Source organism: Protopterus annectens, chromosome 4.part0 (genome assembly GCF_019279795.1).
Source record: "Protopterus annectens isolate FY-2018-M chromosome 4.part0, PAN1.0, whole genome shotgun sequence".
In the NCBI taxonomy this organism is placed as follows: Eukaryota; Metazoa; Chordata; order Ceratodontiformes; family Protopteridae; genus Protopterus; species Protopterus annectens.
The window spans coordinates 1411415038-1411559216 of record NC_056733.1 but is presented as its reverse complement, the minus strand read 5'-3'; positions in this window follow the sequence as shown (position 1 = coordinate 1411559216).

The window sequence follows — 144179 nt, the reverse complement described above, 5'->3', positions numbered from 1 at the left end:
CTCTTCAACATGCAAATCTTATAACACATCACCTTCATAGAAGTTGCAGTGTTCAACATGTACATCCCATAACTCACCACCATCATACTAGTTGTACTGTCCAACCCGTAAATCCCATAACTCATCACCATCATAGTACTTGCACTGTCCAACATGTACATCCCATAACTCATCACATCATAGTACTTGTACTGTCCAACATGTACATCCCATAACCCATCAAGATCATAGTACTTGTGTTGTCCAACATGTAGATATTATAACACATCATCTTCATAGTAGATGTACTGTTCAACAAGTACATCCCATAACTCAACACTATCGTAATAGTTGTACTATCCAACATGTACATCCCATAACTCATCACCATCATAGTAGTTGTACTGCCCAGCATGTACATCCCATAACTCATCACCATCATAGTTCTAGTTTCCAACATGCACATCATATTACTCATCAGCATCATAGTAGTTCGACAGTCCAACATATAGACCCCATAACTCATCACCATCATAGTCATTGTACTTTCCAACACGTACATCCCATAACTCATTGTCATCATAGAAGTTGTACTGCCTAACATGTACATCCTATAACTCATTACCATCATAGTAGTTGTACTATCTAACTTGTAGATCCCATAACTCATCACATCATAGTACTTGTACTGTCCAACATGTACATCCCATAACTCATCACCATCATAGTAGTTGTACTATCCAATATGTACATCCAATAACCCATCACCCTCATAGTAGTTGTACAGTCCAACATGTAGATCTTATAACACATAACCTTCATAGTAGTTGCAGTGTTCAACATGTACATCCCATAACTCACCACCATCATACTAGTCGTACTGTCCAACCGGTAAATCCCATAACTCATCACCATCATAGTACTTGTACTCTCCAACATGTACATCCCATAACTCATCACATCATAGTAATTGTACTGTCCAACATGTACATTGCATAACTCATCACCATCATAGTAGTTGTACTATCCAATATATACATCCAATAACCCATCAGCCTCATAGTAGTAGTGCTGTCCAACATGTAGATCTTGTAGCACATCACCTTCATAGTAGTTGTACTGTTCAACATGTACATCCCATAACTCATCAACATCATAGTAGTTGTACTATCCAACATGTACATCCCATAACTCATCGCCATCATAGTAGTTGTACTGTCCACCATGTACATCCCATTACTCATCAACATCATACTAGTTGTACTGTCCAACAGGTAAATCCCATAACTCATCACCATTATAGTACTTGTACTGTCCAAGATGTACATCCCATAACTAATCACCATCATAGTTGTACTGTCCAACAGGTAAATCCCATAACTCATCACCATCATAGTACTTGTACTGTCCAACATGTACATCCCATAACTCATCACTATCATAGTACTTGTGCTGTCCAACATGTAGATCTTATAACACATCATCATCATAGTAGTGTTACTGTTCAACATGTACATCCCATAACTCACCACCATCATAATAGTTGCACTGTCAAACCTATACATCCCATAATTTATTACCATCATAGTGGTTGTACTATCCAACATGTACATCCCATAACTCATCACCATCATAATAGTTGTACTATCCAATATGTAAATCCAGTAACCGATCAACCTCATAGTAGTTGTACTGTCCAACATGTAGATCTTATAACATATCACCTTCATAGTTGTTGTACTGTTCAACATGTACATCCCATAACTCATCATCATCAAAGTAGTTGTACTGTCCAACATGTGCATCCCATAACGCATCACCATCATTGTAGTTGTACTATCCAAAATGTACATCACATAACTCATCACCATCATACTAGTACTGTCTAACAGGTAAATCCCATAACTCATCACCATCATAGTACTTGTACTCTCCAGCTTGTACATCCCATAACTCATCACATCATAGTAATTGTACTGTCCACCATGTACATCCCATAACTCATCAACATCATACTAGTTGTACTGTCCAACAGGTAAATCCCATAACTCATCACCATTATAGTACTTGTACTGTCCAAGATGTACATCCCATAACTAATCACCATCATAGTTGTACTGTCCAACAGGTAAATCCCATAACTCATCACCATCATAGTACTTGTACTGTCCAACATGTACATCCCATAACTCATCGCCATCATAGTACTTGTGCTGTCCAACATGTAGATCTTATAACACATCATCATCATAGTAGTGTTACTGTTCAACATGTACATCCCCTAACTCACCACCATCATAATAGTTGCACTGTCCAACATATACATCCCATAACTTATTACCATCATAGTGGTTGTACTATCCAACATGTACATCCCATAACTCATCACCATCATAATAGTTGTACTATCCAATATGTAAATCCAGTAACCGATCAACCTCATAGTAGTTGTACTGTCCAACATGTAGATCTTATAACACATCACCTTCATAGTTGTTGTACTGTTCAACATGTACATCCCATAACTCATCATCATCATAGTAGTTGTACTGTCCAACATGTGCATTCCATAACGCATCACCATCATTGTAGTTGTACTATCCAAAATGTACATCACATAACTCATCACCATCATACTAGTACTGTCTAACAGGTAAATCCCACAACTCATCACCATCATAGTACTTGTACTGTCCAACATGTACAGCCCATAACTCATCACCATCATAGCACTTGTGCTGTCCAACATGTAGATCTTATAACACATCAACTTAATAGTAGCTGTACTGTTCAGCATGTACATCCCATAACTCACCACCGTCATAATAGTTGCACTGTTCAACATGTACATCCCATAACTCATCACCATCATAGTAGTTGTACTACCCAACATGCATATGACATAACTCATCACCATCATAGCAGTTGTACTATCCAATATGCACATCGCATAACTCATCGCCATCATAGTAGCTGTACTATCCAAAATGTACATCCCATAGCTCATCACCATCATAGTAGTTGTACTGTCCAACATGCACATCCCATATCTTATAATCATCATAGTAGTTGTACTATCCAACATATACATCCCATAACTCATCACCATCATAGTAGTTGTACTATCCAATATGTACATCCAATATCACATCACCCTCATAGTAGTTGTACTGCCCAACAAGTGCATCACATAATTCATTACCATCAAATTAGTTGCACTGTCCAACAGGTAAATCCCATAACTCATCACCATTATAGTACTTGTACTTTCCAACATGTACATCCCATAACTCATCACCATCATAGTAGTTGTACTATCCAACATGTACATCCCATAACTCATCACCATCATAATAGTTGTACTATCCAACATGTACATCCCATAATGCATCACCATCATTATAATTGTACTATCCAACATATACATCAAATAACTCATCAGCATCATACTAGTTGTAATGCCCAACAGGTAAATTCCATAACTCCTCACCATCATAGTACTTGTACTGTTCAACATGTACATCCCATAACTCATCACCATTATAGTACTTGTACTGTCCAACATATACATCCCATAACTCATCACCATCATAGTACTTGTGCTGTCCAACATGTAGATCTTATAACATATCATCTTCAAAGTAGTTGTACTGTTCAACATGTACATCCCATACATCACCACAATCATAATAGTTGCACTGTCCAACATGTACATCCCATAACTCATCACCATCATAGTAGTTGTACTTTCCAACATGCACATCCCATTACTTATAACCATCATAGTAGTTGTACTATCCAACATGTACATCCCATAACTCATCACCATAATAGTAGTTGTACTATCCAACATGTGCATCCCATAACGTGTCACCATCATAGTATTTGTCCTACCCAAAATGTACATCCCATAACATGTCACCATCATTGTAGTTTTACTATCTAAGATGTACATCACATAACTCATTACCATCATAATAGTTGTACTGCCCAACATGTACATCCCATAACTCATCACCATCATAGTAGTTGTACTGCCAAACATGTACATCCCATAATTCATCACCATCATAGTTCTAGTTTCCAACATGTACATCCCATAACTCATCAGCATCATAGTTGTTCTACAGTCCAGCATATAGACCCCATAACTCATCAACATCATAGTAGTTGTACTTTCCAACACGTACATCCCATAACTCATTGTCATCATAGCAGTTCTGCTGCCTAACATGTACATCCCATAACTCATTACTATCAAAGTAGTTGTACTATGTAACATGTAGATCCCATAACTCTTCACCATCGTGGTAGTTGTACTATACAACATGTACATCTTATATCTCATCACCATCATTGTAATTGTACTATCCAACATGTACATCCCATAACTAATCACCATCATACTAGTTGTACTGTCCAACAGGTAAATCCTATAACTCATCACCATCATAGTACTTGTACTGTCCAACCCGTTCTTCCCATAAGTCATCACCATCATAGTACTTGTACTGTCCAACATATACATCCCATAACTCACCATCATAATAGTTGTACTGTCCAACATGCACATCCCATAACTTATTACCATCAGAGTAGTTGCACTATCCAACATGTACATTCCATAACTCATCACTATCATAGTAGTTGTATTATCCAATATGTAAATCCAATAACCCATCACCCTCATAGTAATTGTACTGTCCAACATGTAGATCTTATAACACATCATCTTCATAGTAGTTGTACTGTTCAACATGTACATCCCATAACTCATCACCATCATAGTAGTTGTACTATCCAAAATGTACAACCCATAATGCATCACCATCATTGTAGTTGTACTATCCAACATGTACATCACATAACTCATCACCATCATAATAGTTGTACTGTCCAACATGTACATCCCATAATTTATCACCATCATAGTACTTGTACTGTCCAACATGTACATCCTATAACTCATCACCATCATAGTTCTTGTGCTGTCCAACATGTAGATCTTATAACATATCATCTTCATAGTTGTACTGTTCAACATGTACATCCCATAACTCAGCACCAACATAATAGTTGTACTGTCGAACATGTACATCCCATAATTCATCACTATCATAGACTGTGCAACATGTACATCCTATAACTCATCACCATCATATTTCTTGTGCTGTCCAACAGGTAGATCTTATAACATATCATCTTCATAGTAGTTGTACTTTCCAACATGCACATCCCATAACTTATAACCATCATAGTAGTTGTACTATCCTACATGTACATCCCATAACTCATCACCATCATAGTAGTTGTACTATCCAATATGTTCATCCAATAACCCATCACCCTCATAGTAATTGTACTGTCCAACATGTAATTCTTATAACACATCACCTTCATAGTAGTTGTACTGTTCAACATGTACATCCCATAACTCATTATCATCATAGTGGTTGTATCATCCAACATTTACATCCTATAACTCAACACCATCATAGTAGTTGTACTATCCAACACATACATCCCATAACTCATCATCATCATAGTAGTTGTACTATCCAGTATGTACAGCCCATAACAGATCACCATCATTGTAGTTGCACTATCCAACATGTAAATCACATAACTCATCACTATCATGCTAGTTGTACTGTCCAACAGGTAAATCCCATAACTCATCATTATAGTACTTGTACTGTCCAACGTGTACATCCCATAACTAATCACCATCATAGTACTTTTACTGTCCAGCATGTACATCCCATAACTCATCACCATCATAGTACTTGTGCTGTCCAACATGTAGATCTTATAACACATAATCTTCATAGTAATTGTACTGTTCAGTGTGTACATCCCATAACTCACCACCATCATAATAGTTGCACTTTCCAACATGTACATCCAATAACTTATTACCATCATAGTAGTTGTACTATCCAACATGTACATCCCATAACTCATCACCATCATAGTATTCTACTATCCAATATCTACATCCAATAACCCATCACCCTCATAGTAGTTGTACTGTCCAACATGTAGATCTTATAACACATTACCTTCATAGCAGATGTACTGTTCAACATGTGCATCACATAACTCATCACCATCATAGTAGTTGTACTATCCAACATGTACATGTCATAACTCATCACCATCATAATAGTTATACTATCCAACATGTATATCCCATAACTCATCTCCATCTTACTAGTTGTACTGTCCAAACGGTAAATCCCATAACTCATCACCATCATAGTACTTGTACTGTCCATATGCATCCCATAACTCGTCACCACCATAGTACTTGTACTCTCCAACATGTACATCCCATAACTCATCAACTTCATAGTACTTGTACTGTCCAACATGTACATCCCATAACTCATCACCTTCAAAGTATTTGTGCTGTCCAGCATGTAGATATTATATCACATCATCTTCATAATAGTTGTACTTTTCAACATGTACATCCCACAACTCACCACCATCATAATAGTTGCACTGTCCAACATGTAGATCCCATAACTTATTACCATCATAGTAGTTGTTCTATCCAACATGTGCATCCCATAACTCATCACCATCATAGTAGTTGTACTATCCAATATGTATATCCAATAACCCGTCACCCTAACAGTAGTTGTACTGTCCAAAATGTAGATCTTATAACACATCACCTTCATAGTAGTTTTACTGTTCAACATGTAGATGCCATAACTCATCACCATCATTGTAGTTGTGCTATCCAACATGTACATCCCATAAATCATCACCATCATATTAGTTGTACTATTTAACATGTACATCCCATAATGCATCACCATCATTGTAGTTGTACTATCCAACATGTATGTCCCATAACTCATCACCACTCATGCTAGTTGTACTGTCCAACAGGTAAATCCCATAACTCATCACCATCATAGTACTTGTGCTGTCCAACATGCACATCCCATAACTCGTCACCATCGTAGTACTTGTACTGTCCAAAATGTGCATCCCATAACTCATCACCATCATAGTACTTGTGCGGTCCAACATGTAGATCTTATAACATATCTTCATAGTAGTTGTACTGTTCAACATGTACATCCCATAACTCACTACCATCATAATAGTTGCACGGTCCAACATGTACATCCCATAACTCATCACCATCATAGTAGTTGTACTATCCAATATGCACATGTCATAAGTTATCACCATCATAGCAGGTGTACTATTCAATATGCACATCCCATAATTCATCACCATTATAATAGCTGTACTATCCAACATGTACATCCCATAACTCATCACCATCAGAGTAGTTGTACTGTCCACCATGTACTTCCCATAAGTCATCACCATCATAGTACTTGTACTGTCCAAGATGTATATCCTATAACTCACCATCGTAATAGTTGTACTGTCCAACATGCACATCCCATAACTTATTACCATCAGAGTAGTTGCACTATCCAACATGTACATTCCATAACTCATCACTATCATAGTATTTGTATTATCCAATATGTAAATCCAATAACCCATCACCCTCATAGTAGTTGTACTGTCCAACATGTACATCCCATATCCAATCACCATCATAGTAGTTGTACTATCCAACATGCACATGACATAACTCATCACCATCTTAGTAGGTGTACCATCCAACGTGTACATTCCATATCTCATCACCATCATAGTAGTTGTACTGTCCAACATGCACATACCATAACTCATCACCATCATAGTAGTTGTACTTTCCAACATGCACATCCCATAACTTATTACCATCATAGTAGTTGTACTATCCAATATCTACATCCAATAATCCATCACCCTCATAGTAGCTGTCCTGTCCAACATGTACATCCCATAACTCATTACCATCATAGTAGTTGTACTATCCAACATGTACATCCCATAACTCATCACCATCATAGCAGTTATACTCTCCAACATGTAGATCCCATAACTCTTTACCATCATAATAGTTGTACTGTCCAACATGTAGATCTTATAACACATCACCTTCATATTAGTTGTACTGTTCAACATGTACATCCCATAACACATCACCATCATAGTAATTGTACTATCCAACATGTACATCCCATAACACATCACCATCATAGCAGTTTGAATGTCCAACATGTACATTACATAACTCATCACCATCATAGTAGTTGTACTATCCTACATGCAGGTGACATAACTCATCACCATCATAGCAGTTGTACTATCCAATATGCACATCCCATAACTCATCACTATCATAGCAGTTGTACTATTCAACATGTAAATCCCATAACTCATCACCATCATAGTAGTTGTACTATCCAACATGTACATCCCATAGCTCATCACCATCATAGTAGTTGTACTGTCCAACATATACATCCCATAACTCACCACCATCATAGTAGTTGTACTGCCCAACATGTACATCCTCATCACCATCATAGCTGTTTTAGTTTCCAACATGTACATTCCATAACTCATCAGCATCACAGTTGTTGTACTATCCAACATATACATCCCATAACTCATCACCATTCTAGTAGTTGTACTATCCAACATGAACATCCCATAACTCATCATCATCATAATAGTTGTACTATCCAATATGCACACCACATAACTCATCATCATAGTAGTCATGAATCAGCATATGTAACCCTTAATTTACCCAGGATAGCACCCACCTTATACTTTTCCAATACCATACAGCCCCATCACTGTCAACTTAGTAGTACTATTCAACATACTCCAGCATACTCATCCCATAATTCACCCAAGGTAATATCCATCTTGTACAATCCCAATACCATAGACTTTCTCAAACACAAACTACACTTACACAGATGCAAAATTCATAAGCTAAAATTAAAAATTCAAATTCAAATTAAATTCTTATCCTACAACCAACATATCTCTCCTGAACTAAAAGTCACTGGTGACATCCATCCAAATGCTGGACTAGCTACATCCCCAGAAACCTTTAACTCTACAACTACCACAAACCACACTCCTCCAATGCAACACAGCTATACTTGTGCTACTCTAAATACTAAATACTATGCATATAAACATTAGAAGTGTCTGCAATTAAATGCACACTTCCATTCCTGGCTTACCCTACATGTTCCAGATTTAGTAGAGTAACCAAAACCTGCCTGAAAAAAAGAAAGAAAAAAATGAAAGTCTGCCCTCAAACTAAACTAAGAGCAGGCAGACAAAATAAATGGGCCAGTGGAGTTGTAATTTTATACCAAAAATCTCTGCAACTTATCCCTTCATTATGAAATCCTGCAGTACATTTTAAGGCAGAAACTGTCATGTCTACCCTTAAACTCAACCAAAACAAGACATTATCCATCACATGTGGTTATTTGCCATCTGGTGATAATCTCTCTATTGCAGAAGACTTCTTCTGCTGGATCTCATCCAAAATCTCCCAAGAAAAATACAAAGTCAGTGATTTTAATTTTTACTGTCTCTATCTCTCCTCCCACTCACCTAAACAATCAGTAAATTGCTTTGATCTCTGGTAGCTAATCACCACTCCCACCCATTATAATAAAAACAGTGCTAAAGGAACATTAATTGACTGGATTCTTACCTCTATGCCTCTTAAAATCTTTACCTCAAATACCCTTCCAAATACCCTAAGTGATCTCCCTACCTATGTAATAACAAGTAGACTGACATTCCAAAGCAGCCACATTTCAGCATAGTGTGCAACCTTACACATTTTAACAAAGATTCCTTTGTCTCCTGTCTAAAACTATATAACTGGAGTGCTCTAAAATTCATTCCACTAGATGAAGCAGTAGCTCTTTTTCATTCTACTTTCTTAAACATCCTAAATGAACTTGTTCCACTTGGGAAAAAGAGAGTTAGGGCTAAACCTGCCCCAGGTTGTCTTGAAATACAAAACATGTTATGAGAATCGGAGACAGAACCTGTGATATATGGCTGTGGTTTGTAGGATGACGTTGGTGATCAAGAAGAGGAGGAGGAGTGTGAGGGCAGCACCAAGGATCAAATGGTGGAAATTGAAAAAGGGAAATTGTGAGGTGGAGTTCAGGGATGAGTTAAGACAGGCACTGGGTGGCAGTGAAGAGTTACCAAATAGCTGGGTAACTACAGCAAGCTAGTAAGGGAGACAGCTAGAAAGGTGCTTGGTATGACATCTGACAGAGGAAGGACGACAAGGAGACATGGTGGTGGAATGAGGAAGTACAGGAGAGTATACAGAGAAAGAGGTTGGCAAAGAAGAAGTGGGATTGTCAGAGAGATGAAGAAAGTAGACAGGAGTATAAGGAGATGAGGTGCATGGCAAAGAGAGAGGTGGCGAAGGCTTAGGATAAGGCATATGAAGAGTTGTATGAAAGGTTGAACACTAAGGAGGGAGAAAAGGACCTGTACTGATTGGCTAGACAGAGGGACCGAGCTAGGAAAGATGTGCAGCAGTTAAAGGTGATAAAGGATAATGAGGGAAACATACTCACAAGCGAGGAGAGTGTGTTGAGCAGATGGAAAGAGTACTTTGAGCAGTTGATGAATGAAGAGAATGAGAGGGAGAAAAGGTTGGATGATGTGGGGATAGTGAATCAGGAAGTGCAATGGATTAGCAAGGAGGAAGTAAGGATAGCTATGAAGAGGATGAAGAATGGAAAGGCTGTTGGTCTAGATGACATACCTGTGAAAGCATGGAGGTGTTTAGGTGAAATGGCAGTGGAGTTTTTAACCAGATTATTTAATGAAATCTTGGAAAATGAGAGGATGCCTGAGGAATGGAGAAAAAGTGTTTTGGTACCGATTTTTAAAAATAAGGGTGATGTGCAGAGCTGTAGTAACTACAGAGGGATTAAATTGATCAGTCACAGTATGAAGTTATGGGAAAGAGTAGTGGAAGCTAGGTTAAGAAGGGACATGATGATTTGTGATCATCAGTATGGTTTTATGCTGGGAAAGAGCACTACAGATGCAATGTTTGCTCTGAGAGTGTTGATGTAGAAGTTCAGAGAAGGTCAGAAGGAGTTGCATTGTGTTTCTGTAGACTTAGGTAAACCATGTGACAGGGTGCCAAGAGAGGAGTTGTGGTATTGCATGAGGAAGTCGGGAGTGTCAGAGAAGTATGTAAGAGTGGTACAGAATATGTATGAGGGTAGTGTGAGAGTGGTGAGGTCTGCTATGGGAGTGACAGATGCGTTTAAGGTGGAGGTGGGATTACATCAAGGATCAGCTCTGAGCCCTTTCTTATTTGCAATGGTGATGGGCAGGCAGACAGATGAGATCAGACAGGAGTCTCCGTGGACTATGATGCTTGCAGATGACATTGTGATCTGTAGTGAGAGTAGGGAACATGTGGAGGAGACCCTAAAGAAATGGAGATATGCTCTAGAGAGAAGAGGAATGAAGGTTAGCAGGACTAAGACAGAATATATGTGTGTGAATGAGAGGGGGGATAGAGCAATGGTGAGGATGCAAGGAGTAGAGTTGGCAAAGGTGGATGAGTTTAAATACTTGGGATCAATATTTCAGAGTAATGGTGAGTGTGGAAGAGAGGTGAAGAAGAGAGTACAGGCAGGATGGAGTGGGTGGAGAAGAGTGTCAGGAGTGATTTGTGACAGATGAGTACCAGTAAGAGTGAAAGGGAAGGTCTACAAGAGGGTAGTGAGACCAGCTATGTTATATGGGTTGGAGACAGTGGCATTGACAAAAACACAGGAGTTAGAGCTGGATGTGGCAGAGTTAAATATGTTAAGATTTGCACTGGGTGTGACGAGGGTGGACAGGATCAGGAATAAGTATATTAGAGGGTCAGCCCAGGTTGGAAGGTTTGGAGACAAAGCCAGAGAGACAAGATTACATTGGTTTGGACATGTGCTGAGGAGGGAAGCTGAGTATATTGGGACATAGATGCTAAGGATGAAGCTGTCAGGTAACAGGAAAAGAGGAAGGCCTAAGATAAGGTTTATGGATGTGGTGAGAGAGGACATGCAGGTGGTTGGTGTGACAGAGCAAGATGCAGAGGACAAGAAGAAATGGAAACAGATGATCCACTGTGGCAACCCCTAACGGGAAAAGCCGAAAGAAGATGATGAATAAAACACCAATCTCCAAAAGTCAGAGAATTCAGAAATCAAACTAAAACTCAAATTAAGTTACATAAAAAATATGACATTGACCTGCAGCATGAAAACTACAAAAAAACCCAAACATTCTGGTCCTCTATAAACCAGCTGCTCAATCTTGGCCACACTACTCAGCCATCTCCTACATTTAACACTAACAACTCTGTCAACTGTGCTGATGCTTTCAACTTTCATTTCACTCAGTCAGTCTCATCACTGCTTCAAAGTTCCCCTAATATTAACAACCAGACAACAGCACCACCAACCATTCCTCTTCATAACTTCTCCTTCCAACCAGTTCCCACTACTTACATAAAAAAAATATTACTTAAATTGATACCCATCACCTTAGCCCCTACAGCCTACCTGGTGAATTCCTTAAGATGGCTGCAGAAGCAATAGACTACTCCATCTCAATTCTAATAAATTGCTCCATCAGTGAAGCATATGTCCCTACCTAATGAAAAAATAAAAATAGGCTCTTCTCCTCCACAAAACAGAGCAATCAACTGAGATCTCCAACTACGGGCCCATTGCCATTCTCTCCCCTCAATCAAAAACACTTGAAAGTACACCCAGTCACAATTCTTATATTACCTCAAACAAAATAACCTCTTGTATTCATCTCATCATGGTTTCCATTCACACCACATTATTTCTACTGCTTTACTTAGTTTCACCAGTACAGTAAACACAAATATGAACGTCAAAAAACTAGTGCCTGCCCTCTTCCTTGATTTATCCAGGCCCTTTTACATAGTCACTCACTGCATTCTCCTACATAGACTTCACAACCTAGGACTTGACACCATTGCTGTATCCTGGTTTCATAACTACCTCCAAAATAGAGCTCCAGCTGTCAAGTAGTGAAAAGACATTTCATCCTTCCTCCCAGTCCCAGTCGGTGTACCACAAGGATTAGTCATGGGACCCATTCTCTTTAACATCTTCATCAATGACCTACCTAAAGCCTGTAAAATTGTATGCCTAGTACAGTATGCAAATGATGTCTCAGTTATTTGTATCACAAAAAACATCAACAAACTACAAGAACTTACACAGGAATCCTTCTCCTCTATACAAACCTGTTTGACATCTGCCCAGCTATTCCTTAACCCAAGTATATCCAAACTAATCCTATTTACTCCCAAACAGCTTAAAGTCAAGAAAACTGCCTTCTCAGTAATCTAATTCAAGAAAAAAAAAATGTCACACATACTAAACTGCAAGGCATCTGTATAGATGAGCAAGGAAAATTTGACACACATCCAAAATATAGTGAAAAAATTTCAGGAAAAACTACATTCTCACTATAGAGCCAAATCTACTCTTTTAGACATTATAAGAAAATTCTTTGCCTCTTCTCTTCTTTTGTCTACTCTAATGTATTCTGCTCCCATCCTTAATAAAATCCAAGTGACCCTGCTTAACAAACTTGAGCAATGTTACTACAAAATAGCTCAATTCACTGCCAACCTTCGAAATAGAGCCCACCACTGTACTGCCCTAAGGGAATTACAGTGGCTGGAATTCCCGCATTATCTAACCTACTCACAACTTCCACAAATACATAAAATTGTGTATACAGCTATCCATCCATTTCCAACCTCATAGAAATATGTAACCCTTCCATGCCACTGTGTTCATCAGACAAATACCTATTACATATATCCAAATCGAACAATTTTGCTGGCTAGTCACTACTCTCTCAGCACCTTGCTAAATCTTGGAACTCCATTCCATTACCAATGCGACACAAACACTCCCTAAAATCATTTAAAACTCAACTAAAGTCCTACTTACCCAGTTGCCAGCTCTATACATGTGATGCTTCTTGATAATCTTCAGTCCCTTACCGCCATCACTCTTTTATATAATTGGCCATAATACAGCTAACTCTTCACAATCTCTAACTATCTGACTATCATCTACCCCTCTCCACTACTATCAGTATTTTACCTGAACTTCCTCAATACTCCTTCATAATTTGTAACCATCTTCATCCTATAATTACTTCACTGTTTCCTACTCAATGTCTGTTTTCAGCTGATTCCATTTGAAAGTAACTAAACTCTTATAAGCTAGATATAAACTAATATTTTACTGTATTTTTCATTTAACTGCCATGTTTTCATTAACTGTCATATGATCATAATTCTATGCATGCTCATTTACTATTCTGAGTATATACATTTATTATTTTTTGATTAACTGGCATATCATTACTAGTCCATGTATATACATTTACTATGCAAATTTTTGGCAACAGCTATACCTGAGTAAAATGTAGCATACTGACAAGAAACTAACGTTACTGAGTGGACAGAGAGCTGGTGATGACTTGAATGCAAGTAGGTTCCACTATGGTTCTTTGGACATGCTACAACCATGTAAACACAATCAGCTATGGCTTTATCTGGTTGTAAACAGATAGAAAAGCTTGTTTTTTCACAAAGCTGTAATCCCCCTTGTATGCTCCATGTGGAGGACTTAGCTCCCCACACCTCATTATTTATGTATACCAACTCAATGATTGTACAACCATGGACAAAAAAGGAAGAGTTTGAAACTTGGTGCATCATTGCTAGTGTTGTAATAGAAACAGCACTGACAGTAATTTCTTAAGACAAATGCCACTCATCACATTTTAGGTCATCCAGTTTGGATCAATGAATTTTGCAACCTCAACTAATGGTTACTTGACCACTAGTCGAATGGTCATTTGCAGAATATATATGCAATGCATGATACAATACAGTCTGTGAGGCAAGCTCCAAACACAATGAAATTAAAGTATCCCTGTTATTGGGCATACTGACTTCTGGGATCTGTGCTTTAAGGAGGACAGAGTTGGCATATCCCAGGTAGCTGATACCTAGATTTTTAGCAAAAAATTCTTTGTGACATAGGCTATAGGCATATTGCTGTAAATGTTTCTACAGATAATGATACTAATAAATACAGTAACCAAAAAGGATGGTACTTGTTAAACTGCCAGGTGGTAAAATGCACAAATGGAATAAGAGGTGACACTTGCACCAGGTATCCAGACATTTTGTATAATGATGATATATAGAGGATGTGTAGCTTGCATTGGATATTTGGGGAAGGATACAGCCTACATAATCACCTAGTGAATAACTAGAGAGGTACAATAACAGAACAGCACAAGTGGTATAGTCAGGCATGTTACAAGTTTCCCAAAAAGTGCATGTAAATGCTGATCACCCTCAAAAACTGGGATACTGGGATACTGAAGTCATATTAGGATGTAATCTACAAAAAGTTGATGCCAATAAATTTGAGCCATTCTGTTCAGAATATGCACTGAGGTGTAGCTGTATTCAGTAAAAACCTGTAATATATGCCTTTACAGGGCAGCACCAGCACAATAGACAGACATGAAGTAAAGATGCATGAATATACAGTCCCCTATAAGAATGGCAAGTCCATGAACACACACATAAAGCCATAATACCCACAATGTGATTGTTCCTGCTGCAAGTGATCACATCCACTTTCTCTGGATGAGACATATTATGTGCATCAGCTAACAACAAACAGCATCAGAGCTCCACTTTAACAAGCTACACAGCCAAATAAGATATGCCGTTGAGAAATAGTTTGACCTCCTGAAATTATGCTTCAAGTAGCTGAACTCATCTGAGATGCACTGCAGTGTGTACCCAAGAAAACAGCGAAGATGTTCACCATGTGTTCAGTGCTGCACAATTAAAAACAGTAAAACAAAACATGGCAAACATCTCAGATGTCTGGATATCTCCAAGTAGAACTACAGTCACCTAAAGTAGAACACCAAAAAGCACAGCTACGGAATGCCATGATGAAGGATCCTGGGGAAATCAATGTACAATAAATGGTGGCTTATGAGTACATGCCCAAGTGCTAGTGGCACAGCAATGTCTAGTACAAAACCATGTAACATGACTGGCCATGCATACCTAATACACCCGGAACAGCATTGTGAAGGCAACAGATATGTTGTATGACATGACAGAAACAAGCTATGCAGATCAGTGGCTATACACGGTACGTTAGTGAAGGCCCTATAAGTCTTACCATTGACAACAATATATGTGAGCTGCTCACCCTTAACAGCATATGGCAAATTAACACTGCTACCTTGAACTTTGAACAGTGTCTAATATACCCAAGTAAGGATCACACTGTATGGCTGGAGAGCAAATTTATAACACAGGATTTCATACACCTCACTCACAGCCCAGTACCACTTAATGCTACCTTACCAGCAGTAACTGTATCTTAGGTAAATATACTGCATTTGCACACAATGATTTCCAGGAGAGGTTAGTAATATCCTATCTGTGCTGCTACTTCCTTCTTTTACATTAAAACTCTGCCAGCAGTCAGTCCAATGTAGAACAACCAGAACACAATTAAAGTACATTATTAAAATGAGCCAACCATACTGTTAACTTGTGATAGCTATGGTCATACCTCTCAGTTATGAGGAGCGCTCCTCATTTTGAGTCTTAAAAAGTCCACGTTCCTTGTAGTTCCACACTGAAAGTGTCTGTCACACATACAGTGTTTGGAATTTTTTTAAATGATATCCATGGTTAAATATGAATCATACTAATTCAACAAAAAAGTTCTTTATAAGTATAAATAATGCATTTTGACCATCCCATGAGCTTCTAAGTTGAACTCATTAGTAAGTATTCCTCATCATGAGAAGTAGTGTACCACACTGAGAAGTAAAGTTGAGGGCTATGGCTGTGGTTGAGTACTATCTTTAGAAGGTAGATGCAGACAGTTACAATTCACCAGTTTTGTGTAATTTCCCTTATCCCCTTCATCAAGTGCTGCAATCTTAAAACATAGCAGAGCTTCTGTGATGAAACATGCTCCAGTATACTGAAACAACAATAAAACATCAAATCTACAGTTACAATATTTTAAAACATGCCAACAGAGGGCATGTCTAGCTGCAATGCTCCCCATTAAAAGACCATCTATACAGTATCATGTAGAACAGTCACCGGTATTTGTTCAGGTAAAAGGGCACACACAGGACACTGTTGAGGCATATATCATATTGGGATGTCTACTATGTCTAATTTCAGGGAAGTATGATATGCCGAACCTCAGTGGTACCTATATATATGTCTGCTATGTACGAATGGCAAAGACCTACGGGCAGAGTGCACTGGCATCTGGACCTCAACCATGCTAGGGTTTTACAATGTGCTATAGACTGCCATGGGTATCAGTGTATGCAAGGAAGCTGCTGACATGATGGGTAGTCCAGGCTGTGATGTGGCAGGACTCACATTCATAAGCACAACACTGCCCAGTACACCCTATCAGCAGCAATTAGGGGCAACAAGGCCCCAACCCATGAAATACCATGTTGGCACACATGCACAGCCTTGCCACACCTGTGTTTGGCCAAGTCACACTGTATCATCACTTGGATGGCATGTGTCAAAGATGCTAAGTGCTATTTATGGATCAGCAATTCATTCAACAGCTCAAAATGGTTCCTTTTATTATCTTTGTGAGTTGTGAATATATTCTGGATGGCATAGGCCAGATCCTGGCTAACCAGCATAATGTTACAGTGGAACCTGTGGACACCATTATACATAATCCAAGTCAAGCACTTCAGATCCTGGATAGAACTGGTGTTACCTCCCTGGAGTTCCATTATCTGCTAGAACATGCAATCACTGGACTCCACAAGCAGCCATGACTGAAGAAGTCAAATAATGGAATACAGGCAGCCGATGAGACTCAGAATCTACAGCAGTGGTAGGTGGTACCACAGTGAGCATCCCTTTCTTTGGATGTTCCTGTACTGATGGAGATGGTGCAGATACATCACTATAATTCTCAGTATCCCCACTAGAGAATCTTGATCCATACTCCATTTCCATGGCTGCAATGCCTGCTTCCACATTGCCAACTACTACAAAGACTGTCACTGGCAACATGGAGCCACCTAAGCTGTGCATACCAGAAGATGAGAGGGTTGACATAACGGTTAAGGTGTTTACCTCACAGACACTAGGTATAGGGTTTGCGTCCCACCTTTGAGAGAATTTGGCTAGGCCTAAATTTCCCACAAAAGTGGCAAACCTACTGTTTACCTATGAACCTATGAACCTATGAACATGTCCTAGCCATCAAAGGCTACATCATACAACTCTGACATGGCACCAACCTTCTGTCTGGTTCCTTCAGATGGTACATCAGATGTATCAGCAGCTGATCTGACTGCAGCCACTGGGTCCTGAATAGTTCCAGGCAAAATTCTGTTATCACCTATTCAGCCAAGCTACTGCATTCAGCATATGTACTCTGTCAATTACACCATCCCATAAGAGGCCATTAGTATCACATGAGCTAGTTACAATGTTTCTATCTATCTATCTATCTATCTATCTATCTATCTATCTATCTATCTATCTCTTAGAAAACATTTCAAACAGCTACAGCTACATCTGATAAGAGCAGTGTCTCCCCGTACACTACATGTCCCTGTAATGATATGTATGCATAAGACCAATCCACTAGAATCAGCAGTACCATGTAATGTGTAAAGCACATGCTTGCATTCACATCATTTGAATGGTGAGCAGGAGATGTCCGTTTTCCTTAATGGATGGTTACTACGAAGATATAGGCATACAATATAAACACTCAAAACAACCCCACGGTGAAAACAAAACAGTGGCATAGAACAGGTTTTTGTTATATATAGTAGTGACCTACACATGAACTTAGCACATTTACATTAATGCCACCACTAGATATTGTGCAGCTCACATCACAGAAAACCAAGCAATTGCCCACTGTTGTCCATGAAATTCCAAAAGAGATCAGCAACCCATGGCATTTCATGGAGTAGCAATGTTCCTACCCCTATCATGTCTTCATGATTGCCATGTGTCTTCAGTATGCCCCCACTGTCGTTTAATGACTTCCAATGGTATTAATGCATCATTGTCCTCCTATAAGCAGTTCAGCTAAACCATGGTGTCCCCTTGACCCAGAAAGGCCAACCCATGCTTTCTAAATACATTCAGATTGATGTTATTCTCTGCAGTGAATAGACTGTGACATTGCAGATGACCTCAGAGACCATTTATATTCCAAGATGACATAAATCAGATTTGTCTTTTGTGGACAGATTCCATTTATGCTGACAAAGAACACTTTACAGGCATTTATGGAGAATATGTAATGAGTTTTTCAAGGGGTTCGCGGCTGTTTCTGCCACATACAGGAAGATGCTGCTAAGGGCAAATTCATAACATCTTTCTCTTTTTATATATATATATATATATATATATATATATATATATATATATATATATATATATATATCTATATATATATGTGTGTGTGTGTGTGTGTGTGTGTGTATATATATATATATATATATATATATATATATATATATATATATATATATGGGTCTAGGGCTATTCATTGAAAGCACATTTCACTGAAAGTCAAATGACTGTGCACAAATCACTGAAAGCACAATTCACTGAAAACTCAATTCACTGAAACACATTTCACTGAAAGTTATATATGGCCTTTTCCTCACAGTAGTGCGACCCTGGAGTTAGAATGTTTAGTATGGGGAGGTGTGGGGTGCACCTCCCCCCACATTGGGGGTGTGTGGGGAGCATAGCCTCCCACATAGTTTGGATATATATTAAGTTTAGAATAGAGTAATTTATTGAAATTGCAAGTATCCATGTGTATAGTTCAAAATATTTAAAATAGGTGGGGGGCTACACCCCCTTACTATATATTCTAACTCCAGGGTCGCACTACAGTGGGGAAAAGGCCATATATAACTTTCAGTGAAATGTGTTTCAGTGAATTGTGTTTTCAGTGAATTGAGCTTTCAGTGAGTTGTGCACAGTCAAATATGCTTCAGTGAAATGCGCTTTCAGTGAATAGTCCTAGACCCATATATATATATATATATATATATATATATATATATATGTATATATATATATATATAAAATATATATATTTACACACACACACGCACACACACACACATATATATATATATATATATATATATATATATATATATATATATATATATAAGGGTCTACTTTTAAATCACAAAAGCTTACATTACTGAAGACCAGAATATTGAGACCAGAAGACCGACATTTGACTTTTGAAAATCATGAAACTGCAGAATACCGAGTCAGAGAATACCAAATCTGTGAAAATAGGTATTGTGTTGTGCTTGAGAAGTGTGGTATCCCTTTAAGAAGTGACATGTTTTAGTTAATATATGTGGTGGACATTGTGTACTAGTGAAGGTAATTTTTGAGATTGTTGTTTTAAAAGTTATGAAGTAAAGGGTAGGGATGATTTAACTGTTGAGTGTGGGATTCATGTGTTTGTAAGTAAATTGTGTGAGTGTTGTTTGCGGTGCTGGGATAAGTGAGTGGGAGTGGATGTGTTTGTGTTGGCAGGATGTAGGTGTTTAGGGAAGGGAGAGGTATGTGTGTTTGAAAGTGTTCGGCTATGTGTTATTGGAGATAGCACTACAGTGGGGATCAGTAGTGCAATCTCAGAGTTAGTAGAAGTCAACAGTGTTTTATTTTGTATGTTTTGCTTTGTGTTTTGTGATTTAGGGTGGGAGGCTTATGCTTGGATTGTGATTTTCAATTATTTTTGGTGTCGATATTACCCTTGTTTGGTACATTGTAATTTCATGCTTATGGTCTTGGTTTTCTGCTCTTCAGTAATGTAAGCTTTCGTGATTTGAAAGTAGACCCATATATATATATATATATATATATATATATATATATATATATATATATATATATAAATTATATTAGAATTGGATGGCAACACAAATGAGAAAACAAAAAACAGCTAATGCACAAATGTATGACATACAAATGAGTTAATCATTAAATATTGATGGCTTCTTTTTCATTATCAGTAAACCCCAGTTGCAAAATCCAGAATAAATCCTCGGCTGAAAAAAAGTACTGTATGGGGGAAGAGTATTTAATAATGTAATGTGTAGGGCTGGCATTAGGGACAAGGATGGGATTATGGTAAGAGTTAGCACACATGAGTAAGGGTGGGTGGAGGGGTTCACACTTTTCTTTTCCTAAGTTCTTTTCATTGAGGCATCTCTTCAGTCAGCACAATTTCAGTATTTCTGAATACACAGTTTGTTTTAATTCTAGCCAGTAAACAAACAGTATTTACAAACATCAGTCTTTCCTCTTAAAGTCTCTTTACCATACAGACAGGGGTAATCCTATTGCTTTCTCTTTTACAGTGTAACAGCTCCTCTTGTCCAGGTTTCATGGACACCTTCCAAACTTACGCACACAGGTATCTAGAGACTCTTCTTTAAAACCCTCTTTAGAACAAGACGTCAGAAATCTGACTCTCTCTCAAGTAGTAATGGCCATGGTATACCCTATGTAGTACATTCTACTTATTAATTCTCGGGATGAAGCTCTGCCTGGTTTGTCTGCCTTATTTGTATTTTTCAGTAACTCTGCAGTCCCTTTTATTGGCACATAATTTAATAAAACAATCTGAACATGTGTACAAATAGCAGATAACAGCATCACCACATGTGTTTCCCAGGCTCAGAAGTTACTATGCCACTACCCCCCCCCCCCCCACACACACACACATTGAGTCGAAGCACAAGTTCTTGCATAACTAAATTGGATATAAGATCAAGACAGTCCATCTGCACTTATGTGACTGTGGCCTGTATAATTCAAATTTTTTAAATGATAAAGCTGGATTGAGGATCAAAGCCCATCTGACAAATTTTGTGGTGCATTCTTTCCTAGGATAGAGCCATTGTAGTGGGGTATGGTCAGTTATTAATTCAAATTGCCCACCAGTAAATAGTATTTGGGATGCTGATCTCATTTTATGTCAAGACATTCTCTGTCTTTAGCTAAGTTTTGTGTCTCAGTGATGCTGATGTTTTTTTCTTGATATAGCAGATGGGATGCTTATGCCTGTCTATAGCCTAAGACAGGATTATTCTTCTGCTTACCTCAGAGCTATCTGTGTGCATTATTTGCCTGATAAAATCTAGGAACATTAGTATTTCTTCTAAACACAAATAATCTTCCAGTTGCCTAAAGGCTTGATGTGCTTCAACTATCCAGTTAATCTTCAAAGAAGCTTCATCCTTGCATTGTTCAGTTAGGGGCAAGCATGGGAAGTAAAATTAGGAATAACTTTACAATAACAGCACCCTAGGCCCGAAAAAAAGTGTTATCTGTTTCTCAGTGGTTGCCATGGGTCTTTTTATACTATGTCAGATTTCCCAATTTGTTGTTTTACTATCTCTTGACCTATTACATAGCCCATGTAGCTGGCCTCTGTCATGCCTAGTTTAAAGTTAACTGGGTTAGCTATCAACCCAGCTTGATGCAAGGAATCTGAATGGCCTGAACTTTAGGAAAATGGCTATTCCAGTGTTAGGTCCATAGGTTCATAGATATATACTAGGTAATGACCAATGGGGTCTTTATAAGCCTAGCCATGCATCCCAGATGTATCCCATGAGTTATTGTGCCTTAGAGATTATTTTAAGGGTTGTGTGTTAGGGCATGATTTAATGGCTGCCTCTGTCCATCAGAGACATAGGTGTCAGACCAGGGGCGACTTTCTGAGTTTTGTTATCCACTGGTCTAAGTTGCTCTTGAATAGGGTTAGGGAGGGGCTCTGTTTCATATGGATGGGAAGCCTATTCCACAGAATGTTGATTTGTTGATTCTCTGAGATATGTACCTGTCTCCTCCAATATGTCCTATTTAACTCACAGGCAAAGTTTACATTTTTAGATCTAGTAGTTGTGGTGTTGTTTGTTTTCAGGGCATGCAAAAGGTCCATCAGAGTGGGATTCAAGGATGCCTTATATCATATGCCAGACTTAAACTACCTCTTAACAGTCTGTTGGAGACATCGTATAGAGAAAGGCTTTTGAGGTTATTTGCATAGACATTGTATTCATACCCTGTATTCTTTTTGTGAGGAATCTCACTGGATATTCCAGTTGTTGCATGCACCTGGTCCAGTACATACAGAAAAGGGTATTATACTCAATGATAGATGTGATGATGACTGAGTACAGTGATACAATGACTTCCCTAGACCTATTTGTCATGCTTTTACTTATAAGCTGAGTGACATAAAATTATTTTCTTACAACATTAGACACATGTTGATCGAAAGCTACATTTCTATCTACATGATTTCCCAAATCCCTACTACTGTGTCTTCTTTTAGGGGTGTTTTATCAATGAGGTAGTTTCCTTGGGTTGCAGACTTCCAAAAAGGTGCTATTACACATTTCTTGGCATTGAACTTTAAACCATGATTTTGGCACCGGTCATTTTTCTGTGTTAGACCTTCCTGCAAGATGTTAGTATCTTGGAGGATTTCTATGACTGCTCCTAGCTTGCAATCATCTGAAAACTTGGTAGGCCAGAATGCCTTGATTTTGGATTTCATTTAAAAAAATAGATGGCAAAGAGGACTAGACCCAACACAGAGCCATGGGGGATGCCACTGGTGAACAACCTCTTTGTGGAGGTAGTCTCTCTAATCCTAACTTCCTGAGTCCTGTCTGGGAGTCAGCTGGCTACCCAGTGAGAGTTATAGGGGCTTATGCCGAATTCCATTAACTTGTTTACAATGCCCAAGTGGGTTTTGTATCAAATACCTTAACTAGGTCAAGGTAGGCAGTATGCACTATTTTGTCCTCATCCATTGCCTTGGTGACCTTCTCAAAGAAGTTCACCATATTCAGTATGCATAACCTGCTTTGACAAAGCCAAAGTGAGTTGGGTCACGTCTATAAAGGTTTCCTATATCATTGATAGTCATTTTCATGATAATTCTTTCCATGACTTTGGATATGAGACTAATCAGTCTAATGAGTCTGTAGTACCCAGGATCCATTGATGGCCCACCCTTGTGTAGAGAGATGACTGTTGCAGTCATCCATGCACGTGGCATGAAGCCTAGGCAGAGGCTATGGTTGAATAGTGACACCAGTGTCCCTGATAGTTCATATTTCATGCTGTTTAGGAGGCATTCTGGGATATTATCAGGGCCATCAAGCTGTATTCTTAGCCTCAGAGAGCACATCAAAGATGCGTTCTCTACTGACAGTTGGAGGGATTATATCAGATGGAATTTCTTGGGGAGCAGCTGGGAGTGAGAGGAGGTAGAGCTTTGATTTTTTTGGACATAGCTAAAGAAAGCCATATGGTTGTTCTTGGCCAGGGATACTATCTTTACCTCAAAATTTGCTTTGTTGAACGTAATTAGTCCTCTTAGTTGTCTTTTCAGTTTGCTGAGAGAGTTGTTATCATTTTTGGTGTTACACTTCCTAATTTTAACTATGGTGCAGATTCAATAAACCTACACTGGCAGTTAAACTATGTGCATGTTGTGGCACTACTCGCACGGAATAGCGCACCATTTTGTATTCAGTAAGCAGATCTATAAAGTGTGTAGAGCCACAGAAACGCAGTAAACATTGTGGCATGCTAATCACAGCCTAAGCAGCTGAATTCTATGCTAATCAACCAATCCAAGATGGAGGAGCTATTCAACAAGTTATAAAGCAACCGTGTAGACTCACTGCTGGTTTTCCCTGTGAATCCCAAAACCTATTGGAATACAGCCACAGAAACTAATCTACACTCTGCTCTTGCTCTTATTCATGTGTATGTGCAGCAGGCCCAAGTCCATGCTGTTGCTAACAGACCATGGCCAAGAAGGAGAAGGGTGTTTAGACCCCATTTAACATTTCAAAATCTGCATGAGGTGGAAACTTTAGAGTGCTACAGCGTGGATACAGACACACTACAGGAACTCTGCAATCTCTGTCATCCTCAACTGAGAGCAAGGGCAAACTGAAGGGAACCAATCCCAGTGGAGACTGAGGTATGTGTAGCATTTATTTTAGCAACAGGAACCTTCCAGAGACCAACAGAGGACATGCTGGGTGTGTCACATACATCATTATCCAGGATCTTCCATCCATTCCTGAATGCTATGCTACACCATGCCAGTGAATACATATATTTTCCCCGTACACATGAGGACAGAGCCAGAACTATGCAGGAGTTCTACCTTGTAGTGCACTACCCTGACGTCCTGGGATCCATAGACTGTACCCATGTATATGTACATGTAGAAATCAAAGCACCCCCCCCAGGGAACAGGGAAGGGTCTACATAAACACATAGGGCTACCACCCCATTAACTGCCAGGTTGTGTGTAACATTAAATGAATCATCCTAAATATGTGTGCTGGCAACCCAAGTGGTTACCACGACTTGCATATCTGGTACAACTATCAACTGTATCAGATGTTTACAGGGTCATTTACTGGGGGATGCATGTGATACTTTGGAACCATGGCTGATGATGCCCATCAGAAATGCACACACACCAAATGAAGAATGTTATAATGAGGCACATGCTCAAACAAGAAATACACAGAGCATGTCTTTGGGCTGCTGAAGTCATGGTTCCTGTGCCTAGATACATCCCAGGGAGCCCTGCAGTACAATTCCCATAGATGTGCTGAAATACTCACAGTATGTGCCATGCTACACAATATTATCCTCAGAAACCAGCTTCAGCAGCAGAACCAAGGGGAAGGGCCACACATCTCACCACCACTGGCAAAATAACCACAGGCATACACAGGTGAGGAGTCAGAGGGGAAACCAGCAGCCACTGTGGTTGTAGGCAGACATAGACATGCACAATATGCCCTCGTACTTGCCAAGAGACAATGGATAGCACACATGCTCACCAGCTAAGGGGCTAAAACCTTCATCTTACGCACATAGATACATACAGTAAAATGAATGCCAGGCAGCACTCACAACTTTTACTTACCCATGTAATGCCTGTCTATTGCTAGCATCAGAAGGAGTCAAACGCAACCTAAAACTCTTTCAACTGCCAGATTTCCAAGCTAAGTGTTGAACCTGTAATAGAAAACAAAAAATTGTCTATAAATACAAAATAATGACATATTATTGCATACTGTTAATTGTTAATTCAAGTAGGTATATAAGGTGGGTGATTTTTACAGCAATTACATCAAGATGTGACAGCAGTGACTTATGTTCTCTATCAACTAATAGGCCTTATGTATCAAACACTCAGACATTCATATGTCTAACATTTACAGATTTTCACAGAATGTCCACATTTTTCACATCATGCTTTTGTTCTGGAAAATTATTAAAGAGTGAAGTTAGAAAATAATGAGACACATTTCGGTTTCAGACTTGATATCCCTCAGAAAAATATAAAAAAAAATAGTAATGCAAAACCTGTTATTCTATCACTGTCTAAGTTTGTAAGACCCACAATATGTAAAAACTCTCCCCATTGTTGTGCATTTGTCACACTTTTATTTATGGCTTGCCCAGCTTTGTTGGTCTAACAGGTTGGGAGGGATGTACACATTTCAAAAACTTGTAAAAAAGCAGTACAATTTGCAAATCAACTTCACAAATACAGATACAGTAAGCACTAAGTCTGATAATATGTGTTAAATCTAAGCAGGAATTTTCATTTATGTGATATTTATGTGTAGTACCCTTCTTTTATGTTTTATGTCACCAAGGATGATGGCACCCAAGCGTCCCAGTCCCTGAATCCAAACGATAGAAAACAAGGATATGGCACAGTTATTATCATTTACACAGGGTTTTGGGGGGTCTATATTAAATTCTCGAAGGCTGACAATGTCAAATCTGACATTGTCGACACGAGAATAGCAAAACTGCAAAACATCGAACAAGTAAACGGAAATCTCCGTAAGGGGATATTTCTGTTTATTTCAATGTAGTGCGGTCTCGGAGTTGGTATATTTAAGTAGCGGGGGGTGTGGGGGGTGCACAAGTGAGGAGAGTGTGTTGAGTAGATGTAAAGAGTACTTTGAAGGGCTGATAAATGAAGAGGATGAGAGGGAGATAAGGTTGGATGATGTGGGGATAGTGAATCAGGAAGTGAAACAGATTAGCAAGGAGGAATTAAGGACAGCTAAGAAGAGGATGAAGAATGGAAAGGCTGTTTGCCCAGATGACATACCAGTGATAGCATGGAGGTGCTTAGGAGAAATGGCAGTGGAATTTTTAACCAGATTGTTTAATGAAATTTTGGAAAGTCAGAGGATGCTAGAGGAGTGGAGAAAAAGTGTTTTGGTACCTATCTTTAAGAATAAGGGTGATGTGCAGAGCTGCAGTAACTGCAGAGGGATAAAATTGATAAGTCACAGCTTGAAGTTATGGGAAAGAGTAGTGGAAGCTAGGTTAAGAAGGGAGGTGATGATTAGTGATCAGAAGTATGGTTTCATGCCAGGAAAGAGCACTACAGATGCAATGTTTGCTCTGAGAGTGTTGTTGGAGAAATACAGAGAAGGTCAGAAGGAATTGCATTGTGCCTTTGTGGACTTAGAGAAAGCATATGACAGGGTGCCTAGAGAGGAGTTGTGGTATTGTATGAGGAAGTCGGGAGTGGAAGAGAAGTATGTAAGAATGGTACAGGATATGTACGAGGGTAGTGTGACATTGGTGAGGACTGCGGTGGGAGTGACAGATATGTTTAAGGTGGAGGTGGGATTACATCAAGGATCAGCTCTGAGCCCTTTCTTATTTGCAGTGGTGATGGACAGGTTGACAGATGAGATCAGACAGGAGGCCTCATGGACTATGATGTTTGCAGATGACATTGTGATATGTAGTGAGAGTAGGGACCAGGTTGAGGAGACCCTGGAGAGGTGGAGATATGCTTTAGAGAGGAGAAAAATGAAGGTCAGCAGGGCTAAAACAGAATGTATGTGTGTAAATGAGAGGGAGGGTAGAGGAATGGTGAGGATGCAGGGAGTAGAGTTGGTAAAGGTGGATGAGTTTAAGTACTTGGGATCAACAGTTCAGAGTAATGGTGAGTGTGGAAGAGAGGTGAAGAAGAGAGTACAGGCAAGGTGGAATGGGTGGAAAAAGAGTGTCAGGAGTGATTTGTGACAGACGGGTACCAATAAGAGTGAAAGGGAAGGTCTACAAGAGGGTAGTGAGACCAACTATGTTATATGGGCTGGAGATGGTGGCATTGACGAAAAGGCAGGAGTCAGAGCTGGATGTGGCAGAGTTAAAGATGTTAAGATTTACACTGGGTGTGACGAGGATGGACAGGATTAGGAATCAGTATATTAGAGGGTCAGCTCAGGTTGGACAGTTTGGAGACAAAGCAAGAGAGGCAAGATTGCGTTGGTTTGGACATGTGCTGAGGAGGGATGCTGGGTATATTGGGAAAAGGATGCTAAGGATGGAGCTGCCAGGTAAGAAGAAAAGAGGAAGGCTTAAGATAAGGTTTATGGATGTGGTGAGAGAGGACATGCAGGCGGTTGGTGTGAAAGAGCATGATGCAGAGGACAGGAAGAAATGGAAACAGATGATCCACTGTGGTGACCCCTAACGGGAACAGCTGAAAGAAGATGATGATGGGTGTGTGGGGTGCACTACACTGTTTAGTTTTTTTTTTTTTTGTTTTTATTTTTTTTTCTGAACATTCGATGTTTTAATGTCTGTATGGCTACTCAAGGTGAAATTGGTGTGTGAGTGTCTACAAAAACACAGTCAAGCTCTGTGCTAGCTCTATGTTCTGTTATGTTGGACAGGTGTGAGCCGGGCATGGTAAAGGTGACAGTTCATTTTCATTGTCCATGACCCTGAGAACTAGCTCTCCCAGGTGTTGCACTGGCACATCCACGCCCATTGTCAGATGCTCTGCTGCTACCTGGTAATGACTGATGTCTGCTGGTTGAGCTCTCCTTGTGAGTATGCCCAAGACCATGTCTCCATGTCCTTATTGCTCTTCTTTTTCTATGTTCCATCAAAACATTTGCATGTCATCCATTTCTGACAAATCACAAAATGCTTTACAGCACAGGGAGGTTGCCCAATCCCAGTGGCTCAGCCTGCCCCCACTCCACTGCCTCCAGCACTGATACCCAGCACACTTGGGACCCAACCTGGCAGTACTGCCTCTGCTGCTCCTGCACTACCCTCACCATCACGTACCACTACTCCAGCAGCAGGTACAGTGGTACCCTCTGGGAATACTGGCTGAGGGGGAGATTTTTTCTCCCACCAGGAGATGCTCGGGTTGGTGCATAGGGTCATGCATAACACAATTGGTGCAAGCCTATGTTGGATAGAGAGGCTGCTCTCCCTTATGGTCCATAGAAGAAGACATTAAGCACTCCAATAGCCACAAAAAATATTGTCCCATACATAGCTTTCCAGTTTGCAAACATGTCTTCTTGACACACATGATTTGGTCTAATGAGCTACACAACATGATTGTGTTGTCACCCCTCTTTGTTGAGGTTACCGTCCAAATTTAGATCATATTCTGTACCATATTTTCATGTTACACTGTTGAAGAAGTGGACTGCTATGGTTCTTTTCTCCCTCCCTCCTGCACATTCTTATATTGCTTTCCCTTTGTTTTTCCTCCTGCTTGCTCCACATTTCACCAGTTTCATATCTACCCCATTTTACCACCTTTAATCTGGTCAGAAAAGAATCACACATAACATGCATAAGTTTGTTTGTGTCATTCGGCTTTTCCTGGTTAGGGGTCGCCACAGCGGAACTCCGGTCTGCTAATGATTGGGAGTGGATTTTTACATACTGGGTTACCAGCCCTGACGCACAACCTTCAACGAAGGCACTCCTCATTCACATATGCCTCCACACAGAAGACGCTCTAGCTGAGTATCGAACGGGACAACGTCAAGTAAAAAAAAAAAAAACAGAAATGGAGCCCTTCTCTTTTTGTCCTCTGTGTTTGCATGGAGTTCGGCATCTCACACTAATGTCAAGTGATGGTGAACAGCTATTTAATGTACGGTTAACTCCATGCAATGTTGCTTAAACAGACTGTGCTAAGGTAACATGCATTGCATGTAGAGTAAAGAATTATTTCATTGCACTATAAACACATATGTAAAACTATTAGATACACCTGGATTTGAATCCTATATTATCTGGGCTCCAAAAGAAATGCCTCAAAGTATTTACACCTGCTGCCACTGAGTCAGCTAAACAGCAGGTGTGTTTCATACACTCAGTATTCAAAACTCTCATACTTTTCTCAATGAACTAGAGGCTCATGTTCACTCACCACTTATCCATGCATAAACAGGGAAAGCAGTATAAATGTGCATCTCGCATGCGCAAACACTTTGCTATCAGTCGTGCAAAACAGCTGCTTGGCAGTGCACTAAGGAAAGTTTATGTTAGCATGCATTACTTATGTCTATTGTCCATGTAGTCTTTACGTTATCAAAGTACATGTAAAACAACAAAGGGAAGGCACTTTTTAAGAAAAAGCAGACATATATTAACACTGCAGCCATCTGTTACCTCCAACTATGCACTTCAGACTTGGTCTCTCAGTACTTGTTCACAAATATATCAACTACAATACAGAAATAAATATACCATGTGCATCTTTATAATGACAATACACATTCAGATTTTCCAATATTTGTAGTAATGTTTATTTAACATTTGTTTACCAGGAAAGTCTGACTTGGTACTAGCCAATTTATAGAGGAGGTCCAGGGAGAAATACTCCAGGTGCATGTCTTTGCAAAATGGGAGGAAACTGAAGCACCCAGAGGAAACCAACACAAATACAGTGAGGACATGCAGACTCTGCACAGAAGGCACCCTAGCTGAGAACCGAACCAGAGAACCTCTTGTTGTGAGGCAACAACACAACTGCTGCACCACTGCACCATCAGATGTGTACAGCTGTTTGCATATAGTTTGTAAAGTTGTCTTTTAAAGTATACTTGCACATTGGAAACACAACCACAAATACTACACTTTGCACACTCATCAATCTGGTAACACGCAGAACTTTAATATCTGGACAGTTGTACATGGCTAGCTATCCATTTCAAACAAGCCTCCTAAGATCTTGTCTCAAGCATCCATTGCTGATGTCATCCACAATAAATTGCCCTACAGACGTGTAAAAGTCAGACTTGTGCTGTGGTGCTTGCATTAAGTATTTAGTTTTCTAATTTGTGTACTTAGGTAGGTAGGGGTTCTAATCTCACTGCAGCCAACTGGTGTGTGCATGCCTAGTCAGAAGATCATAATTATGTATCTTGCAGTCATAACTATAATCCCACAGAGTACCTGTATTTTGATAGTTGGGCATGCCTACACATCCATTTCATGCAGGCCTCCCAACATCTGCTCTCAAACATCCACTGATAATGTCATCCACTATAAATTATCCTGCAGCCTTGTAAAAGTCAGACTTGTGCTGTGGTACTCATGCTAAGTACTGAGTTCTCTAGTCCATCTATTTAATTAGGTAGGGGTTCTAATCTCACTGCAGTTAACTGGTGTGTCTGTGTCTCTGTCTATTACAAAGAGCATAATTGTGTATTCTGCTGTCATCACTGCAATCCCATGTAGTACAATAGTTTGACAGCTGGACATGACTACACATCCATTTCATGTAGGCCTCCTAAAATCTTCTCTCAAGCATCCAATGATGATGTCATCAGCTATAAATTGTCCTGCAGCATTATACAATTCAGACTTGTGTTGTGGTACTTGCATTAAGTACTGAATTCTCTAGTGTGTCTACTTAGTTAGGTAGGGGTTCTAATCTCACTGCAGTCAACTGGTGTGTGTGTGTGTGTGTGTGTGTGTGTGTGTGTGTGTGTGTGTGTGTGTGTGTGTGTGTGTTTGTGCACTTGCTTGACATTAGATAGAGCATTATATAAGGGAGAGGGATTGTGCAGTGGTGCAGGGGTATCATTGTGGCCTCACAGCAAGAGATTCTCTGGTTTGCTTCTCGACAGGGATGCCTTCTGTGCGGAGTCTGCATGTCCTCCCTGTGTTTGTGTGTGTTTCCTCTGGGTACTCTGGTTTCCTCCCATGTTACAAAGACATGCATCTGGGGTATTTCTCCCTTGGTCTCAGTTGAAAATTGTCTTCATTCCAAGTCGGAATGTCCCGTTAAACAAATGTTAAATAAAAATAAATTTTACACCAGCGGGTGGGATACTGCTATTACCATCTTCCTCTCACCAGACACTGCTGATGTCATCACTTATAAAGTGTTGTCTGACACTGTCCAAGTCAGATGTGCTGTGTTTCTTGCATTAAATATGGAGGTCTCTAGTTAGTGTACTTAGGTAAGGGATCTGTTCTTCCTGCAGTCTGCAGTCAACTGGTGTGTGTGTGTGTGTGTGTGTGTGTGTGTGTTTGTGCACTTGACATTAGAAAGAGCTTTTTACACCAGCATGTGGGATATTGCTATTACCATCTTCCTCTCACCAGACTCTACTGATGTCATCAGCTATAAAGTATTCTCTGACACTATGAACACTAGAATTGCACTATGGCATTTTTGTTAAGTACTGTGCTCTGTAAATAGGTAGTTTTAGAATGATATGTGAGCCCACAGCTATGTCCAACACTCCTTCAAGCATCTTGTTGTAGCATACAATGATTATGTCATCCTGGTAACATGCACTGTGAGACTGACAGTATTCAAGATAAACCTGTGCTGTGGCAGTAACATTAATTACTGTGCTTGCAATCTACTTTAACTAAACATATAGATGTTCTAATCTGACAGCAAGCTACTTGCGTGTCTATGCATGCAACTATCACTTATGAGACAGTTATATGCAGGGATGTGACCACATCCATGCCCTACACCATATTCTCCTCAGCATACTGCATAAACTGTAATATGACTGTGTTACCGTCAGACATATGTGGTGTTGCTACTGTGATATTGCATGGCATTCATATTCTATGCCTACACAGGTGTAATGCTCATATCAGGCCCAGTGTACTGCTGTGTGTTTGGTTGCTGGTACATTATGGTCATTATGTGATCTTTGGAATAGATCTTCATTTCACTACCACTTAGGGTACCATTTATGTAGCAACACACATCCTCCTTTTCCCTCTGGCCACATGATAGCCTTCCTGCAGAGGAATGAAGGCTGTTCTCATATCAAATATGCATAAACACATCATGAAGCAGAGTCTTTCCATGAGCTTATGCAAGCCATCCCTAGACCACTGCACGTGTGATTGCTAATTCTGTCATGGTGTGGGGTACATGTCCAATATGGACAGTGGCAGAATGTAATGGAATCCAACAAATATACACATACACACAACACTCTTACTATTTTCCATAATATACATGTAGGCATTTTATAATAATGGCTAGGATTTTGTGTGATGTTGGCCCTCAGCCTGATAGTGTCCTATGACCATATGATCACTTGACTTGTCAATGTTGCTGTCATTGACATATACTATATTGAGATGTGGACATACAGTATGGCTACAAGAGGGTATTACAATCTGTGATGTGAGCTAATGCATTAATGGCCATTGTTGCCATTATATTACATGCTCCTTCTATATTTATTTATTTATTGATTGATTGAGTGACATTTGGTGACCAGGAAAGCCCAACTGGGTCAAAAACCCATTTTCAGAGGAGACCCAGGCAGAAAAGCTCCACATAAAGTATAGACTTTGTTATAATTTATAGTTTTGTGTACACATTACATTCTATTAAAGCAGAATACAGTTTACATTGGTACATTAATACATACATAATACAGCTTAATATGCGACTAGAATGGCAGCTTATAGTAAAAAATTCTGACTAGGATAGGCTTGCACCTGTCACCCCTGGGCTTCCGGATATTGGCAAAGGCTCTTGCCACCCACATAGTGCCTTTTTAGGCAAGGCTCAAATTCTAAACCTACCACCCTAGAACACAAAAAAGGAAAAAAACTAAGGGTAATGCTGCTCAATGCCAGAAGTCTCAATCTCAAGATGCACGCACTCGAGGCCCTTCTCAGTATGGAGAACATCGATGTCTGTGCTGTGACAGAAACCTGGTTCAAGGCTCCTGAGAGCACCCCAGCACTATCAGGTTTCACCTCATATCATGCATTCCGGCCCCAAAATCCGGACAACACCAAGAAAGGAGAGGGGGTGTCCATATTCATAAAGGACACACACACCTCAAGGTTGGTGGCAACGCACGATGCATCGGAGACCATCCAGGGGCAATTAACCATAGGCAAGACTGCTCTGCAATTTGTAGCATGTTACAGGCCACCCTCTCAAACTCAGGAACCTCACATGGCCTTCCTGAAAACACTGGAGGGGATAAATGTATCTCCAAATACCATCATACTAGGTGATTTCAACTACCCTAATATAGACTGGGAACACTACTCAAGCCCAAACACTCTAGCCCAAAGGTTCCTGGAGTTCATAAACTCAAATGTCATGGAACAACTAGTCACCATCCCCAAAGGAGGAGAAAACATACTTGATCTCATCATCACGAACATGGGATCACAATGTTCAACACCGGAAGTATACCCCTCACTGGTGAGATCAGATCATAAACTAATCTCGCTGGAGGTCCTCATCCCGCCCCCACCTGAAATAAAAAAGACCACAGTGAAAAACTTCTCAAAAGCCGACTTCACACTTCTAAAAACTAGTGTGGTCTCCTTTAAGGCCCCTGAGCCAGTGGTAAACATTACTCAAACCGCTGAATCACTTACAAATGCCTTCTACCAGCACCTACAGGACTGCATGGATCAGGCAATCCCAAACAAAACTAAGACTCTTTGTACCAAAGGCAAGCATCTAGGCTGGTGGACCCCAGCCATAAACAAGCTCTACAACAAAAGGAGGAAGCTACTACAAGATAGAGCAAAATCCTTTAAGGGTAAGACACCTTTGATCATTATAAGTAAAAAACTAAGAGCTCTCATAAAATCATCCAAGGCAAATTTTGAGAGAAAAATCGCCAAGGACTCAAAAGACAATCATAAGGCCTTCTTTAGCTATGTTAGAAACCTAGGAGGAAACTCCCAGATATGCTCAGAATTAGTTCAAAATGATGTGAAGATTACTGAACCTACACACATTGCCAACATACTGGCTGATGTTCAGTGCAAACTTCTCCCCCCCTCCCCCCCAAAAGGAGAGATATCTATACCAGAGGATTGTAGCCCCCCAAACATCTCCAACGCCCAGGTGAGAACTGCTCTCTCCAAGGCAAAAAACACAGCATCCATGGGACCGGATGGTGTCCCCAGCTGTGTGCTCCACGAACTCGATGAGGAATTAAACCCGCAGTTAGGACAGCTGTTTAATCTTAGCCTCACCTCAGGATACGTACCCAAGGAGTGGCGCACGGTGACTGTGGTCCCACTTCACAAGGGCGGTGCCTCCACCGAACCTGGAAATTACCGTCCCATTAGCTTGACAAGCCTTATCTGCAAAGTCATGGAGAGGATCATAATGGAACTCATAAATAAAGACATAGGGAACTTGCAGACTTTGGATCCATCCCAGTTTGGCTTTGTCAAAGGCAGATCATGCCTTTTAAACTTGGTTGACTTTTTCGAAACAGTCACCAAGGGTATTGATGAGGGCAAGGCAGTCCATACAGCCTACCTCGACCTGGCAAAGGCCTTCGACACAATACCCCACTCAGGTATCATCGAAAAACTCATCAGCTTGAATGTAAACCCATACATCACAAGATGGGTTGCAAACTGGCTAAGTGACAGAACCCACAGGGTCAGAGTTGCTGGCGCCATGTCAGACTCAAAGCCTGTCACAAGTGGTGTCCCACAGGGCTCAGTCCTGGGACCACTCTTGTTCGGCATCTACTTTTCTGAAGTACAAGCAAACACAGGAGGGTTATGGCTGACAAAGTTTGCAGATGACTGCAAACTGGGCGCCATAGTCGAAAACACATCTGACACAGATATCCTTCAGAAGGGCCTCACAGAAACAGATAACTGGTGCCAGAGCCATGGCCTAAAGTTAAACGCCAAGAAATGCATAGTCATACCCTTCGGGAAAAACAAGATTACCCCTAGCTACCATATAGGTGGCAATCCACTGAGCACAGAAGAAGTGATCAGGGATCTGGGGACCCAGGTTGACAGTAACCTTTCGTTTGACACTCATGTTGCCAAAGTAGTTAGGAAGACCTTCTACATTGCCCACCTGATCATGAAGGGATTCACATCTAGATCTAGGGAGGTCATCGTCCCCCTGTACTCATCACTCATTAGACCCATGATTGAGTACAATGCCCCATCGGAATGTATCTGACCCGACACCTGCAGCAGCTGGAAAGGCCCCAAAAGTTCCTCACCAAAAGGATAAAGGGTCTCAAAAATATGTCTTATGCTGCCCGACTGAAAGAACTCCAGCTCTATTCAGTCGCATACCGCTTGCTCAGAGGTGACCTGTGCCTGACATATAAGGCCATGTCAAACCCAGATTTGATGAATATGCTTCACCTCAAAAAATCTAGATCCCTCAGAACCACAAGGGCGGGAGACTTGAACCTTGACACGGTTATTAATAGAACATGCTGGAGGGACAGATTCATCACCCAGAGACTCCCTATGCTGTGGAACAAAATCCCAGTACATGTGAGGCAGAGCACCTCGCTGGCCTTGTTCAAGAGGAATCTTGACCAATGGATGGGAGATCGCAGATATACCCCAGGGATTACTTCAGTGTCACTGCTTGACAGAGGCACAGCAAAATAATAGGCATAGTTTTCTTCAAACTAAAGGGGTGGTGAAAGCCGCATAACTATGGGCTAGGCTTATAAATGCCCTTGGGCAGATAGCCTAGTATGAACCTATGAACCTATGATAGCAGGTAGAGTTATATTTAAAAGAAGGTAAATTAAATCAATTTGAGTAGAAGTTGTAGTTAGTTTTGTAGGTTTTTTGGAGTAAAAGGTTTAAGTGAATGTTTCAAGGCAGAGGTACTATGGTAGTTAAGATTATTGGAGTAAAGAGAGAAGTGATATGAGGGTTGGTTTGGTAAGCATGACTAGATATAGTTTGGAATATGGAATATGATACATCAAGGAGGAAAGGGGTTATGGAAGTGGATACAGAACTTGGTAGAGAGAAGAATTAAGTAGATAGTGGGTAATGAATTGGGGAAGGGAAGAGAATAGGAGATAAGGGGTGGAGGAGAGGCAGATGGAAGAGGGAAACAGGTAGCATCTGCTATATAGTGAAGAGATAAGATGTGAATATGTTAATCTTTAGAAGAGGAGCAAAGACAGGTGTGAGTGTTAAGAAAGTAATTTTTTAGAGTAAGTTTGAAGGTCTTAAAGGAGTCTAAGACAGTGATGTTTGGGGGTAAGGCATTCCATAGTTTTGCAATGGTAAAGGAGTAGAGGCTATGACCAGCTCTTTTGTTAGGTTTGTATACTTTTAATAGCTGTTTATAAGTGGAAAGGCGATTTCTAGATGGGATATAAGGCTGTAGGGTAGTAGTATAACTGCTGTAGTAATATGTCGCCTGAAAACTGTTGACATAAGTTCATAGCTTCATAGGAGGTTACTAGGCTAGTGGTCCTACAGCCCTTAAAAGACTAGCTATATTCATCTCAAGTAGCCTCAAATGTCCTTATTAGGTGGACATAATTTGCAGAGCGAGTCTATGGTCAAAACCGACTACCATTGTCCATGAGGGTCATGAGTGCCACCCCCCAGGGTGAATTTATAGTCTCCCATCCATTTGTCTAGATTGTACTTGAATAGGGTCAGTGAGGAGCTCTGGTTTACATGATTTGGAAGTTTATTCCAGAGGATTGGCAGTCTCTGGGCAATATATCTGTCTCTCCAGGATGTTCTGTTAATGTCACAGGCAAGGTTAGATGTGCAGATGTGCAGCATTTGCATCAAGGCATGGTAGGGACTATTCTGTAGGCCAGGCACCAGTCACCTCTCAGAAGCCAATATGATACAGAGTACAGTAACAGGGATTTCCGTCTATCGATAAACGTCATGGCATGGTTTGCAGGCCCTGTATTTTTTTGTTGAGAAACCCCTGTGGTCTCTCTAGCTGCTGAAGGTGTCTGGTGTGGTACATGCAATAGGGAGCATTATACTCTATAAATGTTCTGCTGAGGGACAAGTACAGTGGTGTTATAACATCCTCAGACCTGGATGCGATCCCCTTACTTATGGCGTACATGACATAGAAGGGTTTCCTTACCACTGTGGAAACTTGGTGACCAAAGTTCAGATTGCTATCTGCTTGTATTTCCAGATCTTGCACCACTGAGTTAGAGCTTAGGGGAGTAAATTCTACTTTGCCAAAGGCAATAATAATGGCACTTTGATGCACTTAGTTGCACTGGCTCTATTGGTAGAGGTTGAGTCACTAACTTTGACAGTATGTGTTCTGTCAGTGAACCAAATGTCTATCCATTTAGTGATGTACAGGCTAATCCCCAGCTAGGAGAATTTCTCAATAATACCTGTGTGGAGAATTGTGTCAAAAGCCTTGGCTAGATCAAGATAGGAGAGATGCACTGTCTTACCTTCATCCAGGTCTTTGGTGACTTTCTCAAAGTCTACTAAGTTTAATAAGCATGATCTACCCTTATCAAAGCCAAATTGGTTTGAGTCTAAAGTATGAAGCTCACCTTGTTGATAATGTCCGTGGTGATTATTTCATGACCTTGCAGATGAGACTGGTTAGACTTATGGATCTACAGTTCCCAGGTCGGTTGATGGACCCCCTTTGTGCAAGGGGACTACTGTTTCTATTTTCCACTCTGCTGAGACAAAGTCAGTTCTCAAACTATGGTTAAAGAGGGTGCTAAGTGGGTCCAATAGGTCCTGTTTTAGATGGTTTAGTAAGCAAACTGGGATGTTATCTTGTACCACTGAGGCCATGTTTACAGCCTTGGAGAGTGCAGATATGACCTGATCTCTAGAGATACTTGGCAGAAAAATGTTGTCAGGTGTGCTTTGGGGTATGATACGATAAACAAAACTCAAATCAAACAGCAAGCAAAAGCTGATAAATTGAAACTAAATACCATATATAAAATAATAAAATGAGCAGCAAAGCAGAGAATTAAATCTTTAAAACCTTTAATAAATGCCGAAACAACACTATGCAACACAGTACAATAAAAAGACTGGCTGATGGTTTCTGGTAGGGGCTGGGTTACAAAGCCCCTATCAATTTATGTTGAGAGGCAGGCACAACATGTCATTGATGGAGTAAATGTGATCTTGAAGGATACAAAGCACTTTCTTTGCAGGTTGTCTGAATGATCTGAGAATAATGTGATTGAAGATTATTTGTTAGTTACTATGGATGTTGTATCATTGTTCACTTGTATTCCTAATGATATAGGCATTGATTTTGTTAGATTGTTTTTAACTAGCATACTGATTACACTGATAGGAAGGTTTTTTTGTTATGTTTCTTGCTTGATGTTATTTTAACTTCTGATGTTTTTCTTTTGCAGACAGGTATTATATTCAGAAGGTAGGTGTTGCCATGAGCAATAATTTAATAATTAATAATTAATAATGTAAACATGGTGCTCGCACACTGGGAATCTGAATATGTGTTTAATAAGAGGAATATGTTTTTCAGTTCTATTTTGCATTATGGCCATTTTGTGGATGATCATTTCTTTATTTGGGCTGGTTCTCAAGACTCTCTGTGTGAATTTATAGAGTATTTAGAAGGTACAACTAGTTCTTTAAAATTTAGTTTGAAGCTCTCAACCTCTAGAATTGACTTTTTAGATGTATGCGTAACTAGGACCCTTGATGGTATTAACACACTTATGGATAGGAAATCTTGCAAGAAGAATAATATGCTTCATGCTTGAAGTATGCACCCTAGATACCTTAAGAGGAATGTTATGAAAAGTAAATTTTTAGGTGTGCCAGGCTTCACACAAGGGACAGTGACATGTATGCTTCCTTTGATGTTTTATCTAATGAGTTGCTTCAAAGGGGCTACTCAGATTTGGATATATCTCAAGTGCAGGATGAGGTTTTATCTGACAGACCAAATAGAGCTAAATCATAATTTTTAAGTGGGGTGAATTGTACATGTATAAATAGGGATGCTGGGGCTAGACATATGACGATGTGTTTGACATATTCTAATAATGTTCACTTGGTTTGTGATATTATTAAGAGTAACTGGACATTGCTAATGTCTAATGATAAATGCAAGACTGTTCTTGGAAACCAGGCCCATTTTTATTTTAAAAATGGTACCTCAATCAAGAGGATGTTGTGTTATAAAACTCTAAATGCTGAGGCAAGGAATCTGGAAAACTTAGATAAGAAAGGTACTTATCCATGTAGAGGGTGTAATGTATGAAGGTATATTAAAGAAGGAAATAGTTTTATACACCCAGATACAGGACGTATTTTCGAGGTTAATTTTTATGCAGATTGTGGGACCAGGTATGTTGTTTATTTGGCAATCTGTGAGGATTGTCAATGTTATTATATGGGTAAGACAAATTGTTTCCTCAGAGATCGTATGAAGGAACATTTATATAGTATTAGCAAGGAAGATACTAAGAATGCTCTGGATAAATATGTTGGAAATGTAGACTGTATGCATGTGTTCAAATTTCTTGTTTTGGTGTTGCATCATATAACTAATAGGGTTGGTGATGTAGGAACTTGTACAGAGAGTATTGAGACTAAGTTGTTTATGTTGTTACAAGCTATAAGGGGCAGAGGTTTAAATGAATATATCCCTTTAAAATGAGCTCTGAGATCATGTGGTCTGAGGTAATAGCTTTAGTACATAAATGTCTTATTAACTGTATTTTAATTAGACCTGATGAAGCACCCTGAGCAGGTGCGAAAGCACTTATCCCTTTTAATTCTTCTTTTTATACACTGTGTTGCTTAGTGTTGTTTCAGCATTTATTAAAGGTCTTAAAGTTTTAATTCTCCATTTTGCTGGCTCATTTTATTATTTTTATACGATGTGATATAATAAAATAAAACCACAGGCCACTGAGTAAAAACACATAATTTACTTACCCCTAGCACCTCAGCTGAATGCATTCAAGGAGTAGTATATTAGTCAAAATGGAAACAGTATATAAACAAAATCTTAAAACATTTAATTGAATAATTGCCCAATTTAAAAAAAAAAAAAAACAATTAATTAAATATCTCCAATTACATTCACTATTTAACCTCCAAGGTACTAAAGTGTTACACTTTAAAATATACATAGCTGCTTTATATAACAATTTCTCTTTAAGTATAACATTTTCCGCCCAGTTTTACAGTCACTTGTTCCAAAATACAACCCTGCAATAAAGTAAAATCCCCTTGATGATACTGTTAAAAGTGCATTGCTACTCGACTTTCCAAACATTAATTTTTAACATCCCTAATGTGTTTTTGAAATCTTAATTTGAAGGCCCTCTGACTTTCACCCACATAAAATAAATTGCAGGGGCATTTCAAAACATAAATGACCACTTCAGTAGAACATGTAAACCTACTAATTACATCAGATTTGATATTGTTAATTTTAGAAAATATTACAAACAGAACATTTTCCACATTGAAATGTACCCATTCTTAAAGAAACATTTGTAGGGATACGAGAAACAGGGGGGGACAAAATTACTATGCACTAACATATCTGCCAAGCTTTGGCCCCTTTTATATGAAACATATTGAACCTGACACACTAATCTAGAAAGATCCTGATCTTTCATTAAAAATGACCAGTAGTATTTCAAAGGACTAACAACCTGTTCACGAAGAACATTATAGATAGTAACAAAATATTTTTTTCTTTTATTATTCTAAGTTTCTTCTGTGTTTTTTAATATCCGAACAGGAGGAATACATTTAATAGCTGAAAAGATATCAGTAGTTTTATGAATATTGCCAATAGAAAGTGATGTATTATTACTTCTATTATGTCCAATGTATGCCACATTAGTTCTACAGTTAATATCTCTCTTATTACATTTTTCAACAACTCTCTGAAGGGATTCCATAACAACATCCCTATCATATCCTGTACTTATAAACATGTCAGATGTTTTCTTAGTTTCCTTATAAAAAGTGGAGTAATTATTACAAAGTTTGCAAATATGAAGAAATTCTACATAGGGTAAAGAAGAGATAAGGTGGGGTGGATGACAGCTCCCAGGATGTAAATATTGTCCCCATCAACAAACTTCCTATGGATAGTAGTTTGAATCTTTCCATTGCTGAAACCTAATAACTCCAAGTCTAAACAAGAAGCCTGTTCCCCAACTGCAAACCATGAAATGTAAAGTTAAATCTATAGGTTTATAAATCTTTTATGAAATCACAAACTATATTATAACCCCCTTTACAAATAAATATCAAATCATTTATATAATGAAAATAATAAAGGATATGTATTTTAACAAAATCATGTTGATACAAGTATTCTTCAAATAACTCCATGGTCAAATAACTTTATGCTTTGGGGTATGGCCCGTAGGTCCAGGGGAGATGAAGTCTGCACCAAATCTGTCAGCTAGCAAGTTGGCCATTTCCTCCAGTGCAGCTTCATGTTTAGACTCCTAGCATTAGTCATCAGAACCTTGACTTTGCCTCCAATGGTGTTATTTTACATTGGAACTTTTGTCGCTTTACATTGCCTAAAAAAGGCATTATGGGGAGGCAACCATCTTTGCTAGTATCCAACAGCCTAAAGGACACAGGTGCAGACCATATCTGGCAAAGCAGCATGGTCTTTCAACCATCTCATTTCATTCTGAGAGATACTGAATACCCCTGGATTGACACCAGAAGCTAAGTCAGTTGTTGATGTTGATCATTTCTTGTTTATATTATGGCATCATCCTGGGTGACAGTACATTCTACATATACATTCACGCTGTACTCCATACTGTATCATGTTGATATGTGATTAGTGTTCATGCTACAACTGTTTTCATCGACATATCCTCCTCTGCTGTACATTACAGTGTTTCTTCTGTGTGTCCCTGTTCAATACACACACTTCCCCTGACTGTTTATCTATAATGCAGTCTATGTACCCTTACTGATCACTACACAGCTTTTGTTCAGTATGCACGACACGTTTCCACAATACTCTGCACTGTATACACTTTCATGTAATGTGTTGGAACTATGTACATTGCTTTATTAATAACCCTGGTAATCATTGTGGCATTTCACACAAACTCGCATACCTAGTTTGCCCGTAGGTAAACATGTTTGCATGTCTACTGCTGTCTGTGTTGCTTTACTATTTTCTTGGCTGGCAGCACTGTTGCTAGCCACAAAACTGTGTTTGTTTACTTTTAAACTTGGTGTACAGCATGCATATGCAATTAGCACTGTTGCTCACTGCACAAACATGTAAACTTTGTGTAGGCTTCGAGCTGAGCCTACATGGAGTTTATTGAATGCCCAGCATTTTTGTTTTGTTGTACAACTTGTTTAATTTTGAATTCCACCAGGGTGGTTTGTTTTTTTGAGTTAGTTTTGAGATTATTCCTGGTAAGCATAGCAGCCTCTATGCAGTCATTGACATGGTTGCTGTGTTATCTGGGTTTGGAGGGGCTTGAAATTTGACAGATTATCATTTAATAAAAGATAGTTTGCCTTAGTGTAGCTTCTAACTGTTACAGGGTTTCCTAGGGTTACAGAACTGATTCTTATTTTGAAGGAGACCGCACTGTAGTCTGACCTTACCAGGGATGACACAACAATGGGAGTGGGGTGCAGGAATTTCCCATATTTATGAGTACCAGGTTCTATATGTTTATAGCTCTAGTACGTGTATGCAGTAACTTGTCTGGGGTCTTTGTATTCTCAATATGTAGGAATCTCTGCACCTGTAAATTTAGGGTCATGTAGCATTCACAGTTTACAGAGGGATAATTAAAGTTCTCCATGAGTATGAAAGCGGATTGAACTGGATTGTGGCTTCAGTATGAGCTATGGGTTTCATGGCACATAGAGGGAGACCTATAGTTTGCTAGGATATGGTATGGGACTTTGGCTGTGGTAGTCTGGACATGGAGGAACTCCAGTGTGTCATCCTATTTAACCAGCCTAGAGGTATGCTTATTATTGATGTAGATTGAGACACCTCTGCCTTTAGTCCCTGTCTATGTAGTTGCCAGTCTAAAGGTGTGAAAGGCACTGAAGCCTTGCACTGCCACTATACTTTCTGTGGCTTTAAACCATGTCTTATTAACTGCACAAATGTCCACATTCTCCACAGTGAGGAGAGCTTGGCAGGAGTGGTGTTTTTGCTAACACTGCTGGCACTGAGCAATAATACCTTTAGATTTCCTTGGGTAGATTTTGCTATACCGAAAGGTTTGTCAATTTGGCGTTGCTTTGAAAGACTCTTTGAGGGAGGGCAATGTTTTAGCCAATATTTAAATGCCTACAGAGGTCAAGTGCAAACCATTCTTGGCAAAGCAATATGGTTTGTAAACCATGTCCTCCCATACTGACAAATATTGCTTCCTTCTAGAATGGCACCAAAAACTAAGCCAATTATTGAAGTCAATCATCTTCATATTGTGGCATCATCCTTGGTGAAAGTAGAATGCTGCTCAGTGCTAAGCACATAGCAGCCTGTGACATATAATCCAAGAACTCCATAATGTCTGTCTTCATATAGTCTACAGAGGTACATGTCAGGCAATGTAGACCTAAAGTGACTATGACTGAATCATACTTGTACCTGTGGTGCAATGACTTGAATGCATGTATAACTTGGCAGATCCAGGCTTCTGATAGGCAACTGACCATTATTTTCTCCTTGTTCAGCCTGATGGGTGGAGTATCAGTATGTCCTACACTGGAGTCTCCTATGACTCGAGTCCTGGGTAGTGCATTATTTTGCCTTATGGGTTTGGCAGTTGAGGATCCACTGGGCATGGCTGTATGTGCAGTGCTAGGTGTTGCTTCTGTTGAGTGCTTTTGGGTTTGCTGAGGATAATTTTTACAGCTGGACTGTTTGGGAGGTCTTTGGGGTTTGGGAAGACTGCATTTAAGTGCCTCAGCATAAACAGGTTTATGTGTCGGTTGCATTCTCTGTGTAGTAGGTGTAGCATGTGTGTTTCTGACAATCACATTGTTATTATGAGTGTTTGTATGCAAGCGTTTTGCCTCCAGAAGCACTGTGTATATACATTTCTTGCATACTGTACTTCAGGGATGGCTCGTGCTATTGGGCTGCAGGACTGCAGCCCCTCCACCTGTAAAAATAAAAATAAAATAAAAGTAAAAAATAAAAAATAAAAGTAAAACAAATGGAATGTCGCGCATGCACACTTGTGGCATTTCCCGATATCTGGACTGCTGGTGAACCAGTCTGGAGCATGCGCACAGAATCTGGACTGTCTCACCAGCAGTTCAGATTAGGAAGACAGCATTCAACAGCAGAGATCGCAGAAGTCTATGAAGTTACAACTGCATAGACTGCAAGGGGATCGGACTGCAATATCTGCAGGCAGGATAGCAGTTTGCTCTCGTAGGAGGGGAAGGACTTGTTCTCTCTCACGGGCTTTTACTACCAGATAGATGACAGCATGGAATGTGGATTTTATTTGCAGCAAATGTGGATTTTAGATAAATGAACGGACTTTGCAGCAGGTAGAGTGTGTGTGTGTGTGTGTGTGTGTGTGTGTGTGTGTGTGTGTGTGTGTGTGTGTGTGTGTGTGTGTGTGTGTGTGGTGCATTTGAAATCACTGTTCAGGTGAGTTTTGTATTTTAACTGAAAATGTGCCAAGGTCTAAGGCATTGTGTGTGTCAGTATGATTTGGAGGCAACATATTTTTTGCAGTGTGATTAAGTTCGGAGAATGCTTAGATAGCAGATTATAGTCTGTTCATAGGCTTTGACAGTAAGATCACCCTTTTAGCTGCATTTCTAAGGGAATAATTTCCTTTCTTAGATTTTAGACTGTGGGCAAAGGGGTGAGGACATTGTGGTAGAAACTGAAGTGTGTAAAACAGGATAAAGAGATGTGAGGTTTTCCTCTGTTTTCTGGGTAGCCATTCTGCTGGCCTGTTTTCTGCAGAATCTGTCAGTAATACTCCTTTGTAGGAATCTGATAAAGAACCTTCAGTATGACAGGGCTGTCATCTGTGCATTTTTTCATATGTCTGCCACACAAATAATGGATCGTGCTAAACCTTTGCCACCTTCACATCATCATGTATAGAGTTTCAAACACCTGTGCTAAAAAACACGGAGTAAAGGTGGGAGATAGTAATGCATTGGCTTTAGTTCTTAGGTACTTGAATGCTAATCCATAACCAATGCTGGGTCAGGCCAGATCCATAAATATTTAAATGAAGACAAAATCTTCATGTTGATATCCTGACAAAGATACTGTTTGCCCATCAGACAATACTTATTTTACTCAGGTTGGGGTACAAGAAAACGTTTAGTTTTATCACAGCTCACTGTTCTATGACATCATGAAAACATTGCATGGTTTGTACTGTCTTATTGACAACTGTGGCACATTGAAAACAGCTCTGTCATTGTTTTCCACAGGTAATAGACTGTGTCCATAGTTTGTAGTCTGTGTTTTTATCTGTGTATTCCTCACCCTTTCATAGTTTCTGGACATTCAGGACTAAGCTCATTTCCCAGACTGTTAAATGCCCCAGTATTTCACTACTGTCATATATGAACATGTGACTCAGTCTTGTAACACATATGGAGGTAATGATAGTAACATTCTGTTCATCCCACTGCCAGGACATATGGGTGAAGATGCTGTTTATGCTTTCTGTGTTGTCCTGCTGTGTAGGACATGGTGCACTAGGCTACTTGACTACATACAACCATGTTTGAATGCCAACAATGAAGAGATGAACTTACTCAGGCTTATGGCTATTTCTGCAGCCTAGTTCCACAGGAAGTGCTGCATTTGCTCTGTGCGTCTCACAAATGACCAAACTTGTGCTGGTCAGTTGTTTGCAGTCTTCCTGTTATGACTGTGCTTATTACTTGAGCCAGGGTACCTGTGCGACAGTCAGAGCTTCATATGCACCACAGGGTCAATTACTTATCAGTGGCACTTATAAACTCTGGGTCCTTTTCAGTGAGGGAACACAGTATCTGTCTTTACCAAAATCATCAAGTATTGCCTTAAAACATGTCATTATTATAAATATTTCCCACACTTTAGTATAGGTTTGTGGTTTTATATTAAGCTTATGGGTAACATTTTAATGATAGTTATACCAAGGATATAGAACTGTCAACCCATCAGTGTTCGCAACAAGTTCAGTTTACACTGTTCAACAGTTTCTTTTTATGTACTGTATCTTGTAGTAGCAAGGCTCACCTTTTTCAAATCAAAACCCTTAGCACTGCTGTCAGCTGAATGTGAGAATATCTTGTACTAAGGTCTGTCTGATAGTGCATACTGGTATAGGGAATACAGGCAAACTCAATTTTACCCTGCAAATGGACAATATATTTCATGCTACTTGGAGCAGTAGGGGAATAGAAGAATTTCAGTATAAATTTCTAATTGCGTCTGTCAGGCAACCCCAAGATATTTCATGTTATGGCTATTTTCTGATCACTAAAAGTGAACTGTCCTGCATCAATAGCATGTTCTTAAATATACCTGCTGAAGTTTGTATGCTGGAAGTGTGAGGAGCACGGAAGCAGAATATTATTTTATCATTTTTTTTTTTTTTGCGTAGGTAGTGCTTTGTATTCTGCAGTGTTTCCTGGGGTAAAAGTGGCTCATTTTAGGAACAGCTTGGATTTACTAAGTGATTTAAGTAGCTGTCTACAGTCACACAGTTTGCATGTGGAGATGGATTTAAACCCAGAACTGCACGTTGAAGCTTGATATCAGCCTTAGGCCTATGCACAATGCTGCCAGAGTTATACAGCTTTCATGTTCTAATGAATTAAATGTATAAAACACAGTGTTTTGTCATTTGTTATATTTTTGAGACACCACAGATAGGTAAACTCTTTTCTATTACTATGTATTTACTGCAGCAAGACTTTTCCTGCATCCTGTATTTTTTAATGAAAATTCTGTTGCTTGTTTGATTTCTCTTCAGAAAGAATTGTATTACTTTTATCTCATGTAGAGACGGTCTCTTCATCTTTACATCTTTACTTTTGCTAAATTGGCCGTGTTCATTAACAGTGAATAGGTTTTCATGTAAATAGAACATGAGCAGAAGGTTTTAGTTTCTGTCTTCACAGATGATATGTCTAAGCATGTCCTCTCATGCTGACTGAAAGCTCTTTGCATATTGTGTTTATACTACTTGCTTACCCTGCAGAGTTTGTTTCTTGTAGTCTCTAACAAACTGAGATTTTGTCTTCTGTGGGCATTATTCATTTTACTATTTTAAGGAAAACAGTCTGGAAATTTTTGTAAATAATTTAGGACTGAAAAGTCTGCAATAGTTATAATTAAAACAATTCAGAGAAAAGAGTTAAACTCAATTGATTTAATGCAGTGTATGTGTATGTGTATTGCCCCAGTTAAATATAGCTGGTGGCTAGACTCAAACCCTGTACCTTAGGAACAGGTAGCAAGAGCTTGAATTCTCTACCCACCACCACTTGTGAAATGTTTTCCTTATATTTTGTTCTTCTGAAATTTGTGGTTTTCTGGATTTTGAATAATTACAGGCATATGAATTTCAGACTTCATATTCTTCAGAAAGTACATGGTAACACAAAACCTTTTATTCTAGCAATGTTCTGTTTATAACATGTGTATTTGAAATTTGTCCCTATTTTGGGGGCTGTATGCCCCCATTATTGGCTTTGTCCAGGTTTTTTGTGCTAAGAGGTTGAATGCTATGGTGAGAACTGAATTCACTCATATGTTTGGGAGCTGTATTCCCCCATTATTGGCTTTGTCTAAGTATTTTGTGCTACGAGGTTGAGAGCTATGGTGAGAACTGAATTCACTAAATGATAGCCATTTAAGTTTCAGTCTACTTGCTTTTCAAGAAAAAGATATTTTGGCATAGTGGTATGTTACTCTGACTGTAGTGCACAGGGTCCATGGTTTGAGAGTTGGCAGCGAAATGCATGGTGGTAACACAGCATTTTATTCCATCAACTTTCCAAGATTATACAAGTAATGTTTAAAATGTGCCCCTAGTTTTTCGGCTTTTGCTCTCCCCCCCAATAAATTCTGGCTTTTTCCAGATTACTTGTGCTTCAAAGTTGAGAGATACAGTTGAGTGTCAAGTGGATTTTACAAGGAGCTGAGAGTTTGAAGAGAAGCTTAATGCTGCTTATGCTGTGACTGCTTGTATTGTTAATAGCACAACAGGTAGTGTACATGCTTTTGATGCAAAAGGCTGTGGGTTCTACTCCCACAGTATATAGATGCATTACTGTACTGTGTTGTACTTTTAAAGGGGGTGGATGCTGCAGTCCTGAGAATGTCCTCTTTGGTGGAGATACCTAGTAACGATGAACCTGTTATCAGTTTGCCATTCATTCCTTATTGCAATATTACTAGCTTATCATTTTTTTTTTTATTGTAACATAGGCAATTTATTCCTCAACAGCAACAGGCACTTTATTTGTAGATGAAACAATGAAATATAAAATTGTTTGCTAGCAGCAAGTTCATCATTAGTTACAGATCTCTTTAATGTGGAATTATTTAGATGACTTTTACATCTGCAGAGATTGTGCATATTTACTGATACTGGTGGATTGTAAAAGTTTGAGTTGACTTTTATGATGGAAATGCTTTGAACTGGGCAGTTTTGTCATTATTAGTGCATGCATTTTGTTTCATTGTTTACTGGAAAAATGTTCAAAACAATAAATTTAAAATGCCCTCTAACAGCTCTACTGTATTATATGAGGAATATAATTTAATACAATCAGGAAGGTGTATCAAAGAACACATGTATGTTTCCTGTGCAAGAGGCCTATGATTTGAAAACAACCCAAAGTTAATCTTTGTCTGCCACTGGCCAGATGCATTTTCTTTGAATATGGTTTTCAGTGCTGTTTCAATGAATGTGAGTTTCAAGGGCAGAGAAGTTTTAATGCTGTCTATTTTCATTGTGAGACTGCATTGCTTTGTTTAGCAGATGTCTGTTAGTGTTTGTGCTGTAAAATATAAATTAAAACTTTTAAATGAAATCCAAATCATTGTAGAAGTAAAGCAGTATGCACATTATAGTGTTTACAGTAAATGGGGAGAAATAGCCAAGTAATGGGACATTGGAATACCTGCAGGGTGGAGGCCCCATTCGACCATGATTTTGTGAGGGGGGAGGAGGCAAAGTCAGACAGCCCCAGCTGAACTATACCTGTTAACTGTCCAGATTTTTGCAGAATAAATAGATTTTTACTTCTTATTTCTGTTTTTTTCCTCATAAAATTTGTGGTTTTCTGGCAAATCATTCAGGAATGAAGTCACGAAATAATGACAGACATTGAGTTTCAGATTTCATACTCTTCAGAAAAATGCATGCTAAAACAAGGCCTATTGTTCTGTGGGCTGACTAAGTTTATACAAGAGCAATTTTTAGTACTGTTTGTATGTTCCCCCAATATATTTGGCCTTGTCCAGATTTCCTGCATTAAGAGGATGAGAGGTACATGCAAATAAATCTCTTTATATAATTAGGTATATCCATACCTCTCAACTGTCCCTGATTTTAGCTCAAAATGTTGCTCTCCCCCTAATAATCCCTCCGCAAAATGGAAAATTTGGAAGAAAATGTGGATGGTTTACAATTAATAAATAAGTGTAATAATCAGAGTTTTAGATTACTTTTACTTTCAGAAATGCATGTAGATTCTCTTATTTTGTCAGCTGCTCAAGTTAACAGTACTAATATTAAAAAGTGTCCCTTCTTTGACAGGTTCCCAGCTGTATTGTGTGGCTATTTTATATTTTTGCATCACATTTTTGGCCTGTTTTTCATAAAATTGTGTTTTTCTGAGAAATTAGTGGCAAATCATTAAAGATTGAAGTTAGAAAATAATGACAGACATTTGAGTTTCAGATTTCGTACCCTTCAGAAAATTCATACTAATGCAAGACCTACTATTCTATTATCTTTCTAAGTTTATAAGAACAATATTAGAAACATTTTCTTATTTTTGGCCCTTTGTCCCACTTCTGTTTATGGCTTTGTCCAGATTTCTTGCTCTGAGGCTGACAGGTATAACGAATGTACCAGGGCCATCACCGTCAGCCAGAGACATTTCAAATTGTGACATACTTGTTGCACCCCACTCCCCCACGTAGTGACTCTGGATGTGTCCAAACAAGGCAAGGAGCAGTTATGCAGTGCAAGTGTGCAGAGTATCCCCCCATCCAAGGTAGACACAAGTACTACAATGGCTTTTCATCTGTCCTTGATTTTGCAGAATGTTCTGGTTTTCTGTCATATTTTTATACTGTTGATTTATGCTTCTTATTCAGAAAATGCATGTCATTGCAGTGCCTGTAGCAATGTGTTTAAGTAGCAATGCTTTAATGACCATCAGGTAAGCTTGTCTGAGACTGTAAGATGGAAGTAAGCTTTAATAAGCATACTGTTAAAGAATTACCAACACTGAAAGCCTTTTTGTTGTTGCCATGCAGAAAATATTTACATAACTTGATAGTGTATACGCCTTAGGTGTTGAAATGCATATGACAGTATTTGTAATAAAGGACAGGATTACAGTATTTTCAGAAGCTCATTACATTTATTGGAGACTTGCAGTCATCTTTGTAGGCTTTACCTGTAAACTAAACAGAATGCCAGTCTATCACGTGTGGTCCATAACCTGTGCAGTAATCCTTTGAGCAATTTATCTTGATATTGTTACTTGTTTGCTTTTCATTTTTTACTTTGATCATGTTTTCCCCATGAAACAAGTAGATAGTTGTTGTCAGGCAGCAGGTCTTTTTTGGATAAGAAACATTTTTACAGGTGGAGGTATTGCTGCTTTCAACATGTTACTTTGTACTTTTATAAAGCTGAATATAAATTATAATTAGAACTACAGTGCAAGGAGAAGTGGTTTGAGTTGAGTGTTGATTGTTTTTTTATACCTGATTTTGACTGGCATTCAAGTAATGTATTTAAAAAGTAAAGTATTTTTTCATGCCTTGGAACCTTTTTGTTTCCTTCTAGATATTAAGTAAGCTATCATGTAGCCAATCCTTTGAAATATTTTTTTTCTTCTACAATTCATTTTGTCTTGATTGGACTCTCATAATGACGGTTGGGCAGTGGCACCCAGGGCAGCGTATTTAATTAAAGTCCCAGTTTTTGTGTTTTTTAGCATAGCTCCACCACTGTCTAGGTGGCCACACCCTTCCCATTGGCCACACCCATTCAGCTGTCTCCTGCAGCCCCCCTTTGATTTGAAGTCACCAGCTGCCACTGATTGTCATCCAACCTCATGGTATATTGGTCAAACTACCAGGAAGGCCAAAGTGAGGATTATGGAACATCTGGGATATGTGAGAAAATGGAAATCTGAGAGTCCTGTTGCTATGCACTTTTTGTCCAAACATCATGGTTTGGACAAAAGTTTATTTTTTAGCATTCTAGCATGTCCAGTGAGCAATTATGGGAATTTCAAAAGGCAACTGAACAGACTAGAAAGTAGAATGATAATTAATTTTCATACATTGTTTCCCCGAGGTATGAATTTGGAGAATAATTTGAGCATTTGATTGGTTACAGTGTCATTAGAATAATATTTGAGTGTCAAAGTTTTTTTCAGGCAAAATGAATTTTACATATATAGTATAAATGTTATGATGCAGGAATTTCTTAGGATGCATCGCAGTAAATAGGAAAAAATGAATGTTTAGAGATGGGAGATAACGATATGCACAATGAAAATAAATTAATTTGTGTACATATAAATTAGGTGAATAATGCACTTTACCTCAGTGAATATTTGTGATTCATTTAAGCATATGTCACTTTAAATTTTGTATAAAATGGTAGAAATCAAATCTGTACTAATCAAGCATTTAAAGAGTATTACAAATACTTTGATAAATATTTAGAAGTGTTTAAAACATTTATAAATAATTAGAGATGATTTAAAAGTTATAAAATATATGTATGGATCTTAAAATGTATTTTGGGAAATTTTATATATTAGTTTGTTCTTATGAACTGCCTCACAACTGGTTTACTAATAATTTAATTGTTTAATTATTTAGGTGAATGGAATTAATTAATTGAATGATTTGAAGTTAAAGGGTATATATAGGGACAGAATTGTATTGTAAAAATGTTCCAACAGAAGGCAAGAAGCCGAGGTACCAGAACGTTGTTGTACTAATAAAAGGTTTTGTCCTGCCAGTGGTATTCCTGTTTCTGTTCCTGTTCATATTTGTGGTTGAAGTCAAGGTTCGTTTACATTGGGAAACTTCCCTACTCTTGGTAGTAGGGGGAAGCATTTGTGTGTGACACAATGAACTTCCTGTTCCAGGCACATAGGCAGCCTGGAGAAACAGGGATAAAACATGGCTGATTCAGCTTTTGCCGAAACTGGAATGAAAGTTGCTGAAAATGTAGTTGAAATGGTTGAATCACTACTAGGAGTTTTTCCTGATGATGTGGGTGCAGAAAAACCAGTGACATTGGAGGAAAAGGAGACTATAGCTGAAACAGAGATGGATTCAGAGGAAAGCTTTCAGAGGAGATTGTTTGAAGGAGAGACAGTTGCCTCTGAAAAATGCATAATTACAACCCTCCAATTAGGGGGGGTGCTCTGGGATGATTATTTGGAAGAATTGGTAAACCAAAATGATCCAGGGAGTGGACCAGCAAGTTCACGGAGTGATACCATGGAAAAATAGAAGAAGAAAAATGAGAAGAAGAGACTATGCCAGAAATAATTCCAGAGACAAAAACATATGCACAAACTGTTGGAGAATGAACAAAGTAGAAAGAAGAAATAAAAGAAACAAGAATTATACAGTAGGTGTGAGCGGTAAAAAGAAAAATGTTTAGACAGGTATGAGGTTTGGGACTTTGTCATAGCACCTCTGGGTGTCAAAGCAAAAGAGGTAAGAGCATTTATTTTAATTAATAAAGAGACTTGCAACTTGATATCTGAGACTGGGCAGGCCATAGCCATTTTTTGGATGCATATGAACTAAAGAAAAATATTTATCTATGGTCAGAATATGTGGTGCAAGTTTTTTACAAACAAACCAAAGGAATAGTGATCCAGGTTATAACTGAATTTGAAGCAAAATAACTGAAAGAACATTTGTTAACTATATGTAAAGAAGTAATGGAAACTACAAAAATATATGATGAAAGACAACTATGGACTGTGGATGGGAATGTAGAGTAATATTGAGAATGGAAAATGATAATTTTATGCATGTATCTATTATTATTATTATTATTTTTTCAATAATTTTTATTTTTATTTTTACATTAATAAATGTCACAAATAAAAATCATCTTACAACATGACCATGTGTGTATATATATATATATATATATATATATATATATATATATATATATATATATATATATATATATACACAAATATATACATACACACACACACACACATATATATATATATATATATATATATATATATATATATATATATACACACATACATACATACACACATATATACATACATACACATACACACATATACATATGTTATACATTGATGTCAAATACCACAGGATATAGGTCATACAACATATCTATTTACACTATGTACATAGATGCTTTCATTGTTAATTCCACAGTTATATAGACAGTATATACATTCGTAATATTCAAGTTATTATTTAATATCTGAACTTGTATGTGTTCTTTGGTTCCATTATAGTGTATTTCTAAGTTGCTGTGTGATGAATTATGCTAATATGATGTTAAAGATTTGTTCCCAAATTTCTCTGGATTTCATGTTTTTGTTTCTTTTATCTATTACTATTTTATGAGCTAAAGGGTGTTGTATAGCTACTTGTTTAAAACCCTCCCAAGAGATATTTATCGTATCTAGCCATTTAAAAGCTATATACAGTTTCATTAGTAGGAAAATTGTTAAAAGAGTATTTACTTTTCTTGGGATGTTGGGTGGGAGAATGTGTAACAGAGTGAATTCCCAAGTTAATGTTGATGTTTGATAACCTATTTTTTTGTAATTGTACCTTGAGAGAGTTCCAGAGTTTATAGACACATTTACAGCTCCAAAATACATGGATTAAGTCAGCTATCTGGTCCTTACAGTGTGGGCAGAAAGGTGATTTTGATGTGTTAAATTTGTGTAGGATTGCAGGTGTAAAATAAGCATTATTATTGATCATGAGCTGAGTGTATGCTAACTTTTTGAGGGGTAGAATCTTCAGTGTTAGATTGATTGCCTGGCTTATTTGCTGATCATCTATGGATGGTTTAATTTTTCTCCAGTAGTTAGAAAAGAGGAGGTCCTTCTGGTATTTGATTTCATTTATCATTTTATATGAATTGGTAATAGTTTTCTTTGTTGTGATAATAGTTTTTCAAAGCCTGCTACAAGTTTCTATGTCACTATTGGTCATAGTAATATTTTGGAGATAACTGGAACACAGTTCTTTGATTTGTCTTAGGATTATTATGTGTGATTTAAGGAGGTTTAAGTTGGTCCTCATTTCTTGTATTGAACAGTTAAGGTAGGGATAGATATCTTTGATTGTTTTATCTTTTAGTCTGGGAAAAGGGACTAAGTCCAGCATCTTATTGTTTATTTTTAATTTTGGGTTTTTATGAAGGGGTTGCAGTATTGTCATGGCATGCCTAAGGTTCAAGAATTGAAAGAGTTTTTGCGCTAGGTTGATAGAATGTTTTAAGGGCTCTATAATGTTATATGTTTGTATTTCTTTCTGCTTCAGGAATGGAAGTGCTTTGGGATTGAAAACTAGAGCTTTAATATATCTATAATATATTGTCACCCAGAGAGGAGACCAATTTTCCATTGACGGGTTATGTCCAGCTATTCTCAATATTCTGTTAGTGTTAATGATCAAGTAGTACATTTTAAAATCTGGTAGATTTAGTCCTCCTTTGCTTTTGGGGAGTGTTAATTTTGGATAGGAGATTCTGTTTTTTTTGGGTTCCCATATAAATTTTGCTAGGAAGTTATGAATTTGTTTGAAGAATTTATTATGTATTGTTGTCTGTGATGTCATGAATATATACATTAATCTAGGTAAAATGTTCATTTTGATTACTGATACTTTGGCCAAGAATGGTAGTTTTAGGTTGTTCCATCTTTTGCAGTCTTGCATTATATTTTGCCATTTAAGGTTTACATTGTGTTGGTAGAAGTCTTTGTTACTCTGGAAAAAGGTGATTCCCAGGTATTTAGTTTCTTCTTTAATTTTTATTGTGTTTAACAATGGTATTAGTGAGATGAGTTTGGGTGTTTTAAGGGGGAAAATATTAGTTTTATTAAGGTTTAGTTTGTAGTTAGACATAGTCGAGAAATGTTCAATTGCAGCTATTATTTTGTTTATATCTGAATTTGGTGTAGTGCAGTATATGTTCAGATCATCTGCAAATGCAGTGAGGTATATTTTGAAGTTGTGTATTGATGGAGGATTGTGATATGTATTTTGTTTAATGTATAGAAAGAGTGGTTCTAGGTATAGGTTAAACAGGAAGGGTGATAGTGGGCATCCTTGTCTTGTTCCATTTTTTATTAGGATCCTATTTGACCAAGTTTTATTTATATACGGAGATGTGTATGGGTTGCTATAGAGAGTTTGGATGATCTGAATGAAGTTATTGGGTATAATAAAGTAGGGTAGTGTTTGGAGTAAGAATTCTAGATTAACCCTATCAAATGCCTTGTGGGCATCCACTACCATTGTGTAGATGTTGATATTGTATCGGTTAGCGTAGGATATTAGTGCATCTAATGTTAATGTATTGTCACTAGTCTGTCTATGTGGTGTAAAACCAGATTGTTCTGGGGAGAGGATTTTTTTCTATCAGATTTTTCATTCTGTTTGCAACTATAGAGGTAAATATTTTAGTGTCTATATTTAAGAGGGAGATGGGTCTGTAGCTGTCGGGGTTTTTGGGGTCTGTGTGTTCTTTTAATATAAATATAGTTTTAGAGGCATTAAAGTGGATATCATTTATTTTATAGTTTATTATGTAATTCAGTGTATAGTATAGTAGTTTGGCTATCAAGGGGGAAAATGCTTTATAAAATTCTGATGTGAGTCCATCCAGACCCGGAGCCTTATGCACTTTTAAGTGTTTGATTGTTGTAATAATTTCACTGATGGATATCAGCTCAGTTAGTTTTTTTTGTTGGTCTAAATTGAGTTTAGGGAATTTCAGTTTTTGAAGAAAAAGAGTTCTATCTTCCTTTGAGGTTTGTAGTATTTGTGCTCCATATATTTGAGAGTATATTTGTTCAAATGTTTTAATAATGTCTTTCTTTTTTGTGTAGTTTTTGTCTCTGTAGTTTATTTCTGATATATTGGAGGCATTTTTGTGCTGGCAGATAATTCTGGCCAGAGCTCTAGATGGTATTTGAGCTTCTTCTGCGTAAGTGGCTAACATTCTGGCTTCATAGAAAGATAGGTTCCTGGTTTCTAACATATATAGATCCCTTTGCAGTTTTAAAATTTCTGCTTCTGTTTGGTTCTTAGGGTTATTTATTAGTTCTTTTTCAAGATGCTCTATTTTCCCTTTCAGTATATGCTCCTCTTTCAGTTGTATTTTTTTATAGTATGCTGCTTTTTTGATAAACAATCCTCTGATTTGTGCTTTGGTTGCAGCCCATTCTATGTCAGTTGGTACTTGGGAGTTAGTGATATTTGTAAGAGCTATTTTTAGTATTGCTTCTGTTTCTTTTATTACATCTATTTTGGAAAGTAAATGAGTGTTTAATGACCAATTATGACCCCTATTCTCTAAATATATCTTTTTGTCCCAGTTAATGTTCAGTGTGATTTTGGAGTGATCTGAAAAGAACCTGGTATGTATAGTTATTGCTGGGTCCATGTTAATGAATATGTCAGAGATTAAGAAGAAGTCTATCCTTGACCACATTTTGTGGCATTGCGAATAGAATGTGAATTTCCCTGTTTTATCTGCACTGTTCCCATGTTTAAAAGGGTCATATAGTTTGAAATCTTGTTTGAGTTCATTAAGGGCTAATGTGGCTTGTTTATTATGTGATGTGGTCAGATTAGATGTATCCTTTTCTGGGTTTTGATATGTATTCCAGTCACCTCCGATCACTAGGTAGTGATCTTTAAATTGGTTTAAGGTTGGGTATAATGACATAAAAAAGTGTTGTTGGGTGCGTAAACATTAAGTACCATTAGTGGTTTTGGTATTGTAGGACTATTAAATGTTACATAGAACCATCTTCCCTCCTTGTCAGCTTTGGTTTTAAGTATTTTTTCCTTAAATTGGTTTTTAATTATTATGGCAGCCCCAGCACTGTTTGTTTTCCCCTCTGAAGCTATGATTTGACTTATCCATTTCTTTCGGCTAATTTCTGCCCATTGATCTGCAGTCAAGTGCGTTTCTTGTATTAGTATGAGGTTGGCTGTGGTTTTTAATGTAAGGTGTAAGAATAGTTTTCATTTCTTCTTGTTTTGGAGCCCTTTAACATTCCATGATTCTATTTCCCACATTTATTTATTAGGTGTATTCCTTAGATATGCCATGTATATTAGTTTTGTTTTGTTAGTTTTGTATGTGTTACTGTGTGATGGTTTAGGAAAGCATCTATTTATCCCCGTCCCTACACTGTGCCTAACCACTATATCCCTGGACCAGGAATAATCAGGGGGGGGAGGATGAAGGTTCATTATATGGTTTACCTTTATGTCTAATCTTGGAATGTGTTTTCTTTTTAGAAATAGATTTACTCCATAGTAACCCCCCTGTGTTACTATATACAATGTGGACAAAGCTGAACAAACTAGTTCCCTCAACAAACACTGCTACTTAATATCCCTAGCCTCTTCCAACATATTATTTATACAGTGATGGTATTGCATTTAAGGTACAGCATGTATTGTTTTTGTCTTGTGACTAATTCTTTCTAATAGTATTTTTAAAACAGAATATTAATATACATTCCTCAGTAAATTATAGCAATATGTGTACCATAGTAATATTGTTAAACAATCAATCTTGTCATTTTTACATTTTTCTCTCATTTGACTTCTTTTTCCTCCCCTTTACTTATTCAGATTTCGGCTTTCTTTGGTGCCTATAGTGATGTTTTTCCACATCAATCTGTGTGGGTTATAAAATATATACTTGGCACATATTTAATAGAAGTAGGAAGTATAGAGACAAAAAAAAAAAAAAAAAAAAAAAGAAAAACAGCTTAGCCAAACAGTCCTTCTGCTATAGTTGACATATTAAGGCTATATTTACATTATCCCAGGATTGTTAGGTTATTTTACTAATTTCCTGAGATTACTTCTCTCCAGGATCTTTTAACACACTTCTAGTATTTACATACAACATTTAACAATTTTTTTTCCTTTTTTTTCCCAATATTAATCTATGAGCTAGCATAATTCTGACAGTTTATTTCTTGCCTATTATTTAAGGCTGGAGTTTCATTCACCTACACAGTACTGGGTGTACTGTTTTAGTAAATGGTTCAGTTCAACAGTACCTCATTTCTTCAAGGTTTTGCTTGCAGGTTGGTTGACATCTGTGGTGCAGCTTTCTTCTTTTAGCTGGTGCAGATCAATTTTCATTTTTCAGGCAGTAAAATCCTTTGGAGCTTGCTGAAATCCATTTTGTCTGACTGTTCTTAATGAAGCCATCAAAAGCCTAGGGGGACTGAATTTGCAAGCCAATATCCGAGATGGGAACTTCCTTCCTATATTCGTGCATCGGAAACAGCAGTTCATTTTTGGTTCCCACCCAGGCTGTACATCCCTTTCCTGTGTTCCTCATGGCTCACATCAATGACCTAAGGGCCTAGACAGCAAGGGAAAGATTTCAGAGTTGGATCCCAGCTAGAGTGCTCGTGAATGGGGTCATTTTTTCATTCAAGGGACCTTTATCTTTTTTTTGTGGATTTATTTCACTTCTGAAGGTGGGATTTGCTTGAAAACAGCCAGGAATGTCTCTTTTGCCTCTTTGGGGTTAGCAACCATGTATTTAACCTCTTTGATGTAAAAAATTAACTGATTTGGATATTTCATCTGGAATTTGATTTTTTTTCTATTAGGAACCTGCAGTATGGAGATAGTAGTTGTCTTGCTTGTCTTATTTGTATTGGGAGGTCTTGAGCAAAGGAGATTTTATTATTATTCCAGGCGAGTGTGCCTTTTTTCTTTGCTGCCAGTATGATTTTATTTACATCTTGGTAGTTTAATATTTTAATATAGACAGGTCTTGGTTTCAGTGATGTTTGCATTTCCCTCAGGGCTCTGTGGGCTCTCTCTATTGTTATTTGCTGCATTTCTTCAGATTCCTCTAGGAGGGAATTTATTATTTGCTTGATTGTTGGTATTAGATTGTTATGAAGTACAGTTTCAGGTATTCCTCTGATGATGATATTGTTACTTCGATATCTTGCTTCCAGGTCTGTTAATTTTGCTTGTAAGTTTTGTATTTCTTTGTCATGGGCATCAGTTTTTTGAGAAATAGAGTCTATTTTTATTTCATTTTCTATTATTTTGGACTCAGATTTTTCCATTCTGGATATTATTTGGCTGAATGAGTCACCAAAGGTTTGAAATTGTAATGATAAGTCCTTTAATGCTTGCTGAATAGGTAATAAGGCAGATTTTATGTCTTCCAGATTAGCTGGCTGGTCTGTCTTGGATTTATTTGTATTTTTAGAGTTGTCAGTTTGTTTAGTTGTCTTTTGGAAGTTGTGTCTTTCTCAGGTGAGGCTAGTACTGAGAATTTGGTCTTAGTTGTTGTTGTTTCCATATTATTTTCCTCTTTTGACATCTTGCTGTATAGTGTTTTATCAATCTTGCAGTCAGATGCAGGGCCTTAGTAGCACATTGCTTAAGCTGTTATTCAGAAATCTTAGTTAATCCTGCTGTTTCTGAGCTGAATCTGTCATTTTTTCTTCCTCTTTTGTTTGCTGGATGATATTAGCAGTAAACATCTACAGTTATTTCTGTATTATTAATTCTGCGTTGCCTTCTGGGTTTGTTTTAATCCAGGGTATATCGAGACCTAGGTGATAGCAGTGCTCACAGAACAGCAGCCATTTTGAACCATGTATCTATTATTATTAATGTTCATGGTAACAGGGATTTTGTGAAATACAGGGGTCAACAAAAGACTTATTATTGTGGAAAAAATTATCATTTAATCAATGAATGTGATAAAAAAGATGTTATTTATGTGGTAAATCAGGGCATAATGCAAAAAATGTGATTTAAAGTTCAAAAATGTGGCAATACTGGTCATTCATGGCTAGAATGTGAAATTAATGTGCAATAAAATAAAAATGAAGTTATACAGGACAAAGAGACAGAATGTGTTATACAAAAAATGTACAAAACGATGTGACTGATAAAGGGGTTGTACATGAAGTTAAAGAAAAGAACAAAGAAAAAGAATCAGGGGAGACAAGTAAGGAAGAAGCTGACTGGCATACAGTAAGAAATAAAATGAATTCTATAGGAAAAGAAAATTCAAAAATATAATGCTTAGAGAAAATAAGAAAAGAAATGGATAAAAATGTTATTATACTAACTGTTCTTAAAGGCTGAAAATATTAGCTTTAAATGTGAACAGGATGAAAAATCTTAAGAGGAGAATAGGTATATTACAATGGTGTGCTGAATTAGATGCACATATTTTTGTTTTAGAAGATATCAGATTATTAATGGGGGAAGAAGGAACACAAATTTAAAAACTTTGGAATGGTGCAGTAATTTTGAACATGGGGAAAGAAACGTGCTTAGACACATGTATATTACATCAAGAAAACATTAAAATATTAGATGCAACCACAGTGGAACTAGGACAAATGATGGTAATAGACTTGAGATGGAAAATATGTGTATAGAATTATAGCCTTATATACATATGTAACAAAAAAACAGAGAGAAATGATGTTTAAAAAGATTCTTGAATATGTTTGTGTAAGTATGGACATTATAATGGTGGGTAATTTTAACTGTAATTTAAGAAAAAAAGAGCAATTGTGATGTCAAAATTGTTAAAGAAATGATGAGAAGTGGAATGCTAAGTGTATGGGAAAATAACCACTGGGCCTACAAAAGGAATTAAATTAGGGCAAAACTGATTATTTTTTAATACCTGATAGTTTAAAAGTAAAACAAAAAGGAATTAAGCATGCTGGATTTTGGGATCATGTGGCTATATGAGTTAAACTGCAGGAAAATTAAGACTATATAAGAACAGGAAAAGAAATAAAGAGAATTAAAGGAATTTATGGAGTTATGGAAAAATCGTATGAATATGAGAGAGTTTTATGAGAATTGGGCTGTTTGGTGGTTTAATTTTAGAGAGAAATATAAAACAGTGTTTTAGAATGTATAAGGAAGAAAAGAAGAAAATAAAAAGAGATCTATAAGATATTAAGTCAAGAAACATTCAGAAACCTATTAGAGAAGAAAAATCCCTTTTATGAGAGAGAAAGAAAAATATATAAAATGAATGAAATTAAAATTAACAACTTGTTATATAAACAAAAATATTGTTTACAAGGAAAGAAAGAAGTGGTAGTACCATATTTAGGTAAAATAATAAACAAAGAAAAATAATAAGAGAATTAAATAATAAGAAAGATAAGCAAATAAGACAGTAAGAAGGTACATGAAATAATTAAACAATATATATAGAAATTATTTGTTAAAAGAGAAGAAAACAGAACAAATGTATAAAGGTGAAAATTTAAATAATGAAGATAATGAGTATTTAGAACAAAAAATAACTATGAAAGAAGTGAATGAAATTTTAAAAGAATTCTGTAACAGGACTGAATGGAGTTGAATACAGTATGTATAAAGAAATGAAGAAGTGGCAAAAATAATTTTTGGAGAGATTATGAATGAATGGTTAAAAACTGGAATTAAAGAGAAAGAGATATGTACAGGAGTTACAAAATTTATATTTAACAAGGAAATAAAGAGGTGATAAAAAATGGGAGACCTATAACAATGAATAATATGGATAATACGTTTTTTTATGTGAATAATAACAAAAAGGTTACAAAAATGGATAGAATATATGACCAAAATATATTCAGAAGAAAAGGAAAAGGAAGTCAAGAGTTATGGATAATAAGAGAAATAATTGATGATTTCATAAATAAAAATGTAGAAGTGAAGGTTATGATAGGAGATATAAGTAAAGCCTATGATAACATTCAATATAAATCATTATGGGGAATTTTGCAGGAATATAATGTAAGCAAGAAATATTACAAGTAATAAAATCTGTTTATGAAAGGAACTATGTGAAACTAAATGTAAATGGCTGGATTGGGGAAGAAACAAAAATAGAACGTGGAATAAAGCAGGGCTGCCCAGTTAGTAGTGTAATTTTCTCATTAGTTATGAATGTAATAATGAAGAAAATTAATAAAATATCAAGTAGCAGTAGATACAAAATGAAGAAGGAAGTACAACTGCCAATAATGTATAATTATGTGGATGATATTGCACTAATTGTTAAAAATAAAGTATGTTTAGAAAAAGTTAATGAAAATTAGGTATACATTAAAAAACATTGATTTAAGTTTAAATAAAGAAAAAAGTAAAGGGTTTGGTTTTGAAGGTATAATAAGAGGTATTGAGTTCAATGAAAAATATATAGATATATTAGGAATAATATTTGGAAGGCATGAATACAGACAACAACAATGGGATAATGTACTCAAAGAAGTGAATATCACTATTTTTTTGGAAATCATATTGATTTTTATATAGAAAAAAGCACACTTGTTGAACAACATGGTAACAGGAAAGTTGCTTATGTTGCTAACATCTATATGATTCATATTAATTATGAAAAGGAACTAATGATGATTATATTTTCTTTTATATGGGGCTATAGACTGAATCCAGTCAAATGATGGATTCTATATATAAAAGAAGAGCAAGTAGGTTTGAGTTTAATAAACCCAACAGTACACACAGCATGTTTAATTTTATATAAGGTATTAAAAGGAATTATGAAGGAAAATAAACACTTGATAGAAATTATACTATATTACAAGTACAAAGAAATGTGGGAAGGAATGGAAGTTAAAAAAAGAAATAAAATCATTGTGAATGAAGAAATGAAAGCGTACCAAAACAATTTTTTGTTATGGAAAATAAAAAAGAATATATGTGAGAAAAATAGAAAGGAACAGTACTTAAATATTATAAAAGCATTTTACTGCATTGATCCATGGAACGATTTAGAAATAGATAAGAAAAAATCCATAATGATGAGATACAATAACTATAAAAAGATTAAAGAATGTAATGGTTTTGTCTATTAGAAAATTGCCAGTTAAGGAAAATATGCCATACAAGAAAAAGGAAGATAGAATATGTAATAAATGTGGAGAGTTCAAGACTACTGAGCATGTGTTTTTGAAATGTGAAAGAGTTAATAATTTGTGAAAAGAAATATGTAAACATAATAGGGGGGAAAGTTTGTTAAAATTTGAGCAAATAAATATGAACATACACATTTGGTTATTATGGTACACAAAAATAGGAAGAAGTGACGAAAATGGACAGAGTAATATTCTATGTTTCATGGACTATATGGAATAAGAGACTAAATGAAATTAAATACAATAGAAAATTAAATTTGACAACGTTTCTGGAAAAAATAATGTTTTGGTTGTGGATAAAAGAGTGGGGGGATATGCTTAAATTGAAGTTTATAATGTATGGAGATTTGTAAATAGATGTAAATAATGCAAATATGTAAATAATATGTAATGTATATATCAATAAAAAACTCTACTATTTGTTATTGTGAGTGGGACTCATTTTGCAGGAGCACTTCCTGTTTGTGTTCCAGGCACAGAGGTAGCCCTGAGAAATAGGGAGGCAGATGGAGAGAGAAAGAGATATTGGAGTTGTGAGAGAAATGGAGGAAAAATCAAATATCGAGACTGGAGAATATGTGTAGGATTCTAAGGAGATGTTTCAAAGAAATCTATTTGATGGAGATGAGTCAGCAAATGCTGAATGTATAATTACAACCCTGCAGTCAGGAGACTTGCTGAATGATTTACTTAAAGAAATGGTGATGCAGAGTGAGCCAGAAAATGAAGGATATATTTCCTGGGGGGGGGGCATTATGAAGAAAATACAAAACTAGGATGTAGAGATAATCCTGAAGAATAGTGGTGAGATGGAAAAGAGAACATATGCAGAGAAATTAAAAGAAGGTGGAGTAGCAGAAAAGAAGACAGAAGAAAATGAAAAACAAAAGTACTTAGCAAGGATTCAAAGTAATGAAGAAAGAGAACAGATAGGTATAAAGTGCGGAGCAACTTAATAACTCTTTGGGTATAAAAGCACATGTGGTAAGAGCATTTATTCTTATTAATAAATAACAGATAAAGGAGTCCACAGTGACACACAGCAAACAGCAAACTTTATTAAAACATTAAACACTTTAGTCCTGGTAAAATGGACTCCACAAGAATACCTTTGAAGTAAAACATACCACCATATATACCCGTTAACAATTAAATAATTAGTTCAATTAACCAATCGTTTGGTATCTCAAACAATGCAAATTAGTTTCCTCCCTTATTACACGGTTCACCCATTCTCTTTTACAGGTCGTTCCTACTTTATATAAATGCACAAAAAGTCTTATAAACATTCAGGACTTGGTTTTTAAATACAAAAAAACTGCAATTGGAATATAATTATCTCAAGAAGTGCCTGAGAAGGGAAGAGATACAGAAAGGTCTTCAAGTACGAAAATTTCCAAACAGACTGACTAAAGATTTAGGGCTGCTGCTGCACTGTAAGTTGTTGCTCATGTTTAACAAACATGGGTGAAATTATTCACTGTTTTAAACACAATGATTTTAAGATAGTTGAGTTAAATGAGCAGATCAGTAAACTGAACGAAAGTGTTAAAAGTGATTTTTTGTTTCTAAGATTAATGAATTTAATAATATTTTTATTAATGCTGAAAAAGATGTTTCTATGTTAAGCGATGAAAAATTTAAAAGGTTGGCAAGGGATCAATGGGAGTATGCAAACAGGACTGCATATCCCATTACAAAGGGGCCATTAGATCACAGAAATGAACATAATGTGAATACCATTGAAAGACAGGATGGGAATGAAAACAATCAACTGGGACACCCTTTAGAGTCTCCTATGGTGAGGAGACCACCAAGGTTAATACAACAAAGGGAGAGGGAGAATGTACCGAATCAATTGTTAACAGGTATATATGGTGGTATGTTTGTTTTCAAATGTATTTTAATGAAGTCCATTTTACCGGGACAAAAATGCTTAATATTTTAATAAAGTTTGCTGTTTGCTGTGTGTCACTGTGGACTCCTTTATCTGTTCTTATTAACAAAGACATTTTGTGACATTATATTTTAGACTAGTTTTTTCAATGGGAAAATTTTCTTGGAGAATATGAAAAAAAGAAATACTGTATCCCAATGGAATCTTTATATGATAACAGCATTTAACAGGGAAACAAAAATAAATTAATGTACAATTTTGAACAGAGGTGGAAAGAGAGACTTTGAAAGGACATTTGAAAACTTTATGTAAAGAAGTACTGGACAATGTAAAAGTTTATGATGAAAGGAGTTTATGGACTGGTGGATGGGATTATAATATTGCTTTAAAAATAGATAGAGAAAAAATATACATATACCAAGCATGATAAATGTGGAGAGGAATAGGAGTGTCATAAAATACTAGGGACAACCCAAAACATGTTTCATTTTGTGGAAAAGAAGGTCATTTGATAAGTATCTGTGATAAAAGAAAAAGTTATATCTGTGGGAAATGGGACAGGTTGCAAAAATGGGAATTGAAATGTTATAAATGTAACAAAATTGGACATTTATGGATGTATTGTGAAACTGAAAAGTAAGAAAAAGAAAGAAAAGAAAATGAACAAAGAGGAAAAAAAATAGAAGTAGAAAGAGAAAAAAATGACCTGAGAAAAAATAATAAAGAGGACATATAATAAGGTTCTGAAATAAGTGATGAAGAAGACATAAAATGGGAAGTAGTGAAAGAAAAAAAGAATTCTATTGGTAAAAGGATAAAAGACAGAAAAAGAAAATTTAAAGAGATAAGTACAAAAGAAGAAGAGAAAGGAAATGGATGAAAAAGAATATATGCAGCTAATGACTGGAGGTTGGTATAATGGTTAAGGTGTTTGACTCATAGACACAAGGTATAGCTCTTGATTTTCATTTTGGGAGGGAAATTGGCTAAGCTTAGAATGTCCTGTTAAGAAAGCCTGTGCAGTAATTAGCTATGAACTTATAAAGCCATGAATTTAAAGAAAATGAAAATTTTAGAGTGCTTTCTGTTAATGTAAATAGTATTAAGAATATAGTAAGAAGAACAGAGATTTTAGAGAGGCATTTTACATGTGATGTAGATGCAATTATATTAGAAGACAAAGGATATTTAACAAATGAAGAAAGATAACAAACAGAGAAACTGTAGGGAGGAAAGCTAATCTGGAGCTTTGGAAATGAGAGATGTTCAGGAACAGCTGTATTCTGTAGAACTACAGTAAAGATATTAGATTTAACTTTAGCAAAAATGGAAAGATTAACCATTATAGATTTAAAACAGAAAGAACAAGTATATAGAAATATAACATTATATGCTTCTTCTTCTTTTCCAAGTTAGGGGTCGCCACAGTGGATCACCTGTCTGCTTATGATTGGCAGTGGAGTTTTACGGTGTCGGGTTGCCAGCCCAGAGCCCAACCTTCCACAGATGGCACACACACACTCACTCCTAGGGCCAATTTAGAGTGTCCAATCCACCTACAGCATGTCTTTGGGATGTGGGAGGAAACTGGAGCACCTGGAGAAAACCCATGCAACCAAAGGCAGGATATGCAGATTCCGCACAGAAGGCACCCCAGCTGAGGATCAAACTAGAGAATCTCTTGCTGTGAGCCGGCAATGCTAACCTCTGCACCACTGCAGCCACCCATAACATTATATGCTTATACTAATTGTAAATAAATGGAACACTTATTTCATCAGATTTTAGATAGTGATTAAATATGAATATCATAAAAACAGGAGACTTTAATTGTGATTTAAGAGGCAAGCATAAAAAGAAAGAAAATGATATAAGAAAAATGTTAGAAGTTATAAAATGTGGCAAGTTAAAATTTTGAATCAGAAATTCATGGACTTACGAAAGAGGTATATATAGAACTGAAATGTAATATTTTATAGTGTCAGAAGGTTTAGTTATAGGAGAAGGTGATTTTCTGATCATCTTGCAAAATGGCTAGAGACAAAGGAAAACAATGAATATATAAAGTAGGCAATGGAATAAAATGGATAAATGAGAAAGGAGGGGATGAAAAAGGCAACATATTAGTATAGTTATAGAAAGATTATGTTATTATGAGAACATTTTATAAAAATTGGTCTGAATGGTAGATGATATTTAAGGAAAAATATAAAAAATGTTTTTTACAGTGGCAATATGATATCAGCATATAGTTGTAATAAAATAAAAATATACATAAATGGCTGGTTAAGCCAAAAGGTGCATATGAACAGTGGTATAAGACAGGATGTCCGGTGAGTTGTATACTCTTTGTATTAGTTATGAGTGTGATAGCATGTAAAAGATATTACAAAATGAAGGAGGTAGGTTATATAACACCTGAAGTGTTAAGAATCCAGTTCAGTTAACATATGCAGATGACATTATAATAATTGCAAAAATAAAATTTGGATAAAAAAGTGATAATTTGCATAAACCAGTGTCTAGAGGTGATATGGATATATTTAAATAAAGAGAACAGTAAAGGTTTAGGTGATGCAGTAAAGATAGGCAGTGTAAATTTTACAATTAATGAAATTTCTGTGCTAGGTATAAAATTTGGAAATAAAGATATAAGTAGAATTCAATGGGGAAACAACCAAGAATGGAAATAAAACAAATCTGTATTTTCTGGAGAACACATAAATTATCATTCAGAAGAAAGATTATTTGATGCATTCCGTACCGATGGTAAAAATAGCACACTTATCAAGTGTATTTATGTTGCCAACAGTATTTGGAAAGGAATTATTGCAGATAAAAATGTTCATTTATATGGGGTTCTAGATTAAACCCAGTAAAAAGAAGAGTCATGTATGTAAATATAGAGGAGGGAGGTTTATGGTTAATTAACCCAGGGGTATATGCTGCTTCATTAAAATTTGTATAAAATGTTAATGTGGATAAATGAAAAAGATGAGATTAGTATTAACATTGTGTAATTAAAATACATTTGGTGGTATGGTGAAAAAGAGTAAAAGAGCAAAATGCATAAATAAAAAAAATAAAATGTTATCAAGAAAAATATTTTTGTGGAAAATAAAAATGGATAATATAGAAAAAAGATAGAAAAGTATGGTATAAGAATGTCATGATAAAACATTACTGTATAAAACCATGGGGAAATCTAACAGATAAAAATTAAAGCTATAAAAATAAGAAACAAATGGTGTAATCAGAAAGTAGAGTGTCATTTTTTGTGGAGACTGTCAATAATTACATTACTAGTAAATGGAAATATGTCATATAAAAAAGTGATAGAATATGATTTCATTATCAAGAAAAAGAAACTACAGAACATGTGTTTTTGAAATGCAAAAGTGTAAACAAAAGTTATGGGGAAAGCTATGTAAGGAAGATTTTTTTGAAGATATAAAAGAAATGGATAACTTAAACATGGATATGATTAAATATGGATATTAAGACCAGATATAAAGAATATGTTAAAAGAATAGATAAAAAGTTATTTTATGTCATATGAGTTACATGAAACAAAATAATAAATGAAATTATGTTTAATGGTAAATGGATTTTTGTAACAGTATTAAATAAAACCAGATGGTGGTTATGGAAAAATGAGTGGGGTCTAATAGGGATGAAAATTTAATATGACTGCAAAGGAATTATGTATATGTGTAAATATATTTGTATATCTATATATCTGGACATTTGTAAATATTTGTAAGTATGTAAATATGTTGTAAATAAGAGTGTTTTGTATATAAAGGACCTCTACCCATTTTGATAGGTGCCATGGGATCTTTTGCATCCACCTGAACTACTACCAACTCAAGCAGATGGGGCCTTGGTTTAACATCTGCTCCAAAGGACATAATTCACAAAGTGCCCTTATTACCACTCTGATAGGTGCTTCTCTTCCCTGTGGCAAGGAACAAAAATATGTAAACTTCCTTTCTGATCAGCATCTCACCTTAGACCAACTCTTCAAGAGCCAAATACATAAATTATTTGTTCAGCTAAGAGTATCATGCATACTTTTGCATCTTTTAAGTGTTTATAGCCATAAAGGTACTACTTACTAGATTAGAATATGGACTACTGATCATAGTGCTTTGATCCTCACTTAATAACACACATCTAACGACAACAGTCACCAAGGCCATTGACGAGGGGAAGGTGGTCCACACAGCCTACCTGGACCTCGCAAAAGCCTTCGATACAATACCCCACTCGGGCATTATAGATAAGCTCACCAGCTTAAATATAAACCCCTATGTCACTAGATGGATTGCAAACTGGCTCAAGGACAGAACCCACATGGTTAGAATTGCTGGAGCCATGTCAGACTCCAAACCAGTTACAAGTGGTGTCCCACAAGGCTCAGTCCTGGGACCTCTCTTGTTTGGTATATATTTCTCGGAGGTACAGGCCAACACGGAAGGACTGTGGCTGACCAAGTTCGCAGATGACTGCAAACTGGGCGCCATAATCGACTCTCCAGCCGACACAAGCATCCTCCAAAAGGGCCTCATAGAAACAGACAACTGGTGCCAGAGCCATGGCCTCAAGCTAAATGCCAAAAAGTGTATAGTCATCCCCTTTGGCAAAAACAAAGCGCCCACAAATTACCACATAGGTGGTAATCCATTAAGTACAGAAGAAGTAATTAGGGACCTGGGGACCCAAGTTGATAGCAATCTCTCATTTGACAACCACGTAGCCAAAGTGGTTAGAAAAACATTTTATATAGCCCGCCTAATCATGAAGGGATTCACATCTAGATCAGGGGAGGTCATCGTGCCTCTTTACTCATCCCTCATCAGGCCCATAATTGAGTACAATGCCCCTTTTAGGATGTACCTTACCAGACACAAGCAGCAACTGGAAAGACCCCAAAAGTACCTCACCAAGAGGATCAAAGGGCTCAAACAGATGCCATATGCTGCCCGGTTAAAGAAACTCCAGCTCTACTCAGCGGCATACCGCCTGTTCAGAGGCAATCTTTGCCTGACGTATAAAGCCATGTCCAACCCGGAATTAATGGACATACTGCACCTCAGAAAATCCAAATCCCATCAAGCTACGCGCTCAAGAGACTTGAACCTCAGCACTGAAATAAATAGGACATGCTGGAGGGACAGATTCATAACCCAGAGGCTCCCTTCACTCTGGAATAAAATCCCAGTCCAGGTTAGGCAGAGTCCCTCATTGACTCTCTTCAAGAGGAATCTTGATGAGTGGATGGGAGATCGTAGGTTTACCCTGGGTATCACTTCTGTGTCACTGTTAGACAGAGGCACAGTATACAAACCTCGAAAAAGGGCATAGCAAAATAAATTTAAAATGGGTGGCGAAAGCCAAACACATTCTGGCTAGGCTTATAAATGCCCTAGGGCAGATAGCCTAGTATGAACCTATGAACCTATCTACAATCTAAAAACAAAATATTATCGAAATCAGCAACCCAATGCAGCATAAAAACAAAATACTTAGATGCATTCACCTTTCCAACAAAAACAAACACTTATTTTACAATGAATAAAGGCAAATGGCTACCTGTGGGAGCCAGGGCTACTCTCTTCCATAACATATTTATCTTCAGACTTCTGTGATGAAGACACTGCTCTCCTCTTCTCAACAAACTGACTATAACAATTGTTTCTACTCCCATCTAAACTCTTTCTCTCTCTCTTTCTCTGTCTCCAACTGAAAGCCCCCCCCCCACACACACACACACTTTTTCAACCTGTGAGGGATCCTTCTCCAAAATATCTCCTGCCTGCTGGAACTCACTATGTAAAGCCACCAAAAAAATTATGATTTCACATTGTTCAATAGATCTCTTTGTTCCAGTCTTATCAAATGAAATAGATGCAACTGCTTCAGAGACACATATTACGTATTACCTCTAACATTACTTAACATCATTACTCTTTACTAAATCTGTGCTTTTACCTTTTCTAGGATTATTTTTTCTTTTAACCACCAATACACATGCACATCAATAAAGTATGACATATATTTTACCTTCTGCTTGCCACTGCAAAAATGTGTGGTTTAATTTGGTTTCTTTTGTACACTTGCTACTACAAAAGCTTGTATTATGCAACTGTTGCTTAGCTTGCTTTGTATTATATGTATATGCCACTCCTTTATGCAGCTGTATATCCTTGTATGATGCCATCCTGTGTATTATATGTATATGCCACTCCTTTATGCAGCTGTATATCCTTGTATGATGCCAACCTGTGTACATCTGAACTATAAGTTTTATATCTGTACTTTGCAGTTGCCTGTTTTGTGTGGGTCATGACTGAAAAGGCCCACAGACCAGTCCACTTACTCTGTTAATAATAGTTCCAGTCTCTACAAAAATTACATTTAGTTAAACAGGCAGAATGTACCTGTTACCCTTCAGGTCAAATCACTTAAGTCTACTTTAGCTCTTCTGTACTGAGTTAGAGTACAGGAGAGCTAAAGTAGACTTAAATGAGGGTAACAGGTACATTCTGCCTGTTTAACTAACAATGGTAGTGTCACATAGACCAGATGTGCTCCTTCAGATGTCCAACAAAACTTTTAATGCATTCTGTGTGTTCTGGGCTCTCTGTAATATAAACTTCAGCTGATGACTTATGTTGTACGTAACATTTCTGGGCTAGAAGCTCTAGCCTGTTGCATTATGAAAATTGTCTTAAATTGTTTTGTTTATTTATTATACTATGTAATATGGGCTTGTTTGTTACTTTTTATATACACTTGCCCTTTGTGTAACTTTTTTTAACCTGTGCATTATCTGAAAATGGTCTCTGCAGATCAATGCTCTACCCCAGCTAATAGACAGACAGACAGACAAACAAACAAACAAACAAACAAACAAACAAACAAACAAACAAACAAACAAACAAACAAACAAACAAGCAGATATGCTGTCTACCTGCTGATGGTCATCCTGGTAAGGAGGCCAATAGACAAGACAGACCAACAAACAGATAAACAAGAAAACAAACAAACAAATAATGGCTAGGTAATCAGTAAACAAGCACCATGTTGTGATGGAATTCTGGTAGCTATATATGTACTTCATAAACATAAGATTGCCCTTTGTTTCTTGACTCTATGCATTTCAAAAATGAATTCAAAATAGGGAACTTCTGTCATACTAGAAACAGGCAGTAGTAGCAGTAAGCCCTAAGAAAAATAAAGTCTGTTTGGGCAATTTCTATCTTGAATCATGTTTACAAAGTGTTAATGGTAATACTTATAGCATGTATGGTATGTTGGCTTCCGGATTTAATTTGTCTTGATTAATGCTGGCTTTTTATAGCATGATAGTGGTTATTGCTCTACAGAAGACAGAAATTCTAATGTGCTTGTTCCATCCTGAGCTTAAGGATTTGACAGTGCTTAGCTTAAATGTGGAGAATGCCCATGATAGGGTGGAGTGGTTTGTTTTGTTGGAACTCTGCTAGCCCTACAGTTTTCTAGAGACTTTACTGACTTAATTATGACTATTTACAGAGAACTAGTGGGCAAAGTAAGGACTTATGCAGGCTTGCCCCTCCCTTTTTGGTTGAGCAGAAGAATTAGACAGGGGTGCCCATGGTCTTCCTGTTGTGTTTAAATTATTAGACAGTCAAACTACTTCTGTTTTTGTTGATAATGTGCTGATATATTTAACTAGGTCAAATGCTGATTTATCAACATTATTTAGAGGCTTGGGCATGTTTAGGTTCATAGGTTGATAGGTTAGTCTTTGCCATTTTAAGCCTAATCAGTTACCCTTTTTGTGATTAAAATAACTTATCCCATCTGGTTGTAGATTGACCTTACCCATCCCATGGTCAATAATTATACATTACCTCTAAAGAGAATAACTGGGGTCATAGCACAGATAATTTGAGGGGACCCATGCATGGGATAAAGCATTTAGGAGTTGCATCTTAACATTAGTAGTGCAGAGAGCAGTCCTGGGCTAAATTTTCTGTTTCCCATCCATAGATCTAAGTTGTACTTGAAAATTGACAGGGATGAACTTTGTTTTACATGGATGGGCAGTCTGTTCCACAGCAGCAGTATCCCCTGTGAAATATACCTGTCCCTCTAAACTATTCTGTTGATGTTGCAGAAGATGTTTAGATCTCTAGACCTAGTATTTCTGATGTCATTTGACTTGCTGATGTGCAGTAATATCATCAGTAATGGGTCAGAGAATGCCTTGTATGCCAGATACAGTTCATCTCTTAGCAGTCTGCAGTATACTGAGTAAAATGACAGGTCTTTGAGTCAGTTCCTGTAGGACATGTTGTTTAGGCCTTGTATCATTTTAATAAGGTATCTATGTGGGTGTTCCAGTTGTTGCATGTGTCTGAACAGATACATGCTAAAAGGGCATTATATTCAATCACTGGTCTGATTAGGGCAGAGTAAAGGGGGACAATGGCATCTTTAGATCTAGACACAATCCCTTTGTTTACAAGTTGTACAACATAGAAGGATTTTCTTACAACAATCGACATATGCTGGTGAAAAGTTAGGTCACTGTCCACATAAGTTTCCAAATCCAGAACAACTGGGTCAACTGTTAAGGGCTGGAAAACAATTAAAATTAAAACAACTAGGACAAGGACTGAGGTGGTAAATTACATCCCTTCCAGTAGCTTATAGAAGGCTTAAAGGGGACTTTAGAAGGTCAAAGCTTTAAGGGATGGAACTTGAACTTTTTTGTGGTGCAACTATTATTGTACGCTTTTTCAAGCTTTTTCAGTTGATGCCCCAAAGATAGATAGATAGATAGATAGATAGATAGATAGATAGATAGATAGATAGATAGATAGATAGATATGAATGCAATATAAGTTATTGCTGGATACATTTTATTGCGGGTTGAGATGCTGGTGGTTTTCACTGGTAGTATAGCTGGTTGGATTCTGTAATGGTTGAAGTTCGTTATATCAACATTTCATAATCCCTGGGGTTTTCCCTTTTCCTTGTGTTTGTGCAAACCTAGAGTTAGTATATTTAATTTCCTGGAGAGTGTGGGGGGGGCAGAGCCCCCTATGTTGTGGGTATGGGGGCAAAGCCCTCATGTAAAAGTGTTTTTCTTCTGTGCAATTGCAAATGTAACCTACTGTTTCACATTTGCAATTATTTTTTCATTAACTTTAGTTGAGATTAATAGTCATCTTCGATGAATTTGTTCATCTGTGTTTTAATGAAGCTCACTGTTGATTAGTCATTATAAATTCATATATATATATATATATATATATATATATATATATATATATGGATTCACTTTAGAATCTCGAAATTCTGAAATATCGAATTTCAGTATTTCAAGCCCATAAAGTGGAAACCTGAAAAGAACAAAAACTCAGATGTGTGAAATTCAAAATCTCGCATACTGGAGATTTTGAATTAGCGCTTCTGGTGTACACAAACACACACCTTCCTCCCCACACACAAACACAAGCTCTTTCCTATATAAAATCAGGAGGGCAAGCCCCCCTGCACCCCCCACACTCTCCCTACTTAAATATTCTAACTCCAAGGTCGCACTACATACAAAAACACACAAAATACCACCACACAAGCTACATTCTCCTCGCACATACACACACATCACGGTAACAAAACACACCAACACACACCACACCCCCTACCCAAAACTCTTAACACATAAACACTTACTTGAATCCATAACTACTGCGAAACACCAGAAGCGCTAATTCAAAATCTCCAGTATGCAAGATTTTGAATTGTACACAGACAACCCTCTCCTCCTACCGTCCAACATTACAACCTGTGAGAAATGCACTTATATAGCCAAACTGGAAGCAAAACTCTCTTCACCCAAGACTGGACTAGACAGTCAAGAGGAGAGGGTAAACACTTGCACCACACCGCACTCATCACATAGTCCCTCAAAACCTACACCGTCAAAACACACACATAGAAACATAAAACACACATCTACATTCATGGAGGCTCTCAATAAAAATCTGCCCAAGCAAAAGAGACCTCCAAAGCAGAAACATAAGCAACCTCCACCCCCCCCCCAACACAACCCAAATGACACATAGACCACAAACTCAGTGTGCCACCCAACCACAGCCCATAAGGCATAACAACATGCCCAACACTCTAGTCATAGGTGACTCTATAGTCAGGCACACTGATGTTCCACTCACCAGGTTAAACAAGGAGAAAGTTACTGTTAGTTGCCTGTCAGGTGCCAGGATCCACAACATAATGCATGCAATCAGGTCACTCCACAACAAGTACAAATATGACTCTGTCATTGTCCATGTTGGTGTGAATGACTTGAGACCAACCTCCCTGGACTACATGAAAAGAGACATGGAGGAGCTGTCCGATCTTGTAGCCCAGGCAAGTATGACCCTAGCCCTGAGTAGCATCCTGCCATCACCCAAAATTATACCACAGTACAAGGACAAAATGATTGACTTCAACAATTGGCTAAACTTCTGGTATCATTCTAAGGGGATCCAGTATCTGTCTGCCTGGAATGACATGATTGACAGACCACGATGCTTTGCCAGAGATGGCCTGCACCTGTTGCCCTTGGGATTCTGGATACTGGCTAAGGCTCTTGCCACCCCTATAGTGCCTTTTTTTAGGCAAGGTTCAAATGACAAATTCACCACCATAACAGGTACAAGCAAGCAAAATCTCAGGGTAATGCTACTCAATGCTAGAAGTCTAAACCTCAAAATGCACTCACTTGAGGCACTCCTTAAAATGGAGAACATCGACATCTGTGCAGTGACAGAGACCTGGTTCAAGGCTCCTGATAGCACCCCTGCATTACCAGGCTATAATTCATTCCACACCTTTCAGCCACCTAACCTGGACCAAAACACTAAAGCCGGAGGCGTGTCCATATTCATTAAGGATATCCACACCTCCAGGCTAGTTGCTCAGCATAATGCATCTGAGATTATCCAAGTACAACTAACTCTGGGCAAGACTGCAATCCAAATTTTAGCTTGCTACAGATCCCCCACCATGCCCCAGGATTCTCACTCCACATTTCTTGATACACTGGAAAATATTAGGGTACAACCTAACACCCTAATAGTGGGCGATTTCAACTACCAAACTATTAACTGGGAAACCTACTCATGTACCAACTCTTTTGCTCAACATTTTCTGGAATTCATAAATTCCGATGCCTTGGATCAGCTTATCCACACACCCACCAGGGGCAGCGATATCCTAGACCTGGTCATTACCAACATGGGCGACCGGCGTTTCACACCAGAGGTCAATTCCTCATTGGTCAGATCCGACCACAAGCTAATCACCCTAGACATCCACATCCTGCCCCCACCCCCCATTAGGGAAACCATCGTAAAATATTTCTCCAAAGCCAACTTCAAGCTTCTTAAGACAGAAGTTGCAAAATTCATGACACCCATGCAGACGGACAATAGAGGTGCAACTGCTGAATCCTTCACAAATGCACTTTATAAGCTCATACACAAGTGCATGGATCATACTATCCCTAACAGAACCAAGATGCTATCCTCCAAAAAAAGGAAGCCAATCTGGTGGCCCCCCTGCCATAAAGAAACTCTACAACAGAAGAAAGAAACTGCTGCATAAAAGAGTAAAATCCCATGATTGGAGGAACTCCCTGGTCAGCCTCAGTAAGAAGCTGAGATCCCTCATAAAATCCTCCAAAGCTAGTTACAAAAACAAAATCACCACTCTTTCTAAAGACAACCACAAAGCATTCTATAGCTATGTCAAGAATCTCAATGGCAACACTCAGATCTGCTCTGAGTTACAGCACAATGCCACTAAATATACAGAACCAACTGATATTGCCAACATCCTGGCAGATAGGTTCAGTGCTAACTTTACTCCCCCCTCACCCTCTAAAGGGCCCATCTCTATACAGGAAGAATTCAAAGTTCCTGTAATTACGGCTGCACAGGTAAAAACCACATTCTCCAAAGCCAAGAACACAGCATCCATGGAACCTGACAACATCTCAGGCTGCTTTCTATATGAACTACAGGATGAACTGGCACCCCACCTAAGTATCATGTTCACTCATAGCCTCACCTCAGGCTTTGTGCCCACTAAATGGTGCACAGTGACGGTTATCCCACTCCACAAAGGGGGATCCACCATGGACCCCGGGAACTACCGCCCCATTAGCCTGACGAGCCTGGTCTGCAAGGCCATAGAACGCATCATCGTGGAACTTATAAACAAAGACATTGGTAATCTCCAAACTCTGGACCCCACCCAGTTCGAGTTTGTAAAAGTCAGACCATGTCTCCTAAACCTGATAGACTTCTTTGAAGTAGTCACCAAAGGCATAGATGAAGGTAAGGTGGTTCACACAGCCTATCTAGATCTTGCCAAGGCTTTCAACACCACCCCCCACTCTGAAATTATAGATAAACTCACTAAACTAGGTATAAATCCCTATGTCACAAGATGGGTTGCCAACTGGCTCACTGACAGAACCCACAATGTGAAAGTAGCAGACTCCAAATTTGACTTCAGACCAGTGAAAAGTGGAGTACCACAGGGTTCAGTCCTGGGTCCTCTCCTGTTTGGTATCTACTTCTCTGAAGTACAGGCCATCACAGAAGGTCTTTGGCTAATGAAGTCCAGATGACTGCAAACTAGGAGCCATAATTGAAACTCCTAATGATGTGAACATCCTACAAAAGGGCCTCACTGAGATAGATGTCTAGTGTCAAAGCCATGGCCTCAAGCTCAATGCCAAAAAGTGCATTGTCATCCCTTTTGGTAAAAGCTCTGTACCCATGAACTATCACATAGGCAGTAGTCTACTTAACACTGAAAGTGTGATAAGAGACCTTGGGACATAGGTGGACAGTAGTCTCTCCTTTGATAATCACATCGCCACATTAGTCAGAAAATCCTTCTACGTGGCACACCTCATCACAAAAGGTTTCTCATCCAGGAAAAAAGAGTTAATTGTTCCCCTCTACTCATCACTCATTAGACCCATTATAGAGTACAATGCCCCTTTTGGTATGTACCTCACAAGACATCTGCAACAACTGGAACGGCCGCAGAAATACCTTACAAAGAGGATTACCGGCCTCAAACAGATGCCCTACGCAGACCGTCTCAAAAAACTCCAGCTTTACTCCATCGCATATTGCCTACTCAGAGGCGATCTCTGCCTAACATGCAAAGCTATGTCAAACCCAGAGCTATTGGACATGCTCCACTTAAAGAAATCCCTCCGAGCTACACGCTCTAGGGACCTAAACCTTGTCACCACAATAAACAGAGCATGCTGGAGGGATAGATTCCTGTCCCAGAGACTTCCCATACTCTGGAATAAACTACCTATTTATATCAAACAAAGCTCCTCATTAGCACTCTTCAAGAAAAATCTTGATGATTGGATGGGAAATAGGAAATTCACCCCGGGGATCACTTCTGTGGCTCTGCTCGACAGGGGCACAGGAAAATAATTTTCTTTGGTGATGAAAGCCATGGTACCTTTTTGGCTAGGCTTATATAGGCCCTAGGGCCAATAGCCTAGTACCTACCTATGAACCAATAACCGGACCTTTAGACTTTTCCATTTGTTTATTAGACTTCTTTGGGGATACCAGAATTTCTCAAGATTCAAATTGAAGCAGCACATGCCTGATCAGGTTTTTGGAGAATGGGGAGAAATGCACACCCACACACACGCATGCACACACACACACACACACACACACACACACACACACACACACACACACACACACACACACACACACACACACCATTTTCTAATTATGTCTTTGCAAAGATGGCAGTATATAAATTATATTGCATATTAAAATGCTATGTAGGTTATTATGTTACTCTTCAGGGCAGTTATTGTAGCTACTTATTTTTACTTTTAACACTTTCAGTGACATTTGAACATTAAAATTTAAACAATAAAAACATCCTGAAATGAAGAGTTAGAAAGAGCTCTTATCAGTTGTTTGTTTACCCTGTGAACTAGGCAAAAAACTGCCTCTGCTTAATTTCCAGAAGGCCTGTAGACCTGTATGATAAAAAACATAAAAAAAGACTGAGGTTGAAAAGTTGAATTTACACCGATATCTCCATGCGGCGTGTATCAAGTGCTGCAAAAAGAAATAGTGCAACCTTACAGATAAGTATAAAATAGCTGACATTCCCAGTAAATAAAAATGTAACTCTATTTCCCACAAAAGAACGTTATTCCTCTCTTGGCCACTAAAACTTGTATGAAAGTTAAACTTTATACTAATGCCCTGTACTCTGCCCTGACCACTGTAGCTTCACCGAGAGTGACTTTTCAGGTCATTGGCTTAGCAGCAGCTGTGTTACAGTTGCTAGGCAGTAGGCATGCCATGGTAAGTGATAACGCAATCATCGTTCTCGTGGGGGAAGGGCTGAGATAGTAGGGCTACAAATACCAGTTTCCAAGCATGATGTTTTGCATATCACAAAAACTAATTGACTGATAATATTATCACTAAAGCAGGGAAATTAATAATAAAAAATAATGGTTGCAAACTTACATGACAATATTAGTTTTACATAATCAGCTTAGAGTAGTTTACTGATGTGACTTTATAGGATATAGTTACTGGACTGATGAGACAGACTTTATAGTTTATATTCAAATTCTAACCTGCTCCCTTAAGAGTAATGCGAAGGACCATATTTAAGCTGTATTAATCTCAGCAAGTTTGTATAAAAATTACAAAGATTTCATTCTTCCCATGTATTAATGGTTAAATACATACTAGGCATATGTGTCTTTTGTCAAGTGCAACCCAAGCACACTGATGAAGTGACCTACTCATTCACCTAGGAATTAAGTGACAGTAGATAGAGTAGGAATCAAGCCCCGGACTTCAGAATAATGCTCATTAGTATCTTTGTTTTTTTTTTTTTTTAATCTGGCAAAATGAACATCACAAAACTGCACAAACAACAATATGTAAACATTCAGTTTTAAAACCTTCAAAACATTTGACTCTCCATCTCTCTCTCTCTCTCTCTCTCTCTCTATATATATATATATATATATAGATATGTATAAAACACACACACGCACACACACACACACACACACACACACACACACACACACACACACACACACACACACACACACACAATAAACTAGCTTCAGCTAGAGATTGTGGAGTAAATAGGTTATCAGCTACTCTATAAAGTGTTAACTAAAATGGTTAATAAGACAGATCAAGAATATCAAAATGATCAAAATGTTGCCAGTACTAAACCTAATTAACCATATTAACATAATTAACCTAATTTACAGACCTACTTAACTACCACTCCTCTGAGTAAGACTTTCTAACATTCCATATGTGCAAGGGGAGAGGGTAAATAGGGAAGATAGTATGGTTACTGTTTGAGAAGTCTAGAGTCAGGGAGGTTTGCCTTTACATAGGAAAGATACAGATCTAACTGACTCCATATGAGGATGAGGTGAACTTCTAAAATGTTATTGGAACACTGTGAACCGTATGAGAGGTCTCTGATAGTGTCCTTATTTAGGAGAGATAATAAGATTTAAAAAACTTTTTGAATTTAGGTATGACAGAAGTTTTGGGGATCTTCATTCTGATGCAATGTTCAGTCTAGTGATTACTTTTAGCTGTAGTAATCATACTTTCTGATTGTTTACTAATCCTGATAGACAGAAGAAATAATAGCTGGATCTCAGGAAGTAGAGAAAGAGATAGTTTTATCAGCCATTATACCAGCTCTTTCATTCTTTGCCAAAAGGAACAAACCTTTATGTAGTCCCAAAATACATATTCATCAGCTAAGCTACTAATACAAAGTGGACAATGCCCAGCAATAGATAGTCCTTGTCTTTGCATTCAGACAGGGGTCTTTTAGCCTTTATGGGTGAGTCTCAACAGATGGGGCATCAGTTCTGGGGTAGAAGAAAGATGTTTCAAGAGTCCTCTCAAATGGTTGGGGAGAGGTCCAGCTTACACTCATACTGAGTGGAGGTATAGAACTGGTATCATTGTGTATATGTGTTTTAGCAGGTGCTTACTTAAGAGGATATACAGATAGGAGTTTTTAGAAGGTTGTCATCAGTAAAACAAAGTGAAGTAATTCCGGTAGGTCCTGTTGTAAGGAAAAGGATTCACTACAAACTTTCCCTGAATAGGATGAGTGAGCTAGGGTATAGCTTTATTGTAAACATTTCCAAAAATCTTGGTGGCAGTTGTCAAAAGATTGGTCCAAGGACAACCACAAGGCATTCTGTAGTTATGTCAAAAATCTAAATGGCAATGCTCAGATCTGTTCTGAGCTACAACAGAATGGCATTAAATATACTGATCCCAAGGATATTGCCAATATCCTGGCAGATCGATTCAGTGCCAACTTCACCCCCCTCTCACTCCCTAAAGGGCCCATATCAATACCAAAAGATTGCCAAATTCTGGTAATCACGTCCGCACAGGTAAAAAAATGCACTCTCCAAAGCTAAGAATACAGCATCCATGGGACAAGACCACATTCCGGGCTGTGTACTACATGAACTACAAAATGAACTGGCACCTCACCTAAGTGGCATGTTTAATCATAGCTTCACCTCAGGCTTCGTGCCCAATGAGTGGCGCACAGCTAAAGTTATCCCACTCCACAAGGGAGGATTCACCTTGGATCCCAGGAATTATCGTCCCATCAGTCTGATGAGCCTGATCTGCAAAGCCATGGAACGCATTATCATGGAACTTATAAAGAAAGACATTGGCAACCTTCAAACACTGGACTCCACCCAGTTTAGTTTCGTAAAGGACTAAACTTGTCTCCTCAACCTGACTGACTTCTTCGAATCAGTCTCCAGAGCTGTGGATGAGGGCAAGGCAGTCTACACAGCCTATCTGGACCTCACCAAGGCATTCAACACCATCCCCCACTCTGGAATCATAGATAAACTTACTAAGCTGGGAATTAATCCCTATGTCACTCGATGGGTTGCCATCTGGCTTACTGACAGAACCCACACTGTAAAAGTAGCTGACTCAAAATCCAGCTCCAGACAAGTGACAAGTGGAGTACCTCAGGGTTCAGTCCTGGGACCACTCTTGTTTGGCATTACTTTTCTGAAGTACAGGCAAGCACTAAGGGACTCTGGTTAACAAAATTTGCAGATGACTGCAAACTGGGAGCCATTATTGATATTCTACAAAGGGGCCATACAGAAACAGATGCTTGGTGCCAGAGCCATGGGCTCAAGTTTAATGCCAAGAAATGTATAGTTATCCCCTTTGGGAAAAAACATGTACCCATGAATTACCACATAAGTGACAGTACATTAAACAGTGAAAGTGTGATAAGGGACTTAGGGACGCAGGTGGACAGTGTTCTCACCTTCGATAACTACATCACCACAACAGTCAGGAAATCCTTCTATGTGACACACCTCATCACTAAAGGCTTTTCATCCAGACAAAAGGAGGTCATTGTCCCACTGTACTCATCCCTCATTAGACCCATTATAGAGTACAACTCCCTGTTTGGTATGTACCTCACAAGAAATCTGCAACAACTGGAAAGGCCACAGAAAAACCTCACTAAAAGAATCACAAGCCTAAAGCAGATGCCCTATGCTGACCATCTAAAAAAAATGTCAGCTATACTCTGTCACATATTGCCTACTCAGAGGCGATCTCTGCTTAACATACAAGGCCATGTCAAACCCAGAGCTGTTGGACATGCTACACTTAAAGAAATCCCAATCCCTCAGAGCCACACGCTCCAGGGATCTAAACCTGGCCATCACAATGAACAAAACATGCTGGATGGATAGGTTCCTGACCTAGAGACTCCTCATACTCTGGAATAGACTGACCATATATGTCAAGCTGAGCACCTCTTTGGTCCTCTTCAAAAGGAACCTTGATGATTGGATGGGAAATAGGAAATTCTCCCTGGGGGATCACATCAGTCACCCTTCTAGACAGGGGACCAGGGAAGTAAATATTCTGGGAAGAAATAGATAGGGAATTGTTATGGCTAGGCTTGTATAGGCCCTAGGGCCAATAGCCTAGTACCAACCTATGAACCTATGAACCTATATATATATATATATATATATATATATATATATATATATATATATATATATATATATGGTTCTACCTCACATAACCGAAACACCAAAACACCGACAACGCAATCACCGAAACCACATAACCGACAGTACAAAAACACGAAATTCCACATGCCCGACAACGAAATAACCGACGGTACACAAACACGAAACCTCATACACTTCACACACCACAATCAACAAACAAAACACATTCCCCATCCAAAAACCACATACGCAACACAAGCACACCAAAATCCCTACAAACCCACACTAAACCTGACATACACAACTACCTACAACCCTAACCCAAACCCTAACCCTAAGGTCCGTCACTACCGCACACTTACCTGGCCCGCTCCCTAACCCTAACTCACTTATCCTCCCCTAACCCAAACACAATCACTACCGCACACTTACCTGACCCGCTCCCTAACCCTAACTCACTTAACCCACCCCTATCCCCACAGACCATCAATATCCACACTTACCTTACTCGCACCCTAACGTCCATCACTACCGCATACTTACACAGCCTTTCCCCATGTCGGCATCCTCGGCGTCGGTGCTTTCATCCGTCGGGTCGGTCTTCTCCACTGTCGATCTTCTGGGTCCCGTCGTGTCGGTCTTCTCAGCTTTCGATCTTCTGGTGCTCTCAGTTTTCGTGTCGATGTTCCGGCGTGTCGTTGAAGTGAGGAAGAACCATATATATATATATATATATATATATATATATAAATATATATATATATATATATATATATATATATATATATATATATATATATATATATGTATAGATACACACACACACACACACACACACACACACACACACACACACACACACACACACACACACGTGCTTGTGCATGTGTGTGTGTTTGTATGCATGCTTGTATGAGATTCCTACACTTGATCTTATATGAATATAGTAAAGGCAAAAATGTACAACTATACAATTAATGAAGACCTCACATCTGGAAGCAGGAAAGCCCCCACTTACCTCTACCATCCATTATTCCATCCACCAAATTGCTCAGTTATCCAAATGTGTGCAATACTCAGATAAAAGGCTTGACAATTTTGCATTCTTGTTGTAAATCACATGATATTGTAATGATGGTGTGAGGTCACAGGAGGATTTTTCTTCCCACAAAGCAACACATTGATAACAGCCTACATTCAAAAGTGAATGCAATTATATGAAAAATGTTTTGTTGAATATAATGTTAAAAAGAAAGTTTCAGGTTTGAAGTTTGTGCAAAAGTTTGTTTGGTGTCATGATATTGTTGAAAATAAATAGTTTAAACTTTCATCCAATAAAAATATCTAAAAATAAATAAATGTTAATATTCTGCATTTCTGAAATGCAGGAATCTAAATTTTCATCTAAACCTTCTTGTCTTCACAGGTAAATATTAAGTTAGCTGCCTTTGTTGGCATTTTTTAAGCCTAACACATTTCTTTCAGGGATGAGAATCAAACCCTGTTCTTTGTGTTTGTGAGGTAAACACCTTAATAGCTATGCCAGTCTCTAACCCCCAGTTCCCAACCACATAGGTCTGTAGGAATCCCTATGTATACACAGTGCATTAAACACATGCTATCATGCATATTCAGCATGTATCACCACAAACCCAGACTAGTATGAGACTTGAGCCCATAAACAAGTGCTTAAAAGCCTGTATGCTGTAATATCTGTTTAATGCACAATCCAGCTTGTGTTATTATACTTACAAAATTATAATGTTTCCTTATGCAACCGTTTTTGGGGAGGGGCTTCTTTTTAAGAGTGTATCAAATGTCTTTTATACATCATTATCAGTTAAACTGCCTAGTTTCCATATATATAGTTATGGTTGTAGTTTATCTGACATTGTAGTTTCTTGACAAGGGAATCATGGATATGTTTTGTCATTTAACCAGTGGTGCAGTGTAGTGTTAAAAGTTAAACACTAATGAAATCAAAAAAAAAAAAAAAAAACTCTAGGGAAAATGGGTCCAGATGGATTACCAAAAATCAAACTCATCCACTGAAAAAATAATGAAGTTTATTGAATGCTTTCATCCCCAAAAATGGGACTTCATCAGAATATATCACACATTACATAATTTCCTTATATGTAATTATTTAATGAGATATTCAATAAAAATTTAAAGAAGTAATTAAAAAAGGTAATTTTAAAAAGATGATTTAAAAACACATCCCCTCAATAATTATAATAAAAATGCTCACACAGAAACAAACTAATATAAATATTAAAAATATTTGTATTTATTTATTATTTATTTATTTATTTTTATTTTAACATTTGTTTACCGGGAAAGTCAGACTTGGAACAAATCCAATTTTCAGCGGAGGCCCAGGGAGAAACGCTATTTGCCTTTGTTTACCGGGAAAGTCCAATTGGGTAATACCATTTTTAGTGGAGGCCCTGGGAGAAAAGCTCCATTTGCTTACATTGCATTGTACTAAGTTCCAGTCAAACACAGAGTAGTCACATTTCTATTTACATTTATGCACAAATAGCAGTTACATTTATACATATACATTCAAAGATTTTATAGAGGTGGAAGTTACTAAACAGGAAGCTCATGTGCAACTTAATGGATTGTACAGGCAGCAGTTATTTGTAAAAAATTGCTTTGTCATTTCAGTAAGACGTTGAAATGATTATGTTTAAGGAAAGTATTTAGACAGTATTGTACATTGAAAAAGTTTTAACCCTGTGATGAGCATATGCAGGACCAGGATTGGTTAAGATGTTCAAACAGTGGTTTAAAACTAGTGAGTTTGTTGGAGAGTTTTATTTGCATGGGGATACTTTTCCAGAGTTTAGCAATGCACTGGGAGAAGAGCAAGTCTTCTGCAACATTATTTGACTTATTTGTAAGTAATAAGAATTTGTTACTAGAACAGAGGTCTCTTGCTGGACAGTAGGGTGTAATAAGTTTATATTATTTAAGGTGTGAAGACTATACATTTAAAACGTATAATTTCAAAGCATTTAATTTAACTAAAAGTAATTGTATGTGTATTCAGCCTTAACTGTCATACCAGTTCTCGGTGTTCCAATTTAGTTTCTCATTCACCACCTCTGAGGCTAGTTTTAACCTGCTCCAATATGGCAAAAGAAAATTTGTTATATTGTGGGTATATTAATTCAAGTTTAATAATGAGTTATTTTCATTTCTATTCTTAATATCATAAAGATGCTCATAATTTTTTTTACATAAGCATCTTTCAGTTTTACCCACATAACAAGCAGAAGAACCTGAACACTTAGCAATATAAATAACTCCTTTGGTGGACAATTACCTTTATGCAAAAAAACCTTCAAACTTAAGCCATTATCTAAAAACTGAATTTCACCTTCCAAAATATAAGAACATTGATTGCAACATCCACACTGGGTAGTACCAAATTTCTTCACATTAAAATCTATGTCAGTATTTTGACTAGCTTCAAATATATTTTTGAAATTACAGGCTGTCTTATAAATGAAAAATGGTTCCAGTCTTAATAAATTAAATACAGTAGGGTTTGCCCTAAAATTCTTCTTAATATTTTTAACCTCTCTACTCAAATGATTGTATTCCAAAACTAAAGCTCGTTTTAACCTACCTATACTATAGAATTACTACTTATCAAATTCAAGTTCTTCCTTGTATTAGATAAACCCACCCTAACAAAGGTTTATACTTGTCTCCCCATTCAGATAGAACTTTATTACTGATACCTTTAACCAACCCTTAGGGGTAGCCTCTAGAAATAAACATGTTGGCTACTACATCTAGTTCACTAATCACATCCTCTCTATCAGATGTCATCCTCACCACCCTAAAACATCAGCTTTTTTCCAAGCTCTTCTTCTGGGGAAATGGATGACAACTAGAATAATGTAAGTAAGAGTTACTGAAGGTCGCTTTCCTAGAAAGTTTGGATTTGAAACCATTATTGCAATGCATAATCAATACGTCTAAATAATTCATGTTACTGTTATCATAACATAAAGTACATTTCAAAAAAGTCAGTTATATTATTCAAATAATCCTAAAATTGTTCAATATAGGATTCAGGACCATCCCATAAAATATATATGTCATCCAACAATATGAGATACAATTTGGCATACTTAAAATGTGCACATTTAAAAACATGTCTTTTTTCCCATTCAAGCAAAACTAAGTTGGTATACATTCAGGTGCAAGCTGTGCTCATAGCTATCCCCTTGGTTGGTTTAAACAATTTGCCTTCAAAAAATATATAGTTGTTGTCCAATACAAGAGAGGTAAACTCAACAATGCGATTAACTTTATCATTTAAGAGAAACTCATTGTCAATTAATGTATTATAAAATAGAGCTAAACCTTCGTCATTGGGAATGTCTGAAAATAAATCAATTACATCTATTGTAATCAAGACCAAACCTTCTTTCTACAAATTATCCTTGAGGCATCCTAAAAAGTCCCATGAGTATTTCAGTAAATGGGGGGCCATATCATAAATTGGTTTCAACTATCTATCTATTAAAACTGCCAGGGGATAAGTCTTCGACCCTGGAGCTGCAACTATGGGTCTAAAAGGTGTATTGGAAAGATCTTTATATATTTTATTTTAGGGATACCAAATATGGTTAGAATAGTAGGTTTGAAAAAGTCTCAAAATCAGTTCTATGATTAATCAAATAATCTTCCAACAACATGTCAATTTTGTGGTATGCGATATTAACTTGATTCTTAGAAAGAGGATTATAAGTATCTGCGCTAAGTAAGATATTAAACATGACACTAGAGTAATCAATAGTGTCAAAAGGACTGTACCACTACCTTTATCAGGCTTCATGATATGCACAAAGTTGTACTTGCATAGATTGTCCAACAAGGCTCTTTCCTGTTTGGAAAGATTGTATCAATGAAACTGTGCCATGTGCTCCTTCTCCATTATTTAAATATCATCCATAACAGCCTTTTCAAATATGTTAATTAAAAGATGCATCGGTGGATTAAACATAATTAAAAATACTCCTGTTTTTATTATTGGTGTAATTATTTACACCTGTAGAATGCATACAACTTCACCTTTATCTTCAAAAACAATTGCTATAGTTAATTTTCTAGTAAATATTTATTTATTTTATTTTATTTTACATTTGTTTACCAGGAAAGGCCAAGTAGGCCAGAAAGGTCCTTTTCAGTGGAGGCCTGGGGAGCAAAGCTCCATTACACAGAAGTAAAATAAAAATAAAAATTGAAAACATGATTCCATGCCATGGTATAAAAACATTACAGAACATAGCTACAGATGTAAAATATTACATAAAATAGTTCAGAATCTAAACGCTCTGTTACACAGAAGAACAATGAAAAACAACTTTACTATTTTGCAGTTGTGTATACTAAGGAAGTCTTAAGGTGAAGAGTATGAAGGAAAGAATAAGTGGGAGTATAAGGAAGCCTGAGATAGTTAGAGAAAAGTCTGAGCTGTAGGAAGCATGTGTTAAGCTTAGAGGAATTATTTGTTTATAATGAGTCAGGATTTCTGTAAGAAGAGAGGAGTAGTAGAAATTTAAGACTTAGATGATTGATGTTGGTACAAGAGTTGAGTGGATGACTGGAGAGGAGTGAGGTTGAGTGGTCATCTGGGGAAGAGCAAGAGCATATCCATTTGTTGTTTAGGTAGTTTTTGAGCAGTGATTTGAATTTTTTAGTATTAGTAGTGTTTACAATTTGTTGTAGAATTGAGTGCCAGATCTTGGATATGTTGTACGAGAAGAGGGATTCACCAGAGCTGTTGTTGACTTTTGTGTTTTTTAGTAATAATTTACCAGTGGATCTTAAAAATTCTTTTGTTGTCATATTCCTGTACTAGGCCTTTGAAAGCTAGGCAGTAGTCTGGGTTGTAGATAATGGAGTGGGTGATAGTTAGTTGGTTTAAGTGGAGGAGGTTAGGAAGTTCAATCCAGTTTAGTTCTTGTAGTGAAGAGCAATGATGACTCCTGTTTGGGTGGTTTAGGGCAAATCTAGCTATTTTGTTATAGCAGGCCTCGAGTTTATTTAGGTCATGTTTTTAGTTTAGTAAAGATGGGGGATGTGTGCAGTAGGGTGGAGAGCAGATGTGTTGTTGCTATGGTCTGCCTGGTGCTATTGGTGAGGAAAGGTTTTGCTCTTTAGAAACTACCAAGATTATATACACCTTTTTAATGGTTAAAGTCAAATGTTTGTCAAATTTTATTGAGTTATCGATTGTTAACCCAAGATGTTTTGTGTGTTCTACTGGTTCTGTTTTGGTATTGCTAGACAAAAAGATACTGAAGGGGATTGAGTGACTTGTGATTTGCCTTTAGTAAAGATCATCAGTTTAGTTTTTTTTGGTTATTAGTGATGGGTTGATAAATATTTTCTATGTCAAGGAATGATTTTTGTGTTATTTCTAGGAGTTTGTGAAGAGTTGGGGCAGAGCATATAAGGGTGGAGTCACCAGTAATTGAATAATAGTAGCATTGTTGGTAGCTGTGGTTAGTTTATTTGTGAATATGGAGGAAACGTAGTGGACTGAGTATTGACTCTTGAGAGACAGGAAGAAGGGGAGAGAGTGTGTTTTGCCATGTAACTGCTTGCTGGTGGTCGGTTAGGTCGCTATGGAACCATGCTAATGTTGTCTGGGAGAGGTTTATGGATGCCAGTTCATTTAGCAGTTTTTGATGCCATACAGTGTCAATGGCTTTTGACATGTTGAGGAAGATGGATGAAACTAAGAGGCCATTGTTTTTAAGTTCATTGATCTTATTGGTGAAACAGATTAAGGCTGTTGTGGTGCTATGCTTTGGTCTAAAACTGTGTTGTGAGTTTGAGAGAAGGTTGTCCCTTAACAGGTGCTCTAGCAGTTGCTTGTGAATGCATTTTTTGAGTATTTTTGCTAATGGAGTAGAATGGCTATGGAATGGTAGTTAGATAACTCTGTTGAGGTGCTGCCTTTATGCAGACGTATGATAGATATTTTTCACAGTTTAGGTATGTATTAATCAGTTACAGATTGATTAACTGGAATGGAGATGGCGTATGCAATTGCGCCAGCTGCTACTCTAACAAATTCATTGGGTAGCTGGTCAGCAGCAAGAGTGGTAGATCTTAGTTTTTTTAAGGAGCAGTCTTATGACATTGGTTTGAATCATACCTCTCAACTGTTCAGATTTTCACAGAATGTCCATATTTTTGCCTCATATTTTTTGTCTGTTTGTCATAAAATCTGTGGTTTCCTTGCAAACCAGTGGGGTGATTGACATGCATTTGAGTTTTAGACATCATATTCTTCAGAAAAATGCATGCTAAGACAAATCCTGTTATTCTATCAACTTTCTAAATTTATGAGAGCAATATTTAAAATTCCTCCCTATCTTTGGGCCTTTGTCCCACCATTATGTCAGACTTTGTCCATATTTCTTGCACTAAGAGGTTGAAGGATATTGTTTGAACTGTTTTGATAGTGATTGAATTGAGGTTTGGGAGGGTGCCTAAGGGTAGTGTTAGGGGTGAGTTGTGGTTTACTAGAGATAGTATTGAGTTTATGAAGCAGGAGTTAAACTGGGATATAATACTGTCAGAGGTGTTTGGGGGTGGTGGGTGATGAGGTAGTAGTTTGACCTGGGTTAAGAAGTTGTCTTATAGTTCCCCAAAATTTCTGAGGGTTGTTTTGGTGTTTTTGCTGTAGCGAGGCATAGTAGTTTTTTTTTTTTTTTTTTTGCCTTTTTTGACCATGGTTACTATGGCTATTCTTTGACTGAGGTAAGAAAAACAATCAATCAGTAAGCACTTTGTTTAAGATTCAATCCTTTGGCCAAATCCGGTGATTAGAGGAAAAGTGGCAAAGGGAGTGTGGCAGTCTATCATCTGCAAAGAAGTAAGTTTTAAAGGGACTGGTTATTAAGGAGAAAGTGCACTACACTGTTGTTTAGGGCACAGAAGTTATGATTTTCAAACTGAGGGGAAGAAAGTACAGAGGAAGGGATGGGAAACGGGAATGGAACCCAGTGATGTGCTGTAAGCACTTGTGTAGAGCAGAACATTAAGGTTTTAAACTATGGGACTGATAAAATAAAGGTGGAACATACATTGAACATTTGCAAAGAGTTAGGCATGTTTTCTGAATGGGAGAGCCGCGAGCAGTAAATGTAAGGTCAGACCAGGGTCATAGTGGTTGTTGTTTACAGTATGTAAGCTTTGCTACCTATAAATAAAAAAGAACAGTATGCTGCATTATTTGCAAGCCTTTTAATGATATCAATAATTTAGTGTAAATGGTATTGTGGGGTTAGAACAGAAAGACAGCAGCTAGTAGGAAGACAAAGTGAGGATATTTTAGCAAGCATATATTGTAAAAGTGATGTCAGGTTACATCAGAAAGGGAGCAGCTGAAATAGTATTGTAGGGTTACATCAGAAAGAGGGTAGTTAGAGAAGAAAAGAGAGAATGGGGGAATAGGAAATTTGGTACAAACCAGGTAGGAGATGTGGTGATCAGGCAGTAGGAAATCACACAGAGAGGCTTATGGCAAGGGAACACAATAAAAGCAAGAAAAAAAGAGTTAGAACAAGCAGGGAGAATGTGTTTAGAATCCAGCTAGAGATAGTTATGGACATGAAGGATGAGGTAATTTTAATACACAGTATCAGAGGTTCATTGACAGGAGAACACAGTAGAAGGCGGGTAAGATTATATAACAGCAGAACCAAGTAGAAGGCACGTATTACTATATAGTCACTAACATAAACAGGAAAAAACACATCAATAAAAGGAGAACACAGCATTAGGCTGGTAAAAATTAACTAATGGCAGAACATATGTAGAAAAGCTGGTATTACTATGCAGTCGCTAATCTTAAAATTAGAAGAACAATAAAACACAGCAAAAGGCTGTCAGTAAACAGTCACTAATATTACACAGCTCAGGAATAGTGCAGAAGGCTGCTATAATGCAGTCGACAACATTAAACAGATGGTACTATCACTCTGCATAGCTGTAACAGCTTAACGATTACACATTCACAGATTCTGACTAATATATTCTGGTGCAAAATTCAGACACAAGGAATCGGCCAAATCAAAGCCTCTTGTGAGAACAAATTTGAAACCTTCTTGAAATAAACGAAAATGTTCCCTGGTAGTGAGTTTGTTGGTATAATTAAAAATATTTTGACCTTTGTAAGAATCCATAACTCCATTTCTACCAGTACTCTGTACCTTTCCTTCTCTTCTCTTTTGGTTTCTTGGTGTGAAATTTTCCCTCAGGATAAGTGTAAGTAATCATGCCCAGACCTGTATCTACCAACTGCTTGGAGCGACTTGCCAGGTGTTCAGATCTGTGAAGCATTGAAAAACTTCCCTGATTGGTATGATTGAATGAAGAATTAGTTTGCCCCCTATATTCCCCTCTCTTGTTGTCACCTTGAAGGATCTCTCAGGTCCAGAATCAACCTCATTAACTGTAAAAGTACTATTTATACTAGAAGTATGAAACCGTGTATCATTAATAAATATTGTACTCTTCTGAATAGGGTAAGCCTATTTGTCATCATACTGTTTTATATTTCTAGCCATTTTTTCCCTTTTAAATACTTCATTACATTTTCTATCAATATTATAAAAACCTTCTAGTACAAGTCTCTGTATTGTTCAAAAATCAAATCATGCTGAATATCCATATTTAAGCTTTCTACCTTTGCTAACAGTGTTGCAATATTAGCATCATTGTTCTTAATTAAAAGTGCCATTAGTTCAAACCCATGGCGATCGAACATTTTTACAAATTTAGCATACAGCACACTGTCATAATGTAACCCAAAATAGAACTTCAATACCTTAAGCCCTTGAGGCACTACCTGTACTTAAGACATTGTCTAAGGTAACTTTTACCCAGTTGCAGAGTCTCCACTCTGGTCATCTTTTTTTTGTCTCATGTACATTCTGACATTCCAGAACTACTGCAGTAAGGACCTAATCAAGCTGAAATAGTAGGTTCTCTGCCGACCATTACAAAACATTTTGATCAGTCTTGTCATATCTCCTTTCACAGTAGAAACTTCAGATGTTAACTTCCACAGGTGGACTCCATCATTAATGGTCGAAGGTGTAGAACTGTCATTCAGTTTATCCATTTGCTCCTTTCTCCAATTACAAAAATTTGCATTTAGGCTGAATGTGCATACAATGCCAGATTTGAATAAATTTATTTAATTTAAACCATTACTTAAATTAAATGCTTCGAAATTATAAGTTTTGAATGTATGGTGTTGTCACTTTAAATAATATTTTCAGTATTCATATTAGTTCATTTCTGTGCAAGCATCTTTATTATAATTATCGTGGGCATGTCTTTTTAAATGTTTTTTTAATTACTTCTTTAAATTATTATTGATTTCATTAAATAATTATATATAGTTAAGTGATCTAATGTGTGATGTATTCTGATGAAATCCCATTCTTGGGGACAAAAGCACTCAATAAACTTCATTATTTTTTCAGTGGATGAGTTTGATTTTTGGTAATCCATCTGGACCCATTTTCCCTATCGCTATTTTTTTGGATTTCATTTATGATTTGTCATTTCCTGTTTAGTTGCTGTACAATGTGGTATGGGGCTGTTGTTTAAGCTGTAAAGGTATCATATGTGTGTGTCTGTCTTTTTAATTTCTCCCAGTCTTTTGGGTTTCTAATACCATGATGGGAATGGACTCCATTCCTAAGTCAGAGTACTATTAAAGTTCATGAAATTAGTATTGTTTCACTGTTTGATGTCAGCCAGTAGTGCTCTTCGCAGCACCCACAATGTGCCCAGTAATGACTCCATCTGCAATTCGTATGGGGTTACATGGATTGGTAAGATATCTAAATATGATTGTAAATTCTTTTTTATAAGACCAGTTACTCCAACTACTGTTGGAACTGTCTGGGTATCTTTCTTCCACATTGCTCTAGTTTCTGCCTGCAGATCCTGGTATTTTATGACTTTGTGTCTCCCCGTACACAAGACACTGTAGCCACTGGGTGTGGTGATTTCAATGATCAATGCTACTTTTGTCCTCTTTTCTTGAACCATTATATCCATATTTCTAGAATCTATCTTTTGAACTGTTGGTAATGGGTGATCCCATGTGATATAAACCTCATCATTTTCTATGATGCTTTGTAGCTCATGTTTCTAGTGTTTTTCAGCCACTTCAGTACCATAATGTTTGCACAATCCCCAGTGCAATAGTCTCGCCACATTATTATGCCTTTCAGTATACAGTCCTTCTGCCATTAGTGTGTCGCAACCAGCAATGAGGTGTGTGACTGTTTCCAATTCACTTCCACAAAACCTAGATTTGTCTGTTTCTCCCACATGTTTAATGGACTTTGTAAACTAGCATGTACATAGCCCACTGTCTTGGGCTGCCAGTATTAACCTTTTATTTCTTGGTTTGAACTCGCCTCTCCTCAACCATTCCTGCATCTGTTCTTGATCAACCTCAGGCTCTTCCAGACGATTTCTATACTTGCAACTATATTTATGTTTTTTCCACATTTCTTGCCTTCTCATCTGGTCCTTCACTTTATATTCTTTTTTTTTGTTTTTTGGCACATTCAGTTGATGCCTGATTTTTTTATCCACATCTGGTTTGATTTCCATTCCTGCTTGACGTTGATATGCTTCTGCTAAATTAAGCAGAGAAGTCATCTTAGATTTATTTTCCTCATGTCTCAAAACTTTCACTACATTTGGATCTTGTGAGGTCAGTAGATATGTGTGGAGTACCACGATTGTAGATCTATACATGTAATCAATTTCAAGGAGGCCCATCCCTTCTTCAGAATGGGGAATATATAATCTTGGTATGCACTGATTTTTATAAATCATTTGATGAGCATGAAACATCCTTCTTGTTTTAATATCCAATCAATCCAACATTTTTTGGGGCCAGTCAGTCACTCCAAAACTGTAAGTTAGGGCAGGAAGAGCAAACTGATTTATAGCTTGGATTTTGTTCCTAGATGTCAATGCTGTTCTCAGGATTAATTTAAGTCTTCTAAAGTATTCCTTACTGAGATTTATTCACATTTGTTCATGTTTTATTGCTGATCCTTCATCAGTTCCCAAGTATTTATACACTCCATCTTGCTCAAGTTCTGTTATATCACATTCTTGTCCCAAAATGATTTTTCCTGGTGCTGCAGTTTTCCTTTTTTAAAGGTTGCTTTTGCACATTTATCAAGACCAAATGACATTCCAATATCATCTGAAAAAGTTTTGACAACCTGCAGCTGTGCTTTCACGTCCTCATTTGATGAGCTATACAGTTTTAAATCATCGACAAAGGGAAGATGAGATGTCATTAGACTTTGTTGTTTTCTAGGAGACAAATTGTAGCCATGCCTAAGCTGTTAAGTAAACAGCTTAATGGATTAATGGCAAGGCAGAATAGCAATGGTGACAGAGAGTCACCCTGGAATATCCCACTTTGAATTTTTACCCCTGGGATAATAATCTTTCCTTTATCATGGCTTAATTGCAAAGTGGTCTGCCATTGTTTCATGGTTGCTGTAATGTAGTCAATCAGTGTAGGGTGTATCTTATACATTTTTAAGCACTCTTTTATCCATGAATGTGGGATACTATCAGATGCTTTTTTATAGTCAATCCATGCCATACATAGATTCTTCCCCTTTTTACAGTTCTCTACTATAACTTTATTTAACAACAAATGATCCTTTGTTCCATATGACTTTCTTTTATTGCCCTTTTGTTCTACTGCCATCATTGAATTTTCTTCTAAATGACTATAAACTCTGACGGCGTCAATTCCTGTGTATAGTTTATATGTCGTTGGAAGACAAGTTATTGGTCTATAATATTTAGGGTAGCTTACAGGTTCATTCTTAAGTAAGAGCATTGTTTTTCCTGATGTTAACCAGTGCAGTGTCTGTTTGGGGTGCGCATACAGGTAGTTCTTAGTCATGGCTAAATCCTCGTGCAAAGATGTTAATACTTTCAGCCAAAAGTTAGGTATTGCATCTGGACCTGGGATTTTCCAGTTAGAGACTTTTCTTAACTTTGTTTCAGTCTCTCTAGCTGTTACTTCATCCCATTTCATATCCTGTACCTTTAACTCTCTTATTCTTTCTTTTACTTCTTCTATCCATTTAGCATCTTTGTTATGTTCCACAGGATCTTCATAGATACTTCTCCAAAATGTATTTATTTCTTCTGTTTTTGGCAGTCTTTCAATTCCTTTTATCTTATTTCTCAATTCTCTATAAATTTTTTTGGATCATCAATAAATTTGCTTATCCTTTATATTTATCTTCGTATCTTTTAAGTCTTTCCACCTGTGCTGACATTTTTAGTTTGCTATTTGTGATAGTACATGATAGATCCTGGTCTGTTCTGATATTGTGCATTGCTTTTATCACATCTATCTTTCTTAGTATTTTTGTTGATCTGTTCTCTCTTTTATATATAATCGTCTAACAGTGACACTTCTTGTCTTAGCTGCTTTATAGTTTTTCTCCATTTGATATTTCCATGATGGTATTCTCTTTTGCCCCTTCCTTTCCTATGCTACCCTGTGTTTATCAGTTATTAATTTAGCAGCATAGTAATATATTCTGTTTACTTCTGTTATATCGCATGGATCTCTATGAACAGTCCTAATTACTGCATTTATTTGTTTTATCAAACTTCTGACTTTTGGGGTTTTATTAACCTTCTGCAGTCTATTTCTTTCATTGATCTTGATATATCTGTCTATGTCTATTAAATCAAGCAACTCTTCTCTTAACTCATTTTCTTTCAAACTGAGGGCACATCCCTTGTTTTCTGTTTCCTGCGGGCATTCTATAGAAGATTCTGTAGCATCTTCCTGTGGCACTTCTCTTCAACTTCATCCTGTGCCATCTGTTGCTCTATCATATGGGAACTCACTGGCCTATCACTCCTCAACATTGACTGCATCAGAGTTTCCACAGTTTCTTGTTCATTCCTTTGCTGTCTAGCTTCAAGTGAACGTTTATACTGGTTTCCTCTGGAAGGCTCCAAAATTTCTTGATATGGCACCTGACCATTTGCTTCGTGTTCCACTGGTTTCCCCTTAATTTAGATATCCATTGCTCTATCCTGTTGTGGTGCTTTCTGCATTCGATTTTCTGCACTAAATCCTTTTCTTTGCAGCTGTTCCATAACCTTAATTTCTGTTTCTTTGACTTCTCCATTACTAATCTCTTTTTCTACTTTTCCTCTTAATCTTCTTATTTTTTGTATTGTAAAGTTTTCCATATCTGGATTCCTTTGCCTGTATTTCTCTTCACGTCTATATCAGAAGATCGAATGCTAAAAATAGTGAATGCTCTTTTATCGATCTTAAAAATGCGAAACCTTAAAATGTTGAAGGAACAGATCCTAGAGAAAAAAAAATTCTGATCCAAAAAAAAAAAAAAAACAATGTACAGGCAAAATAAAGTGGGGAGCTTATCCCCCCCAACTTAAATATACCAACTCCGAGATTGCACCACAGTGGAGAAAACAGCAAAGTCCGGAGAATGGCCCATTGATTTTTTTTCCCTGGGAAAAAAAATGATGTTCCTTGCCTTCGACATTTTCAGGTTTCATGTTTTAAAGTTCGATATAAGAGCACTCGCTAATTTAAGCGTTCACTCTTCTGATAGGAACCCTTTCTTTTCAAATATCTTTGGTGCTGCTCTTTTTTATTAGTTAGTTTTGCTTTCTCCTTTGCATAAATATTACACCATATTAAATCTGTTTTCCTTTCCCCTGTCCATATTTCTTCTTCACATGTCTCCTGATCGTCTTGCTTTTCCTTATTCTGGGGACTCACTCCATCATGCTGTGATGTAGTCTGTTTTAGACCTTCTACATTTAATCCTTCACTTCTTAGGCACTCCATAACTTCAACTTCTATTTCTTTAACTTCTGCTTTACTAATCTTCTTTTCCACATTACATCTTTGTGCTATTAATCTTTTTATTGTGAAATTTTCCATATCTGGATGCTTTTGCCTGTATTTCTCTTCGAATATGTTTTGCACTGCCTTCTCTATATTAGTTAACTTGGCTTTCCCCTTTGCATTAATATTGCACCATATCAAATCTCTCTTCTTTTCCCATGTCCATATTTCTTTTTTATATTTTTCAAATATCTCTAGGTTTTGTTGTTTATATTTTTGCATTTCCTCAGATGTTTCTTTTTCCAAACAGATCAAAATTTCTTGATCTAGATATTGTTTTTCAAAAATCTGTTGTATTAATGAACACAAATTTTTATTTGAAGCTTCTGACAGTTTTTCTTGTAGAAGTATTTTTTTTCCTCTAATTTCTCTCTTAATCGTTTTATATATCTTGTGTCTGGAATTTCTGGGCTTTTTACATAACAGTAACAATACATAATTTCTTTCTTATCCTCAATAGTCCACTCTATCATCTTTATGACTCTTCTTTGGCCAATCAATTTTTGTGATTTTTGTTGACTGCTACTTCCTTCTACAACAGGGGGGCCATCTTCCCCCTGGGCCTGGCCTGGCCCCATTGTAGGAATGTTTCTGTATTTTGAGGATTCTACACTGTCATTTTTCCAGTCCTGGCACCAGTGCACCTACCAGGATTGGGTACTTGTTTATCCTGGGTCTTGTGCACCCAGCTGTCTTTTTTTGTTTTTGACTTACTGCTGTCCATGATATATGATATATAAATAGAGTCTATATATCAGTGTCGCTTTGGTGAGGTTTTGTGAAAAACAGGGTCCACCTCGCGAAGGTACTCATCAAGACTTGAGGATGAATTCAATTTCAGCACTACTACTCTGCTTTGCTTGCTGACTTTTCATCTCTCCATTAGGACCCCTAATGTGTGCCTGAGTGTATGGCTATGTGTGTGTGTGTGTGTGTGTGTGTGTGTGTGTGTGTGTGTGTGTATATATATATATATATATATATATATATATATATATATATATATATATAAAATGGACTCAGAAAAAAACAAGCAATGTGACTAGTTGGTAGACATGTATAAAACATTGTTAATTATTTATTTATTTATTTCCATTTGTTTACTGGGAAAGTCTGACTGGGCCTTAAATAGTCTGTTTTCAGTGGAGGCCCAGAGAGAAAAGCTTCACAGAGTACAATGTTGTCACAGTAAAATAATCATGTAAGACTGCATAATGTGTACAGTACAATATTCATATAGCATTAATTTTGGGAAATTAATATGATGTAAACTGTAGAAAAAAAACAAGGCTAAAAATATGAAATTAGTTTAAATAGGATGTACACTAATAAACTTTTGAGACAAACTAGATACAAATTTCAAGGGGTTTGGAAACTGTTGCTTAAGGAGATAAACAACAGAATCAGGCAACTGAAGGAGAAAAGAAGAAGGAGTATTGGGGAAGGAAGGAGAAAGTTAAGTGAGGAATAAGGGGGGAGATAAGTGAGGGGTAGGAGAAATCTGCCTATTATGTTCAGCACACACTTAAAATTTCCCCTCACAAAATGACTGTAAGGAAAAAAAATGCTTGTACAAACAATATTGTGCTTCGCTATAAACTCCATATGAATTACCACTTCCTCACACACCCCACTCCTGAAAGATTTATTACTTCCCTACAATGGCCACCTTGCTCAGCTTAGAGGGCATTATTGCACTTAAAGAATGGCTTATTTTAAGCTTCTCTATGTTAAGAAACAGACAAGAAAGAACAATAGCAAGGTTAATAGGATATCTATAACAGAAATGTGGTACCAAACTGTCTTTTTTACAATGATAAGAAAGCTGTTTAAAAAAGAAAGAAAGAAAGAAAGAAAGAAAGAAAGAAAGAAAGAAAGAAAGCTCTATTTTAGCTCCAGGACACAGAGCATATGTTCTGTTAAGATATAAAACTTTACAGTATGTAATTATAGGCACATCTGGATTTTAAGTAACTCATACATTACTAGGTGAATTACATTGCATCCAGAGTATATTACCTGTCCCCCTATGATTTGCACCTCAGCAGTTTTTTTCTGGCTATACTACTCAGAAACAGCTCCTCGTGGTCCTGCAGAGTGGTGCTAGCAGCAGAGAACCGAGAAAAGCGACTACTTTCCTGATCTAAGTATTTTTTTTGCTGTTTTTATAGGAGAGACCTTCCTTTTCTTACTTTGAACAAGTTTAAACTGCTTTATTACCTATTTTTTGCATTGTACATTATCTGCACTTAAAGTTACATTTGGTCGAAAGTTTGTTGTTTAATTTAACTGTTGAGGCTACCCACTAAAGTGAGCTAGCCTATGTAAGTGATTTATTACTGTTTTTCTTGCATTTCTGTGTACTTTTTAACCAAAAAAACAAAAAAATATCCTTGTTTTCCTGCCTTTCTCGACTAGTTTAGACCAGTATACAGGCTTTGCTGTATTCTGGACTGTGGTGTAGTTCCTGTGTTGTCCATTGCCTTACTTGGATAGAAGGAAGTTTCTTTGCTCACCAGTGGGAGTGGGGAGCCTTGAGCAGCCTATCTGTCCCTGAAGGAGTGACCTCAGCACAAGAGCTTGTAGTAATTGGTCGTTTTGGACCATTTCCAGCTCTTTTGAAGTTCCCTGTTTAAAATCTGCCCCTGAGCGTTTTTTTTTTCTGGCTATACTACTCAGAAACAGCTCCTCGTGGTCCTGCAGAGTGGTGCTAGCAGCAGAGAACTGAGAAAAGCGACTACTTTCCTGATCTAAGTATTTTTTTTTTTGCTGTTTTTACCTGAGAGACCTTCCTTTTCTTACTTTGAACAAGTTTAAACTGCTTTATTACCTGTTTTTTGCATTGTATATTATCTGCACTTAAAGTTACATTTGGTCGAAAGTTTGTTGTTTAATTTAACTGTTGAGGCTACCCACTAAAGTGAGCTAGCCTGTGTAAGTGATTTATTACTGTTTTTCCTGCATTTCTGTGTACTTTTTAACCAAAAAAAAAAAAAAAAAAAAAAAATCCTTGTTTTCCCACCTTTCTCGACTAGTTTAGACCAGTATACAGGCTTTGCTGTATTCTGGACTGTGGTGTAGTTCCTGTGTTGTCCATTGCCTTACTTGGATAGAAGGAAGTTTCTTTGCTCACCAGTGGGAGTGGGGAGCCTTGAGCAGTGTATCTGTCCCTGAAGGAGTGACCTCAGCACAAGAGCTTGTAGTAATTGGTCATTTTGGACCATTTCCAGCTCTTTTGAAGTTCCCTGTTTAAAATCCACATTTGCGCGGCTTTGTGCGATTGTGCGCATAGTGCAGCACCGGTTAAACAGGCTTAAACTATTCCTGGCTCTGCCAAGTCTGCACTTCAATTTTTCCCTTAAGAAAGCTCTACTTTCAACAAAATCAGTCTATTCGCTTTATCATAAGCCTAGCACTTGCTCCTAAAACCTTTCTTTTAAGTGAAGCACCCTTAAACTAATGTAAGCACTACATCCACCTACAACCCGTGCTAATACCCACTTCCCTTCAAAGTCCTCTCTCTGACCCAGTTACACATCACCCCCTTATACTATTCTGGCATGTCGAGTGGTATATTACTGACGTCCTCTCCAGTTCAGCTGGTTAATCTGGGAATCCTGAGACAATGTTACAATTGTCTCATGTACACAGACAACCCTCTCTCCTCCCAATAAACACAAACACATGTGAGAGATGCAACTATATAGCCAAACTGGAGGCTGAACTCTCTCAACACAGGACTAGCAAGACCAGACAGGAGGAGAAGGTAACCGCACACACAACAAACCCAGTCTCACATAAACCAACCACAACTGCAAACCAAACACATAGTAACACAAAGACATACTCGGAGGCTCTAATAAAAAACTTACCGAAACAACAGAGGCTCCGAAAGCAGACATCCAAGAAAACACCACCTCAAAACTCTGCACAAGCAACACATAGTACACAAAGTCAGTGTGCCAAACAATCACAGCCCTTAAGGTGAAACACCATGCCTGATACACTAGTAATAGGTGACTCTATAGTCAGACACACTGACGTCCTGCTTACCAGGCTGAACAAAGAGAGGGTAATGGTGAGGTGCCTGTCGGGAGCTAGGATCCGCCACATAACACAAGCACTCAGGTCACTCCAAAGCAAGTACAAATATGACTCCGTCATTGTCCATGCCGGCGCGAATGACCTGAGACGTACCTCCTTGGACTACATGAAAAGAGACATAGAGGAGCTCTCTGATTATGTAGCCCAGGCCGGTATGACCCTGACCCTGCATAGCATCTTGCCCTCACCAAGAATGATGCCACAATATAAAGACAAGATGATCAGCTTTAATAATTGGCTCAATTACTGGTGTCATTCTAGGGGGATCCAACGTCTGTCTGCTTGGGATGACATGCTGGACAAGCCATGCTGCTTTGCAAGGGATGGCTTGCACCTGTCACCACTGGGCTTCCGGATATTGGCTAAGGCTCTTGCCACCCCCATAGTGCCTTTTTTAGGCAAGGCTCAAAAGACAAACCCACCACCTTAGAAAACAATAAAGGAAAAAAACTAAGGGTAATGCTGCTCAACGCCAGAAGCACTCCTCAGTATGGAGAGCATCGATGTCTGTGCAGTAACTGAAACCTGGTTCAAGGCTCCTGAAAGCACCTCAGCCCTACCAGGTTATACCTCGTATCATGCATTTCGGTCCCAAAACCTGGGCCGAACCATAAAAGGAGGGGGAGTGTCCATATTCATTAAAGACACCCACACCTCCAGGTTAGTGGCAACGCACGAAGCATCGGAGACCATCCATGTGCAACTAACCGTAGGCAAAACTGCTATACAACTTGTAGCATGCTACAGACCACCCTCGAAATCTCAGAAACTCCATTCAGCCTTCCTGAAGACACTGGAGGATATGAATGTCTCACCAAATACCATCATATTGGGAGACTTCAACTGCCCAAACATAGACTGGGTGCATTACTCAAGCCCCAACACCCTAGCCCAAAAGTTCCTGGAATTCATCAACTCAAATGCGATGGAACAACTAGTCACCTCCCCCACAAGGGGAAATAATATACTTGACCTGATCATCACAAACATGGGGACAAAATGCTCAACACCAGAAGTATACCCCTCACTAGTGAGATCAGACCATAAACTAATAACCCTAGATATTCATATCCCACCTCCACCCCCAGCACAAAAGACCACAGTAAGAAACTTCTCAAAAGCCAACTTTACACTCCTTAGGACTGAAATGGTATCCTTCAAGCCCCCTGGGCCAGTGGAAACCACATCCCACACTGCTGAATCCTTCACAAATGCTTTCTACGGGCATCTCCAAGAATGCATGAATCATGCAATCCCAAATAAAACCAAGACCCTTTCCACCAAAGGCAGGCATCCTATCTGGTGGACCCCAGCCATAAACAAACTTTATAACAAGAGAAGGAAGCTACTGCAAGACAGAGCAAAATCCCATAAAGGGAAGCCATCCCTGATCAGTACTAGCAAAAAACTACGTTAACTAATAAAATCATCAAAGGCCAACTTCGAGCGAAAAATCGCGAAGGACACTAAAGATAATCACAAGGCCTTCTTCAGTTATGTTAGAAACCTTGGCAGAAACCCTCAGATATGCGCAGAGTTAGTTCATAATGGCAAAAAATACTGACCCCACAGATATTGCCAACATACTGGCAGACAGGTTCACTGCAAATTTCTCCCCTCCCTCTCCCCCAAAAGATGAAATAAATATCTCAGCTGAATGCAACCTCCCTGAAATCTCAGATGTCCAGGTGAGAGCTGCCGTCAGCAAAGCTAAAAATACAGCATCCATGGGACCTGACGGTGTCCCGGGTTGCGTGCTATATGAACTCCTAGAGGAGCTAAACCCACACATAAGAACACTGTTTAATCTTAGCCTTGCTACAGGATACGTCCCTGAACACTGGCATACAGCTACAGTGGTCCCACTCCACAAAAGTGGCACCTCTACAGACCCTGAAAACTACCGCCCCATAAACCAGCCTGGTCTGCAAAGCTATGGAAAGGATCATTATGGAATTCATAAACAAAGACATCGGGGACCTACAGACAATTGACCCTACCCAGTTCGGCTTTGTAAAAGGCAGATCCTGTCTTTTAAACATGGTGGACTTTTTTGAAACAGTCACTAGAGCCATCGATGAAGGCAAAGCAGTTCATACAGCCTACCTGGATCTGGCAAAAGCCTTTGACACAATACCCCACTCAGGCATCATAGACAAGCTCAACAGCTTAAATGTAAACCCGTTTGTCACAAGATGGGTTGCAAACTGGCTAAAGGACAGAACCCACAAAGTCAGAATAGCTGGAGCTATGTCAGACTCTAAGCCAGTCACAAGTGGAGTCCCACAGGGCTCTGTCTTGGGACCCCTCTTGTTCGGCATTTATTTCTCAGATGTGCAGGCAAACATAGGGGGGTTGTGGCTGACAAAGTTCGCAGACGACTGCAAACTAGGTGCCATAGTCGACACACCAGCTGACACATGCATCCTCCAGAAGGGCCTCACAGAAACAGACGACTGGTGCCAGAGTCATGGCCTTAAACTGAATGCCAAAAAATGTATAGTCATCCCCTTTGGAAAAAACAAAGTACCCACAAATTACCACAAAGGTGGTAATCCATTAAGTATGGAAAAAGTAATCAGAGACCTGGGGACCCAAGTTGACAGTGACCTCTCATTTGACACCCACGTCGCCAAAGTGGTTAGAAAGACCTTCTACCTTACCCACCTTATCATGAAGGGATTCACATCCAGATCAAAGGATGCCATTGTACCCTTATATTCCTCCCTTATCAGGCCTATGATTGAGTACAATGCCCCATTTGGTATGTACCTCACCCGGCACCTGCAGCAGCTGGAGAGACCCCAAAAGTACCTTACCAAGAGGATCAAGGGTCTCCAGCATATGTCATACACTGCCAGACTGAAAAAGCTCCAGCTCTATTCAGTAGCATACCGCCTGCTCAGAGGTGATCTGTGCCTTACGTACAAGGCCATGTCCAATTCAGAATTAATGGACATGCTCCACCTCAAAAAATCCAAATCCATCAGAGCCATGAGAGCTAAAGATCTAAACCTCAGCACAAGTATGAATAGGACATGCTGGAAGGACAGATTCATAACCCAGAGGCTTCCTGCACACTGGAACAGGATACCTGTCCATGTTAGTCAGAGCCCCTCACTGACTCTCTTCAAGAGAAATCTGGACGAATGGATGGGTGATCGTAGGTTTACCCCGGGGGTCATCTCTGTGTCATTGCTAGATAGAGGCACAGTAAACTAAATTTAATTTAAATTGTACACTTTTGTATCATTACATGGGGTGGCGAAAGTCACATACACTTTGGCTAGGCTTATAAATGCCCTAGGGCGGATAGCCTAGTACTATACTATGAAACTATGAAACTATGGTATTGAAATTCATTTTTACCCATGCACCCTTACTCAGGCATACTTCTTGAATGGTGTAAAAATAGGGTGTTCTACATGCCGATTATTTGTCACACATTGCTGTTGTCTGTATCTATCTATGGTAACCATACAGTTAGTAATACTTTAGCTGATTGCCATTTCTGGTGTCAAACTTGGTGAAATGAGTGCAAGAAGAGGTGAATTGTGGGTGCCAAATGTAGATAGGTGGGAGTAGGTAGTAATGCTGAAACGTTCATTTATAGCAAGATTTTTAGCACTGGAGATATGTGTATGAGTGCGCGCGTGTGTGTGTGTGTGTGTGTGTGTGTGTGTGTGTGTGTGTGCACGCATGTTTGTGTGTATGTGTGTGTGTGTGTGTGTGTGTGTGTGTGTGTGTGTGTGTGTGCACGCATGTTTGTGTGTGTGTGTGTGTGTGTGTGTGTGTGTGTGTGTGTGTGTGTGTGTGTGTGTGATCATTTCTGTGTTTGTGTTTGTGCATGTGTTTGTATGTGTATGCATTTGTGTGTGTGTCATACTTCTCAACTGTACAGATTTTCACAGAATGTCCAAATTTTTGCCTCTTATTTTTGCTCCATTTTAGTGTCAAATCATTAAAGACTGAAGTTAAAAAATAATGACAGACATTGGAGTTTCAAACTTCATACTCTTTAGAAAATTCATGGGAATGTAAAACCTTTTATTCTATCAACTTTCTAAGTTTGTAAGAGCAATATTTAAAAATTATCCCTATTTTTGGGCCTTTTCCCCACTTTTATTTATGTCTTTGTCCTGATTTCATGCTCTAAGTTGAGAGGTATGGTGTGTGTGTGTGTGTGTGTGTGTGTGTGTGTGTGTGTGTGTGTGTGTGTGTGTGTGTGTGTGTGTGTGTGTGTGTGTGTGTGTAAAAGGGTTTGCAGGTTAGTGCTAGAGTAAGAGCTAGGGAAGGGGATTAGTGCTAGAGTAAGGGCTAGGGAAGGTGATAACTTCAGTATTATGCTTTTACAGTGGTGAGAGTGCACTGTGTGTGTGTGTGTGTGTGTGTGTGTGTGTGTGTGTGTGTGTGTGTGTGTGTGTGTGTAAAAGGGTTTGCAGGTTAGTGCTAGAGTAAGGGCTAGGGAAGGGGATAACTTCAGTATTATGCTTTTACAGTGGTGAGAGTGCACTGTGTGTGTGTGTGTGTGTGTGTGTGTGTGTGTGTGTGTGTGTGTGTGTGTGTGTGTGTGTGTGTGTGTAAATGTGTGTTTGTGTGTGTGTGTGTGTGTGTGTGTGTGTGTGTGTGTGTGTGTGTGTGTGTGTGTAAAAGGGTTTGCAGGTTAGTGCTAGAGTAAGAGCTAGGGAAGGGGATTAGTGCTAGAGTAAGGGCTAGGGAAGGTGATAACTTCAGTATTATGCTTTTACAGTGGTGAGAGTGCACTGTGTGTGTGTGTGTGTGTGTGTGTGTGTGTGTGTGTGTGTGTGTGTGTGTGTGTAAAAGGGTTTGCAGGTTAGTGCTAGAGTAAGGGCTAGGGAAGGGGATAACTTCAGTATTATGCTTTTACAGTGGTGAGAGTGCACTGTGTGTGTGTGTGTGTGTGTGTGTGTGTGTGTGTGTGTGTGTGTGTGTGTGTGTGTGTGTGTGTGTGTGTGTGTGTGTGTAAAAGGGTTTGTAGGTTAGTGCTAGACTAAGGGCTAGGGAAGGTGATAGCTTCAGTATTACACTTATGCAGTGGTGTGTATTCACTGTGTGTGTATGTGTGTGTACGCGTGTGCATGCGCTTGTGTGTGTATGTGTGTGTCTTGTTTAATGGTAATATTTGAGAAAGGGTGTTTAGTGTTCAATGTGTAAATTTGGGGTTAGGGCTATGGTTAACACATATGAGTAAGGTGGTGCAGAGGGACATAGTGTGCTCATCTGGTGTGGCAGTGAGGAATGAGTGGGGTGAGTGTATACAGGTAATACAGTCAGCCATTAGTTTGTGGCGGGAGGGGTGCAAACAAAAATATATATGTATTAAAGACTGTAATAGTGTAATAACAGACAGGGAAATAATTTTGTACTTTTGGCTTCTAATGCATCTTATACCTGCAAAGAAAGATAAAATCTTGTTAATGTAAGTGCAACATAGTAAGTAGACAGACTTGATTACAGTCATTTTCTTAAGAAGCATGATTATTATTAGCCTGTCCAGTAGTGAATGAATTAGAATTAATGCTACTTCCTGTTTAGTAGGAGCACTAGAAAATTGTTTAAAAATGTATCAAAAAGTGAAGAAACATGTTGGAAATGTTTTTTGGAAAATTACAGGCTTCAGTAACTAACCCCACTACCTTCTACTAGATTGTTATATGTTATATAGACAAATTAACAACCAGAAATAATTTAAGCTATTATTGAAACAATACCTAAGGGTTGTTTGCCTTTGCATATTTACCACACTTGACTAATCTCCATTAACTATCCTTACCCAATCCATCCCATCCTGCTCTAAAATGGCCACTGGGTCAGTAATCGTATGTATTAGCCCATCTGCTTGGCTACATACACATTTTCATACTCTCTGCCACTTTACATTGTTATGAAAGTTCATGTTACCACTATCCTATTATAAATTATATGAGTGTAAACTTGTTTGTTTAAAACTTATTATGATTTACCTTTGAATGATTTTTCAAATCACTATCTGTGTCATGATTATATTCTGTTTGTAGTTTGACTTTTCATATTTGTCTTATTAATGGTTTTGTTTTCTACATATAGTATGCTGAAGCAAGAGTCTGCTACAGGTGCTCAAGTGTTAACTTGTGATACACTTGTTCACTTCTACTTGCTTGAGAAAGCAAGTGCTCACACTCCCACTAGCCAAATCTCACATTTTACATAGCCCTCCTGACCTTATAAAACTGTATAGCTCTACCAGAACACAAATTCTAACCTTAAAACTCCCACCCGATACCAAGCGTCAGTCCTTGCCCCTTATCCTAAATTTCACTTTGCCTTCCCTAACCCTAAAATACTCATTCACTCCCTAAACCTAAAACTCTAGCCCCCTTGTCTAAATTTAAACTCCTCAAACACTCCCTAACTTTAAAACTCCCCTCCTGCTTTCTTATCCTATAACCCCCTTCCTGCTCCATAAACCTAAAACTCCCTTACCACTCCTAATCTAAAACTCTCTTACCACTCCCAAATATAAAACTCTCTTACCACTCCCTAATCTAAAACTCTCTTTCTACTCCCTAACCCTAGAATCCCCCTTTCTCTGCCTAACCCTATAACCCCCCTCCTGCACCCACCTCACAGCTGCTTGCCTGAACTCATACTGAAGTTCAAGCATGAACAGCAGCCTTTATGAACTACAAAACACTCAAGTCCCTGGCTTTGAGACAGTGTTGTTTGAGCACTTGGGACTTGAGTGTTTGCAATGTTCTCCTCAAACATTGTTTTCTTGTTTTTCTTTCATTAGTGTATTCTCAAATGATTCATCACACTATGTATATATGTATGTATGTACTTATGTTACTTTGTCTCTTGTCTCTGTGTCTTGTGGAGTTTTTTTCCCCAAGCTTCTGCCGAAAAGGGGTTTTCTACCCAGTCAGACATTTTTTATCAAAAGCAATAAATAAAAATAAATTAATATGTTACAGTTTGCATTAACCACATAGGTTTCTAGACAGATGTGCTGCATCTGCAGAGATCTTAAGCACTTACACTGTACCACTTCAAGTCCACAAACCACTGCAACACATACATACTAGGCATCTATTTGGGTACTCCATCCTGCATATATTATAATGGAAACCAAAGTACTTGTTAATTGTTTTAATGAAAAAATGAATTTATAAATTAAACAGAAAACAGCTGCCCTCTACAACAATGCATTTAACAGTGACATTTAATTCCAAAATTCCTTAAATGCAAAGAACATAAATTGCCCAAAACTGAGAAAGGAGCAACCTCACTGACATTCATCACTAGAAAGGGTGTTGATATGTGTTTATATTTCATAACTTGCAGTTAGGTCATTTAAACGTACATGGAATCACTGAATTCAACACTCTTGAACTATATTTCACATTAAAGTAACCAGGTCATTTAATTACCATGTACTCCATGTCAAATCAGTCCTGATTAACATGTATTAAAATTAACATTTAGAATAAACCATTAAACAGCAGAAAAATCCACCCATACTTTGTAGGGATTGCCTCATCAATAAAAACATGGACATTTTCATCTTTTTTCAAACTTATTGTTTAATTTTCTTTGTCACTGGAAAGTGCTCTGACTACCTGGTTAATGTGATCTAGCTCTAACACATAGCTTGAATGATGAATTCTGGCATAGAATGAATCACTTGAAAAAAATGACTTACTCTGGATTCCTTTTCCATATATTGTACTGCAACATTTTGTTAAACTGTTGCTATCCTTTGTTAGCTTTATTTGAATATGTAAACAGTTTCAGCAACTTTACTTAAAAAACACGATGTTATAAGTTATTAAAAATGATGAGGATTTTGTGTGGAAAGCAAGAAGAAAACTGTAGAAACTGTAGTTCCTTGTAAATCTGGGTTTGAGTTGCTGAACTTCAGCTTCCAAACTGTGCGAATAAGTTTATACATTGTTATATCCAGTGTTTCTGGCCAGGTCTACTTCAGAACAATGAAACCTCACAACACCGAAGACCAAAACACCGAGACCAAAACAACGAAACCCCACAACACCGAAAACTACGTAAGTATAACACACACAAAAAACATTCACAAATACATACACAACTGCTCCATACTACCAACCACACCACCCTATCCTACAAATAGGCAGGGGGGCAAGCCCTCCTGCACCCCCCACACCCCCTTACTTTAATATTCTAACTCTGAGATCGCACAGACACACAAGGCAAACTCACACCCACACACTACAGTCCCACACACACACACACACACACACACACACACACACACACACACACACACACACACGCACCACAATCACAACACACACTTACACATAGCACTACCCCTCACAAATACACTTATGCATGCATACTCACCCACAGCGGAACACCAAAAGCGCTAAATCAAAATCCCATAACACCAGGATTTTGAATTTCGCGCTTTTCAGTGTTCTGCAGTTTCATTGTTTTGGTCTCCTTCAAAACACTTTCGATGTAGTCTTGCTAGAGGTAGAAACCATGACTTTGCCAACCTATAGTTTTAAGCAGTCATAATAATAATAAGAATAATAAAAATCTCTTCTTCATAGGAAATGCTAATACATAAATAAATAAGAAATAACAGCTATGACATTTTAAAACTGAATAAATAAAACTTTACTTAAACAATAAAGACAGTGCTGATGCAGATTAAATGTGCAGAGGTCAAGGCAGTGCAACAAAATATAAAAGAACTCCTAACAACACTAAGAATGTGTTACTTCTACGAAGACTTTATCTCACAGCATGTAAATTCAGCGGTTTACTATCGTTTGTTTGAATGGCAAAACATTTGCCATTCAAAACAACAAAAAGTAATACCGAACACAGACATTTTAAATGGCCACAATGTGGACCCAAATGATCGACACATTTGAGTTGCCATTGTTACCGAAACCATCACGTGATAGCCATATAGGAGCTGATGTAAATCAGACTACTATATGACATATCACGTTTTTGCAGTGAGGCAAGCACCCCTGCACCCCCTGTGGAGGGCTGCACCCTCCACTACTAATATATTCTAACTCTGAGATCACATTACAGTGGGGATATGGGTGAATTTTCAATCCCCACTGTACTGCGATCTCTGTGCAGATAGTCAAATACACTTATGCAAATGCACTACACAGTCAAATACACTTATGCGAATGCACTACTGCATTTGCATATGTGTGTTTGACCATCCCATCCATTTGAATTTTGTGCACGACATTTTGATTTTTGTCAGCAGTGCTGCTGACAGACTATCGTTCGCACAAACCATAGTAAACCAAGTTCAGCTGTATAACTCTTTCTATGTAGCTAACTCTTCTCGTATAACTTATTTCCTTAGTAAAATATCATGGATCCTTTCTAATTTCTTGACCACTTTCACATTATATAAAAAAAACAGAATGGTAACCCATAATCTATATGCAGTCTAACCACTTATCTAAATAATGGCAACATAATGTCAACATACCAGGATGAGGTTGATCCAAAAAAGTCATACATTACCAGATGATTGTCAAATAACCTCTCTTATTATTGCATCAACATACAGTTCAAGTATAAGTGACCTATCTAGTGGGGCACTAACATGTTTAACAATGTCAGCTGAATGCAAAATCTTAGTAGTAATGGAGTATGGATGGTTCTTTTTCTTCTGTCCATATTATAGACCAAACTTGGATTTGGTGTTTAATTTTGTAATCCTGGCTGCTTAACTCAGGGAACCAAGTTTTAGATATATACTATTTATTATGTACAGTTCACATAGTGTTATTTACATAGAACTGTTACCTGACATGAGTGGATAGGTACACTAATAGTAAATAGATATGATTATCTGTCATTTAAGGTAGCAGCAATGTAGGCTATTCTCAGTGGTAACACGAGTTACTTCTATCAGATTTAGCTTTATATACATTGCCCCTCCTTACTACATTTATACATGCTGTCAACATAACAGACACATAAGTTTATTATACACAATAACATGACATATACTAGCTGCATGCAGATGTCATCTTGCTTACCTGAAGCAGTTACATTTATTTTCATTGAATGTGTGTTCTTTTGGGGTTTTCTTGTACGTGTGAAACTATCAATGTTCCTAATTTCATCTTGAATGTCATTCCGTGTTGCTGGTGTAGTTCTACATAATGGCTTCAAATAGGTCTAAGTGTGTAAGGTGACTTGTGCAATACAGTGCTGTCCTGACTTCTGATGGAATAGATTTGTTTCCTTTACTGTAGTTTATGTAGAGCTGGTGGATGGCATTTTTCCGGAAGAATCTTAAAACTAAGCATGTTAAGCAACAAATATACCTTTGTTGAAATAGGAAGCCACAGTGCCGTACTGCAGTTGCTTGCTAGTATAATAAATATAAGATTTTTTCTCTCAGCTATTTAAATCAAGGTAATATTTTGAGAAGAAAGCAGTCAGACAATCAGGAGGCAATATTCTAGTCTTGGCAGGAGTTCATTTATGGTCATATCATGCCTGGCCTCAAAGGTTAAGTTGAGCATTTTGTAGGAGACTTTTAGCTGTGACAGAACTTCATTAATTTGTGATTCTGTGGGAGGGTGAAAAAAAAAAGATTTTTATCTAAGATCAAGCCTAGATACTTTGGATGTTTGGTTGTATGTAGTGGTATACCAGATAGGTCAGTAATAGTAAGCAGTTGTTCATTTTTTAGCATTTTAGGAGAGCCAAATAGCATCATAGAAGACATTTATGTGTTTATAGACGATTTGTTATTGGTCAGCCAATTATAAATACCACTGAAGTCTTCTAAAAGCTCATGGCTGTGGATGGCAAGGAGCTTATTAGATTTGGACAAGTGTCATCAAAATAACACCTAATATATGATAGGTCCCATGGGAGATAATTAGTAACATGGAAAATAGCAGTGGTCTAATGACTAAGCCTTGTGAAACTCCATGTCAAATCAGTTCTGATTCAGTGCTTTGTTTTATTTAGCCTTAGCACCCTGAATGTTCTGCTATTAAGATAATTCTCAAGCCATTGAATGTCATGTATAGAAAGTCTAGTGTCAAATACTTTAAAAAGTCCAACATTGTGGTCTACGGTTTCAAATGCTTTTTACAATCCAGGAATATGGCATCAGAGAGCTTTTGTTACTTCATGTTGGCAAAAATGTAATCAGACAATGTGTAGATTGCCGTGAGTGTGCTAAAGTTTGGTGAAAACCCATGCTGTCTGCCAGAATGTTGTAATTTAAGATGTATTCAAGGACATGGTTTTAAACTATTTTTTGTAATATTTTTTTTTGTGAAGAGAGAAAGCTTGGCTCTTGGGTGAATGTCACTGGCAGATGAGGGATGGGGCACTTAGGAATCAGGATGACAAGTGCATGCTTGCAGCTGTGGAATAAGGTTTTGGTAGTGTCAGACAGAAAAGATATTCTATAGGTTTACCAAGGACATGGCTGGTACTCATAAAATGTCTGTTATGTGTAAGTTAAGACTGCAAGCACAGTTTAAATTGTCAAGCAGTTTCTCTACTTGTGATTGGTAATATTTCTGAAATAGAACTGTGGGTTATCAAGTTATCTGTGACATGGGGAGATGTGTGTAATACAACTGGTATTGTTAAAAGATTGGTTGGTAGGACATGGCAGACTGCTAATCTTTTCTTTTAGTTGCTCAGTCAGGCTGGTAGTAAGAGAATGCCTGGTTCTAATTTTTTTTGGAAAAAGTATCAATGTGCCCAGATGTATAATAAACTTCCAAAATGTTTTGGGTTACTCAGGAGTATGGTCTAAAGCTTGCTGAAATACTCAGGTTTGGCATTTTTGCTGGAGATCCTGATTTCATGCTTTAATTGTTAATATGAATTTAATTTAATCTGAATTGATGGGAATCATTTTTTCATTTAACCAAAGCCTGTTTTTTATGAAGTGTTTGACATTAGTAGTAATACATGGGGTGTACCTACCTCAAACTCTTTTTTTTTTTATTAGGTATGGGTTTTCTTTCATGAGGGTGAGAAGGTTATAAAAGATGGAAAGTGCAGTTATGCAGTCAATGCATTGACACAAAGCATTCCAGCCAATACCTTGCAGCTCTGCAGAAAGTCGATCAGTTGTGGAGTCAGGGACTGATCTGAAAAGGGTATTTTGTGTTCAAATTTGTGACATTTGAGAGAACATGTAGAGAAAATAGAACAGTGGTCACAGACTGAGTTTGGGAATACCTGCATCTATTTCAAGCCCCCATATAACAATGACCTTACTCACTCTGCTCACCTTTACTTTGCCACAACTAATTAACTCCTTATTGTCTTATTCTCACTGAAATACAACTTTGTTGCTCTGCTTGTTATACCTTGTATTATTATACTTGTTTATGGCACCCCGTTGTGAGGATGTTACACTCGTTTTACTCAGGATTTGTGTGCTTCTCATTTTCTATGTTATGTGATTGCATTGTTAACTTCTAGGTATTTGCCTTTTGTTCTTTGGAGATTTTCTGCTCGGGTCTCCACTGAAAATGGGCGGCTTAGTTGGACCAACTTGGTTAACAAATATCAAATAAATACATTTCAGTTTGTCTGGTATATCAGTGATAATGACATCAAGTAGAGTGATGCTTGCAATATTGCTATTAGGGCTGGTACACTTAGATACAAGCTGGGTAATTCTATGTAAGGAAGTAAACAATTCAGAGCAGTTTTCTGCAAACCTTTCAGTGTAGGAGACTGTTTAGTGTGGTTTCCATCATTTATGTGTTTACTTCATTTGTTAACTAGGTGAGTATGTTGGTCTAAGGATCCTTTTCATGCATGCCTAGTGCGATATACAATAGTAAGACATTACATTAACAATATAGCATCACATGTAGACAGTGATTATTGATAATAAATATAGATTATAACATTCGATGTTACTCATTATAGGAAGACTACAGAAGAATTATATATGTGGTAAATTCAGGAATTTTGTATGAATTTAATACAGTGATCAAGTGTTCATGTGGGTGAGAAGTTACAGGGGCCCACAGCAGTGAATGCAAATTAACTCTGTAGATTCTAAAACAAGGAACACATTATAGAAAGTAATAAGTACTCCTTGTAATGGCAGACACTGTGCAGATAGCTACATACGTCAGTGGCATAACGTTTAGTTCTCATTAATGTAGTTCAAATCAAACACTAACTAAGCCTACTATAAAAGTAATAACGTATACATATTTACAGTACTGCTTATACTACCCTGCAGTGATTAATAGAGAATGCTACACCTTTTGCTTATTTTTTTAGTGGTTAATGATCTAGAGTATAGAGATGGGATGTAAACAACTGCTGTGTAAAATATGGCATAACCCTCAAGCCAAATGTATATAATAAGTCAGTTAGGTTTGTCAGACTGGGTATTGGTCCTGATTATGAGAGTTGGGAAGAGCTGTGACTCAGTGAATGCCATTACCAGAGCACTGGTGTGTCTCAGGCCTGTTGTTTGAGATTTACGTGTAACTATAGGAGAAGAGTGCAGGCGGAATTGGAGGATATTTTATCCAGGACACTGTAACTGCTATTACTTTGGGACAGCAGAACAGGACCAGATTTTCTATTGGGGCTATATGTTACTAATACTTCCTTTGTTTATATAACCACCTCAGGCTTTGCACAATAGCATTGGCTAGTCAAGGACTGAATTGAATGTCACCATCTAGAAGGAGAATAAAGGTTATAATGACTAAGATTTTTAGAAATCTCTTTGATGGGTGCTTGAAGTTAACTGAGAAGAATAATTTTAAGGTTTTACAATGTTTTTTGATTAGTGAAAACTGGGATGGATGAAATTTATGAGTTTTACGTTGCAACATGAATGAAAGGTGATTAAAATACATGTTTATTATGCTCACTGTAATTAGGTTAGTACTTACTATACGTTGCATATTCTAGTGATGCTAAGACCAAAAGCAAAACACTTAGTAGTGAGCAATTAGCAACACTGTAATGAGTAACAGAGAGTTCAAGCAAATATTGGTTTAAAGAAAGTATTTTTCATAAGATATGAAACAATCATTTGAGTCCTTAACAATGGTGAGAATAAGTTGATTGGTAAATGATGAAGCTGGGAGTGGTGGGCAGGAAAGGAGAAAACTCATGGTAGAGGGAGTGGTTAGCAGGAAATAAGAATGTTATTGGCTCAGTGTAGAAGGAGAAAGTCTAGGGTAAGTATAAAGGAAATGAGGTCAGGGCAGGGCGGGAAAGAAGATAGGGTTTAGAAGGGGAGGCACGTCTCCCAGGGTAAAGATAACCATAAGGCTTTTATAATTATGTTCGTAACCTAAGGAGAAATGCTCAGCAATGTATCAAGTTAATCATGAATGGCAACACTTACACCCAGCCTGAAACTATAGCAAACCTGCTGGCTGAAAGGCTCAGTTCAAACTCCACCCCTATCACCTCCTTACCACACCCAAAGAAATAGCTGCAACCATCCCCATACTGGTCATTATGAGGGAACAGGTTCTCACTGTGCTTACTAAAGTCAAAAACACAGCCTCCATGGGTCCTGACAACATTCCAGGATGCTTCTTAAATAGCTTACAATGGAATCTATTAGGGCCACTAGAAGCCCCTCTTTAGCCACAGCCTCCAGATGGACTTTGTCCCATAGGTATGGAGGACTGCAACAGTTGTCCCTCTGCACAATGGGGGCCCAGCAACTGACCCATAGAACTATAGACCCATAAGCTTAACCAGTTTTATCTGAAAGGCCATGGAGAGAATTATTATGGACCTGATCAATAGTGACATAGAAACTCTCCAAACACTGGACCAGATCCACTTTGCCTTTGTCAAAGGGAGGTCTTGCTTGCTCAGTTTGGTGGATTTCTTTGAGAAAGTCACCAGGGCCATGGATGAGGGTAAAATGGTACACACCACTTATCTAGACCTGGCCAAAGCTTTTGACATAATTCCCCACTTGGGAATCATAGATGAACTTACTGATTTAGGCATAAACCCCTACATTGTTAAATGGATAGCCAACTGGTTCACTGACAGGACACATGTTGTTAAGACAGGTGAATCCACTTCTGATAAGAAACCTGTTACTAGTGGTGTTCCACAGGGCTCAGTGTTGGGACCCCTCCTGTTTGGTATATATTTCTGTGAAGTGAAGGCCATTGTTGGGGGCCTTTGGCTCACCATGTTCGCTGATGTCTATAAACTGGGAGCAATCATTGAATCCCCAAATGATGCTGACATCCTACAAACAGGCCTAAAAATGACAAATGACTGGTGCCAAATCTATGGTCTTAGACTAAATGCTAAAAAATGTGTAATCATACCCTTCAATAAGTCAGATATCCCTGCAAATTATAATATTGATAGCAAACCCCTAAAAGTAGTCCCAGTGGGGAGGGACCTAGGAATACAGATAGATAGTAACCTAATCTTAGACTACTAGGTAGCTACAGTAGTGAGGAATTACTTCTGTGTGGCTCAACCTATAAGTAAAGGTATGGCATCAAGATCAAAGGAAGTCATAATGCCATTGTACTCAGCCCTCATTTGGCCCATAATCGAGTACAGTTCTCCCTTCTGCATGTACCTAACCAGGCACATACACCAACTGGAGCAGCTACAGAGATTTCACACTAAAAAAATACAAATTGTATAACAGGTGTCTTATGCAGATCGGCTAAAGGCCCTATCCCTTTAGTCCATGTTATACTGTTTATTGAGAGGGGACTTATGCCAGACCTACAAGGCATTCTCTGATCCAACCCCGATGAAAATGTTACATATTCACAAGAAAAACTAGACAAGGTTACACATTTGATGGACCTGAACCTTATTTGTGAGTCAGAACTTGCTGGAGAGACAAATTTGTATCTCAAATGCTACCTCATATATGGAATAAACTTCCCATCTTTGTAAAACAAAGCCCATCCCTCACTCTTTTCAAAAAAGTTTTTATTATATATAATTATACACCATACAAGGTTATACACATTTCTTATTCATCTTAGCTATAATTTCTTTAGTGTATGGTCTCTTTAATTGCATAACTGTGCTAATATGTACTGATGCACTAATTGTTATGACCTTATTGGGTACAACTGAAATTTTGAAACATCATGTGACTAACCTCCAGTATTTAATGAATTATGGGATTTTTAACTGTTGTCTGATGAAGGGGTAGATCCCTGAAAGTGCTTAGGATTTTTTCTTTGTTACTTTGTTTTGATTCTTTCTTTATTTTTGTAATACATTTCCCAGCTGTGGTACTGTCAGTGCTCTTACTTTTGTTGCTTTTCACTTTTCACTGACAGTTTTGTGCTTAGAGAGAGGATATTTACTTTTATTTTCACATAGAAGGTTAACTTGCAAATCTTCATACAATAGTTAAAATTAAATTGTTTTATAACCTTGTAAATAAAAAATGGCTTCAATGCAGCAAGGAGACAGGATTTCTAAAACTAGAGAGCCTTCTGCATTGCATTGTAAGTGTTTTTATATTTTTATGTCTTCTAACAGCTGCAAACATCTGAAGGCTATGTATTTTCACATGGAGATGCTAGATGCTGCATCAGTGGGAGTTGTTTGTGAGCCTGGGAACTGAAGTTAAGTGACAAAAAATGATGTCATGCTGCAAGTATCCCAGCAGCAATAGTTGACATACTAATCTAAGAGCTCACTGAGAGAGAGCGACAGGGCATTTTGTATTTGTCTTTGACCTGACAACATCCACTCACCACTTCTGCACTTGCCTTGCTGTAAGTTAGTTAACTAGGGTACGGTAATTTCTCTTAGATTTAGTTAGGAACATAGTAAAGATTAGTTTAGATGTTTTCTGTATTTATTTGAGACTGCCCTGCAATTTTGTTTTAAATATTTCCTGTGATTTTGAACTCTGATGTCACTGTGAATACATATTTTGTGTTGTCTTGTTCTTTTATTTATTGTTAAGTATATCTAAACCTTTCGATTGTGGCTGGTCTGTTTAGAGATATTTAAGCTCTTAGAGTTCTTGCATTTCTATTTGGTGACACTATACAGGCCATTCCTAATAGCCTGGCTCTTGGTCAAACTACCATTTGGATTAATAGTAACATTACATAGTAGGATTGGCTACCCTTTGCTAAGGGCCTTAAAGTACTGATACGTAGTGGCCGGTGGTGGTGGAAACTACCTTATAGTCTGGGCAGAAGGGGCATAGCTAGTAAACCCGTGGCAGCCTTTCCCAGGGGTGTCTGTGTGTGTGTGTGTGTGTGTGTGTGTGTGTGTGTGTGTGTGTGTGTGTGTGTGTGTGTGTGTGTGTGTGTGTCAGCTACTGGGCAGGGAAACAAAGCACTGGTTGGACAGAGAGGGTGTTGTAGGTCTTGGCTTGGCCACTCAGCTGAGATCTTAACCCCACAGCTGTGCCAGTGAGGAGTCTTATTGGGGATCTGGAGAAAGAGGAAGAAACCAGCCTCAGACTGACTGTGGTCTCTGTGTGCTCTTAAGGGAAATTGCACTTTACTGTGTGTGTACTTGCCATCCTTCAAGTGTGCACATCCTCCCACTGTTGCCAGTGGTGAGGACTGAGGCTCCTTGATTACTGGGCCAGTGCAGGGATGTCACCACTGCCACCAAATATGTGATGCCCCATCCTGAAAAAAATGCATCTTCTGACAAACTGTATGCTGTTTGGTTACATCAATCTTCTAGCTCTGGTTTCCATTCTCTGATAATATGGACAAATAACTAGAGTTTACACCAGTTATCCAAAAAAATCCCAAATCATTTCTCCAATTATGGTGAATGTTTCTTCTTTAGAATTCAAATGCTGCAACGGTTCTTGTATACTTCTATCATTATTTTACATAGTTTTACATTCTGGCCTGCAAAGAAAGTTCATTCTGTTGTCTACCTGCTGAAAATCTGCATCTTGGTAGCAGGTACACAGAATATTCCTATTTGCAGCATTCTCCACTTTATTTCTGGAGCAGCCAGAGATGCTTGTGACCACACAGAACAGAGTGTGTAGAGTAGTTAATGTCAATTAAGATCCCACTTCTTAGTCAACATTGTCCTTAAGAGCAGTGACATTACAATACATTGTCCTGTGCCTCATTTCACTTTCTCTGAGTGAATAGTACAATTTAATAAACAAGTCTTACTATAAGTGAACAAAGGTTCACCTCCACCTGTCTCATTTTGTACAATAACTCAGCCATCCCCAATATAACTATTGCAAGGTAAGTTAATGTTGGGTTACCAGTTCATCTCAATCATCACTTTGGGTTCTTATATATATATATATATATATATATATATATATATATATATATATATATATATATATATGTATATTCTAGACCCATCAGGTTTGGAGATCAATACTTTCTCTGAGATTTACAACTCCTAGTATGAGCATTTTCTTAAATTTTCTTTAACTACTTGAGACTGGATTCTGGTATACAGTATTGTTTAAGATTTTTTTTCACCACAGTTTCAGTACTTTGCTGCATTAAATGTGTCTTGCCAGGTGATTTTGAAAATATGCCCCTTTTTCTAAGTACTTATAATTTAGCAGCACCTGGGAAACTGACAAGGTTACACCTCCTTTTAAGTTTTCTGCATGTGTGAACCTTGAATTCCTCTGTGAATATACTCACTACAGAAATATGAGTTGCTTTCTAAGTTTTTAAAATATTTGTTATATTTCTGTTCTGGTTCCCTTTTTCCACTTTGTCTCAATTTATAGTTTACTTGACTTATTTTTCTGTGCAGCTTCAAAAGGTTCACGTCACTTTGCTGGGAACTTGTTCTCAGCAGGGGGCACAAGTGCTTTGTCTCCCACTAAGAACTGCAAGACAAGCATTTCTTTTATATGCCATCAGCAGTATTTTCTGAACTCTTCTCACTTATTATGGGCATTATAGTGTTTAACCTTACCCGCAGGTTAGTAAAATGTTTTACTACACTCTTAAACTAGTATCTCTCTCTTCCCATGTTTCTTTAAATATATCTGCAAGTCTTGGAGGTGTCTGCTATACCCTCACTATTCCCTCATGGCAAAATATATACAGGGAAGTAGATTGTCCCAGGGTTTTTCATTCTCTTCTCTTCTATAGATTCCTGTCAGCATGGATTTTTTAGGTTTCGTTAAAATATTTAAGTAAAGGGTAATATACAGAGGTCCTTGGCTGTTTTACTTTAAAGAAACAGTAACGCTAGTGCATTCATTTAGATGTGAATGGGGTGTCCTGGTCAGAAATATTTTTTTGGAGTATTTTTACTATAGGAAAAAAGTGATAACTTGTTCTTTTACTATAGCTTTGGCTTTCACTGTTTGTAAAGGTGCTGCTTCTTTGGTTGCATAATCAGTGATCACCACTGTATACTAGTAACCTTTACTGAAATTTACAAGTTGACATATGATGTCTGTTGCTATTCTCTCAAATGGAACTTCTGTTATAGATAGGTTTAATAGTTCCAAAAGCCTGCATTAGGCACCATCTTTCGACATACTGGGCAGAAGACGTAAACAAAGCATTTCATACTTCTTTCATTATACCAGGTTAGTATAAACTAGCTAGAATTCTAGGCTTCATCTCCTCTTCTCTAGACACCTAGAATGTGGATATGAGCCATCTTCATTACAGGTCGTTTTACATTCTTTAAGGCCTTGGTGTTAACTGTTGGCTTAGTATTTGTTCTCTTTTTTGGCTATCCTGTACAGCAAACCATTTTTCATTTCAAAGTAAAGATATGAAGTGAGCTGTTCTGGTCAGTTTCTGTTACACTCATGTTATAGTCTGTCCAGCCCTGCTCAGTGTATTGTCCTCCCACAGAACCCTCACGCAATTAATATAACTTATTTGGAAATATGCCAAGTTAAGGTTTTGTTTCTCAAGGGATGAAGTGGAGAGACCTTCTACCCTTCATCTAACTTATCCTTTAAAATGGTGACTCATGAAAGTAATTTTCTTCTGCTTGTGTTACTGGCTTTTCTCTTTAACTGGTTCAGTACTATTCCTACTTGTTCTAGCCAAGGCATCTATATGAATCTCTGCTCTGGTATAGCAGAGAAAAACTTAAAACTCTATTCATCTGGAGTTTTTATCCCTACTTGTGTAACTCTTGACCATTTTTATCTGTGTCCATATTGACTTGATTTGCAGTTTTGAATACTGAAGTCTCAACATCAGGTCTGTCCTTCTTCCCAAACCCAAACCCAAATTATAGTGCCCTTGGAAGCTTCTAGCTCCACATCTTTGACTTTGCTAGGTCAGTGTTCCTCTGACAACACATCAGACTGTACTACACCCCCCCCCCCAAAAAGAAAAAACATACATTTTCATATATCTTTAAACTGGGAATACCCTGAGTAATTATCACATAGTGTGCTGTATTAGGCATAAAAACTACTGATTGTAATAGTTTTCCTAGAATATTTTTACATTCTACCTGGGTTATAAGGTACTATTACTTGCCTCCATATGCATATATTACATCCGTTTTCTAGCTGCTAGTTGTTGTTTAGTGCTTGCATACTCATTTGTGATTTCACTATTCTAATAATTTTCTGAAGGTCTAACATCCTAGCGGTTCCTTCTCTTTTACTACAATAGTACATTTAACCAGTATAGCGAAAGCACAATGACAAAAATGCAGATTCTAACCTCCTAGAAGTTAACATTGCAATATTATCACATTCCATTGGTACACTTTAGGAATATGTTGTTTAACATACTGCTAAAATGAATATTTTTTTTAAATACAGCATTGCTACCATCAGATGTTCAGTATCTTGCTACGAGCACCATCTTAGAAGATTTAGACAAACTAGTTCAAGTGACAATGCCTTTTGATTTTGTACTGGCAATGACATATACTTAGGTGAGAGTTTGTGGCTAGCCCTTGGTGCAGGAAGTCAGCTTTAGATGTAGCAGTTTAATTTAATAACAAAAGTTCTACCAAAGTAATTATTTCTTCAGAAGGCATGGAGACACACTGAAACATCAACTTTCTTAAATGACTGTGGAGTGCCCCTTTTAATTTACCCACTTTGAGAATTACTAAAATGTTATTTATGTCACTCACACTGCTGGTCTGTTCACAGATAATATCTAGCTATGGTACTTAAGGGCCTGTGCTCTGGGGGAAGCACCAACTTTTCAAAACAAAATCTTTCTTTAGCTTTATATAATCATGTGCATCACTGTCATCAAGGTACATATAGGATTTGAGGGGGTTCTCTAGCCAGATGTGATGATAAAGTTCCGGTCTAAATGGTGTGGGGACAGCCTTTCCAAGTCACATATTTTTTTTAAGTCACAAGATAAATGTCTACATAATCTTTTCCCATCTTCAAAGGCATGCTGGGTTTTGGAGTACTCAGCCAGTTGTATTATTGGTTCACCACTATGACTATCTGTTGATGCAAAATTAGCAGATGTTTCTCATTTTATTTTTCAGAAATGCAGCTTAGGTTATAGTCAGTACCTGTGACAAATTTTATTGGGATATAAGAAGTATAGACACACACTCACATTCTGTTCCCAGAAGCTGCAGCACACAGACTTAGAGTACAGTCTTCATTAATAACACTTTTCCTGCTGTGGGGATTTTTTGGCAAGTAGGAATCCTCATATTGGCACAAAAGTTTAACCTTTCTACTGAGAACTTTCCTCCTGTGACAGAAGGCCTTAACTTTCAAATAATGGTCCTACTTGTTTGAGCTGATCTGTAACACTCATGTATCTCATCTCAGTTTAACCATTTTAGACACTTACCAACACACAAATTGTATAAATATTGTAAAAAGATTCCAAAGGTTAGAATCAAACTCTGCACCTTGTATACATGAGGTAAAGACCTCAAACTATAATGAACTTATTTTCACTACTTTGTATTAATTTGTTGTTGTGGTGTTTGTTTAATGCAGTAAATATTCACTGCTGAGATAGTCTCCCTGGGCCTCTCCTGAAAAGGGGCTTTTGGCCTAGTCATAGGATCATAGGATCACAGGATCACAGGACATTACTAAGCTATTTACCCAGAGGTCATTTTAAGCATAGCCATTTCAACCCAATGTAATACCATAGAGGTTGTAGTCCCAGTATTGCATTTAGTGATGAATGCCCATGACTTTCCCAGTAAATAAATGCAAACAAACAAATAAATTTCAGTCCGAGTTTGTGATAAGATCTGTCTTAGTATAAAGGAATTATTGGCGGTCTCCAGAGGTATTTTTTCTTACCTGTAAGCAGTATGATTCTTTTATCTTTACAGACACTGACAGCTCCTTGTACCAGAAATAAACCAATGAATAGGGTGACTGTCAGATTAACTAGCGTCATCTCTGCACTTTTCTGTACCCCAAAGACTGGTGACTGGAAATTCTTCATCATGTATGTCAAGTGGAAACAAAGTGAATCTTCTTGCAGCATCATATAAACTGGTGTGTGTGTGTGTGTGTGTGTGTGTGTGTGTGTGTGTGTGTGTGTGTGTGTGTGTGTGTGTGTGTGTGTGTGTGTGTGTGTGCATGCACGCGTGTGTGTGTGTGTGTGTATGTGTGTGTGTGTGTGTGTGTGTGTGTGTGTGTGTGTGTGTGTGTGTGTGTGTGTGTGTGTGTGTGTGTGTGTGTGTAGGTGATTTATGTCATACCTTAACTGGACAAAGCTGTTGACATCACCTACATCACCACACATAATGCCCTCTAGCCACAGTACTACACTCTAATGCCATATTTTAATGGCGATCCTAGCCCTACACTCTAATGCCATATTTTAATGGCGATCCTAGCCCTACACTCCAATGCCATATTTTAATGGTGATCCTAGCCTTACACTCTAATGCCATATTTTAATGGCGATCCTAGCCCTACACTCTAATGCCATATTTTAATGGCGATCCTAGCCCTACACTCTAATGCCATATTTTAATGGCGATCCTAGCCCTACACTCTAATACCATATTTTAATGGTGATCGTAGCCCTACACTCTAATGCCATATTTTAATGGTGATCGTAGCTCTACACTCTAATGCCATATTTTAACGGTGATCCTAGCCCTACACTCTAATGCTATATTTTAATGGTGATCCCCTACACTCTAATGCCATATTTTAATGGCGATCATAGACCTACACTCTAATGCCATATTTTAATGGTGATCCTAGGCCTACACTCAAATGCCATATTTTAATGGGTGATGTGCCTTGCAATTGCTGCATAGTCTCATTGCCATATGGGTGACATATTCAAATGGAAATCCTACCACTGTCCTGGAATGAGCAGGCTGACAAAATAATGCTCCTTCTCTCCCCCCCCCCCCCCAGCTTATCAACCCCAGCCTGTTTGTGTCAAAGTCAGGACTTCATCTCTCTACACTATGTCTTTTCAAAGTAAATTCAAGAACAAAAATGTTTAAGTTTATGGATGAACTGGGCACATACTGAATATATGTATGATTAAAAAGAAACATACAGAAAGCTGCTGTTAAATAAGCTGAAAGGAAACCTAACAATGAGTGTTTTCCTGAAAGAGATAATGCAGATTGTTCAAATGATGTATACAAGAAGAGTGTGCAATTGAAACTTGTCACCCTCATAGACTTGGACAATGAAGACATGCCTTTGAATTTTGAGTTAGACACAGGAAACAATATAACCCTGATGAGTGAACAGACCTTTAGATATATAAGTGGCATAATTTTGTCAACTTCTGGTCTTAGAATAAAAACTTCTGCAGGTGAACATATACAAATGGATGTGCTCATATGAAAGTTGCTTAGAAGGAAAAAACAAACATTACCTTTGGTAGCTTTGCAAGGTGATGCTCTGAGTTTACTTGGAAGAAAATGAATAAATAAAATTCATAGCTAAAAGTAAAATGTTTATATTGTGAAAGTGTAGTTTTAGAAAAAATGATTATGGACCATGAAACTGTATTTAGAAAAAAAATGGGTATGATGAAAGGAATCACAGTCAGTATTCATGTCCCAGCAAATGCCAGTCTAGCTTTCTCAGACCTGAAAGCAATCATGTTAATGTTAATGAAAATGCAATAAGCAGGTTACCTGTTTTAGAAACTTTTAAAGAGTGATATACTTGATAAAGTACCCATGTTAGATATTACGGACAGTGTAACTTGCTGAAACAAAGCTTTTACCAGTGTTATACATTCTAGTTGCATAGGGAATTCCCTAGACAAGATGGGGAGATGTTATAGTATGGCAGTTATTGAATGGTTAACCTCAGCTAGTACACAGTGAGAAAATGAACAGTCTTTGTGAAGCACATTTGGTTATTAGCTAGTTCTAAGCTGTGTACAGGAATGTCTTTTAAATACATATCACTTTTTAATGTAGTTTACTATGGCCTTCTCCATTAGAAGTCCAGCAGTGTGGCATTTCCTCACAAAGGAAATTAAGATTCATGCCACTCTAGATGCCTTCTCCACTAAAGTCAAGCTTTTTCTTCTGCAGAAGACAAAGTACTGATGTATAGTTACTTAATGGAGTACAATCTGCCCCTATATAAATTTGCTGGTCCTTGTTCGGTAGGGTTCTCACTGGTACTATGAACCATTTAATGTATTTGTATAACTACAGTTTACCATAACTGAGTAATTACTGAAAAAAGATCCCTAGACATCCACCTCACCTACTAACTAACTAACTAACTAACTAACTAACTAACTAACTAACTAACTAACTAACTAACTAACTAACTAACTAACTAACTAACTAAACTAACTAACTAAGTAACTAACTAACTAATAATAAAAAGAAGGTGACTGTTGACACGACAAGCAATATTTAGGAACTACACCTTTTTAGTGAAGAAATGGATCCCTATCAGATTATCAAAGTTTTAAAAGTTTGAAATTCATATGGCTGAGACCATTGGATCAAAGTTTTGAAACTTTGAAAATAAAATAAAAAAAAATAAAAACAAAAAATTTTTTACATTTTTGCAGAGGGGGCAAATGCTCCTGCACCCCCCCCCAACCCCTGCTAATTAAATATACCAACTCTGAGATTGTACTACAGCGAGGAAAATGGTAACGTTCCCATTCTGTGCAGTAGGACAATCTCCATTCAAAACATTCAAAGTTTCAAAACTTCAGTCATATGGTCTCTGCCATATGAATTTCGAAGTTTTGAAACTTTGATAATTTGATAGGGATCCGAAGAAATACCCTCTACTTCCTAGTTTCTTTAGTAGGAGTAAACATAATACAGTTGTGAAATACTTTTTATTGAAACATACCTCTATCCAGTGACAGGACTGCTAAATATTGTTTATTTTTGGGGGACAATCTACATTTATGGCTACAAGTTATTTGAATGTATTTTGCATCAAAACAACTGACAGAGGAAAAATTATGAAGTTGTTAATTCCCTTGGGCATTTCCCATCCTCACCAGTGCAGGGTCTACACTACACCTACATACATGCATACCTCAACTTTATATAATAACTGTGGTCAATACAACTTCTGGAAATGGAGATTTCTCACAACATCAATCTGGTCCAATAAGTATGCAGTATGGTCACATGAGCATTACTGCACACCTGACTGTTACAAAACTGTAGGGTTATAGACACATCTTGGGGTTTAGTGACAAAATGGTGCTAGTTCTAACTATTTACTCACTTTATTCTAAAAGTTTACAAATTATTTGTAATCATAAATTCCTTGTTGTTGTCCACCAAATGTATAGACCATGTACTTTATGTCTCAATACTGCATACCAACAATTGTAGTCTCTGTTCATATTCTAATGTACTTATACGCTTTGTACTTCATGTCTCAGGGCTGCTTGTAAACATTTGCATTATTTTTTCCTATACTTTCTTGTAAATGATTCATCTTTCTGAAAACTGGAGCCTTTCTCCTCGGATCTCCACTGAAAAGGGGGCACTTGGCTCAGCTGGACATACCCAGTTAACAAATGCCAAATAAATAAATAAATAATATATAAATTAGTAATGTACAGGGGTGCTTAAAGCAATATTTAGTGCTATTTCAAAAATAAAAAGAAGATACATGCATGTAAGAATATTTATAGGCACCAAAGTTACTTCTTAGTGTCATTTGGTATATATCATTTGTTAGTTAGATAAGTGAGCTGGTCTGCAAGGGTGAATACAGTAAGTCTAAACAATGCAGTGTAGCTAATCAACCAGCTTATTTAAGGGGAGAGGAGAGCATATATGGAGAAAATGCATGCAGATTCACAGGAGACTTCCAAACTCCACACATACAATGACTTGGGGTTAGTTAGGAATGAACCCTGGATATATGAGGCAGTGATCTTATCACTGAGTCACTGTGCTACCCAGTTCTTCACATTTTCATGTTACATTTTATTGTAGTCTTTGTGTTTTGTGTACTATTATGAAGATAATAACTACATTTTAACAGTTATTTTTTTATGTACTGTAATTAGTCTGAACAGCTCTATTATTTCTTACATATTTGTATTGTTTATTTGTGAAATGTTTTGTATTTCACACTGGCTGAGCCTCAAATTGGTCACTTTTAATCAGTGCACTATCCCAATAAAGAAATATAAATAAAGATTTTTTTTAGGGGGAGGTGCTCAAATTACATTACGCTGTTTTTATGTGGTAGATGGACTATGTACTTTCAATAGTTTTTTTCTGCCATGCCTGCCGATGATTAATTTCTCCTCTATCAGGCCAAGATCACTCATTCCTCTGAATGAGGGCTGTACCCAGTAACATAGGTGAGAGATATCCAAAAAAGTCATCATATAGGCAGCTGTTAGGGTTACATGTCCTGTCATCGGCAACCCAGAAATTGAGGACCTTGCTTGTTCAAGCCTAACCCATCTTGGGTGGGGATCTGCCCACCTGCACCATTGCAGTGACTACCTGTTCCCCTTTATCCTACGCATGTAGGTTACTTCATGTGCAAGAAGAAGGGCTATTGTCAGTAGCTTAGGTAGCCAGAGTGCAATCCTTCCCACCTTGCTTTCCATGCTACAGGCATTCTACCCTAGCTCTGGAGTGGCATGGGGCTACCACAGCACCCTTTACTCAGGACAGGCAAGTTGTAGCCACTTATTTCTCATCCTACTCTGCTTGCATCATCCAAAGCCTAAGTTGCTACTCAAAGTTAGGTTGTCTGGGGTACAATCAGGGTTTAAGCACTTCTCACACAATGGGTGATATGTGCTTTGTGTTTAATTGTGCTTTATGCTGAAATGATTACCCACTGAAAAGCATATCTTGGCAATTTAAGATTCTTTCATTAGCTTTGCAGTTTTCTAAAATCCTTTAAATTTCCCTGAATGACTGTATTATTTTATCTGTGGTCTATATATAGATTCACTCTCTTGGCTTGAATTTTCCAGTAAATATTTGCTTTTTATACCAATTTGCTAAATGCACATTAACTTGTTCTGGTGCTGCACTTTGTTTGCTTAACACAAATAAAATCTCCAGAGACTCTGCTTAAGTGGAGTGACTAATTTAGGCAGTATCAGTAATGCACATTATCTGCCTGTGCCTAATAAGCTAAAAAAGTACCCACGTTTCCTCTGTCTTTACATTTCATCTCTTAGCTGTGTTTGTCTTTCTTAAGCCACATTACCTGCTATCCAATAGTAGTACAAAGTGCACATGGTACAGGTTAGGTAAATAAGAGACGTTTCTGTAAATACAATCCTCTGAAGGCCTAGGAGTTATAAATAACAAACATTACTGCTGCATTACTTTAGACTTTAGCTGGTATCTCTTTCCCTCACAGTCTGCTTACACTGATGTGGGGTATGTCCATCTGATCCTTCTATTCTGGCCAGCCACTTAATCTACAGCCTCTGTTTTGCCTTCTTTCTCACTGCAGACTTTGTTGCGCCTTTATGAAAAAAATCCCCTCCACCATCAAACTGATCTCTCCTGGAAAATAGGTAGCTTTGATAGGGCTGTCTTTTTTTAATGCTGAAAATGTGACATTTTTTACAGAAACAGCTTTTTCAGATGCCAAAAAATGTGACAATTTTTACAGAAACATGAGATTTTGCAGGACAAACCACAGCCAACACAAAGGACAGAACTTCACTTTTTTGTGAAAATAAAGTCTCTACTTTTGTAAAATGTGAGTTGTTTGTATTATTTCATATTATATTAAAGTGCGTCAACTACAGAATATAGAAAATACTTCTTGTCCGAAAATCTTCGGACATTTCCCATTTTTTATGTTTCCCCTCATAAAACAGAACTGCACATATAAGGACTGTTTGTGTACAGATAGACAGGTACTAACCCTAACCTTTGAACAATAATTACATCCCAGTCTTGATATACAGGCTTGTTTAGAGTCCCACAATATTGTCTAAGTTAATCTTCTGTTATTATCTATACAATCATTCATTCATAACTTAACTGAAATGGCCAAAAGAACACTTTGCAACCATGAACACAGAGCAAGACAGGTACAGTAGAATAAAACATGATATTTTACCACCGGAAGTCTGTGATAACCAAGTCTCAAACGTTCCTCTTTTTCAGAAATATTTAAAGCTCATCCTTTAATTTTCCCAATTCTAGAACTCTGGACAGTTGTTTTATGCACTTGCATTGATAAATACCACAATTCATTAATGTAGTCATATTTACAAATGACATCCTGTAGCTAGACTACTGACCCCAATATCTGTCCCTCCTGCTACTCTTACTTTTCCACCATTTTTGCATTGTGCATATTTTACTCATTGTTATTTTGGGGTAGTGGTGACATCCCTATTAGCACATGGCTTGCAGCACCTCTCCACTTATTATCTTTCTTTAAAATGATATCATTACACACTTTCCTATTCCAAACTTATACACCACATCCAGACTGGACTGCAAAAAGAACATGTTTGCAAATGATGGTACCCTCATAAAACACATACACACATACACATATACCATATACATATATATGCGCATATATATGTGTGTGTGTATATATATATATATATATATATATATATATATGTCTATATATATATATATATATATATATATATATATATATATATATATATATATATATATATACATATATATATATACATATATATATATATATATATATATATATATATATACACATGTATGGGGTCTGCTATGGTTGATTGAAAACTCACTTGATTGAAAATGAAATTACTAGGACCACTTCACTGAAAGCTCACTTCACTGAAAACTCACTTGACTGAAACTCATTTAGTTGAAAGTTATAAATGGCCTTTTCCCCACTGTAGTGCGACCCTGGAGTTGGTATATAAAGAAGGGGGTTGTGGGGGGCTTATATATTCTCTTTTGGAAACAGTTATTTATTGCACTTGTAGGTATCACTGTGTATAGTTTAAAATGTTTATAATATGTTGGGGGCTATACCCCCAATGTGGGGGGCTGTGCCCCCACACCCCCTTACTTTATATACTAACTCCAAGGTCGCACTACAGTGGGGAAAAGGCCATTTATAACTTTCAATGAAATGAGTTTCAAAGAAATGAGTTTTCAGTGAAGTGAGCTTTCAGTGAAGTGGTTCTAGTAATTTCATTTTCAGTCAAGTAAGTTTTCAATCAACAGTAGTAGACCCATATGTACAGTATATAAATATACATATATATGTGTATGTGTCTGTTTGTGAACATATGTATGTATGTATGCATTAGTTTCAGATAACAGATAACAGCAACTTTATTAAGGTTCTGTGCTCCAGTAATTTAGAGCTAGATAATATGCATTCAATCTATAATATTACAAAGAAAATGCTAGACAGGAAACATTATTCAGCTAGTCATAGCTGCCTGTGATAGACTTTATCAGCATTTGTCACACTAATACTTGGAGCTACTACTACACAACAGATACATGGTGATCATGGAGCAAATTCCAAATAACATGGCACTAAGCATATCTAGACAAGACCCTCGGAGTGCACGAACGGTAGGCAAGGTAGACCAAATTCAGTACAGGTATGAAACCTTGTGAAGCAAAATTATTTTATATCATGAAATCTGATCTATATTTCACTGTACATAGTCTACTTATCTCCCTTGAAATGTCTCACAGCATTCAGTATGCAAGAAGAACTTTACTAAGAACATTACATACATTACTATTGTAACCATTTGATATATAAAAACATAAAATATGAAATGCAAAATATTTACACTATTTATATAGCAAATATCTCAGAACAAGTTAATTTGATTTAAGACAATAAAACCTCTGTTTCTGTCTATATAATATATACATATATATAGATATAGATAGATAGTAGAGCTTTGTCTCTTCTCACACCTCCAGATTGATCTGCTCTTCTTCAGTGTGACAACTATCATTACACAAAATCTATTCTGCATCAACAAAGGCTTTTCTATAAATAATGCTAAATAATAGAATGAGTTTCCCTACGTGATTGTAACTCTTCCCTTCTGTCTTTGTTGCCTCACTTTAGTCTTTGCAGAAAACTGCTGGGCTGCATGCTGCAGTAACTTCTGGGATCTTCCTTGCTCATTTATGCAGCTTATTCGCTAAGAGAATCATCTAGTTAAACTTTCTTTATCCAGTGTTGAATTATTAACATACAGCTTTGTTGTTATGTATAGTACGGTTACTGAATTGTTGTCTTTATTTTACAGGCTGTGACTGAAAAGATTTCCTTTGATCAGTGCATTTACCCAGTCATGATGCCAGGGTAATCCTATGGGCTAGGCTGGTAAAGGCTCCAGGGCCATTAGCCTAGTACACACCTATGAACCTATGAACAATAAGCAGAGTGGACTTACAGAAAGGTGGGGCTGGATATAAGTGACTCAGGAACACTGACACTGTTGGTTTTTGGAAGAGTATGAAAATAAGTGAGGAACATTGCAGCATTATGCCAGAAATACCAGCTAAGGATGGCTCCCATCAGCATGCTAATGCAGACAGACCTTACCCCTTAACTCCTATCTGTACTCTAGACATTTTTGGTTGTCATCCTCAGTGACTTGCAACTGGTCCTGCCTCCTTTTACCAGTGATTTGAGACCTCAAGCTATATTGCCTTACCTGTCAGTGATCGTATTAGTTTGCCATCCCCATGACTGTCAATAATCAGGGTTCCTTTACAACCTTCCTCTTCTTTGAGGTAGCCACCCTTACACATAGCTGGCTTGTCAGCATTCATTATCTCCAGCCCTTTCTCTGGGAGAGAACAGTGTTCCCTGTTTTCTTCATCTCCCCACCTGTCAGTGATGAGAACACTGTGTAAGCCTCCATCTATCATCAGTTGGTGGGTGCAGCAGCCCACCCCATTATTGTGCAAACAGTGCAGGTATGTACCCCCACACACACCACTCAGTGATTATCATAATACCCTAACCACCCTGGTAACTCCCCAATATGTTAGCAAACTGGATTGTCTGCTTCCACAGATGCACATGCAAGAATGGGTTTCTGTGGTGGGACATATAAGGTACCACATTAATATACTAATGAAAAACATAAGAAGTCTGAAAATGAATCATACCTCATGGGCACAGTACAGGATGGCTGGGTGGTATACTATGCTGTGTGCATGTTGGCTTTACATCATCACTTATTCCCCATCTCCACTGACCTGCTTCATTCTCCTCTATGAAGCTTGTGGTGTTGTGGAACCTGTGTCTCCTCCTCAGTACAAGCTTCTGAAGTTGAATTCTACCACATCACCCTATTAAGTGTGGTGTTGTCATTATACAGTTCCATAGTAAATAATGATTCTCTTTCACAATTCAGCATCATTTTTTTTTGGAAAAAGATCGGAAAATTCTTATTGGTTTAACTCATTAACTAGGATCATAGGATGAGTATCTTGTGCAAATGGAGAGTGGATTTTAAAAACTAATAAAGACTGAATGTTGCATTCAGTCTGGTTAATATCGTCTCCTTAGTTCTGCAATTTTCAGAAAAAAATTATCAGAAATTTGGAACACAGCCTTCTCTTAAGACTACCTGACAAATACAAAAGAAGCCATTTCTCAAAACCAGACAATTTATTTTAAGCAAGTGCAAAGGGAGATTCTACACCACACGTGAAATCACCTTCAGACAAAAAATAAAAAAATGAGCTTGTCAATTTTCATTCATTCCTCAACTATTGGGTTTGGATCCAATCCTCAGATCTGACTGCCCATTACTGTAGCTTGTAGCCACCTCTCGAGCTCCTTCCTACCCACAATGCACCAACCCCTAACATTGCACAGATCTCGTTTGTCACTTTTTGCAAAATAGATGTGGTTATCTCAGCTCTCAAGCATTTTTTCAGATAAGTCATTATTTTTCTGTTATTTTCTCGATATCTACTTTTTTCTTATATGTAGTTTATCCTTGTTTATATACATTGACAGTATTTTTGTATGATTTCTCTTTTTTCTATTTTTTTATCTCTTTTAACTTTTTTTCACTACACCTTTGGTGTACTCTTCTGTACCATTGTTGGCACTGTTTTCCTCCCTTACCCTTATTTCCTCTTCTTTAACCAAAAAAAAAAAAAAAATTTCTTTGTTTTCCTTTTTCTGTCTACTTTAAAAGATGTCTGAAAAAGGCCCTTTAGGATTTAAAAAGTGTAAGAAGTGTGGTCATAAGCTGCTGATATCAGATGCACATGATCTATGTGTGTATTGTCTGGGTCCTGATCACCTGGACATAGATTGTTCTATCTGTAAAAATTTCAACCTGCAAGCACTCATAGATCATAAAAATAAGTTAATCTTAAAAGGTTTAGTACTTACAGCTTTTTTTGGAAGCTATTACTGCAGCTCTACACTTTAAATTGCTTCTAACGAGATTTCAAAAAAAACCCCTAGACCATCTGGCTGTTTCGCTCCATCGTCGACAGAACCTCCAAAAAAGAAATATAGATCAGATCCGAAAGCTTCCGTATTGAACCCAGCTCTAGGATTTCCAAAGACTTCTTCAGATCCAAGGTTGTCCAATCCAAAGCTCCTTTCAAGAACTCAGTATTCACCATCCATTGACCTGGTGCCATCTAGGATCCCATCTCCCTTTTTGGAGAGATGGCATTCAAAATCCCCTTCTATTGCCTCCTCTCATTATTCCAGGAGGCTCACCAAAACCACCATGGATAGGATGATGAGAAAATTTCTTTCTGCACAGATACAGATGGGGCTCTCCCAGCTCCTACCCTTTTGTGTCAGGAGGTCTTGGTCTACTCTACCCCTCCACTATCAGCTCCTTCTCTGATCTGACAATCTGTTTTGGAGTCCTTGGATCCAAGTTTGCCAAGACTGCCTGGCTCAGATATGAGGACATTTGTATCCTTGCATCTGGGGATTTCTCTGAGCACTCTGGCTCTGATGGGTTCAGAGCAAGATGACCCTTGGAGATGTAGCGTCCCGGTCGGATCTGAGGTGCTGGAGTTGACTCCAAAGTTTTCAGAGCAATCTCTGCCCCTTGGAGCCTCAGCTTTGGACAGCTCTGCTCCAACCTCTACTTCAAGTGGAATGCCTTCTTGGCAGATGAAACTGATGGGGTGGAAGCATGGCTTCTTAGCTACATTGGCTTCCTTCTCCCTGGGATGTTTTGCCTTTGAGGTAGTGGAGAGAGTGTTCTCTGCTTTGATTGGGCAGACAGTTTCTCCCCTCTCAGATCTCCCTTCAGGATATCATGTGTCTGTGCCTTGAGCCTCAATATTTGACTCCGCAGGGCCAGCCAGCCCAACCTCTCTATGCTACCTAGCAGGGTATCAGCATCTCTTCTGATAATTCTCTGGAGCATCCCACCAAAGAAGTACCTTGGAAGAAAAAAGTGCAAAAGGAGGCATTTAGATTTCCTACAGGAATATATATCACTGAAGATTCTAATTTCGATGAATGGGAAGTATCCCCAAGATCACCAGCTGACGACGTCTCATTTAGAAACATACTAGAGATCCTTAAACAAGGGGGTGTTTGGTCCTCCCACAATTCTTTTCTGGAGGAATTTGTATTCCTGAAGGCATCTGGATCTGACCCATCTGACTACTGGGTTACTCCACTCACTGATGACCTCATTGATTTGATCTCTAAGCAGGCATGGAAGAAGCCTGACTTGGTTGAACTTATCCCTAAGAGACCGGATCAAATTCTGGCACCACTGGCAGGAAGGATATTTTGGAGTAATGGAGTACCTGTGGATGCCATGGTCATGGTGGCAGCCACTAAGAAGGAACTTGCAGAACAAAGTTCCACTGTCCATCCCCCTAACAGAGAGTTGAGGGCTTTGGAAATATTTGGGAAGTGCATTTACACTTCAGTGACCTTCTCTCTTAGGTCGCTGAACTATTTGGAACATTTTACTAGGTTGCAAAGAGATTTGATAAAAAAAAAAAAAAATTGTCAAATCTTTTTCAGGGTCTCCTACTGCTGAGACTCAGGCTTCTATGGTCTCACAGTTGGTGACCCTACAGTCCATTTCAAACTCATCATGAGGCTTATCTCTCATGCAGCTGATGGTACCTCAAGGGCAGTGGGCTCAGACATCTCAATTAGGAGGCATGCCTGGATGTGCTTGTGTGACTTTGCAGAGCCCTTCAAGTCCTCTTTCATCAATGCTCCCTTTGACAGAACTTCTTTATTTGGCCCCAAAATGAAGGACACAAACTTCAGGTGTGAAAAAGATGGAAATATTCTTTCTGCTGTGGGACTACGTTTTTCGACCCCTCAAAGGACCTTGTGTAGGAACCAATGAGGAGGACAAAAAATGTGGTTCAAAAAATCTCAGTCTTTTCCAAGATCCACTTGGAGGCAGTCCCTCCAAAGGCAGAGGGGGGGAACTCAAATGGAAGATGCTGCCCACAAGCAGAGGTGGCCCACAAAACCAAGAGTTTAGAGAGTCTTTCTTAGACATCCTCTATTAGCGCACCTGAAAGTAGGTCCAATTACCCCTTCTGTAGGCAGTCAGGGGTAATTTATTCCAGCACCAGAGAGCCTGGCTAGATATCACAAAAGATAAGTGGGTGCAGAGTATAATTTCCAGCAGTTATACAATTCTCTTTTCCCTTCCACCCCCATCCTCACGCCATTTTTGCAATGTTCCATCCAGTCAGAGGAAAGCAGCAGCAGCACTAGGAATACAAAAGCTGCTAGAAAAGAGGGCCGTCCAAGAGGTCCCACCAGACAAGATAGAATTCGGAACTTACTCAAGATTCTTTTTATTGCCAAAGGAAATGGGGGACTGGAGACCAATTTTGGATCTCAGCAACTTGAACAAATTGGTTCGACACACATAGTTTTGGATAGTCACAGTTCAGTCCATTTTGCCTTTTTTGGGCAAGGACGGCTGGATGTGCTCAATAGACCTTCAATGTGCGTACTATCACAGAAAAATGAACAGACAGTCCAGAAGGTACTTCTACTTCTGACTGGGAGACAGTCATTACCAGTTCAGAGTCCTGCCTTTTAGTCTCACCACAGCCGCCAGGGTGTTCAATGCATGGCAGTGGTAGCAGCTCAGTTGAGGCTTCAGGGATTCAATGTTTCCGTATCTAGATGACTACTTCATCACGGGCCCAACCAGGCATCTACCCATAAGATCGAGAGATCAGGTACTCCAAACTTGTTCCCTTCTAGGAATTACAATAAATTACAAGAAATCTCAGTTAGGACCACCTCAAATGCTGGAGTTTATAGGGGCAGTTTTCAACATGGTATCTGTAACACCTTCGCTTCCTCTAACAAGAGTACTTTTAAGATTTCAGGTAAAGAAATTGTGCACAATATAAAAATTTCAGCCCAGACAATTCTTCAATCCTTGGGGTCAATGTCAGATGTAATAATTTTAGTCCCCCTGGCAAGATTTCATATGACAATTTTTCAATAGATGCTAGCAACATAATAGTCAATTCTTTATCAATGAATGTCAGTTCAAATAAGGATCACTCAGGCATACAAGAAATACCTTTGGTGGTGGATTAGATCAGATCAGATTCTACAAGGTTGTCCTTTCATTCTCCCTCAATGCAAGGCCATAGTGACCATGGATGCATCCCAGATTGGATGGGGGAGGGTGCACTTCCTGGGGAAACAGTCCAAGGCACTCGGTCTCCTGAAGAGGCCAGTTTGCATATCAATGTCCTAGAGATGAAAGCAGTGCTCTTAGCATTGTAGGCCTTTCCAGATGCTCTCCCTTTAGGGGCAATTGTGATTCAAACAGACAATGTGTCAGTAGTTTGGTACATCAACAAACAAGGAAGAACCAGATCTTACTTCTTGTGTTGAGAAGCACTCAGAGTGTGGCAATGGGCAATCTCATCCAATCATTTTCTGACAGCAACACACATTCCATGGAAGTCCAGCGTGGTAGTAGACAAATTGAGCAGGTCCATTCTACTACCCAATGAGTGGTGTCTCTCAACATGAAGATGGCAGAAAATATTTTCCAGCAGTGGTGCCAGCCTTGCTGTGATCTTTTTGCTTCTATCCTAAACAACAAGTGCAGCAGCTTCTTTGCCCTTATCCCACAATCGCAGGAATCACTGAGGGATGGTCTGCTCCACAACTGACCTCCTGGTCTCCTCTGTGTTTATTCCCTGACTTCCTTGATCCAAATTTCTGCAGAAAGCTGCCAGTTTGAAGAGGAAAGTCATCATCATTGCACTTTACTGGCCTTGACAGGTTTGGTTCCACTTTCTTTGTCTTCATCTATTTTACCCATTTTGGATTCTGGATCTGATTCCAAACCTCCTGTCTCACCTGAGAAGCATAGTTCACCCTGATATTTCAAACCTAAAGCTGACAGTATGTTTTTTCCACTTCTGTTAATAGTCAGGCAACATATGCTCTCATCCCCTGTCCATCATATACTTTTATCTCCCATAAAGTGTCTACGGGGGAACTTTACAGAAGTAAATAGAAGAGATTTGTTTTTTTGGTGCATCAAAACATATTTACCCTTTTTCATCCCCTATACAAACTGTCTTATAGTTGTTGGTGACAATTTTCAATGAAAGAGCTATCTCCTCAACCATTAGAGTTCAGGTGGCAGCAATCTTTAACTTCTATATTGGAGATGAGTATTCTTCCCTGACATCGGCTAAGCTTTGTAAGGCCTTCTTGAGAGGTACTCATACTCAGACCACTTTATAAAGACCCTACTCCACCATGAGACTTGAATCAACTGCTGCAGGCCTTAATTCATGCCCTCTTTGAACCAGCAGCAAAATGTGATCTTACATTTCTGACCTGTAAAACTATATTTCTAGTGGCCATTACCTCAACCAGAAGAATTTCAGGACTTCATGCATTGTCCTCTAAACCTCCCTGCTTGATTTTTCATAGGGATACAGTAGCATTACAAGCCAATCCTTCCTTCCTTCGTAAGGCAATGTCAGAATACAATATCAGCCAGTCCATTAATCTGCCTGTTTTCTTTCCAAAATTTGAAAACAAGGGAGAATACATATTGCTCTTGTTAAATGTTCATAGACAGTTTTGTTTCCACTCACACAGAACAAAAGAAATTAGAAAATCTGATCAACTATTTATCTCCTTTATGGGCTACAAAATATGTACATCTGTTACAAAGGTAACTTTGGCAAGATGGCTTACTGACTGTATATCTTTTGTCTACAATAAATTGGGTATCTCATTATCAAAACCTTTAAGAGCCCACTCAGCTAGATCCATGACAACTTCATCAGTGTTTTTATTTAGGTATTCCATGGATGATATATGTGCAGCTGCAACTTGGGCTAATCCTCATACCTATATTACTCATTACAAACTAGATCTGGTCTCAAGGAGAAGGGCAGCCTTTGGTTCAACTGTGCTCTGGAATATCCTTCCTTAGAGTCCACCTGGGATATAAGGTAGCTGAGGATTCTGTCCCATTAGTTAAGGGAATGAATAAAAACTAACAACTTCAGATAAAAAGTTATGTACTTACCATAACATTTCATCTGTGTTGTTCATTTTCATTCTTCCTCAACATCCCGCCCACCAACCCCCATCCTTTATCATTATGGACTTCTAGAAGAACGGGAGTTTATAAGGACACCACTATGCCTTATGCTGAGCTCCAGATAATTGCTTCTTCAGTCAGAAATATTATATTAATATTTTTTACCTTATGTCATCTAGCAAACAAGATCTGACGTATGTTAGGTGTTGGCGCACTGTGGGTAAGGAGGAGCTTGAGAACTTTTAGGTAGTCATGAGCTACTGTAACGGCTAAGTCAGATCCAAGGATTAGATCTGAATACAGTAGTTGAGGAAGTATAAATAATGGACAACACAGATGGAATGTTATGGTAAGTACATAACTTTTTTCATTAATATAATTTCTAAGATATGAATGACATTGTTTTCAATTTTGGTGGTTGTACTATATACAATTTTCACACCTTGCCATTACTTCAGTGTTTTGTTGATTATTTCAAAAAGATTTTAAATGTATACCTTCAAGCCATTCTAGTGTAGTTGACACTATCACTGAGTTGAAACTGTTCACAAGATAATTGAATTTGAGTTGTTTGTTGTCGTCCACCAATAAGGGCACTTTTGAACGTGGTTTGGTGAGACTTAGTAAATTTAACCCATTACTAACACCTCACTGCATTATTCAAGCAATTATACAAGCAAAGTATAAGGGAGTGGTGTGGAAATAAGAAAAGGACATTTTACAATCTGTCAACTGAGGAAAGGACTTTGTTGTCTAAATTATCTAGAGATATGAATATACGAGTGATGAAGCCAGACAAAGCTGGGGGGGTCATGATCATGGACCATCATATGTATTCATCAAAGATGTTTAATTTTCTTAACAATGGGAGCTTTTTTACAGAGGTTTCAAAGAATGAAACATTGGGTGATTTTAACTACCCTGCCATTAACTGGGAAAGCTACTCATGTACCAACACCTTTGCCCAACGGTTCTTGGAATTCATAAATTCCAATGCCCTGGATCAACTAATCCATAGTCCCACCAGGGGCTCCAATATCCTAGACCTGGTCATTACCAACATGGGAAATCGATGCTCTACACCTATGGTCACCCCCTCGTTAGTCACGTCTGACCATAAGCTAATCACCCCTAACATCCACATCCCACCCCCACCCCCCAGTAAGGAAACCTCCATAAAAAACTTCTCCAAAGCCAACTTCATGCTACTCAAGTCAGAAGTGACAAACTTCATGACACCCATGCAGACGGGAGCTGAAAGTTCAACTGCTGAATCCTACACTAAGGCACTGTACGAGCACATCCACTCATGCATAAATCGTGCCATTCCAAATATAACCAAGATGCTCTCATCCAAAAAAAAGAAGCCAATCTGGTGGTCCCCTGCCATAAACAAACTTTACAACAAAAGGAAGAAACCATTGCAGAAAAGAGGAAAATCCCAGGATGCAAAAAACTTCCTTACCAGCCTCAGTAAGAAACTGAGATCCCTCATAAAATCCTCCAAAGCTAGTTACAAAAATAAAATTGCCAAAGATTCCAAAGACAGCAACAAGGCATTCTATAACTATGTCAAGAATCTAAATGGCAATGCTCAGATCTGCTCTGAGCTAAAACAGAATGGCATTAAATATACTGATCCCAAGGATATTGCCAATATCCTGGCAGATCGATTCAGTGCCAACTTCACCCCCCTCTCACCCCTTAAATGGCCCATCTCAATACCAGAAGATTGCCAAATTCCGGTAATAACGGCCACACAGGTAAAAAACACACTCTCCAAAGCTAAGAATACAGCATCCATGGGACCAGATGACATCCTGGGCTGTGTACTACATGAACTACAATATGAACTGGCACCTCACCTAAGTGTCATGTTTAATCATAGCCTCACTTCAGGTTTCGTGCCCACTGAGTGGCACACAGCTACAGTTATCCCACTCCACAAGGGGGGATCCACCTTGGATCCCAGAAACTACCATCCCATCAGTCTGACAAGCCTTATCTGCAAGGCCATGGAGCGTATTATCATGGAACTTATAAACAAAGACATTGGCAACCTTCAAACACTGGACCCCACCCAGTTTGGGTTCGTGAAGGGCCGATCTTGTCTTCTGAACTTGATTGACTTCTTCGAATCAGTCTCCAGAGCCATGGACAAGGGTAAGGTGGTCCACACAGCCTATCTAGACCTTGCCAAGGCCTTTGACACCATCCCCCACTCTGGAATCATAGATAAACTTACTAAGCTGGGCATTAATCCCTACGTGACCCAATGGGTTGCTGACTGGCTTACTGATAGAACCCACACTGTAAAAGTAGCAGACTCCAAATCCAGCTCCAGACAAGTGGAGTACCTCAGGGTTCAGTCCTGGGACCGCTCTTGTTTGGCATCTACTTCTCTGAAGTACAGG